Here is a 129,935-nt window from a genome sequence, read left to right as displayed (position 1 = left end):
CTGTTTCTTTCTTTGCTACCATCCTATTGAATCTGTGAACACACGCCCTGACAGTCACCAGAGTCAGGCTATCAAGAGATGTAGCCACCACAAAAGCCAGGGTGCCAGATGTGTACTTTAGCTCCTCTTTTGGAGACACTAATAATCTCACATGAGACAGATGGAGAGCGTGAAGATGCACCTCTAGCCTCCCCACTCTCTGGAGATGATTGTAGTCAGCCCCTAGATATTGCTTGATTACAAGCCTGCAATTCAGGCCACAGCTATAAAAAGAAGCTAATAGGCCTCTTTGACAGATTCCAGTGATCTAGGATAAGGCAGAGAAAGAATTCAAAGGTAGCACCCAACAGCTCTGTCCCCAGAGAACACCTCAGTCGGCTCCTAGCTGTGTACCAAACCAGGAGCCAGCCCTTCAGTCGGAAGCTCTGGGGTAAGCAAATAGACCACTTTTACAGAAACACTGGAGGCACGTTTCAGTCTGCCTTCTGCCCTGTTCCCTGAGAGTGGCAACATGCCCAGAAATCTCTCTGTATTTGTTATAGTCTTAAGAGTCTCATGACTGCAAGCCTGACTCACCAGGGGTAGGTGATCAAAGGACATTGCCTGGGCAGCTGCCATGAAAGCAGGAGTAGTATATGTAAAAACTTGGGCACCAGATGTTTGTACATCTCCCTCCTGGGAAATATCAGATCTCTAGAGTGTGGCCGAAAGAGAGTGAAAATAGCAACCACCCTCTGAGATCTCTGGAGAAGATTAAAGTTAGCCTTTTGATGTGTGTTGAATTAGAGGCCTATGCCTCAGGCCACAGCTATGAAGATAAGCTAATGAAGCTCTTTTAAATAATGGCTAGGTGTCTTAGTCTGTTACCTCTCTGCTCTGCCCTTGGGATATTGACTAAGAACTCTTTTTCCATTTGTTACAGTCCTGTGGGACCCAGAGGAAAGCTCTACTAAATTGCCAAAGCCAGATAATCTAGAGGTGTCCCCTGGCTAGTAACCACAAAAATTGTGGTGCCAGACAACAGTACAAGCTGCTTCCCAGGAGCTACCAGTGAGCTGGAATGAGGCAGAGTGAGATCACTAAAATGGTACCTGCCAGTCTCCATCTTTGGAGAATATTTCAGTAGGCCCCCTAGATATGTATTACATTAGATGCCTGTCTGCTCCTCAGGCTCTAAGATAAGCAAATAAGCCTTTTCCACAAAAGGTCTGGGAACTTTTCAGTCATCTAGCAGCCCCTGCACTGGCCTCTGGGGTGAATGAGTCCACATGCATGTGTGAGCCCTTGAAGAACTGTTTCACAGTTTGCTATAGATTTGTGGGTCTCACAGACATAAGCCTCTTTGGCTTTCAAAGAGATGGTATGGGGCCTCATCTCTCCAGTGCAAGTCTTCAATGTTGAAGCACCAGATGTGGGGTTCAAACACTTTGCTCCTCACAGCGAAGCTTTGGGTTTTGGTTTCCCTTCTGATTGTGGGTTACCACAGTGGGGGTAGGGTTTATGGGGATGTTGTGTCTTAGTCTCTCCTGCTGACTTTGATATATGTTTTTTTTCTCATTTTCTCAATGTGTAGGAGTTGCTCCGCTAGTTTTGTTTTGTTTCAGAAGAAATTATTCCAAATGTATCTGTAGATTTTGTATGGGCATGGGAGGATATGAGGTCAAGATCTTTCTGTACTGTGACCTTGAACCAAAACCTCCATTCCTCACTTTTTAAAGGGGTTCACTCACATACTACCTTCTTATGAGGCTTTCTTTGGCTACCTTATCTTAAATACTGTCTTCTATCCATAAACTCCCTATCCTTCATCTTTCCCCATAGCACTCAACATCTAACATAAGTTTTACATATTTACCATTTCTCTTATTTATCTACCACATCAAAATAGAAGCTTCATGAAAGTAAGATTTTATTGGCTTATTATTTTCTGTTGTTGTGTTACTTGCACCCAGAACAGTGCTTGGAATACTGTAGGTTCTCAATAAATATTCATTAATTCAACAAATAAATAAAAATTAAAGCATGCTGTTGTGAGAGAGGAAAACCTCTATTTTTGGGGGCCCAGAAAAGTGATCTCAAACATTAAATACCACAAACTTAAGTGGGATGATCTAATTACAACTTAATGAACTTGGTAAAATGATTCCAAAATTCATCTGGAATAATAAATGAATAATCAGGAAGACTGTTTTTTTTTGTTTTTTTTTAACGTTTACTTACTTATTTTCAGAGAGAGTATATGCATGTGTGCACAGGGGAGGGGCAGGAGAGAGCCAGAATCCCAAGCAAGCTCCACACTGACAGTGCAGGGCTTGAACTCAAGAACTGTGAGATCATGAACTGGGCCAAAATTGAGAGTATGACACTTAACTAATTGAACCACCCAGGCATCCCTGGGAGGACTCATTAAATAGAAGAACAAAGTTAGGGACTTGGGTTATGAAATGTGTGTTTGCTGTTTTGTTTAAGAATATTCAGATCCACTACAGAAAACAAAACAAATGAAAGGATAACATTCATAAAGTGTGTTAAGCATAAATTAGTCAAAATTAGTGAAACTTGTTAGATGAAATAGCTAGATCATATGTGTATGAAATATTTGGTTTATGTTTGGGGTGAAATGACCAAACATAGACTAAATATTTATGACACTTTGAGAGTGCCTCTTTAAATTCTGCACCCCACTGAGGTGCCTGGGTGGCTCAGTCCGTTAAGCGTCCGACTTCGGCTCAGGTCATGATCTCACAGTTCATGGGTTCGAGCTCCACATCAGGCTCTGTGCTGACAGCTCAGAGTCTCGAGCCTGCTTCAGATTCTGTGTCTCCCTCTCTCTCTGACCCTCTCCTGCTCACGCTGTCTCTCTTTCTCTCTCTCAGAAATAAAAACGTTTTTAAAAAATTAAATTCTGCACCCCTTATATTCCATTTCAGTCACACCCTGTACATAAGCCTGAAGCATATAAGGCCCTAATTCCCTCACTCACTGGTGATACTCATTCTGGCTTTAGGGATCTCCTACTCAAGAAACATTGATAAAACCCATAGCGGTTCAACAGGCTAAATAGAGAACAACAGCTATTGGCTAGGCCTGCTTGCCATTCATCACTCCTATGGACAAAGTGACTGACATTGGTCTAGACACCTTCCTTCTGATAAGACCTTCTTGGGTTCCCATAGTTAGATCGTTTGCTGGACTCAGGCAGTATGGTGCTTCTGTCCCCTGGCACTCTCTCCTAAATGTGTTAATCTACTCTATCTCTCTCTTTTGCTTCTCATTGTATATTTCAAATTTGTTTAATAAACCATGATTTGAGTATCTTAGTTTGGTCTGTGAGCCTCTCCGTTCCAAGACCTATGGGATAACTTGCTGGTGGTGTACTTAGAGGCCAACATTGTATCAAAGTAGTTTCCCATACAAGATGCTACAAAATATTAAGGTATATACTACATAGCACAGAGCTTGATAGTGCAGGCTTTGGAACCATGCCACTAGGGATTAAATCCTGGATGTGGCACACACTGCTGTGTCACCATGGACAAGTTACCTAAACTCACTCTGCCTCAGTTCCTAAATCTGTAAAACAAGGATAAGAGTACTAGCTCATTATATTATGATGATGATAAATAAGTTCACATGTAATGAGTTTAGAACGGTGTCTGGCACAATGTAAGCTGTTATTGCAAATTGGATCTGGTTAGACAAAGGAATGGAATAAAATATAAAATCCAAAAACAGACACAAGGTATATATGGTAATTTAGTATACAATTAAGATTGTTTCAAATTGATGAGGGAAGAGTTATATTTGAGAGTAATCTGCTAGTCATTTAGAAATGGAAGATTCATACATAATACAAACTTATACTGAAGTAAATTTTGGGGGAATTAAAGATTTAAATAAAAAAACAAACTATAGGGGCGTCTGAGTGGCTCAGTGGGTTAAGCGTCCGACTTCGGCTCAGGTCATGATCTCATGGTTTGTGGGTTTGAGCCCTGCATCGGGCTTTGTGCTGACAGCTACCTCAGAGGCTGGAGCCTGCTTCACATTCTGTATCTCGCTCTCTCTCTTACCCTCCCCTGCTCATGCTGTCTCTCTTTCGGAAATAAATTTTTAAAAAAACATTAAAAAAAACAAACTATAGAAATATTAGAAGAAAAGATAGGCATCATAGAGTAACCTACAGAATTACTCACATAGGAATGTGTCTAGAGCTTAAATAGAAAGACTGTGACAAGATCTATAATCAATATTAAGTGTATAGATAATTAATATATCAATCCACACAAGCAACAATACATGTTTGCAGAAACACATACAAATCAAAGAATATACCAAAAAAACCCCAGAATCACTGATGATGAAAAGTCCAGGAAAATTAAAAGAAGGAATAGGGAGGGGTGCTGAAAATTATCTATTAAAATTAAAAGGAAACTACAAATGGCAAATAATAAATGTAAAAATTATTTAAATAGTTTAGGTTAAATTTTAAGTACCTTTTTAACTTTTAGTAAATATTATAAAATAAATTTATTTACAATTATGGTGTTCAATGTATAAAATTAATTTATTTACAATTATGGTGTTCAATGTCTGTTTCACAATGTAAATAATAGTATTACCTTTCACATATAGTCTTCTAGATCAAGAATATACAACTACAAGGGTAACATGAATTGTTTAACATTATAAAATGCTCCTCAGCTGCCATGTACAACAGTTGTAAATATCACATGGACCCATGAAGGAAACATAAAGAAAAGCCAATAAATTGATGCTCAGCATTACCAGAATAACTTCATTATGTATGCGTCTTGTGCAGTTATTATGCTTGGGTGGAAGGATAGAACAAGTTAACTTGTCTTCTTTTACCTAAGCACTTCCACCGTGCATATTTTCCTGCACATGGAAGCATTTCATTATCTGTTTACAATCTTGGAAACTGCCCACTCACAGTCCTTCAGGATATTCAGATATAGTCATTTGTTATTAGAAGACAAATAGCAAAGATATGGTGTTTCTATGGCTCCTGAAAGGTGTTAGCTGAGAGTGTGGACATTTAGAGTTTAGGGTTTATGGATTATGTTTACCAGCAATGAACACTAGTGTGTGTGTGTGTGTGTGCGCACGTGTGCGTGCGCATAGTGTCGAGTTTCTATATACTTTATGTCCCTGCTGTCTGGGGTAAGTAAGTTTGGTTTTATAACCTTACCCAGTTCACCTCATCAGCTAAGGGCAGAGGAAAGAGAAAGATTAGTTTGTTACTAAAATCTGAAGCTTGACAAAGTAGGAATGTATGAGGCTAAGGAAATAATTTCTGACAAGAAAGTATTTGAGATAGCAGAACACAGTGTGAGGCCAGAAGGAATGTGATAAACTGCAGAAAAAGAGAGACGAGGATGTCAGCAGGGAAGCGCACTTCCTGTCCTTGGTTTGTTTTTTTTTTTTAATGTTCATTTATTTTTGAGAGAGGGAGATGGAGTGAAGTGGGGGGTGTACAGAGAGAGAAGAGGACAGAGTCTGAAGCAGGCTCTAGGCTCAGAGCTCTGAGCTGTCAGCACGGAGCCCCAGGTAGGGCTCTAACTCACAAACGGTGAGATCGTGGGCTGAAGTCAGTCGGTTGGACTGAGCCACCCAGGCAACTCCCTGTCCTGGGTTCCTGAATTCTGCCCACAAAGAATTCAGAGCCAAACCTTCAGTAAGCAGACGTTTATTCTCATCCAAAGTAAAAGTGCACTGGAAAGTAAAGGGAGGTGGAGCAGGCTCTGAGAGGGGGAGGGGAAGGAGAGAGGGACAGAGGGAGACAGAGAGAGAGAAACCCGTTGTGTTGGGTATTTCCACCTTTTTAGCTACAGTTTCTTCCTGGTTCCTTTGATTCCACCCTTCCCTCCACCCCTGGCTTCCATATTTAGTCTGAACAGTTTGGATGTTTCCCATCAGACCTCGTGAAAACCCACTGCGGGGTGGGGGCACATAAAACCGCAGTGTAATCGCATTATAATGAAACCAAGGGTCCTTTGAAGACTGCAGGTACAGGGAATGTGCGTGTGCTTTTCTCTCAGGAATTTCCCAGCTATTTGTGCTCTGGAGATAGGGGTTGGAGTCCAGCTTTTATAACAGTTGGAAAAACCCCTTCTCTACTCATATTTGGCTAATTGCCTCCCCTATCAAGAAGATGGAAATTCTTCCTTGAGGAGGGATCTGAGTGACTAAAAAACAAACAAAACAAAACACTGTAATTTCAAAGACTGATGAAGGGCAAGCAAGTTTGGGAGATATGGTGAAAAAAATGACTGGCCAGAAGGCAGAATTTTAGAACCTTACATCTTGGAGATGAAATATATTTTATTGCAAGTGAAGATATGTAATTTTATAGATGAAACAGTAGGGGTATGATGCTTGGCGTTAAAAGGATCATTGTCTTGGATGGAGAGGTCATCAAGGATAACGTCTGGGAAGGGAAAGAGAAGGCTGAATCTCTTGCTGAAATAAATTAAGTAGGCAAAACGGAATTTAGCAGTGAAGTAAAGATCAGGTGCACATTAGTGGAGCGGATTTTAAAAGGACGTTTTTCTTCTGATGTATTTGGGTGGCAGTACCGAGTGTAGAAAGGGGTTTTAAAAGCAAGGAGGAGGGGCGCCTGGGTGGCTTAGTCGGTTAAGCGTCCGACTTTCGCTTAGGTCATGATTTCGCGGTTCGTGGGTTCGAGACCCGCGTCGGGCTCTGTGCTGACTGCCAGCTCAGAGCCTGGAGCCTGTTTCAGTCTGTGTCTCCCTCTCTCTCTGACCCTCCCCTGCTCACGCTGTCTCTCTCTCTCTCTCTCTCCTAGAAATGAATAAAAACATTAAAAAAAAAGCAAGGAGGAAAGACAGCAGAAAAACACAAGTGCAATTATGCAATTAGGAAAGCGATATGAAAGGGAGGGAATCAGTTGCAAAGCTCCTGAACATCTGAGGAGCGCCCAGAAACTGTTAAAACTCTTAGCTGTCACGACTGACGGAGTCCCAGGGGATGCTTGGGTGGCTCAGTTGGTTAAACTGAGACTCTTTGTTTAGGCTCAGGTCATGATCCTATCGTTTTGTGAGTTCGCTCCACCCATGGGGCTCCCTGCTGACACCGCGGAACCAGCTTGGGATTCTCTCTGCCTCTCCCGTGCTCACGCTCTCTCTGGGGGTGGGGGTGGGGGTGGGGGGGAAACTTTAACAAGCAAACAAAACTGCTGGAGTCCCCGAAGGCCAGAGCCAGCCTCCAGGACCCCGAGGACCGGAGGGGCGGAGACGCCCCGCTGAACTCACAGCAGAGTCCGAGCTCCGCTCCGCTGTTCCTGGGCTTCGGACCCAGAGGCGCTCGGCGCGCCACGACGTGGAGGCGCCTGCCCGCCAGCCCTGCAGCCCAGGCGTCCGGCGTGGGGGCGGGCCAGCGGAAGCGAGGGAAGATAAGCTACTGGGGGAGGGCCAGGGGCTACATGGGGAGTGGCGCACCTGGGGGCTTGAAGGCAGTTCTGCCGCTGAGAGGGGGTTGTGGGGGAAGATCCGCCATGGGCGGGGTGGGGAGCAGGTCTGAGGTGGGGACGCCTGCCGGGAAGGGGTGGTCCCCGGGGTGGGAGGAGGCTGGTCTACGGTGGCCGGAGGGCACCGGGGGGTGGGACGTAGTTCACGGCCCAGGCTGCCCCGGGGGCGGAGCGCGGGTCCGGCTGGTTCCCGCTGTGTCCCGCCACCTGGCGGCGGCTGCCCAGCCGTCTCTGCGAAGCCGCCGCTGGCGCAGCTCGGAGCCGGGTAAGGCAGGCTCTGGCCCGGGCGACCGCGGGAGCCCCGACCCTCTCCGCACCTCCCGCGCTGTGGCCTCCTTCCCAGCCCTGGGCCCAGCCTGCAGCCCCGGCCCCTCGAGTTTCCTCACTGTCCCCAAGTTTGCTGTAGGACCTTCATTCAGATTCCCTCGAGGCTCTTCTTCGTCCCTTTCGTGTCTCCCGTCCCCTCCCCCACTCCCCCACCGGAAATCTCTGAGCGGTCCCTGATCTTATTCGATCTCCCAGGTCTCTTCACGCCCACAGTGAGGAGCCGAGATTGGCGTCCAGAGGGTCGTGCGCTCGTTTCTTTCCCCGTCTGTCTTCTAATCACCGGGCCCCGTTCTATTTTCCATCCGATTTCCCGACAGAAAACAGTCGAGTTCTGCCTTCCCGACTCTTGTCTAACGGAATCCTCACGAAGTCCCATGGTAAAGCTTATGAAGTTTATGGAGGCAACGAAGATGTTTTACTGATTCTGGCAACTCTTGCATTTGTTCAGAAAACACTTATTGAGCACTTGATGTGATTCAGGCTTTGCTCTGGGTAGTGAGGACACAGCCACGCCCCATGCAGGGTGCTTCCCCGTCCTAGAAGCTGTGCACCCCCATCTCCACCCCGGCTTTGCTAGGGTGCCCTGGCTCTGCCTACCTCGGACTCATAGAGACTCAGGGTGAGCAGCATAAAGACAACCACGGCCCCCACAAAGATGACTCTGTTCTGGGAGCTAATAACGATGGTGTTCTGCAGTGGCAGAGAAGTAGAAAATAGGGTTAGGGATAGAAATTGGGACCCCGATACAAAGTAAGTCCGACATTCCAGCCATGTTCTCTGCTAAGCAGCACTTTATTAGGGTTGATACCTTAGCAATAGAAGTTCTCTGGCAAATTTCCCACAGATTATCCTCTATTCTGTGAAACTTACTCGACTGAGGCTTGATCTTCTCTAAAATGTAACTGATGTCAGAAAACCCAGTTATTATCAGGAGGCTCTCGGTTGCAGCTGCCCTTCCTCCAGTCAGTAGACATGGCCTTGAGGTGCTGTCTGTGGTGAGTCCGAGTGGTGCAGAAGCCAAGAGACAGCTATGCAGAATTCTGCCTTCCAGGGAGGCCATATCTGTCCTCCTCACCATCCTCCACACCCAGACCTCACTCAACTCCCATCTCCTTCTCTGTCTCCAGGGTGTCTGACTTCTGTTCTGTCTTTTCTGTTTAGCATGTTGGCCTTCTCGTTGGGACCTGTGGGCATTCTGTCCCTGTCTTCAGGGTTATTGGTAATGGCTCAATTTGGAGGAGATCTCCCACCCAGGTATGTTTGAGAGGGAAAGGTTGGGAAGTGTGTTTTTGCACTGGACGTGTGCTTAGGGCCCCTGAAGAAAACACCTTCTGATTTGCCCAAACTGTATGCCGCATGGTTAATTAACATCTTTAGGACTTCATGCCCTTCCTTTATCCTTGCAGGATAAATCAAGTTTACCTGACTCCCTTTCATGTAAAGAATCGCAATGTGGGTCTGAAAGTTGGAGGCTCAAGCTTCACACTAGATGGCTCTCCTTTCCTGATCATCGCAGGTACTATTCACTATTTCCGGGTGCCCAGGGAGTACTGGAGGGACCGCTTGCTGAAGCTGAAGGCCTGTGGCTTCAACACCCTTACCACGTGAGTGCTGGCCCCCTAAGTAATTATTTCCAGAATTTATAGTTTGAATTTCTAGCTCTGAGACTTTATTAGACCAATCTAAGGGTTGACCCTTTCAGTACTTTCTTCATTGTTCTTAGGATGTCTGAGTCTCCACTTGATATCCCCAGAATATCCTATTGGTAGAGCCTGCTCTGGTTGATCTTTGAAAGAGCTCCTTCTAAGCAGGGTCCTTGTGGCCTGCACTCAAGAGTCTACCTTTCAGAGGCAGTGGTCAGGACAGGTGGCTGTGGGTCAGGGGTCCCTAATGACTGAACAAGTTCAGGTACAGCAGGCCTCTCTCCTTGGATATCCTCGCCTGCCATAGGACTCATAGCCCCGGTGATGAGTCCAAGGACAGAATACTGTTCCAGAAAATGTTCTGTTTGTAGGTGGGTTTCATTGAGAATCAGGCCTGGCAAGTAATATAATTGTCCTTATCCTAGAAGCTGAAATTAACAAATATTAGCAATTTCTTTCTAGGCTTCTAAGCTGGGAAAGTGCTTATCCATTACTGTTTTGATATCAGTTTTAGTTTTGTTTTCTTTTTCAGTGATTTGGTTTTTAAAATACGGGTTTAGAAGAAAAAATATTTAACTGGAATTTTATTTGGTGAATGATAGGAGGGATGTTTTAAAGTATTTACCCTCTAAACTGTCATAATGCCTTTTACACACCACATTATTTTTCCTCTTTCTTCCTCGTTATTTTGTTCCTTTGTATAGCATTGAACTGTTGCTTACAAAAGTAAAAAGTGTCACTCTTCTTTCATAAGCTATAAGACATTCTAAATCTCTCAAAGAGGAAGAGAACATTATCTCAGAATCAAGCAGGCTTCTACATTGGATACATTTAGCATATAAAGACTGAATTGTCTTAAAATTTTTTTTTGAGAAAGAGACAGACAGAGAGAAATTAAGCAGGCTCCATGACCATCCCAGGATTGTGAGATCATGACTTCAGCTGAAATCAAGTCTGATGTTCAACTGACTGAACCACCTAGGCATCCCTGCATTGTCTTTTTAAAAAAAGTTATTAAAAATGAATCAGCCAGTCTTGCAGAAACAAACCTAGAGTCTGACAAAATTAGATATGCTAACTTTCAGGGAAAGAATGAGTTCCAGAGGAATGGTGGAATGCCAGTCTCAAGAAAGGGGAAGAGAGAAGACACTTCACAAGGTGAAGGATTCTGAAGGGAGTCTAACAAAAGTGAGAACAACTTCTGGATTTATTGTTGTTTCTGATGCAAGATTAGAAGAAGCAAGGTTACCAGGGTTAGGTGTTGGCATGAGGTGACAGTAGTTTAATTTTTTTTCATGTTTGTTTATTTTTGAGAGAGAGAGAGAGACAGCGAGATAGAGTATGAGCAGGGGAGGGGCAGAGAGAGAAGGAGGCACAGAATCTGAAACAGGCTCCAGGCTCTGAGCTGTCAGCACAGAGCCCAATATGGGTCTCCATCCTATGAACCATAAGATCATGATATGAACCGAAATTGGGTGCTTAACCAACTGAGCCACCTAGGTGCTGTGGTGAGGGAAGTTTAGCAATTAGGCCTCCATAGAAGTAGACGGTTACAGCAGAGAAGCTCTGAGGGTGTCTTTGGTGAGAAAGCAATAATCATTCAAAGATATGACATTTTACAACTACTACACCATCTTGGGAGCAACACTGTTTCCCATTAACTTTTCAGGGGGCTTTAATCTGTGCCTGCCTCCCAGTCTGAAAATTGTAGGGCTGGTTTTTCTTTTTCAAGCAAGCTAATTTCCATTCTTGAAATCTTAAACAGGCTTTCAATCTTTAAGCATTTTTACTATGGATTCACAAAAACTTCGGGGCCCCTGGGTGGCTTAGTCGGTTAAGCGTCTGACTTTCACTTGGGTCATGATCTCACGGTTCATGGGTTCGAGCCCCGCGTCGGGCTCTGTGCTGACTGCCAGTTCAGAGCCTGGAGCCTGTTTCGGAGTCTGTGTCTCCCTCTCTCTCTGACCCCCCCCCCTGCTCATGCTGTCTCTCTGTCTCCTAGAAATAAATTTAAAAAAAAAAAAAAAAAAAAAAAAAAACTTCACCTTCACTATCACAAAAACTTGGCCAGTGTCTGAGAATGCAGTGACGAGTTTTAGTACCTGACTGTCCTTGGTTATATTTTGTATTCTCTATTCATTCCCGTACTGTCACAACATTTAATCATTTTATCTTTATGTTTTAGTTGTGCTTGTTCCCCCCTTTTTTCAAATATGATGGTGGGTTTTTAGTTCTATATTCTGTTTTAGTGTCTGCTAGGCTACGTTGCTTTCTCAGCCTCTTGTTGCCTGCATTAAGGAATTATTGTCTTTGCTATTTCTAAAAAACATTGCCTTCTTTTGGAATGCTGGAGAGTCTATTTCCTTTCTTCTGTTAGCCTGAGAGGTAAATACTCTTCCTGGATGCTCAGGAATTTATAACATTCATCCTTGATTTATCAACTAATTCTCTCTTATGCTTTTACCCGCTTTGTAATGTGAAGACATTAGAATGCTTTATCCCTAGTTATTTCTTAATGTATGATATTGTTATGTATTTTAATTCTAAATAACAAGACTATTATTACTGCTGTTCTGGAAACTCTGCATGAAGAACACATTTTTGAATTTTCTGTTGTTTAAATTTGCTGGTGACAAAGTTCTTAGCTTTTGTTTATTTGAAAATCTCTTCATTTTCTTTTCGTTTGTGAGGAGTATTTTCACTGGTATAAAATTTTAGGTAGGCAGATGTTTTAGCATTTTGAAGATAATGCTGCTGCCTTCTGGCTTTCATTATCCCTTTGTAAAGTCACCTGTTCATTTAACTGAAACTTCTTTTCTGCAGTTGCTTTGAGGTCTTGAAGAATTTCCTTTTTTTTTCCAAATAGACATTATTTTTTAGAGGAGTTTTAGGTTCACAGCAAAATTGAGCAGAAAGTACAGAGACTTATACCTCGGAGGAGAGGAAAGGTAATTACCAATGAGAAAATTAAGTTAATTACCAATGGCCATGATTTAACCAATCATACTTATATAATGAAGCCCCCATAAAACCCTAAGTGAAGGGATTTGGTGAGCTTCTAGGTTGGTGAACACATTACAGTGCTGGGAGAGTGGCGTGCTCAGAGAAGGCATGGAAGCTCCATGTACCTTCCCTATACCTGTCCTATGCATCTTTTTATGTAGCTGTTTCTGAGTTGTATTCTTTATAATAAATTGGTAAAGCTAAGTGTTTCCCAGAATTTTATGATCAGTTTTAACTAATTATCAAATATGAAGAGGGGGTCATGGGAACCCCTGATTTGTCGCTGGTTGATCAGAAATAAAGATGACAACCTGGGACTGGTATCTGAAGTGGAGGAGTGAGGGACTCCTCCATGTCATCTGGGACTGAGCCCTTAACCTGTGGGGTCTGTGCTAACTCTGGGCAATTAGTATCAGAATTGAGTTAAATTATAGGACACTCAGTTGGTATCTGCTGGAAATTGGAGAATTGCCTGGAGTGGAAAAACCTACATATCTGGCATTAGAATTGTCATATGACTAAAGGGAGATAGGTTTTCCTTAAAGCCGGCAATTCTTTTCCTTCAGTACTTGAAAAATATTGTGCTACTTCCTGCTGGTCTCCATAGAGTAGGGTTGTACTCCATGTCTCATAATTTACTGTAATTCCCAGTGGGGTTCCTCTGTAAGAAATGCATCACTTCTCTCTGGCTGCTTTCAAGATTTTTCCTTTATTTTTAGTGTTATTTATTTATTTATTTATTTATTTTAGTGTTTCAATGAAAAAAAGGCTTTAATTTTTAGAGTACGTAGTTTTAGGTTTATAACAAAATTGAGAGGAAGGCACAGAGATTTCCCATATAACACCAGCCCACCCACCCCTGCTAGAGCCTCTGTCACTATCAACGTCCCCTATCAGGGTGGTGTATAAGTTATAGTCAATGGATCTGTATTGACATACCATTTATCACCTCAAGTCCGTAGTTTACATTACAGTTCATTCTTGGTGTAATATATTGCTTGGGTTAGGACAAGTGTATAATGACACATATCCACCATTAATAGTATCATAGGAAATAGTTTCAATTCAATGTCCTAAAAATCCTTTGTGCTCCTTCCCTCTCTGCTCACTCCTGGCCACCAATGATTTTTTTTTTTTTTTTTTACTGTGTCCATGGTTTTGCGTTTTCCAGAATGTCACATAATTGGAATCATACACTATGTGACCTTTTCAGATTGGCTTCTTTCATTTAATAATATGCATTTAATCTTTCCTCTATGTATTTTCACAGTTTGACAGTTTACTTAAAAATGTTTTTTAAAAATATTTATTTTTATTTTTGAGAGAGTGAGACAGAGTGAGAGCAAGAGAGGGCTAGCGAGAGGAAGACACAGAATCTGAAGCAGGCTCCAGGCTCTGAGCTGTGAGTACAGAACCCGACACAGGGCTTGTGACCTGAACTGAAGTCGGATGCTCAAGCGACTGAGCCACCCAAGCCCCAGGCTAGTTTACTTTTTTCAGTGCTGAATGGTTTTCCATTGTATGAATGCGCCATGTTTACTTATCTGTTTACCTACTGAAGGACATCTTGGTTGCTTCTAAGTTTGGGCAATTATAGGTGATATACACATCTGTGTGCAGGGTTTAGTGTGACCATGTTTTCAACTCATTTGGGTACATACTGAAGGTTATATGGTAAGAATGTGTTTAGTTTTGTAGGAAACTGCCAAACTATCTTCCAAAGCGGCTGTATCATTTTGCATTCCTACTAGCAATGAATGACATTCCTATTGCCTCACAGCCTTGTCAGCATTTGCTGTGGTCCGTATTCTAGGATTTGGACATTCTAATAGGTATGTAGTGGTATCTCATTCTTGTTTTAATTTGCAATACCCTAATGACATATCATGTTGAGCATCTTTTCATATGCTCATTTGTCATTTGTATAGGTTTTTGAGCTGTCTGTTCAGATATTTTGCCTATTTTAAATTATATTACTATTATTGTTGAATTTTAAGAGTTTTTGTATATTTTGGATCATGGTCCTTTATGAGATACACCTTTTATAAGGGTTTCTCCCAGTTTGTGGCTTGTCGTCTCATTTTCTTGATAGTGTCTTTTGCAGGGCATATCTTTTTAATTTTAATGAAGTTCAACTTAATTATGTCATGCAATGTGCCTTTAGTGTTGTATCTAAAAAGTCATTGCCAAACCCAAGATTATCTAGATTTTCTATGTTATCTTTTAGAAGGTTTGTAGTTTTACACTTTACCTTTATAAGTCTCTGATCCATTTTGAGTTCATTTTTGTGAACGGTATAAAGTCTATGCCTATATCATTGTTTTTGTGCATGTTGCTCCAGCACCATTTAAAAAAAATTTTTTTTTTCATTACTGTATAGCTTTTGTTCCTTTGTCAAAGATAAGTGGACTATATTTGCATGGGCCTATTTCTAGTCTCACTATACTATTTCCTTGATCTATTTGTCTTTTTTCTTTTTTACTCAGTGCTGCATTGTCTTGATTATTGTAGCTTCATGGTGAGTTTTAAACTTGGATAGTGTTGTCAATTGTTCATTGCTGTTAAATAAGAAAATGATTGACTTTTGTATATTCACCTTGTTTTCTGAAGCCCTGCTATTGATTGCTTAGTAGTTCCAAGAGATTTTTTTGGTCAATTCTTTTGAATTTTCTTTTTCTTTTTTTCATCTTTTGTAATTTTATTTATTTTTTTATTATTTTTTTTTACAAATAGTTTATTGTCAAGTTAGTTTCCACATAACACTCAGTGCTCATCCCCACAAGTGTCCTCCTCCATGCCCATCCCCCCCTCCCCCCCACATCCATCAGTCCTCAGTTTTTGTCAGCATTCAAGAGTCGCTCGTGGTTTGCCTCTCCCTTTCCCCCACCATTTCCACCCTTCTTCTCCCCCTTGTTCCTCAGTTAAGTTCCTCCTAATCCTCCTATACGTGCAAACATATGATATTTGTCCTTCTCTGCCTGACTTATTTCGCTCAGCATAACACCCTCAATTTCCATCCATTTTGCTACACTTGGCCAGATTTCATTTTTTCTCATTGCCTTGTTGTATTCCATTGTATAGATAAACCACATCTTCTTGATCCATTCGTCTGTTGATGGACACTTATGCTCTTTCCATGTTTTGGCTATTGTTGAGAGTGCTGCTATGAACTCTTTTGAATTTTCTAATAGACAAATAATATCATCAGGGAACAAAGAAAATTCTATATTTTTCTTCCCTTTATATCTTTTATTTCATTTCTTGTCATATTGCATTAACTAGGCTTTCTAGTACAATGTTGAAAAGAGTGGCAAGAAGGGACAACTTGCCTTGTCCCTAATCTTAGCAGGGAAGCTTCTGGTGTTAGCTGTAAGTTTTCTATAGATGTTTTTGTTAAGTCGAGGCAGTTTTCTCTTCCTAGTTTCTGAGAATTTTTGTCATGATTGGGAGCTCACATGGTTTTTATGCACCTACTGATAAAATTGTGAGTTTATTTTTCCTCTTTAGGCTGTTGATATATTTTATTAATAATTATTCTATTCAGGTCTTCAATTGACTGGATGCATCCTATCTCATTGGGGAAGGCAGTTTATGTTACTAAGTATGCCAGTTCAAATGTTAATCTCATCCAGAAACACTCTGAACTACTGTTTGACCTAGTGCCAGGACACCTGATTGCCCAGTCAAGTCGATGTAAAGAATTAACCATTACATCATCTGTCTCTCACTCTAGCTTTTGGGGCAGCAGTTTTCCTTGTGACTTCACTTCTCTGATGGGTAAGAAGAGTTGTTGCTTTTTAACAACTTTCAGCCTTTCAGCTTTATTCTTGTTGTGAATATGGGAGAGACAGCTTCCATGCTTTTTATTTCTTAGACCAGAAATTGGAAGTCTTAATGATGCCTTCTGTTAAGGAAAAACTTGCTCACTTTTTCTTGTTTTCCTCATTAGGAGGTTTGGCCCAAACTACCTACTACTTTGCTGGTAGTAAATATTCTTGATTCTTTTTTTCCACCTTCCTCTTGATTTTAGTTTTATTTTAAAGTAATATTTGATTAAAATTTAACATAGAGTATATAAGAGTTTAGCTCAATAAATTTTGATGAAGTGAACATACTATAACCAACCCCCAAAACCCTGTAGTACACCAACATCTCAGAATCTCTCCCATTCCCTGTACAGTCATTGCTTCCCTTGAAAAGATTACTACTAATTATTTTAACACATAGATTACCTTGGCCTGTTTTTGAACTTTGCATAAATGGAATCAGACAATATGTACTCTGTTTTGTCTGATACCTTTTGTTCAAGATTTTGTTTATATTCATCCTTATTACCAGATACTTTAGCTTGTTCATTCTCATTACTGTATGGAATTCTGTTGGTAATCATACCAAAATATATTCGTTTTGTGGATAGATACTTAGGATTTTTTTGGTTTCAGCCATTAGAAATAGTGGGGCTGTGAACAATCTTGTACTTTCCTTTTGGTGAAAATATGTAAACATTTCTATTGGATATACATCTAGGAATGAATATGATGGACAGTGAGGTAGGTGTATGTTTAGTTTTAGTAAGTAATGTCAACTAGTCTTCCACAGATTCCAAAGACTTTCTGAAGTCAGTAGCATTCTGTAAATACACATTGTTTTGCAATCATTTCCACTATCAATATTCAAAACTTTTTCATTATCCTGTACTATTCTATTAAAAAATAACTCCCCATTCTTTTCTCCTTTCATTTCCTGATAACCACTCTTCTTTCTTTGTGAATTTGTCTTTTTTAGGTACCTCATATACATAGAATCATATAATATTTGTCCTTTTATGTCTGGGCTTATTTCACTTAGCATAATGTGCAAGATTCACTTATGTTGTAGCCTGTATCAGATTTCATTCCTTTCTAAGGTTGAATAGTATTCCATTTTATGTATATACTATATTTTGTTTATCCATTCATTCATCCATTAGGCACTTGGGTTGTTTCTGTCTTTGGGCTACTGTGAACAATGCTGCTATGAACATTGGTGTATAAATATATATTTGCATTCCTGATTTCAGTTCTTTTGTATATGTACCCAGAAGTGAAATTGCTGGCTCAAATTGTAATGCTTGTGTTTTTTACAGGAGCTGCACTGTTTTACATTCCTTCTAGCAAAGCACAAGCATTCCATCCTAATGATGTGGAATGGTATCTCATTGTGATTTGGGTTTGCATTTCCCTAATGATTAGTGGTACTGAGCATCTCTTCATGTATTTATTGGCCATTTATATATCTTTTTTTTTGAAGAAATATCTATTTAAATACTTATCCTTTGCCCAGAAACTGGGTAGTTTCTTTTTTTTTTATTGTTGATTTGCAGGAATTCTTCATGTATTCTGGATATTAATACCTCATTGGATATGTGATTGCAAATATCTTCTATTCTGAATTATGCTTTGTTGAAAGTGTCCTTTGATGCACAAAAATTTTAATATTTTATGAATTTCAATTTGTCTATTTTTCCTTTTCTTGCTGCACCTTTGTTGTCCTATCCAAGAAATTATTGCTATATCCAATGTCATGAAGCTTTCCCTCAACATCTTTTTCTAAGAGTTTTATAGTTTTTAGTTCCTAGAATATGAGCTTCATGAGAGCAGCATTTTTCTTCTCTGTTTTGATGATCTTTTGTGCTTATAATAGTACCTGGAACATAGTAAGTGCTCAAAAATTTCTGAATGACTTCTATTTTTTTTCAGGTTTTTTTTTTTTGTTTTTTTTTTTAGTGTTTATCATCTCGAGACACAGAGAGACAAGGCATATCATGGGAGGAGCAGAGAGAGGGAGATACAGAATCTGAAGCAGGCTCCAGGCTCTGAGCTGTCCGCACAGAGCCCGATGTGGGGCTTGCACTCACAAACCATGAGATCATGACCTTAGCCAAAGTCGGACGATCAACTGACTGAGCCACCCAGGTGCCCCTATTTTTTTTTCAGTTTTTAATATTGATTTCATAAAATGAATTTACTTTGATTTGACATGGATTACACAGCATGGAATCTTAGAATTTTATTCTTATAATTGAGAAAATAATTTACTAAAAACATCATTTTGATGATAGTGTTGGTACAGGACTTGTATCTTTAGAGTTATTGCAGTTTTCATCTATATTTTCTAATTTATTTAAATTTTATACTTTTATTCAAGTAGCTAATTTCTATTTTTCAACAAAATTTTCCATCGACTAGAGAGTTCCACATTTATTTGTATATAATTTTGGCATTATATTCTATAAGCTATTTTAATATCCTTTACCATATTGGTTCTATTTCTTTTTAATTTCCAATTTCCCATGCAGTTATTTTCCTGCTTTTTAATGTTCTACTTAATTAATTAATTAATTAATTAATTTTGAGAGAGAGAGCACATGCATGAGCAGGGAAGGGGCAGAGAGAAAGGGAGAGAGAGAAAATTCCAAGCAGGCTCCCCTCTGTTAGCCTGGAGCTCAGTGTGGGCTCAAACCCACAAATAGTGAGATCATGACCTGAATTGAAATCAAGAGTTAGATGTTCAATTGACTGAGCCACCCAGGTGCCCCTCCTGTTTTTAAAATCTTGTTTTTTGTTTTTGTTTTGCTGAGGTATAATTGACCAATTGTAACTGATTTATTAAAACATTTGTTTTGCATAGCGTAGTGAACTTTATAATGTCTAGCCTTTGGTGAGGGGACATTACACTCCCCACTTTTGGAAGAGACCTTAGGTTGTCTGACACTTTGGTACAGAAAGAATTTGGTCCAATATCTTGCTGGCTTAGGACACTGAGAGGCACATGAAATTGGTGGCTCAGACTCCTGTGGCCTGGGGTGGAGCAGGAGGTGGACAAGGAAGTGATTTATGACAGAACTTGGATGTGGGCTCAAGTTCTTGTTCATAGAGGCAGTTGGTCTTGGGTGGATGCTGGGGCAGCTGAAGGCACCTTTAGTGCTCAGGATGGGTAAATGCTACTGTGGTTGTTCTCATCTGCCCAGTCTGCCAGCTCATTGCTTTGGAACCACAGCTGGATATCTCCCAGGGTCTCTTACACAGAGTTTCTGCTGTGGATGACACTCTTGCAGATGTGGACAATAAAGTCTCCACAGTGGTGCCAGGGCCTCAGCTCATTGCATGGACCATGTTGGGGCCTTCCCAGACCATAGCCTTGCAGCCATGACCACTGTGGGGCCCGAGCTCCTATAGCTGTTGAAGGGTAGGTAGGAGGTCTTTCCCTGCAAGTTGTAGGCCATGCTAATGCTCAGCAAGGATGCTGTCTGGCACCTATAGCATCTTCATCCCCAGCCTGAAGCCCTTCCTCTCAAATTATAGGATCCTTTCCCTGATGTGTTATCTCTGCACCTCATCTGGCTTCGCTGTGACCAGAGTCCATTCTCAGATCCAGGAGGACCCTCCTGAACGAGTAGGCTCAGGGTAGGCAGGTAGGCCACACCTGCCACGCAGTTGCCCCACAGTAGGATGCCCCTGAAAAAGCCACCTGGGCTTTCTGGCCACTGGCTGAACACTGACAGCAGCATTCCTTCCCCTCCCCCAAAGAGAGCAACCGTAATATATTTAAAATATACCATGTGATGATTTGATATATGTATACATTGTGAAAGGATTCCAACCTATAATCCAGTTAGTTAATACATTCATCACCTCACATATTTATCTTTGTTTGTTTGTTTTGATGAGAACACTTAAGTCCTACTTCCTTAATAAGTTTCAGTTATATAATACAGTATTATCAACTATAGTTACATTACACATTAGATCCACAGATTTTATTCATCTTATGATGAAAATTTGTACCCTTTTACCAATCTTTTCCCGTTTTCCCACCCTTTAGGCCCTGGAAGCCACCATTGTATTCTGTTTCTTTGAGTTCATTTTTAAAAATTTTACTCTTAAGATTCCACATATAAGTGATACCATATGGTATTTGTCTTTTGCTGTCTGGTTTACTTCACTTAGCATAATGCCCTCCAAGTTCATTTATGTTGTCATAAATAAAGGATTTCCTTCTTTTTTTTAAACTAAAAATTAGTACTCTGTGTGTGTGTGTGTTTGTGTGAGTGAGTCACATTTTCTCAATCGATTTATTTGCCATTGGACACTTAGGTTGTTTCCATACTTTGATTATTGTGAATAATGTTGGTATAAGCATGAGAGTACAGATATTTCTTTGAGATAATGATTTCATTTCCTTTGAATGTATACCCAGAAATAGGATTGCTGCATCATATGATAGTTCTATTTTTAATTTCTGGTGTAAAGTCCATACTGTTTTCCATAGTGGCTGGACCAATTTGTATTTCCACCAACAGTGCCACAAGTATTCCTTTTTCTCCATATCCTTACCAACCTTTGTGATATATTGTCTTTTTGATATTAGACACCCTAACGGCTGTGAGGTGATACCTCATTGTGGTTTTGATATGCATTTTTCTGATGATTAGGGATGTTGCATACCCTTTCATGTACCTGTTGTATTCTTCTCTGGAAAAAATGTTTATAGAGGTTCTTTGCCTATTTTCAAATTGGGTTGTCTTTTGCTATTGAGCTGTATGATTTCCTTATAAGTTTTGGATGTTAACCCCTAATTAGATTTTCAAATTTCATTAGATTTTCAGGTTTGCACATATTTTCTCCCATTCAGTCAAGATTACATTTTCATTTTGTTGCTGGTTTCCCTGGTGTGCAGAAGCCTTTTAGTCTGGAGTAGTCCCACTTATTTATTTTTACTTTTGTAGTCTTTGTTTTTGGTGTCATATTAGAAAAATCATTGCCAAGGCTGACGTCAAGGACTTTACTCTTGTTTTTTACTAGGACTTCTATGGTTTCACATCTTAACATTTATGTCTTTAATCCGTTTTGAGTTGATTTTTGTGTGGTGTAAGATAGAGAGTTAGTTCATTGATTTGCATATGGCTATCTAGCTTTCCTAACACCCTTTATTGCAGAGATTATCCTTCCCCTATTATATATTCTTAACTCTTTTGTCATAAGTTAATTGACCATATGGGCATGGGCTTATTTCTGGGCTCTCTATACTGTTCCATTGACCTCTGTGTCTGTTTTTATGCCAATTCTACAGTGTTTTGATACTGTAATATAGTTTGACATCAGGAATTGTGATGCCTCTTGCTTTGTTCTTCTTTTTCAAGATTACTTTAGCTATTCAGTCTTTGTAGTTTCATACAAGTTTTAGGATTTTTTTTATTTCTGTGAAAAATGCCATTGTAATGTTGATAGAGATTGAATTGAATCTGTAAATTGCTTTGGGTGGCATGGGCATTTTAACAATATTAATTCTTCCAATCCCAGAACATGGAATATCTTTCCATTTATGTTGTTTAATTTCTACATGCTTGTGAATTTTCCAGTTTTTTTCTTATAACTGATTTCCAGTTTCATACCATTGTGGTCAGAAAAGATGCTTGATATGATTTCGTTCTTAAATTTATTTAGACTTGTTTCTTGGCTTCACATATGATCTATTGTGGAGAATGTTCCATGTATATTTGACAAGAATGTGTGTTCTGCTGCTGTTTGATGGAATGCTCTATATATGCCTAATAGGCTCATCTGGTCTAATGTGTAGTTCAATTACAGTATTTCTGTATTGGTTTTATATATGGATGATCCATCCATTGTTGAAAGTGTGGTATGGAATTAAATTATTATTTTTTTTTTTTTAATTTTTTTTAATGTTTTATTTATTTCTAGGAGAGAGACAGCATGAGTAGGGGAGGGTCAGAGAGAGAGGGAGTCACAGACTCTGAAACAGGCTCCAGGCTCTGAGCTGGCAGTCAGCACAGAGCCCGACGCGGGGCTCGAACCCACGAACCGCGAGATCATGACCTAAGCGAAAGTCGGAAGCTTAACCAACTAAGCCACCCAGGCGCCCCTGGAATTAAATTATTTTTTAAGGATTCTGGATTTCTTTTTAAAGTTTTTACATAAAGTTCTGTATCTAAATTCTTAAATTCCTGATTTGCTTCCTTTTTTTCTTGCACACATAAAGCTCTTACTATAAAATCTTACAATGGTATGCTTCCATTTCACTTTCCTCAACCTTTGTGCTGTACTGTGTCATGTGCTTTGTTTTTTTTACAAGATTCATAATATATTCTTATAAAATTTTATATTAATTTTTTAAATTCATAATATATTGTTATTTTTGTTTGAATATCTATTTATATTTGAAAGAAATTTATAGTGATAAAATACCTTTTTTACTTATCCATATATTTGCCATTTTTGGTGCTCTTCATTCCTTTTTATAGATTACAATTTCCACATGGTATTTCCTTCTGCAGAAGAACTTCCCTTGAAATTTCTTACAGTACAAGTATGTTGGTAGTGAATTCCTTTAGCTTTTGTTTTTTTGAAAAGTTGATTTTTTTTTCATCTTCTATTTTGAGGGATAAATTCACTGAGTATAGAAGTCTAGGTTGACATGGTTTACTTTTGTTTTGTTTTTTAAGTACTTCAAAAAAATGTTTCTTCATTGTCTCCTGACTTGCACTTTATCTGATGACAAATTCGTTGTATTTCTCATCTTTGTTTTCCTCCTTTGGCTGCTTTTAAAATTTTCTCTCTTCTTTTGGTTTTCAGCAATTTGATTCTGATGTACTATGGTGTATATCTACCTAAAAATTCTACTTGTGGTCCACTGAAATTCTAAGAACTGTAGGTTTATAGTTTTCATCAAATTTTGTAAAATTGTGGCTCTATTTTTGCTTCCCCCTCCCCTTTTTCCCCCAGACTCCAATTCCTTGTCTGTTAGACTTCTTGGTAAGAAACCGCATATTCCTGATGCTGTGTTAATCTTTATTTTTAGTCTTTTTTTTTTTCTATTTTCCATTTTGTATAGTTTCTTTTGTTCTGATCATTTATTCTGTTGTATCTACTCTGCTGTTTGTCTCAGCCAGTATTTTTCATTTCTTGTGGTTGATAGTATCAGAGTATTTTTTTTATTTCACATACTATATTTGTAAAATTTAGAAGTGCCACATGGGTCTTTTTTATATCTTCCATTTTTTTCCTCATCATGGTTATGCATTCCTTTTACCTATTAAAGATATGGTAAATACTTGTTATACCTTTTTGGTATTTTTTTCTGCTAGTTTCATTCTATATGTCACTGCTATATTTGTTTCTCTTCTTGATTTTTTTTTTCTGGTTTGCATCACATTTTTCTGCTTGTTTGTTTGTTTGTTTTTGCATGCTTAATAATTTTCTTAATGGATCCTGGATCCTGGATATTATGAATCTTGTATTATTGTTCCTTGCTGGATTTTATTTTATTCATTTAAAGAAAACTCTATACTCCAGTTCTATAAGCTTTTAAGCTCCTTCTGGTTTCTGTTTTATGGCTAATGGTTTTCCTTTTTTGCTATTATAGGTATGGATTTACATTTTTTATATGTTTGCATTAGCATTTAAAAATAAGAAATTTGTGGTTGCACCCCAGAGGACATTACATACAAATCTATTTTACCTGAAGTTCAGAATCAAGGAACAACTTTGACTGCTTGGATCTGCAGTGGCATTTGAAGGAGGAAATTTTGAAGTTAATACAAAGTGCATTCACACACAGAGGCTTGGCTACTGAAATCTTCAATTTCCTTCACTGTAGAGATAGCTCAGCTGTTATATTAAAACTGGAAGAGTCAATATGGAATAAAGGCAAGTAGGTAAAAGATTTTTATATTTCTCTTTTTTCCATTGCAGGCATATTCCCTGGAACTTTCACGAGCCAAGAAAGGGCTGGTTTTATTTTACTGCAAACCTGGATTTCATGTATGTCTTAATGTGGAGGTTTCCTGTTTCTGTGGCTTGAAGATAAGGGTTTGACTTTATGGGATCAGAGGAACAAAAGCACCTTACTTTCTGTTGGGGGAATCATCAGGAAGCTCTGATAATTTTGTTCCCTGGATTGAAACCCTGTTGATCAGTGAATCTGTTAACTTGCAGTGGAGCCCAGACCTTAGTATCTGTGGTACATTTTACTTACTTTGTTTTACTGTTGTGGTTTAGAGGGTCCACATCTTGAGTGCTGCATTTTTAATCTATCCTGAGGAACCTGCTTTCTCAGTTATCAGAGGAAATTTCTGGGCTATAGTTTACAGTGTTTCTAAGATATGACACAGCAGTGTACAGTCTCCAACTTAAAATGGTTGAACTTATGATGTTTTGACTTTATGATGGTATGAAAGTGATACGCATTTAGTAGAAACTGTACTTCAAATTTTGAATATTGATCTTTTCCCAGGCTAGCAATATGTTGTACTATATACTTTTATGATGCTGGATAGCAGTAGCTAGCTAAACTTCCCAGTCGGCCTTGCAGTCATGAGGGTAAACAGCTGATCTGCTTACAACCATTTTGTACCCATACGACCATTCTATTTTTCATTTTCAGTATAGCATTCAATAAATTATGTGAGATATTCAATACTTTATTATAAAATAGGTTTTCTGTTAGATGATTTTGCCCAGCTGTAGGCTAAAGGAAGTGTTCTGAGCACATTTTAGAGTAGGTTAAGCTAAGCTATAATGTTCAGTCCATTAGGCGTATTAATGCATTTTTGACTTACAATATGTTTAATGATGGGTTTATTGGGATGTAACCCCATATTAAGTTCAGAAGATTTATAATTGTTAAAACATATGTTAGCTATCTGCTATAGTTCAGATATTGTCTTTGGTGCAGGAGATAGACAGATAATACACTTTGTGCTATCAAGACTAAAGATTCAATGTAGGGAAGGAGACAAATAATATACTAAGAACATACAACCCAAACTAGGAAAACAGATCAGGGAAGAGAACAGTGAGATTATAGCTGAAATAAATTAAAATGCTGAGCAGGAGTTTGCTAGAGGGTGCTGAATGGCATTTTAGGAAGAGGGTCTAACAAAGGCAAAGTCAGAGATGTGAGAACATTTTACATTAATTAAGGTGATGTTAGTAACAACTAAATCTTAACATCTTTGTCAGTAAGAGTTAATTTTCATTTAAGTAAAATCTAAAGTCACTATTCCTGGTAAGCATTATGTCTCTCTTCCAAAAATAATTGAGATATTCAGTCTTGTGTCTTCACCTTCTTCATCACATAGCTTCCAGGCTGCTACTCTTGTCTGCATCAAGCCAGCAAGTGGAAGAAAGAGCATGGAGAATCTTTTTAGGAAATTAGAATGCATCCCTCCTGTTCATTCTGTTGGTTTGAGGTCAATACCTCAGTGCATGGGAGTCTCAGAAATATAGTTGAGCTGTGTGCCCAGGAGGAAAAGGGAATGGCTTTGGTAATTAACTGATTATATTTTCTGGAAACTGCAAATACTGTGTCTGGTTGTCCTACTAGTTTAAGTAGAAAAACTGCCAAAAAACAAAGCTGGAGAGATAGTAGACCACATCTTGCCTTTATATTTACCATGCTGCAGAATTTGGAAACATTTATGAAGGCATTGGGAGTTATTTGAAGAATTTTAATTTGGGAAGTTTATGCATTTAGAAAGATTGTGCCAGGAGCCTTTTAAAGAGACAGAATAATATCATGGGTGATATTTCATTTCTGGCAGCTCTCTGCCTGATTGTACTTTTAGCTCAAAATGGGACCGTTAGGAAGTTCTTACTTGTTTGAACTTTTATTTTCATATCTGTGAAATGGAGATATTGATACCTATCTCACAGAATCGTCAGATAAAATAATAGTCCTAAAGAATTGAGCTGTATGCCAAATAGTGATACAAGGTAAAAACTGACTCCTACTTTTGTTGTTGATGATTATGGACATGACTGGAGAAGCACTAGAAGAAGCTAAGAAGAAGGAAGGAAAGCAGTCAGAAAACCATTGTAATAATGCATGTGTGAAATGATGAGTTCTTTAACAAATGTAGTAGCACTGATATTAAGAGGAGTTTCATGTTTGAAAACATTAAGCAGTAACAAATGATTTGGTGACTAAAAGTAGGAGATGAGGAAGAAGGTGGAGCAGGATTTGTAAGAGTCTGCCTTAGTTGGTTTTCTTGCATGGTGTTGGCAGATACATGGAGAGGAGTAGGTTCAGGGGGAAAGGGTGGTGTCTGGCTTAGGATTTCTGGACTTTCACTTCCTGTCCTGATTTCTAGTACTTTGAATGAGTCCCTTTCTTACGAAGTGTAGGGCTCCATGTCCCTTTGGTTCATGTCACCTACAATGACTCTTGTAGACTAGGCTGGGAGTTCCTCCCATTCTGACATCAAGAAGAGACCTCATAGAGCTAAATAGAAGTGATTCCAGGCCTGATACTGAATAATAAATTATCTTCATTGCTTCACTTCCCAGGACTTTTATATCCATGGCTTCGGAGGTGGGGCTGTGGGTCATTCTGTGTCCAGGCCCCTATATCGGTAGCGACTTAGACCTTGGCAGCTTGCCCAGGTAAGTTGTAGTCTGAGGCCCTGGGCCATGACTCCATTTGGGGGCCCTAGCACATTCAAATGAAACTTAGAGTAAGGGGTTTTGCTGGTTTTCAGTGTACATTTTTAAACTACACTATTCTTTTCCAGTTAATGACATAGAAAATGAACTTTGATATATTGGGATTTATATAGTATGTATTTGTTTTATATAAATCTTCATCTCATTTCTACAGTGTAAATAAGATAGAGTACTTTTTTTATTTTAATAAAATCTAATGGCTACCACTTAAGCAGTACCTTTTTAAGTTCTAGTTTTTGTGATGGCTGTACAAATAGCAATAAATTGGGTTGATTATCTCTTTGTGGAGAGAGGTTTTCCCTTTGTTAGCATCCAATTGTTTTTTAATTGTGGTAAAATACATATAACATAAAATTTACTATTTGGAAGGATGCAGCTTTGTGGCAATTAAGTACATGAAAATGTTGAACAACCATCACCACTTTCTAGTTCTAGACTTTTTTGTCCCCCAGGAAGGGTATATATCTCATATAAATGGAATTATACAATATGTGGCCTTTTTGTAACTGGCTTCTTTGCCTAGCATAATGTTTTCAAGGTTCATCCATGTTGTAGCATGAACAGGTCTTCATTCCTTTTTATGGCCTAATAATATTCCATCAAAGAGCATTTTTTAAACACTTTGAAACAGCTTTATAAAAATCTCACTCCAGACTAGGGGTTGGTAAACCTTTTATGTAAAGGGTAAGATAATAAATATTTTCAGCTTTAAGGGCCACATACGCTGTCCGTTGTGACTATTCAATCCTGGTGTTATAGCAGGAACACAACTGTGACAGTAAGTAAACAAATGAGTGTGGTGTGTTTCAATAAAACTTTATTTACAGAAACAGATAATGGTTCTAATTTGTCCTGTGGACTGCAGCTTGACAACTCTGGTCTGGATCATTTCATCATTATACAGCTCTGATGTGTATTTTTGAGGAAAGAGGTGGTGGTGGCTAAGGTGCTGAGCTATTTGTAACTGGAACATAGATTGGTTTTTCTTAAAGATGGATTAAGATCTCATAATATATTGTTCCAGTGTCACTCTCCATGTTTTCCAGCCTCATGCTTGAACATTTCTTACTGGTATTTCCTATCTCAAGAATGATTCCCACTGGTTTAATCCTTGCTGGTTACTCCAGGATCCAAAAATGAAGCTGAGAACAACTTACAAGGGCTTCACTAAAGCAGTGAATCAGTATTTTAATGAGCTTATTCCCAAGATAGTACCACTCCAGGTAAAACCTAAATCTCCATTTCTGTGACCAAGAGAAGTAATTGCCTGAATTGATTTGCTGGGTAGGGCTAGCCTATTTTCTATCATGCAGAGACCGGAAGTGAATATAGCAGCTCCTTCTAATTCCTTATTAGAAATATTAGTTTTTTTTTTTTATCCTGCTTTTATGCATATTTCCTATCTACTGCCCAACCAGAAGCCTTTTCCCTGGCAGTACACTTGAAACTGCACTCTGTATATATTTTTTTCTCTTCCTCTTTATATCTTTTGCCCTCAGTCACCATAAATAGGAAATTAATGATAGGCTTCAAAATGTCTTAATTTAGGGGCGCCTGGGTGGCTCAGTCAATTAACCATCTGACTTTCGCTCAGGTCATGATCTCACGGTTCGTGGGTTCGAGCCCCGCTTCTGGCTCTGTATTTCCCTCTCTCTCTGACCCTCCCCTGTTCATGCTCTCTCTCTCTCTCTCTCTCTCAGAAATAAAATTTTTTTTAAAAGTCTTAATTTAACTGATAAAGATAGCCACTTGTCAGTCCTTCACACATCATAGATTAGATGGGTTACCTTAGGTCAGTGATTTTGTAGAAGTTGTAATTTATTTGCTTTTTAATATCCCTTTACCAAAATAAAACCATGGTTCTATACATACTCATCGTTTAGTGCTACTATTTTTCTAAAATGTTTGGAAAATATAAAAAGGACTATATACTAGGTGGAAAATGAACAGGAGGAAGGAACAAAAGTATAACATCTACTAGGTATCAAGCTTTCTGTGAGGCAATCAACATTTACCTAGCAGATTTTATTCTCATGGTAATCATTTGAAGGAGATAGTATTATAGTTTGAATGGAGGCAATAGCAAACGTGTACATGGCTAGGGGAGGGCTTCACAGAGTGTGAATTTGAATTTAATATGGACAGAATTGGTTTCTAACATTGGAAGTATCTCATAGTTAATCAGACTCAAGGAAACCGACCACTACATGACTGAAGAGTGTGAATCAGTCAGCCGTTTGGGAAGAGTAGAGATAGTTGTTTACAATGATTAGAGCCATTCTGTACAGTATGGTAGCCATAGTCACATGTGGCTACTTAAACTTGATTAAAATTAAATTAAAAGTTTATTTCCTCATTTACACAGACACATTTTTAGTGTTCAGTAGCCGTGTGTGGATGGTTGCTACCATATTAGATAGTACAAATACAGAGCATTTTCATCATCAGAAAGTTCTGCGGGACATCACTGAATTAGAATACTCAGCTCACCCCAAATCAGACTTCTCAGTTTTGAAACTCCTGGAAAACAAAATTAGTAATCAGAATCTTGCTTAGTGAACACAAAATCAGGGCCTGAGGAGGTTGGGAGGTCTTTGAAAACATATTTTCATAGCCAGAGCATTTGCACCTGAGTAGCCTTCTTTTAGAACTTTTAGTTGTATGAATCCAGCTCAGGGTCTATTGCTAATCTCAGGTACTGTCAACTTCTGGATCTTCCCTCTTTCCTTATATATTCTTTAATCTGTGAGATTCATAATTGGATGGATGGTAAAGGGGAAGACAAAAGCGGATTTTGAAAATGGTTTCAACGTTTGTCAGCAGAGGATAAGATTTAAAGGTTTGAGAAACATTCTTTTGGGCTTTGTGTCCTCTTTGTTTCCCCACTATCAGGATACAATAAAGTCATTTATTCCTTAATTGCAAAAAAATCTCCCATTTCAACTCTTTACACCCAGCTGTTTGTGGGCCATGATGATCACAAGTTTTAAAGAGCAAACACTTCAGTGGCACTTATACATAGTCCTGGGCACTGCCTAGATTCTACTTGCATGGTTTGTATGACTTCTTAGAAGTCAACACTATTTCTGTTTCTGCATGGAGGAGTACTTCATGGTTGCCCATGTATTTCCAAGAGTAGGTTAAGGAGATGCAGATGTTAGCAGGATGAAGCTTGACTAGGGTGTGGCCGGTGCAAGATATGGAGAGGAAATTAATTGGCTTGACTGGAGAGGGCTATAAAGATAAAGGATGACTGAGCATGTTATCATCAAAAACAGGAGTCAGTAGGGATGGGAAATGTGAAGATGTTTGTAAGGGGGCACAATTAGGAGAGTGGAAGGGGATGTGATCCAGCACAGAGTTAGGTTTAATAGAGAACCATGAGAAACACAACATTTAAGAGGTTAGTAGGGCAAGGGGAGCTCACAAAAGAGACTGAAGAGTAGTGACCAGAAGGCCGGCCAGCAACTGGGAGAGAGCAATAGGAGAGCACAGAAGAGAGGGTTTCAAGAAGGAGAAGGTAGCCAAGATGTCAAATATTGCTGAGAATGATAGTAAATTAGGATTAAAATGTATTGTTTGAATTTAGCAAAGAGAAGGTAATGTTAATGGAAAGGGAGAATGGAAAGAGTGGAAGTGAGTAAAAGAGTAAATGAAAGGATACAAAGTCAAGAGTGAATGTAGAAATATTTCAGGCTTTGTTCATGAAGGTGAAAAGGGCAAAATAGTGGGAACTGAAAGGGGAAGTGGTCCAGGCAAGTTATTTTAAATGGAGGACTATGAGTCAAGTTAATAATGATGCGGAGGGTTTAGTGAAGGAAATGAAGATACAGAAGACGTAAGAGTACTCCAGAAAAAGCAAAGTTCCTGAGAAGTGGGAAGGAGTTGAGACAACCCTTAGATAAGATGAGAGACACTTGAATCATTACTTAGTGCTAAGGTTGAAAGGATGGAACTGGAAGTTTGAAGCATCACGCTTATAATGCATTGAATTAGGAGAGAAAGGGATGGAAGTCTGTTAACAGGGCGTATTAGAAAAGAATTCTAAGAGCAATTAACATCGTAGAGGTGACTACTGACTTTGGAATGAGAGAAATTGCCTGAACTATAGTGTAGCTTGGAGTTGAGTTTAGGAATAGGTTATTTTTATGACTCTCTAATTATGTGGGTGCAACAGCAAATTGAGAAAATCCAGCCTTTCCCCACCAGTAGCTTCACTTGCAAACTCTTGTCTCCTTGACCCTCAGTACGGAAAAGGAGGCCCCATCATTGCTGTGCAGGTTGAAAATGAATATGGTTCATATCATCAGGATAAAAGATACATGACATATATTAAAAAGGTAGGTGCTCCTTTAATTTTCCTCCATATTTACATACTTCTTTTCTTACTTTGTTAGTTTATCGAGAAAATATATCCTGAGTAGCTATAGTTTGCATGATATGAAGATGAATAAGGTCCAGTATAATTTTTCCATGCATTTATATCCTAGAGAGGGGACAAGAAACTGCCTCCACAACTCATGAGTGATGTTAAAATATTTTTCTTTTCTGTGAACATCACAGCTGTCTTTTGGTTAGTGTTTGTATAATACATACTTTTCTATCCTTTTACTTTCAGTTATTCTGGGTATGTTTAAGATATAGCACAATATAATTAGAATTCATTTTTGTTAATTCATTATGAAAATTCTTATCTTTTAAATGAGATATTTGGCTTGTTTACATTTAATGTAATTAATGACAGTCGCATTTAAATCTACCATCCTGTTACTTTCTTTCTATTTGTCCTACCTGTTCTATGTTGCTTCTTCTCTTCTTTTTTTCTTCTTCTTTTGGATTGACTGAGTATTTTTTATTATTCCACTTTCTTCTCGATTAGCTTGTTAAAAATTTCTCACTTTTCTTTTCATACTGGTCATCGTGACTATGGTATTCATCCTAGAATTATTAACATCTAATATAAATTAGTATGTTTGCCAATTCCAAGGCAAAGTAAGCACCTGAGAACACTTTAATTTCATTTCTTTCCTTAGTACTATTATTATTTCTCTTAATTGTATACATATTTTGTACCCACAGATATTATTATTTTTATTATTATATGGAGTCATTTAGATTTACTCACATAATTTACTTTTTGTGTCCTTCCTCTCCTCTTTGCATCTCTGAACTTTATCTCTTACATTTCCTCTGCCTAAAGAATATCTATTTGTATTTTCTTTATGGAAGATATGCTGTTAACAAATTCTCTTACTTTTTGTTTCTTTTAAAATGTGCTTAGTGCACCCTCATTTTGAAGGATATTTTTACTGTATATAGAATTCTAGATTGGCAATTTCTTTTCTTTGATGATTCCCTGGTGTACATTGTTTCTATTAAAAAGTAAAGTATTGATAAAATTATTGTTACTTTGAAGCTAAAATGTTTTTTTCTTCCGACTTCCTTTAAGATTTATTTTTTGGTTAGGTGTGGTTTTCTTTCTATTTTTATTCTACTTATATTTGTTTTCACTCTTCAGTATGTGGCTTGAAGTCTTTAATCAGTTTTGGAAAATCTTCAGCAATTGTCAACTCCATTTTCTCTCTCCTCTCCTTTGGGACTTCATTATACACAATTATATATTTTCATCATATCCCACACAGCTATTTTGTTCTTTTTGGATAGTTTTTTCTTTTTTTTTTTTTTTTAATGTTTTATTTATTTCTAGGAGAGAGAGAGAGAGAGACAGCGTGAGCAGGGGAGGGTCAGAGAGAGAGGGAGTCACAGACTGAAACAGGCTCCAGGTTCTGAGCTGGCAGTCAGCACAGAGCCCGACGCGGGGCTCGAACCCACAAACCGCGAGATCATGACCTAAGCGAAAGTCGGACGCTTAACCGACTAAGCCACCCAGGCGCCCCTGGATAGTTTTTTTCTAAGATATCTTGTAATTTATTAATTTTCTCTTCAGCTCTGCCTACTTTGATATTAAACTTAGTTCTTAATTTCAAAGATAGTGATTTTTTTTAGTTCTAGAATTTTCATTTGATTCTTCTCTATAGTTTGCTTTATTTGCAAAAATTTTCCATTTTTAAAAATTTCTGTGAACAAATTAATTATAGTTATTTCAAAATCTATGCTTAAGGGACCTAATATCTAATTTCCTATGTATTTGTTCTGTTGTCTTTTTGGCTCACGGTTTAAGTAAAATAATATCTTGTGGTACATCTAATTTTTCAATCCAATTTATTTATGAAAACATGACTGCAATCATTTGAAGCTATTGGTAATCTTTCAGATGGAATTACTTTTGCTTCCAGAAGGTAATTGAAATGATTTGGAGCTGAGCTTCAACTCTTAGGAGAGCAAATCTAATTCTTATTGAACTTCTCTCCTAGGGGATAGCCCTTGGGTCCCAGCTTGAATCCTAGTATTGTCATGGCCCCTCTTCCACGTTGGCAGTCTATTAACTACAATTTCTTTCCCCACATCTCATAAATTGGTGGGAAATCTGCTCAGGTTTTCAACCTTTCAGCTGATGCTTTGGAAATCAGACAGCGTCTCAAGGAAAAAGCCGTAGGACATGCTAGCTTCACCTCTGTAAGCTCCCTGACTTTCTGGAAACTTGACTCCTCAAGTCTTGCCTAGATATATATCTAATATCTTCAAACAAGTTAAAAAATTTTGTCCAGTTTCATCCAGATGGCCAACAGACACATGAAACGATGCTCAGCATCCCTCCTCATCAGGGAAATACAAATCAAAACCACACTGAGATACCACCTCACGCCAGGCAGAGTGGCTAAAATGAACAAATCAGAGAACTCTAGATGCTGGCGAGGATGTGGAGAAATGGGCAGCCTCCTACACTGTTGGTGGGAATGTAAACTGGTACAGCCCCTCTGGAAAACAGTGTGGAGGTTCCTCAAAAAGTTAACAGTAGAACTCCCCTATGACCCAGCAACATCACTGCTACGAATTTATCTAAGGGATACAGGAGTGCTGATGCATATGGGCACATGTACCCCAATGTTCATAGCAGCACTCTCAACAATAGCTAAAACATGGAAAGAGTTTGTGTCCATCAACGGACGAATGGATCAAGAAGATGTGGTTTATCTATACCATGGAATACTACATGGCAATGAGAAAGAATGAAATCTGGCCATGTGTAGCAACAGGGATAGACCTTGAGGGTGTTATGCTGAGAGAAATAAGTCAGGAAGAGAAGGACAAATACCATATGTTTGCACGTACAGGAGGATTAGGAGGAACTTAACGGAGGACCAAGGGGGAGAAGAAGGGGGAAAATAGTCGGTGAGAGGGAGAGAGGCAAACCATGAGAGACTCTTGAATGCTGAAAACAAACTGAGGACTGATGGGTGGGGGGGAGGGGGGAGATGGGCATGGAGGAGGGCACTTGTTGGGATGAGCACTGGGTGTTATATGGAAACCAACTTGACAATAAACTATTTGTAAAAAAAATTTTTTTGTCCAGTTTATCTAGTTGTTATTTTTTTAAAATGTTTTATTTATTTCTGAGAGATAGACAGCATGAGCAGGGCAGAGTCAGAGAGAGAGGGAGACACAGAATCCGAAGCAGGCTCCAGGCTCTAAGCTGGCTGTCAGCACAGAGTCCAATGTGGGGCTCGAACCCACGATTCGTGAGACCTTGACTTAAGCCAAAGTCGGACACTTAACTGACTGAGCCACCCAGGTGCCCCCAGTTTATCTAGTTGTTATTAGCAGATTGGTTATTCTGAAACAAACCATCCCTAGAAGTGGAGTCTGTTGCTGTCCCTGTGATTAGTGGTCCATGAATCCTGGTTAACACCTTTTTCATTACCAAGAGTTCTAGTTTAAATGAGAAGTTATGTGGTTACCTACCAATAATCCATATTTCTCACTGGAGTGAGAACCTTGAAATGCTACATCTAACAAGATCTATGGTAGTAAAAAGTTGACTATAATTAATATATGACATGCTGTCTCCTCTCACTCATTCTGTTCATCTCTCAGCCTTCCCTGTTTTTCAGAAGAGTTTGGTAGAAGCAAACCATCTTCTCAGAGCCAACAAGTAGCCTTCGGATAATTGCAGGAATAGTTTCACCTTCAGGATATTGTGATCCACAGGCCCAGGAAGGCATAGTTTTGGCTTTTATCAGCTTTTATGGCCATAGTCTCAGTATTTTACCTTTCAAATAGGTAAGTTTATTAGCCTCTTTTCCCTCTTTTTGATTTATAATCTCCTAGATATATTTCTAGTTAAAGTAGAGATATTAAAATCTCACACAGCAACAAGTGTGACCAAAGATCAACAAAACCAGAATTTACCTGAGTTTTCCATTGACCAAAGGAAAACCAGCGTGTGTGTGTGTGTGTGTGTGTGTGTGTGTGTGTGTGTGTTCCCTAATCTGTCCTGTGAGTTGGGCCCATGGTATGTGGTTAATTTGAGCATGGGTATGGAGGAGGTGCTCTCTGATGCACTAGACAAAATGCAGGATTCAGGTCCTTAAGGGAAAGCACTGTATTAAGGTGAATGCAAACAGTCCCACTGCCTCTTCCTTTAGGTCTGACATTTTAATAGTCAGTTTCGCCTTCCTGAGTGTGGCTGAGGCAGTGATAATGTTTTTGTTTTAATTTGCTAACTTACAAGTAGCTAGATGGGAGAATTAAAATTTTCCTCCATTCCTCAGCTTCATTCTAGTATTTTTATGCCAGCATTTTTTTTTCTAGAGAGAAGCCATCCCATGAGATCAGGAACAGTTCATTTATCTTACCAAATTTCTCCACAGGCCATGGTCACAAGAGGGATCAAGGTGCTGCTTATGACTGCTGATGATGCTTAAAGAACTGAAAAGAGGCCACTTAAAGCATGGTACATTTTTCTTTACCCCCTTTCCTGTACTAGTGAAGTCTGAAACAGAACAGGAGTCCTTCTGTTGCTTTATTTTTCCCATTTCCCATGGATGAGACCTCATAGTTTCCAGGGAAAAGCGGTGGGGCTGAGTTAAGGAACTAGTCCTCACCTTGCTACCGCACCAGCCATAACCCCCGGAACATAACAATGCAGGACACTTCCTCCATCCTCTTCAGTCCTTGGTGGCAAGAGTGGGGCTGGGCTGGGACCAGAGTAAAGACTATCTTCATTGTTGTGAAATGGCTATGACTGAACAACATGAAGGAGAGGGAGTGTCAGAGAAATGGTACTGTCATGGACTCCGCTCCAGGAGCTCAGGCGGTAGAGAAGTTTGGGGAATAGACACAGTAGGGAAACATGGAATAGAATTATAAAGTGGAAGTTTGAATTGATCCTTAGGAAAATGTAAAAAAGCAGTGTGCAGACAAATGGAGCCAGAGAGCAGTGCTATTTGGAGTTCACGCCCATTCTCCTCTCCTGGCCTCCCCACTATCTTTTCGCATCCTGCATCTTGTAGGAGAGGCAGGATAGTGTTCTGAATTAGAAGTCAGGAGATCGATAGTCAAGTTTAGGTCTTAGGCTATTCACCTCTTTTGGCTCAGTTTCTTTATTTGGCTTTCATTTATTCATCAGCATGATGTGGCTTATTTTAACTGCCCTTCATATTGTCTGGGTAATTTATTGTAAATGCTAAATGAAGGGATGTTTGTGAAAGCACTTTGTATGGAGCAGGTTTAGATCCACATGCAGGATCATATCTTTGTTATTAACCATAGTTCATAAAGTGTTTATGAGAACTACTTGTGAGGTGCATGTGCCAGAGCTGAGGCTCAGCTCTTCATCCTGTGTCTGAGAGCCCATTCTCCCCGCTGCCCTACAGTGCTTGTAGTAGGACCTTATGCATAGTGTCTCCTTTTCCTCTACAGTGCTTTCCACTTTCCACATGAGAAATATAAAGAAAGAAACTTATGATACACTTCTTTCAATCCAAGTAAGGATAATTCAGAGATGGAAATGTTTTGATTCTTGCTCATGCTAGGACCTGTTGGCTCACTTTGGGTGGAAATTCTCAACAGTAATTAGTTCAGTTAAAATTTGGATCTGTTATGCCTTTGAAATGCCTTCTCTAGGTAGTTTGGGGTGTATCTAAATCAAATTCAAATGCTTACAATGCTTGGCCCATAGCCCCTTAGAAAGACACAGGATGAGAAACATAATATACTAGTAGGGCAGCATCGTTGGGAATCTTCACAGGAGTCCAAGGGCTCTACCCCTGCCCCAACTGACAGCTCAGGTTTCAAGGAATGGGAGCCATCTGGCAGAGAATCCTCAGTCTCAGGAGAGGAACCAGCCACTATCCCTTGTCACAGCTCCATAGGCATAAATTTTGGGTCTGCTTAAGGGGAACTCTTGGTTGCAGGCACACAGGAAGCTATGGCTTCAATAGGAATTTATACATCATTCATAGTTTTCCAATTTAAATAAAATTTGTTAATCAGAGGTCATTTTAACCATAATAATCTACCTGATAACATGGATAACATCTTGCCTTTATTATGTTTTCAGGTGGACCTAAAGTCAGCTTGCATGAGGCAAAGTTTTGCTAACCCTTTACTAAAGCCCCATTAATCTTTACTTATGATCCAGTGAGAAAGATAAGATATGTAAATAACACAAGATAGAAAGTGCTAGTTGCAATAGAACTATTATTGGGTAAATAGAGATTAGAAGGTGGCATAGATTTCTGCCACTAGCTGAGATCCATGGTTACATGTTTCATTTTGCACAGCATTGAGATATGTGTTACTAGGAGCAAAAGAAGCATCTTTTAATTACCATCAGTATAAAACAATGCCTGGAATTCTAAAAAATGTGAAATCCCTGTTTCTGCTCTCTTACACTCCTATAGTCTGAGACAGCACTCAGATTTAGGGAAGAGTACAAAGGGATGTGCATCCAGCTGTATAATGACTGGGCCAAATCAGGAAATGGTGCAAGTAGCTCAGAGGTGTTGGGATGAGTGCATTCCAAAAGAGTATGAAGAGGGAGTATAATTCCCAGGGCAAAGTAAACATGCAAATAGATGGTAACATCATGATGGTGGTGGAGGAAGCATTGTCAAAGGAGAATCAATAAAACCAGTGAAATCAGAAGTAAAAGTGGTATGCTATCTATCATTAGGAAAGTCTTGAAAATGAGGTCATTTGTTTATTCACTGAGTCAGTCAGTGAATGTTTTTAGCACCTACCATGTGCCAGTTAAGTACTTTTCACGGGATTGTATATAAAGCAGTGAATGAAGTCTACAAAAGCAGAACTTTTAGAGTTTATATTTCAGTGGTAAGATAGATAGATAACAAACAAATAAGGGCAGATATAGAGTATGAAGTACTAATAAGAGCTAGAAAGACATTAGATAATCTTTACATACACAGCTTTTAGTTTAAGTAATCTTCCCTGTTTTTCATGTTTATTTCTTAAATCACCATGTAAAAAACTATTAATCTTATTCCCACTTTGCATATGAGGAAACCATGACTCAGAAAGGCAAAATTACTGATTTCACTTAATTAAACTCATACCTTCTGCCTCTAAATGCCATGCTGTCTTTACTGTCTTATATCATCCACCATCTAAACGCCTTATCTGGTGAGAAAATGCTTTGATACAGTAGTGGAGCAGTGACAGGAATTAAATAGTGAAAATGAGTACCAATAGCTTTATTTATTTAAAAAAATTTTTTTAATGTCTTATTTATTTTTGAGAGAGAGAGACAGCATGAGCAGGGTAGGATCAGAGAGAGAGGGAGACACAGAATCTGAAGCAAGCTCCGGGCTCTAAGCTATCAGCATAGGGCCCAATGTGGGGCTCGAACCCACGAACCATGAGATCATGACCTGAGCCGAGGTCGGACACTTAACCGACTGAGCCACTCAGGCGCCCAAGTACCAACAGCTTTAGAAAGTTCATTGTGATTTGTCTCCAGTGCATTTCTTATATGAGAAAGTGAACATGAGAGAAACACAAGTCTTAGGGACAGATGTTGTAACTGAATATGGGGAGAAAGCAGAGCTTTTGAACCTCCAGATTGTTTTTGTGTTCTGTATCAAACAGATTTCTTTCCAAACTGGACAAGATAGGGCCTACATAGTTACGGAGGAGCTAACACTTGAACTGGAAAAGAAGTTAAATGTTTCAAATTTAGATCAGAATGAGCACATTATTTTGCGTGGGTACCTTGTGCCAGGTTTGGTGCTAAGCTCTGGGTATATACTAGTGATCTAACAGAGATCTTCTTTGTCCTTGCAGAGGCTGTATCGAGGTTTGTTCACTGAACATGGGGGCTCTGTTGTTGGCTTTCTTCTGTCTGATCTCTCCTGAGGGAAGATACAGAAGCTGTGCTTATCAAAGGTCCAGAAAAGATAGCTAGAAAAGAGTGCTCACCTATCAAATAAGGATATCTGCTGTGTCACAGTAGGCTGAACTCAACGCACAGTAATTATAAAGTCTCTGCATTAAAATTAAAAACAAAACAGCAACAAAGCTGAAATACCAAAATACAGATAAGAAGAACTCCATCCTGATAGCAGTCTGTATGAAAGAGATTTAGGACCCTATTGATGGTAGCCTTCACCTAAGTCGTGTCTGTAACATCTACTGCCAATAGTTTTGAATACTTGGGTTTTATTAATATGACAGATATTACCACATTTCTCCATTCTGGTAGGAGCACATTTGAAGTATTTGCTTTGTTTTTCTCAGGCCATGTGTCTTCCACTTAACAAAATGGAGTGCTTTCAGGAAATATAATTTAGAATTTTTCTAAAATTAAACGAGGGTTCAGTAAATTGATTTTAGCTCAGGTCATGGTCCCAAGGTTGTGGGATCAAGACCTCCTTCAGGGTCCTTGCTGGGCATGGCAAGTTCAAAAGTAATCATCATTAGTGATACTAACTGACTAGTGATACTAGGTCAGGAGTGCAATACATATGCAAAGTGAGAATTTCAACAAAGAGATAGAAAATATTAACAAAATGCCAAACAGAAATCATAGAGCTGAAGGATATAATTATTGAACTGTAAAATCCAATAGAGGGACTCAACAGGAGACTTGATGAAGTGGAAAAAATGGATCTGCAGACTCGAAGACAAGGCAGTGGAATTTATCCAGTCTTAAGAGAAAAAGAAAAAAGAATGAAAAAAGTGTGAGGATAGTTTAAGGGTTTTATGGGACAACATATGGGGCACATTAAACAGAACAATATCCACATTATAAAGATCCTGGAAAGAGAAGGAGAGAAGGGATTAGAAGGGCTTAGTCAAAAAATAATGCCTAACAACTTACCTAACTAATGGAATGAAACAGACATCCAGATCCAGGAAACCCAGAGAGTGCCATATAAAATGAATTCAAAGAGAGTTATACTGGGACACATATAATTAATCTGTGAAAAGTTAAAGACAAGGAGAAAAATCTTAAAACAGCAAGAGAAAAGCAACTTGTTACATAGACGGAAAGAACCCCCCATAAGGCTATCACAGATTTTCAGCAGAAATCTTGTATGCCAGAAGGGAGTAGGATGATATAGTCAAAGTGCTGAAAGAAAAGAACTACCAACCTAGAATACCCTACCCTGTGAAGGTCTCCCTCAGAATTGAAGGAGAAGTAGAGTTTGCCAGACAGATGAAGCCAAATGAAATCATAACAAATTGGCCTCACAAAAAAAATGTTAAAAAGAGTTCTTTAAGCTGAAAAGAAATGGAAACTAGTAACAGGAAAAGCTAGTTTGTAACAGGAACACATGAAAATATGAAGCTTCCTGGTAAAGGTAAATGTATAGTTAAATTTAGAATAATGTTGTGATGGGTAAATACCTTTAAACTCTAGTATGAAGTTTAAAAGACAAAAGAATAAAAAATCATTGTAACTACAATTTTTTAATGATACACAAGGTGAAAAGATGTAAATTGCAACATCCAAAATATATAGGGAGAGAGTTAAAAATGTAGAGCTTTAATATGTGTTTGAAGTTAACCTGTATTAGTAGAATAGACTGCTGTCAATATGAGATGTTTTTATGTAAACCTCATAATAACCACAAAACAAAATCCTGTAGTAAATATACAAAAGATAAAGAGACAGGAATCAAAGCATACCAGTACAGAAAAATAATCAAACCACAAAAGGGGAGATCAAGAGAGGAAGAAACAAACAAATTATAAAACAACCATAAAAGAATTAACATAATACCTATCAATAATTACTATAATGTAAATGGACTAAATCCTCTAATCAAACGAGATAGAGAAGCTGAATGGATTAAAAAAAAAAAAAATAAGGCCCAAGTATCTGTTGGCTACAAGAGACTCACAGCTTTGAGGACACACACAGACTGAAATTGAAGGGACGGAAAAAGATATTCCATGCAAATAGAAGCCAGAACAAAGTAGAGAGTAGCTATACTTCTATCAGACAAAATAGACTAAGACAAACTCTGTGTCAGTTGTCAAAGAAAGTCTTTAAATGATGATAAAAGGAATCAATTCATCAACAGAATATAACAATTGTAAATACTATGCACCCAACAGAGAAAATATATAAAGCAAATGTTACTAGATCTGAGTGGAGAAATAGTGATACAATAATTGCAGGGGACTTAAATACCTTAATTCCAACAATGGATAGATCATCTAGACAGATAATAAAGAGGGAAACATGGGACTTAAATTATACATTAGTCCAGATGGACCTAAAGAGTATTTACATTCTGTTGCTGTTCTAATCAACAGCAACAGAATACGCATTCTTCTCAAGTACACATGGAACATTCTCTAGAATAGACCATATGTTAGGTCGCACAACATGTCTTAATAAATTTAAGAAGATTGAAATCATGGGGCAACTGGGTGGCTCAGTCGGTTGAGTGTCCAACTTCGACTCAGGTCATGATGTCATAATTCTTGGGTTCAAGCCCCCCTGTCGGGCTTTGTACTGATGGCTCGAGCCTGGAGCCTGCTTTGGATTCTGTGTCTCCTTCTCATGCTCTGCCTTTCTCATAAATAAATAAAAGTTTAAAAAATGTAAATCTTTTTTGATTAAAATCATATTTCCTGACCACAATGGTATGAACCTACAAATCAATTACAAGGAAAAAAACTGGAAAATTCACAAATTTGAGGAGATTAAACAACATGATCCTGAATAATAATTGGTCAAATAAATCAAAAAAGAAATTTTTAAAAATCTTGAGGCAAATGAAAATGGAAACACAATATTTCAGACTTATGAGATGCAGTAAAAGCAGTTCTAAGAGGGAAGTTTATAGTGATAAACATATACATTGATAAAGAAAAGATCTTAAATCAACAACCTAACTTTATACCTCAAGGAGCAAGAAAAGAACAAACAGCTCCAAGTATTAGAAAGAAGAACATAACAAAGATGAGAGCAGAAATAAATGAAATCAAACCTAGAAAGACAATAGAAAAGATTGATGAAACCAAGTTTTTTTAAAAAGATGAAATTGATAAATTACTAAGAAAAAAAAGATCATACTCAGTAAATAAAATTTTAAGTGGAAGAGTAGAATTACAACTGATACCACAGAAATATAAAGGGTCATAGTTTCTACTAGTATGAACAATTATATGCCAACAAATTAGACCACCTGGAAGAAATAGATAAATTTCTAGAAGCATACAGACTACGGAGAATGAATCATGAAGAAGTAGAAAATCTGAACAGACCAACCAAATGTTAGTAAGAAGATTCAATCAGTAATCAAAGACCTCCCAACAAAGGAAAGTCCAAGATCAGATCACTTCCCTGGTTATTTCTACCAAACATTTAAAGCAAAACTAGCACCAATCCTTCTCAAACTCTTCTAAAACAAAGGAGGAAATACTTACAAACTCATTTTATGAGGCCAGCATTACTCTGATACCAAAGCTAGACAAGGACATTATAAAAAAAGAAAACTATAGCCCCAATATAGATGCACAGACCCTCAATAAAATATTAACAAACCAAATTCAACAATACATCAGAAGGATAATAAACTATGATCAAGTGAAATTTACTCTGGGGATATAAGGTGTTAGGAAAATTGGATATCCACATGCAAAAGAATGAAACTAAATTCTATCATATGTCATAGATAAATATCAATCCCAAATGGATTAAAGACTTGAACATAAGATTTGAAACCTTAAAACTAGAAGAAAGCACATGCATAAGCTCCTTGATACTGATCTTGGTGATAGTTTTTTGGATTTGACACCAAAAGTAGAATTAAACATCTGAGACTATATCAGACTGAAATGTTTCTGCACAGCAAAGGAAACCGTCAATAAAAGGAAAAGGCAACCTATGGAATGGGGAAAAATATTTGTAAATCACATATCTGATAATTGGTTAAAATCCAAAATATATAAAATTTTGTACAATGCAATAGTAAAACAAAAAAACCCCAAATAACCCAGTTGAAAAATGGGCAAAGGGCCTGCATATGTATTTTTCCAAAGAAGACAAAGATGTCCAATAGGTATATGACAAGCTGCTCAATATCCTTAATCATCAGGGAGGCAAATCAAAACACAATAAGATATCACCTCACTCCTATTAAGCTGCCAATTATCAAGAAGACAGGAGATAATGCTGGGGAGGAGGTAGAGAAAAAGGAGCCTTTTTATACTGTTGGTAGAGATGTAAATTGGCCCAACGACTATGGAAAACAGGATAGAAGTTCATAAAGAAATTAAAAAATAGAACTGCCACGGGGAGCCTGGGTGGCTTAGTCGGTTAAGCGTCCGACTTTCGCTTGGGTCATGATCTCGTGGTTCGTGGATTTGAGCCCCGCTTCGGGCTCTGTGCTGACTGCCAGCTCAGAGCCTGGAGCCTGTTTCAGTCTGTGACTCCCTCTCTCTCTGACCCTCCCCTGCTCACACTGTCTCTCTCTCTCCTAGAAATAAAGACATTAAAAAAAAAAATAGAACTGCCATATGATCTAGAAGTCTTATTTCTGGGTATATATGCAAAGGAAATGAAATAATTATCCTATATGGAAATGAAATAATTATCAATAGCCAAGGTATCAAAACAGCCTATGTGTGATAATGGATGAATAAAGAAAATGTGATTGTTTTATATGTATTTAAATAATGTATATGTCTACAAATGTGATTTTTTAAAAATATGCATATGTAATATTCCATGGTATGGGTGTGGAATATTACATGGCCATAAAAAAGAACGATATCTTGCCATTTGCAACAACAAGGAGAGATCTAGAGGGTATAGTTCTAAGTGAAATAAGTCAGAGAAAGACAAATGCCATACAATGTCACTCGTGGAATTTAAGAAATAATGAACAGACAAAGGAAAAAGAGACAGACATAAAACAGACTCTTAAATACAGAGAAAAAACTGGTAGCTGCTAGAGGGGAGGTTGGTGGGGGGATGGGTGAAATAGGTGAATGGAGTTAAACTTACATGATGAGCACTGAGTAATGTATAGGATTGTTGATCTTGAATTGTACACCTGAAACTAATATAACACTATATGTTAATTATACTTGAATAAAAACAAAACACAATTCTGGGATTCCACATTTTTAGCAGTCATTTGTTGAACATTTTTAGTGTTTCCCCTAGGTCAGGCACTTCTTTACTAGACCTCTAATCTGATCACTTAAGGGAATGAAGAGATTCCGTTGTTCCAGAAAAGGAAATGTGCAATAGCGGTTGATTTTACCAAAGTTCAAGGGAGAAGTCCATTGAAAATCCAGGAGGAGTAATAAGAGCAGGGGAATGATCTGCGAATGGAGAGTAAAACTCAGAGTTTGTGGGCAGTGAGGGGATGCTCTGAATTGTAAGGGATTGTGAGGACTGAACTTTACAGTTCCCTCCTAAGTGATTCAAGGCTTATAAATTGTACCAAACTTTACTAAATTGACACTTAATTTTTCTCAGGGTCGTACCCCCATACTGATGATGGTGTATACAGCAAGCTCTTTGGATGGATGGGGCACTGCCCACAATAATGTGGACTCACATCGTGAGTATTCCTTAGGTCCTTTCTCAGGAGAGTAGATGACACAGATGCCACTGGCCTGTTTTTGTTCTTTTTTTTTTTTCCTTCTGGTTAGAGTACTTGAGGTTTAGAGGACAAGACTGCTAGATCTTACAGCTTTAGAAGTATCTGTGTGATTAAGTAAACACCTTAACAGGCATCTACGCAGGTCATTGTAACTGAAGTTGAAATTTAGCAGGAACAGAATATAATCAATTATATAATTATAATAAAATCAGAGTCTGATTTTATTGAGGCTATTAAAGTAATCAGAGTTCTGATCTGTTCTGACTTGTTCTCACAGGGCAATTAAATGAGAGTGTGTTGGGTGATGTAGAATTTTCTCTGGTCTCACAGTCTCTGCCATGTGCTTCCAGGAGAGTTGGTAAAGATCATTAAAATGTAGTTTGAAGGCAAATGTTCCTGGTACCATGATTTTAGATTACTCACTGTGAGAAGTCACTAAGTGCTTAAGCAACACTGAGCTAGACATATATTTACCTAAGACTATGATGCATAAACAAATGTTTAATACATGCAGTTTGAACATTCTACAAAGCACTATTAATTCTTTCAAACTTTAATTTTCTCTCCCATTTCTTCCTACTTATGTGCAGCGTTCATGAAAGAGATACGTGATATGTTCAACTATAGTTTCTCCCTCAACTTCTATATGTTCCATGGTGGCACCAACTTCGGCTTCATGGGTGGATCTGCATCTTTGGACAACTACCTCCCTATGATCACAAGCTATGGCGAGTACTTGTCCTCCACAGCTGTCTCCAACCTAGTCACACCACCATTTGAGACTGGAGCTTCCTAGGATGAGTCTCTGGAAATAATCACTAGGACCGTTCATCTGTTTTGCCTTTAATAAGTGCTGGGGATTGAGGTTTTAATGTTAATCCTCATGATGGTATTAGAATTTATCCACCCCTAGAATATAGGCTGTCTGGGGCTTAGCAGGCAGAAGCATTGGTCACTTATCTTGTCTATTCACTGTACAGACCTTAGTTTTTAGAAGTTCACTGCAAAACCAGTTACTTTGGATCTCTTGATAACACCAGGGCATTGATTAATAGGTCTTCCCCAGGCTATAACTCCACTGAGAGACCAAGGAAAAGTCAAGAGTGAAAGAAAGACAGGAGTTTAACTAGAAATTGAATAGGAAGAGGAAACGAGTGGATTGGAGTAGTCTTGGGCTCTTATCCAGGACTTTACTAGATATCCCGGGACTGGTGTTATTTGCCTTCAGTTGAAAGCCCTGAAAGTATGGTAGATATCTCCTGGTTTGAACTCATTGGGACCTGGTATTTTCTTGTCTAATGCCAAAGTTTTTCCTTCCTTTTTTTTTTAAGTTTATTTATTTTAAGGGAGAGAGCTCGCTGCCTCTCTGGGGAGGAGCAGAAAGAAAGGGAGAAAGAGAGTTGGGGGGGGGCTAAAGAAAGGGAGAGAGACAGAGAAAGAGAGAGAAAATGAGAAGGGGAGGGGCAAAGAGAGAAGGAGAGAGAATACCTATCAGTCTCTGCACTGTCAGCACAGAGCCTGACTCAAGGCTCATTCTCATAAACTGTGAGATCATTACCTGACCCAAAACCAAGAATTGGACACTTACTTGACTGAGTCACCCAGACACCCCGAAAGATTTTCCTGCCAGAGCTTCTATATTAAGGATCATTTTGCTTAGTACTAAGTTCTAATAGCTTCCTTTGCTGAAGCTAGAGCTTTCCTGGGGAAAGTAACAAATTTCTTTGTATTTTTCAGACTATGGGGCACTGCTAACAGAGAATGGAGAATATACATCTGAGTACCTCGTATTCCAAGAGTTGTTTACCACTTCTTTTGGTACCTAGCAACAACTTCAATCTGAAGGATAACTCAGTCTCTCAGTTGGTTTCTGTCTTGTGAAGAGGGGATTGAGGGAATGGATAAAGATGTATTTTTGGGGAGATGTCCAGTTTGTTCCAGTTTATTTCATCATTAGGCACTAGAGATTCAAATATTCACAAAATACCGGGCCCACCCCCAGGTACTCAACATCTAGGACCATGTTGCTTAGTGTTGGTTGTACATTGGAGTCCTCTGTGGAACTTGTAAAAACCAGAGGTGCCAGGCCCTTCCAAGAGCTGTTAGATAAGTGTCTTTGTTGAAATGGGGAGGAAGGGGCAGATTCTGAGCATATATATTTTCCCATTGGACTTTAGGAGATTCTGATGAGTATCCAAGGGTTTAGAGCTACTGGTCCAGCAGTGGGATTAATGTGCCACTTTTCCAGGACAGCAGGGCATCCCGCCTTAGAGCCTATATAAATATGAAAGGAATCTCACTCAATTATTGCCTACCTTATGACTCTTCCTGGAATTGGCAAAGCATGCCCTTCGACTGACTGGGCCCTTCATTCTTGGTGGTTTGGGGATAGCAAGGTACGTGGTGTCTTTGCATAGGTTGGAGGAGGATCTCAGAATGGCCCTATCTCCTATTTTTCGTTGCAGGGGTTCCCATGCCTCAGCGACCAGGTTTAATACCTAAGGCAATATATAAATCACTGGTAACATCATACTACCTTTCACTGTGGGATGTCATACCCTACCTAAAGGAGGTAAGCTTTTTCTAGCATGGGATCGGCTTTGGACAGAAGAGACAGGAGGGAAAGGCTTAGCTCCAAGAATAAGAAGTAAATTACTAGGGAACCGGAAACAATCCTTAGCCATTTTAATTCCTTCTCCTAATTTTACAATTCAGAATAAGAAACCTAGAATAAGAATTCAGGAACATAACAGAAAATTTAAATTTGAATAAACAGTGTAAACATTGCAGGATATTGGGAACTTTCCTTTCAATAGTGTAGCCAAGAAGAGATCCCCTGCCTTCTGAAGTGGTTACAATAAAGGCACACTGATTGGATCTAGGGCAATGATTTTTAAACTTTTGGTTTAGTAGGGGGATTCCTTCTTCAAACTCACTGCAACGTTCTGTACATAAATCATGCACTGGATAAATCGGGTGGTGGTTCTGAGGATCTGTACTTGCATCCTATGAGTCAGCCAGCCATCCTTTCTCTAGGATGGCACATATTAGGATGGCCCATGTGCCACTTCTGACTTACCTGTAGGGTTTGAAGGAGCACAGTTTGAAAACCATTGGTCTAGAGGAAAACCTGCAGAGTTATTCACACAATACTTAGTAAACATTGGTGTTTGGAGAACTGTATTATCAACATGTTGCTTTGGGGAATTTCCAGTCTAATAGGGAGGAGAGGTGAGTAGAGTAGTGATTAGGGAGTTATGGATTGTATGGTAGAGGAATGAAGGCAGCACAACATTGTCAAGGGAACGCAGTGTTGTGTTAAAGAATGTAAGCTCTGGAGTCAGACTAGGTTTCAATATTTACCTTGGGGCACTCATTTAACCTCATTCTAAGTTTCTTTATCTGGTTGAGGCTACTAATTGCGCTGACCTCAGAGGATTGTAGTGTGGATTAAGCCACTAAAACTGAATCTGGAACACAGTAAGTGCTGAGCGAGTGCTAGTTGCTGTATTATTATTTGGAGATATGGTCAGCATGCTGGACAATCACAGGATCCAAATTATATCCAAGTTGAGGTGATTTTGAGATCCAAAGGATGAACAGGGGCTTAATGAAAGGAACAATGGGGTAGAATGGAGGAGGGAAAGAAATTTGAGGCATAGTGGACACTATTTGTAAAGATATGCAAGGATCTGCATGCTTGGGGAACTGCAAATAGGACTGGAATGAGAAGTGTTTGTGGGAGAACACCAAGTAAGGGACCAGGTAGCATGTGTCAGAGGGCCTTTGTGTTTTTGTTTTAAACACTTTCGTATGGAATTTTGAAGACATGAACAAATGGCAGAGAGAAAAGTTATGAACCCGTGTGCTCAGTGCCCAGCCTCAACTTTATTAATATGTGGCTAATACTGTTTCATTTATACACTTCCTTTCCCCTTCTTCTACTCTTTTTCACATTTTTGAGAGAGAGAGAGGAAGAGAGAGAGAATGTGAAAGGGGGAGAGGGGCAGAAGGAGAGAGAGAGAATCTCAAGCAGCCTCCACACTGAGCTCAGAGCCCAATGCAGGGCTTGATCCCACAAATCTGGGATCATGGACAAGAGCTGAAATCAAGAGGTGGATGCTCAACCGACGGAACCACCAGGCACCCAGGATTATTTTAAAGCCAATCTCAGACATCATATAATTTTAGCTGCAAATAGTTCAATATGTATCTGAAAAGATAAGAACTCTTTCAGTGAATTCCTACGAAATACTTTTAATGGTTTTATTTTTTACTTTTTAAATTTTTGTTTATTTATTTTGAGAGAGAATATGCAGGCAAAAGGGAGCAAGAGAGAATCCCAAGCAGGTTCTGCACTGTCAGCGCAGAGCCAGATGCAGGGCTTGAACTCATGAACCATGAGATCATGCATGACATGAGCCAAAACCAAGAGTCAGTTGCTTGGCTGAGCAACCCAGGCACCCCCTGGGAAATATGTTTTTTAAGATTTTATTTATTTATTTTGAGAGAGAGAGAGAGAAGAGGAGGGGCAGAGAGAATCCCAAGCAGGCTCTGTGGTGTCAGCACAGAGCCCTACTCAGGGCTTCATCTTACCAACTATGAGATCATGACCTGAGCTGAAATCAAGAGTCAGAGGCTTAACCTACTGAGCCACCCATGTGCCTCTCCTGGGAAATATTAAGTAACAGGCTCTGTCAAAACAACAACAACAACAACAACAACAACAACTCTGATTAGTAGTGTTTGCCAATTCCTATGGCCCAAGTACTCCCACTATGGCTAATTTCAAGCCTCTAGCATGACAACACCGATAGAGAGGTAAAATACAAGGTTGGGGAGAGGTGTGCACAATTGGCACTCATGGCTGATCCAGACTGGCTCTAGCAGAGCACTGGTGAAAATCATAAAATATCCAGGATTTAGATTTTCTCAATTATCTCATAATTTTTTTTAGCACTCATTTGTTAATATCAGGTCCAATTGAGGTCAGTTACACATTGCATTTAGTTGATAGTCTCTTAAATCTCTTTTATTCTAAAGGTTTTTTCCTATCTTTTTATTACATTTATTTGTTGAAGAAGCTGAATTATTTGTACTATAGATTTCCCCACCTTTGGGGAAATGTCCCAATGTATCTGAGAACATACCATTATATTCCCTGCATTTTCTGTAAACTGATCTGTATGCTTGATGAGATTTAAGTTAGGTGCTTTTTAAAAAATGTTTTATTTTTGAGGGGATGGGAGAGACAGCGAGAGAGAGGGAGAAATGGAATCCAAAACAGGCTCCAGGCTCTGAGGCGTCAGCATAGAGCCCAAAGTGGGCCTCGAACTCAGGAAGGGAGAGATCATGACCTGAACCAAAGTTGGACACTATCAGCAGATGGAGCCACCCAGGTGCCCCTATAGGAAGCTATTTTAAAGCTGGGTAATCAGATGACCAGCTTTGCTTTTCAGAAGGATTTCTTTGGTAGCGCTATGGGGGATGGAGTGGAGTACAGCCCAGTCAGAACACTGAAATTGAATGGAAATCTACAGAAGTGGAGTTTTAGATAATGGGAGTGAAGAAGGATTAGATATTTAGACTCAGACTCTAAAAGAGGTGATGACTGGTTGATGGGAGATATTGGAGAAGAGATAGAGGGGGAGACATTATTCATGTTTTTTACCTTCTTGACTGGATAGTTGGTGTTGCTCTTTGGGGAAAGGAAAAAGAGTAGGATGGGGCAGTGTGGTGAATACAGTTTGGGAGATATTGCATTAGAATCATCTAAGCATCTTCAGATGAGGAAGTCCAGGGGTGCCTGGATGGCTCAGTCAGTAAAGCATGTGACTCAATGTCGGGGTTATGAGTTTGAGCCCCATTTTGGATATAGAGATTACATTAAAAAATCAGTTACTTAAAAAAAATTATTTCCAGACAGAGAAATCCAACAGATGTGGGGTTTACCGGACATTGAGTGCTTTAGGTCAGTGTTAGATAAGCAGATTCATGAATAGAATAGTCATAGTCAGACCATGGCTTAGTATGATTTCTCTTAGGTAGGCTTCACACCCATTGTGGAGCCTAATGTGGGGTTTGAATGCGGCTGAGATCAAGACCTGAGCTGAGATCAAGAATCAGAGCCACCCAGGAGCCCCAGGATGATTTATCTTAGTGTATGAAGGTACAAGAGGAGAAGACCAAGGGTAGACAGAATTTGGACCTGGGGTGGAGTTCCTGAAACCTGGTCTAATCTCCATCACGAATTGATGAGCAAGTTCAACAGATCATTCTCTTTCCTTGATTTCGGCTTTTCCATATGAAAAATAAGAATACATTACTCTCTAGCACATGCAGAGAAATATGAAGTTGGTATAGGAAAATAAAAAGGGCATGTATATGTGATGCTTAAGCGTGATTATCATTACATATTCCTTTTTTATACTCCTATCCTTAAGACTCTTGGGGCAATTCCTTTGGAGAAGTGGGCTTTGAGTTCATGTTTCTGAAATTTTTCTCTCCAGCCTGAACATGCAGCCTGGTTTTTGTTCCTGTTTCTGCCACAGGCCATCAGCTCTGTCAAGCCCGTTTGCATGGAGAAGCTGTCTGTGAACCAGGGGAATGGTCAGTCCTCTGGGTACATACTTTATGAGGTTATGATCTCCACTGGAGGCCTCCTCACCACAAAGAATCACGTTCAAGACCGAGGTCAGGTAGGGGCCAGTGGATGGGTCCCCCCAGTGACATTTCTCTGCCGGTAAAATCCAGTGGTGTGGCTGGGGTGAATATCTAAATGATAGTCAAATCTTTTTGACCTTCAAAACATCATCAGTATTTCTTAACCTCTATCCCTTCAGTGAAATGTTTGATATGTAATCTACTACTGTCATAGGTACAAGATATGTAAACATTCCCAGGGAGGGGATACTCATTGAACCCTTATGGGAGTTGATGGAGTTCTTTAATGAGACTTGGGAGGAGTTTCAGAAGTCTGCACAGCAATCCCTACATATACACAGCACATTCCAATTGTCTCTTCTCATTTAAGTCACAAAACACTCATCTAAGATACTCATTACAAATTAGGACAACTCAGAGAAGCTCAATGGCTTTCAGGGCTATTTGACTAGAAAACAGCAGAGCTGAGGGGAAAGGCTCCAACATAACACTCCAAGTTAACAGCTGATGGAGTTTCCTCAGGTTTTGGTGAAATTCTCCTGCTCTTACCATCTCTGTGCGATTTGTGTCACCTTCTTCCAAGGTGCCGGTTCTCCTAAAGGTGATGTCAACCCTCCCCTCCTTCACCTGAGCTGCAGACCCAGATTCCTTGTTGTTTGCTGAACATTTCTCTTCACTTAGATATCATGTGCCATTGGCTTCTCAAACTCCTGACGTCCAACACCAGATTTATTATTCTCCTCATCCTGTGCTCCTTACATCAGCTCACAGATGTGCAGCTTCCCAAAATGAAAATGCTGCTTCCCTCATTCTTTCTTTACACTTTATTCTCAGCTGGCCCCTGCATAATGCAGTATTACTCAGTGGGTCTTTCTTTCTTTCTCTCTCTTCCTTCCTTCCTTCCTTCCTTCCTTCCTTCCTTCTTTCCTTCCTTCTTTTCTTTCTTTTTTCTTTCATCTGTCTTTCTGTCTTTCATCCTTCTTTCCTTCCAGTTTGTTTATTTATTCTGGGAGGAGAGGGCAGAGAGAGGGGAGAGAGGATCCCAAGTAGGCTCTGTGGAGCCCTACTTGGGGCTTGAACTCAAGAACCATGAAAATCATGACCTGAGCCAAAATCAAGAGTTGGATCCTTAACCAACTGAGCCACTCAGGCAGCCCTCAGTGGGTCTTTCAAACTCCATGCCACCATTGCCTTAGAGGCACTCTTGTATCTTTCCTATGCTACTGTTAGAGCCTTATCACTTTATTTCAGAGAGCTCACCTTTTCCTTCTTCCTTGCTAAATCCCTCCCTCACAGTGCCACCCAGTTACTTCCCAAGGTAGAATTCTCAGCATTCCACTTGCCCTGCCTACAGCCTTCCATTGGTTTTCCCAGTTACCTGCTGTATGTTTATGAATAAATTGGACTCTGCTGTGGATCAGGACTTGTTACTCCTTCCTCCATACTCATTCTGTTCACAGCTCCATGTTAGATATTGTGGAGTGTTCTAATCACTTCTTTGTGTCACTCTCCTGGTTCCTCAGTGGCTGGGGTTCTCTTATAAGCTTGGTGACTGCTTGCCCAAGTCATTCAATAAATGATTATAGAGTATACAGACCTTGTGATTAGACTTGAAATAGCTTAAAGTGTGAATTCTGTGTTCCGCATAGTATTAACATTTGTGTTTTTAATATATGTGAATTGTAATTTTTGTAGTTTCCCAGTCAAATTTCATTTGAAAATTATCACCTAAATCACATAATCTCAGGGGCAAATTACATACCCTCCTGTGGTCCTGCTTGGCTAGAGCAGATCCTTGAGGGTGACTTCATCTGACTCTGAAGCAGTATAACAGGTAATAGAAAAGAAATGGATGTACGTCCAGGTTATTCTTAAAATGAAAAATAGTGGTGACAGCAGCCTTTCTAGATAAGGATCTGGGAAACCTGAAAGACTGGATTTATTATGAGAGTGAACCAGGCTAGAAAGGTGGATGTCTGCTGTACCTGTAGCCCCTGCCTCCCCTTAGGCCACCACTTTTTCCTTTTTTTTTTTTTTTTTAAGAGAGAGGGAGAGAGGGCTAACAACAGGGAGAGACAGACAGAAAGAGAGAACCCCAAGCAGACTGCACACTGTCAGCACAGAGCCCAGCACAGGGCTCGATATCACAACCCTGAGATCATGACCTAAGCTGAAATCAAGAGTCAGACGCTTAACCAGCTGAGCCACTCAGGCAACCTTGGCCACCACTTCTTTCACAATATCCATTCATTCTCTACCTTCGTTTTCTCCTCATTCTCTGAAAGTCTTAAATTTCATTATTTCCCTCCTTGCCCTGAAGAAGGGCCCAGATATGGCATCAGGATATTCTTCCCTGGACTTTGCCTTATACATCTCATGACTGTGTATGTTTGAATATGTTGTAGGTTTGTGAACTTGTAGTCACTTGTAATATTCTGGGAGACAGAGATAATCATTCCCCTAGGACTTGCCTTCTTTGCTTTTCCAAAGATCATTTTGTCCCTTTCCTTATGAGGACCTAATAGTGCTCTTCTCTTTCTTTGGCAGGTGTTTTTGGATGAGGATTATCTAGGGGTCCTGGACCATTCCACTAACCAGCTGATTATTCCCACCAAAATGGTATATAATCCAGGGTTAATGGCATTGGTTCAATGCCTGCCCAGGCCCCAGGCTCAACTACAAGCATGACCAGGCCCAGTGATAGCCTATTTTCTCTTCCACTTTGGAATGTTCCTTGCATAAAAGCTCAATAAGGATGAGGGAGAATTGTATGTGTTTCTAAAGTATAGGTATACATGCTTTGGGTGAACAGAACTTCTCCACATTGGATATTTACTGCTCAAAAAACTCTAGGTTTGTTGCCAGCCTCAGTAGTCTCTTGTAAAATATCCAGGTGACTATTTTCTGAAAGGGTTGGCACAGGTTGGGAGTGAGAGTGGAGTGAGTATGAAGAGCAGGGGCCCAAGGATTTGCTTGACCCAGAACTGGAGGTCTGCACATTTCTGGGACCAGCTATCTGTCTGTCACCCTGCTTATGACCTCATCTGAGTTTCAGAGGAGACTTAAGAGATCTACAGAGGAGTGCCTGAGTGATACCCATTCTGGCCGGTCTGTCTTGGGCAGGGCTACAAGGATATCCCAACACTGAGAATTCTGGTGGAGAATCAAGGCCTCCTTGCCTACGGGCAGAACATCAATAAGGAGAGAAAAGGTGGGCTCTCTTCCTTCCAAAGGTGGAGAGGTTTGAGACCTTAAGGCACTGAATTCCTGTCATTCTTACCCCAGTCTGAGGACAGTCATGACTAAGTGCATGGTTTAGAAGACAGCAGGATCTCTTAGCCAATGAGACAGTTATGTGTAGAAACAATGATGAAGTCTTGCTTTGATAGGAAAGGATGATGGTGTTGCCCCTTAAGTGTGTTCTCTCATTACCAAGCCAAAGGAAGTCTTCTTTTTCAGGAAGATTTTGAAAGAAGCTTTAGAAAAATATGGTTAGAATTACTCCCTGGAACCTTTGATTTTTTCCTTCCCTGGAGCTCAGTGTCTGCATCCTGGCCTCCCCCTGGGCTCCTGGGTACAGAGTCACACACACCTTCTTTTCCCCACTCCAAGTGCTTTGAACTACCTGGGAGTTAAAGGTAGCCTGAACTGCTGTGCTGGCCAGACCTGGAAGAAGTGCAGTGACTTTTGTTCTGTTAATGTGGGAGATACAGGCACACTCTAAGAGGTGTATGTGTATAACAGAAGGAAGAATTTATGTAGGATTTTGCAGAAACCTTCCATATGATGAGGCCAGGAAAGCATCCTCCTTCAGGCAGAGCCCTGGTCACAGCCTATTCACATTCTGTGTTCACATCCCTGCTCTCCTTCTTTGTGTTTCCTTTATTCCCCTCCTACAGGATTAATTGGGGATATCTATCTGAACAATTCTCCATTAAGAAGATTTAAAATCTACAGCCTTGATATGAAAACTAAATTTCTAAAAAGGTGGGTGCCAGACCATTGACTCAAGGTGATTGATCAAAGATATTCCCCATTTAGAGATGGAAAGAAGCTCAGAGACCATCTAGACTAACCTCTTTGGTTTTATAAGAGAAGGTGCGATTCAAAGTGTTGAAGGAAATGACCTCACAGTTGTCTGGGGCAGAGTGGTGACCATCCCCTCATTCACCTAACCCCTGGTCTGGTGATTTTTGTTTTTGTTTTTTGTTTGTTTGGTTTTTGCTCCATCATGTCCCCTGACAGGCCTGTGCTTGTGCTATAAAGGGGATGCCAGGCTCAGGTAGAAAGGAGCCTTACCTCAAAAGTCACAACTGACGCATAAAGAAGGGCATGCATGGCCTTTCTACTGGTGTTTGACTCTCTCTTAGGGACCTTCCTAACATCTGGAAGCCAGTCTCATTCAAACCTCGGGGCCCTGCCTTCTTCCTTGGTATCCTGAGAATGGGTAATTATCCAAAAGACACCTTCATAAAAATGGAGGTTAGTGATATTTCTCCCTTGCCTTATGTCCCCCTACCCCCATCCCACAAGGACATTTGAGGAAAAAAACCTCCTTGGTGCATGGGCCCTGCCCTGTGAAAGGAAATGTAAGCTCCCTGAGACTTCAGCCACTCCCCAGCCATCTGGAGGCTGCTCCATCCCTGGTGTTGACAAGGGTGAGTGGTGGATACTTAACACATGTGACAGAGACATAAGTAGTATGTTCTAGTGGGAACAGTTGTAGAATCCACTGCATGAAGAATTTGGTGAGCATGATCCACCTGTCCCCAGACATAATCCAAGATGTTGAGCCCCTTAGCCCCTTCAGAACACACATCCAGTCTGTGGTGGGGATGTTGAGATTCTAGTGCACATTTACTGACATCCTAAAATTCTACAACTCAAACTATGCTATGGGCCCAACCTGTTTTGATGACTACCTGGTGGTAAATGGAAATACCCTTCTCTGACTTGGGGCAGATACAGGGAGATGTGTTAGAAATAAATGCCTTCCTTCTTGAGACTGGGTGTTGAGCTAACCCCAGGCCAAGAGCAGTAGCATAGAACTGTCCAGGTAACCTTCTATATAAGGCCAGGTGTGGTCATCCGCTCTGTGTGAGTGTGTCTGTGACTATGATCAGGTGTTTTTATGGTGTGTGTGTGTGTGTGTGTGTGTGTGTTCATCCTTGTGTTTTGAGATTTAGAACTCAGCTCTCGAATCCTCCATTCCAATATTTTGCAGGGTTGGACGAAAGGTGTAATATTCATCAATGGACAAAATCTGGGGCGCTACTGGAATGTAGGTCCCCAGGAGACCCTTTACCTTCCAGGACCCTGGCTTCATCCTGGATCAAATGAAGTAAGCTCCCCACTACACTCCTTCATCCCAGTCCACTTCATTTGCCTTTGTCTTGCAAAGAGTCAGAACTTGAATCTTACGGCCACCAAACCTCCTTCTTCTTGACAGATCATTGTGTTTGAAGAATTTAGACCTGGCCGGGAGATCCAGTTCACAAACCTTTCTCATCTAGGTATGGTATTCTAGAGGGTAAATTTGCAGCATCTGAGATCACTTTTCTGGATCTTTCTAGCTAAGCTAGAGATACAGAAAGCAGAATGTACTATCTCCCAGGAATCTGAACCCTTCCTCACTGCCTTTGCATGATAGACAGTTTTTCTCTTATACCTGGCACAGTCTGCTCATCACCTCCTGTTTCCAAATGACCTTACTAACTCACTCTTCTAACAGCCTTAACTGTTAACCCAACTCTCTGGGCCTCCCTTCCTTCCGCACATTTCCACGGTGCTTTCTGGATCCCTCCCTCATAGTAAATCAAGGTCCCAGTGTTTTCTACTTCTTACCTTTTCTGAAATATGTTTCCTACAGCTCTCTCTTGTGCTGCCATGTTCGGTCATTCCAAGGCACTTTTCCTAGTACTGCTTCTCAAGTGGCCACAGGGAGGGAACACACAGTCCAGTCCCCACAGGTGAGAAGGCTGCAGACCCTCTGTGCCTGCCCACAGTGGATGACTGGTGCCTGTGTGCCCAGGCTCCCTGATCCTTTTGTTGACAGCAGGGTCCAGATGTCCTTCTGGAGAATCAACCATGCTCCCTTCATGAGAGTCTTTGTGGGACTGATAATCAAGCTGCCCTTCCTCCCCACCTGCAACTATCCTTTCCTGCCAGGGGTGGGCATGTGATGTACAGGAGACCAATCAGACTTTCTTTTCCAGGATATTGAATCTTGAGTAGTGTGACATAAAGTTGATTGCGATGAGTCCCTTCATCAGCCGAGTGGTGAGTAACCTACCCGTCCTGACACCTCGGTTGCTGGAGCCAACCTGTCTTCTCCACTTATTCCAATTTCTGCTTTGGGCCCACCATCCACTTCCTAACTTGCCAGTACATTCCTCTTTTGGCATAGGTTAGGTAACCTTTTTCTGATGCTTATAACAAAATAAAACTACTCCGTGCACATTCTTTGTCGTGTTGCTTCAATAAAGGTTGTTTGACCACCAAATAAAATGCTGAAAAATTGAGAATATAGTCAGAATACTTGATCTCACAAATGTACATGTGAAGCAAAGGTGATCTTACAAAGAAATCAAATAAACGTGAACATTAATGATGAAATGACAGGCAGTTCATATACACTCTGTGTTTGTCAAGTTTATTAAAAAAAAAAAAAGGTAATTTCCTTTTATCCTTTGGTGCTTGTTCCATACCACAGCACTGGCTTTTTCACAGTCAGGGGAAAGCCCTGGTTCTTTGAGACTTATAACAACCAACTATGTGGTCCAGTGCCTCCTTATCACCTTATTATTCTTTACCCACGTCCTGGCTACCACCTTCAGTACCCAGTTTGCATCTCTTCTTGATTCTGTGATCACCCAGTTCTCTGTGTGCTGTAACCCTGCTGAGCCACAGCAAGGGCACAGGGAGCCATTTACGTGTTGGTGGTAAATCAGCTTCATGGCACAACCTGGGCAGACTGAGGGGAGAACTGTGGAGCTTCACTTTCTAAAGCCACTGCAAATTCCAGCATGGTATAAACCAGCCCTGGGGTTAGTTGACAGGCGTCTTGGGAGCTTGGGAGAGTGGATCACCATGGAGGTGAGCTGGCACTGCATCAAGGGTTGCTGAGGAGACTTACAAGCCAAGACCAAAAGAAATCATAACCAGACTTCAGGCCAGTTGTACAAGGGGCTGCATTCCTCCCAGAGTTAAGATCCTGAGTCCACTCTTAGCGGGTGCAAATGCCAGGGAGCAGCAGCGCCCAGGTGGACCAGGACTTCCGCAGCCCAATGAAGTCAAAAAGCATGAGTTCCCTGCTTGGGGCTTCCTTCACTGTTCCACCCCACTGCCCTGTCTCTCAGTCCAAGCCTGCCAAGGAGGCAACAGCAAGCTAGAAGCAGGACTCCTTTCCTCTATCTCTTGCTTCCCTTCCCACCATCACCCAGAGTTGGAAAGCATCGGTGGTCCCATATTGTAGCCTCTGACTTCCATAGAGCGTAAGCCTTAGTGTGGGCATTACTGGAGGGCTTGTTAAAACATGGTTTGCTGGGCTCCATCCTCAGAATTTTTGGTTCAGTAGGTCTGGGGTAGGGACTGAGGATTTTCATTTCTGCCAAGTTCCCAGGTGATATTCAATATTGCTGGTCTGAGGACCACATTTTGAGCTCCTTTTTCATAGAGCGGGATGGATCTCAACCTGTCTCAACACTATTACTCTTCGGGGCCAGATAATTCTGTGTGGTGGCGGGTGCCTGTGCATTGTAGGATGCCAAAGCATCCCTGGTCTCTATGCACTAGATGCCAGTGGCACAACCCCCCCTAGTTATGACAACCAAAATGTGTCCAGATACTGCCCAGTCTCCTCTGGGAGCAAAATCCCTCCACATGAGAAACACTGCCAAAGACCACACCTGGTTCTAGTCAGATGTGATGCTTTCCCTACCTTACAGGAAAGCACTAGGAATTGGGGCCTTGGGGATCAGTGCTTTATAAATAAAAGACAAAGGTGACAGAATTTGGGAAATCCTCTTTTAAGACAATAGTCCTATCGATGACTCGGTTTTTCTTCTGTGTAATCCTAGTTCTGAATGACAGAGACAGCGTATTCTTTCTTTTTTGCACTACTTTTGAAAGAAATTCTAATATTCCCACAGATAAATGGATTCCTAGAGTAAATTGTGGTTAAAGTCCTATGTGGACCAGGCTGAAAAGGAAATCACATTAGACTTTTACAGATATTAATCTATAAACAAATAAACACAATATGGTGTGAGGCTGTAAAAGGTACAGCTCATTACTGGTTCCTGGCCATCATGATTCCTTAGTGTCTCAGGTAATGTAGAGAACACTCAGGCCAGTCAAATACTCTCACCTAATCCATGATATCCTATTAGAAGTAGCTGTAAGGGCCATTTAATACTATTTTTTCCCCTGATAACCAGATGTTAGTGCCTTGGGTGAAATACCAGATTAACTACAGCCTAAATATAATTTCTCTACTCAAGTGAGTTGCAGTGTGAATATTTATCCTTCTTTAACTATTATGTCTTTAGAGTCAATCCGTGTTAAGCATAGAGATACTCAAGCAAAGTTTAGTCACGTTGAATATCTTCACCTAAATTCTGCCAAAAAGCTCAATAGGGGCCTAAATGTCTGTTCTTCAGGGGTAGGCTGAAGAGGTTGGGGGGCTGACAGGGAAGTCTGTCCTCTCCTATATTTTACAGAGGCCTTTGCACAACAGCAAGATTTCTGTCCATAAGCTTCCTACCTTTCTAACCATAGGAACACAAATCTGTCTGGGAAGGAAGTGGAGAACCTGAAATCATTCTGTAATCTGCTAAGAGTTTAGCTGTTTTCTCAAGGTCCTTCCCGTTTCTCCCTTTAATTTTTTTTTTTTTAATTTATTTCTGAAAGAGAGAGAGACAGCATGAGCAGGGGAGGGTCAGAGAGAGAGTTAGATACAGAATCTGAAACAGACTCCAGGCTCTGAGCTGGCTGTCACCATAGAGCCCGATTTGGGGCTCGTACCCACAAACTGTGAGATCATGACCTGAGCCGAAGTCAGATGCTTAACCAACTGAGCCACCCAGGCGCCCCTCCCTTTAATTTTTTTTTAAGCAATCTAAATTTATACAGAAAATGCAAACTCTGCTCACTTTTGACAAATGCATGGAAAGAAATTTAAACAGCATGATGGCCTGGAAGGTGTTTATGTTTGTTACCCTCTGTAACTTGATGTCCCTTAGGGGTTACCTTGGTAACTTGATGCCAGCGTAACACCATAGAGTTCCACCCAAAAACTGATTCACCATCCCTGACTTACTAACATTTGGATGAGCAAATGTTTCACTAGTTTTGACTGGCCAGGAAAAATCCTGATTGGCAGCCCGCATTTCTGAAGAGACTACAAAACCAACCCAACAGAGAACCTTATATTCTGGAGAAAGGAGTGGTAGAGTCCTAACCATCAGAGCATCATCCTCTGAAATCACTTTAGTAGCTGTTGCCCATGGACCAAGTGACAGACCCTCCAATACTGTGCAGCACAGACCAGAAGAGAGGCTCCTCTGGGAGATCGGACAGGCAGCAGGGCCCCTAGGAGCTGGGGTGCATCTCTGCTTGATTATACCACATGTAGTAAGAGTCCTTCCAGTAAAAACAGGGTATTTTCTCTTGTTATTTTGCTTACTGAAACCCATGAAGAGGAAAATTGAACCTACATCTTCTGGAAAGAAGAGATTATGTAAAATTGCAGATCCAGTAGCCAAATGGTTAAGAAAGGGGCCTGCTTGTAAGGTAGTGGTTCTTCATTCTTGGTGTGTATCAGCTCATCTGGAGAGCTGTTAAAAACTACAGTGATCCAGGCTTACTAAAGTAGCATGGGACCTACATCGCCTAGTCTTACCAAGTTCCCCAGGTGATGTTGATAAACATCAAAACTAGAGAAGATTGCTCAAGGGCACTAGGGCACCAGTCCTAAACTTGGCTGCACATTGGAGCAATATGGGCGAAATTTGTAAAAATAATATTTATTTTTCACCTCCAAGGGGTTTGATTTGATAGGTATGGAGTATAATATAGATATCAAGTTTTAAAAAAATATTTAGTTAATAATTCATTTAAAAATAATTTTACTCTATTTTATGAAAAAAAATTTAAAAAGTATACTTTAAAAAATTCAGTGAGAAATATATCATTATTTTACATTTTTGTCAAGTATCTTTAGGCAAAATAGATGATATAGCTGGATTCTCATATCTGTCTCTATATTCTTTCTGTTGTGATATGTTGTTTTAGTTGAAGTATATGAAGAAAATACAGCCTAACTCAGATATGTAACTGGAAAAAGAATGAGTTTTTTAATAGCCTTCACAGATAATTATTATGGATATTCTTCTCTGGTACTATACAAAAATTTTACAAGAAGTACTTTCACAAAGATTAGTGAAATGTGGAATCTAAAATCGCATAAACTGAGTTTTTACATAACTCAGTTATGTTGAAATGTGGAATCTAAAATCATATAAACTGAGTTTTAACATAACTCAGTTATGTTGAAATCCATTGGTCTAACTTAGCATGGATCTTTTATTCAAGTATGTTCTGGTAACATCATGCATTGGTTCACTGAACTATGACAATATTCAAAATATTGACACATGTCATCATCCAATATGAGAAAATTCAGTCATCAGTATCAACACCAACATAGGAAAAGTCAAGATTTTACAGGCTGTCAAGTTACTGGTGGTGGATACAAATCTTCCAAAATGCTAATTTTTAATCGAAAGCTTGAGGTTTTTTCATTAGCAACAAGTATTGTCAGTTGTCATCCTTCAAGTGACAGGTTCACTTCATTCTCTTTTTCTCTCTTTTTAAATGACAATTTCATTGAGATATAATTCATATAACATAAAACTAATCCTTTTAGAGTGCAAAGTATGGGGGTGCCTGGGTGGCTTAGTCGGTTAAGCATCCAACTTTCGCTTAGGTCATGACCTCGCGGTTCGTGGGTTCGAGCCCCGCGTCGGGCTCTGTGCTGACTGCCAGCTCAGAGCCTGGAGCCTGTTTCAGTCTGTGACTCCCTCTCTCTCTGACCCTCTCGGGCTCACGCTGTCTCTCTCTCTCTCTCTCTCCTAGAAATAAATAAAACATTAAAAGAAAAGAATAAAGTGCAAAGTATGGAGGTTTTTAGTATATTCAGAGTTGTGCAATGGTCACCACCACCTAACTAGAACATTTTGTAACCCCCATACCCATTAGCACTAACCCCATTTCCTCCACCTCCCAGTCACTGGCAACCACTAGTCTACTTTCTTTCACCTTGGATTTGCCTATTCTGGACATTTCATAAATAGAATGCTACAATGTGTGGTCTTTTGTGACTGGCTTTTTTTCACTTACTATGTTTTCAAGGTTCATCCATGTTGTAGCATGTATCAGAATTTTTTTCATTTTTTTGGCCGAAGAATATTCTATTGTATGGATAGACCACATGTTGTTTATCCTTTCATCATTGGTGGACATCCGAGTTGTTTCCACTTTTGGGATATTATGAATAGTGCTGCTCTGAACATTCATGTGCAACCTTTTGTGTGGACATGTGTTTTCATTTCTCCTGGGTATTCTTCTAGGAGTGGCACTGCTGGATCATATGATAACTATGTTTAACAACTCGAGAAACTGCCAAACTCTTTTAAAAGTAGCTGTACCATTTTACAATCCCACCAGGAATATATGAGAGTCCCAATATCTAAATATCCTCACTGACATTATTAGCTATCATTTTGGTTTTAGTCATCCTTTGTGTTTGTGAAGTGGTTACTTTAATGTGGTTTTGATTTGCCCTTCCCTAATGATAATACAGTATTATGATAACTAATGATAATGTGGAACATCTTCCATGAAGTTATTGGGCATTTGTTTACCTGCTTGGGAGGTTTTTATTCAAACCTTTTGACATGCCCTTTATCATTTTAAAAATTTGGGTCATTTTTTAATTGATAAGTTATAAGAGTTTGTATATTTTAGATATAAAGCCCTTATCAGATAATATGATTTGCAGATATTTCCTCTCATTCTGGGGGTTTCTTTTCATTTTCTTGATAGCATCTTCTGAAGCACCACAATTTTTTATTTTAATAAAGTTCAACTCATCTATTTATTTCTTTTGTTGCTCACGCTTGATGTCATTTATATCTAAGAAACCATTGCCTAAGTCAAGGTTATGAAGAATTTAATTCTATGTTTTCTAAGAGCCTTATAGTTTTAGCTCTTACGTTTAGGCCTGTGATATATTTTGAGTTAATTTTGAGGGTCCAACTTTATTCTTTTGTGAGAGGACATCCATGTGTCTCCTCATCATTTGTTGAAATGACTATTTTTCCTCATTGAATTGTCTTGGAACCTTTGCCAAAAATTAACTGACCATAAATGTGTGGGTTTATTTTTGGACTATCAGTTTTGTCCCAATCACTTTTATGTCTGTCTTTAGGCCAGTACCACACTGTCCTGGTCACTGTAGCTTCATGTTAAGTTTTAAAATCAGGAAATGTGAGTCTCCTGATTTTGTTCTTTTCCAAAGTTGTTTTGGATAATCTGATGAACACAGAAGTTTTTAAAAGCTTTCCATGTGATTCCATTTTGCAGCTAGGTTTGAAAATCACTGCTTCTAATGGACACAAATTGTTTGGATATCCCCGCCACCTTCTTAATCTCTCATCACTTGTAAGTTTGCCAATTATCTCTTAAATGTTTTATCCACAAATTCTGATGGTTTCTGTTTACTTTTTAACATCTTAATATTAGTTTCCTTTCCTTTGTATTATTGAATTGGCTATAACGACAACAAAATTGTTGTCTATTCAATATTCTTTCCCCTTTCTTCCTTGCTAACAAGGAAGACTGTTGGAAGGCAATGTGCCCCAGGTCATCAGAATTAACTCTCATCAGGTCGACAATCAATATTATCTACAAATCTTCTACCAAGTATCTTATTCAATGGTAGAAGTGGAAAAATATCCACATTAAATTCTGGAGAAACACGGGAGCTCTTAGGAGCTCCACTATCACCATTTATCAACATTATAGTGTCAGTCCTAGCCAACAAGACAACAACAAAAGTGACGGGCCACCTGGGTGGCTTAGTCGGTTAAGTGTCCGACTTCGGCTCAGGTCATGATCTCGTGGTTTGTGGGTTCGAGCCCCGGGTCAGGCTCTGTGCTGACAGCTAGCTCAGAGCCTGGAGCCTGCCTTAGGATTCTGTGTCTCCCTCTCTCTCTGACCCTCCCCTGCTCACATTATCTCTCTCTCTCTCTCAGAAATAAATTTAAAAACATTAAAATTTTTAAAAAAATGATACATGGAAAAAAAAAGGGTTGAAATACAAAATGCAGAATTGTAATTGTGGACAACATGATCATCTTTATACACAGCTCAAGAGAATTCATTGACAACCTGTTAGAAATTAGAAAGTTACTAGACTCAAGGTTGAAATATAGGAATCAGTCAAGAGACTACACACCAGGAAGCACCAATTATAGCATGTCACAGAAAAAAGATATTGTTCATGATAACAATAGATACTATAGACAAAGGGTGCAAGACCATAATGGAGAAAAATATAAACTTCAATTGAAATACATAAAAGAAGACTTTAATATGTGGAAAGATATACCATGTTATGGATAGAAAGACTTAATATTATTAAAATTTAATTAATGTCTACTTTAATATAATTCCAACCAAAATCCCAAGAATTCATGGCATTTATCAAAGTAATTCTAAAATTCATATGGTCCAATAAGAAACCAAGATTCACCCTGGCACTTATTAAATTATCTGGTAATAATTCCAAACATTTATACAGTGTTCTTAGACACTGTTCTAAGAGTTTTATATTTATTACATTCACTAATATGATCAGTCCTCATAAATGGGCCTATGTTGTACATGCGTTAATTGTTAACAGGACTCATGTCCACCAGCTTTGAGTGAGGCCTAGAGCCAGAGAAAGCTATCAGACAAATGCAAGGCACCTGGCAGGTCAACAATCTCCATCTGAAAAGCAGCTCTTGACTTAGTGCAGCCCTGGTGTATCAACGGACCACCACATTAAACTGCGGTTGCAAAATTCTACATTTGAAACTTTTCTCCTAAATTAATACATGAGAAACAGGGTCCCATTATTTTCTAACTCCAGGGTTTCAAAAAGGTGCCAATACACTGGAGCAGTAGGGGAAAGAAAATAAATCCAGTGCAAATGCTCTCCTCTGCCCCACCCCATCCTTAAGTCCTGATGCCTGCCTTTCTGTCACTGGGCCTCTGTTTTCTTCCACACCAGTTCAGCTAACATGGTCATTACAGGGCTTGTGCACAGCTAGTTATAGCCTCTGTACATCTTTGGGGTTGGGCTGGGAGATTTGCTAGTATAGATCTTGTCAGGATACAGAAGTCAAGGACTGCTGTGTTGTTCCTATTTTAGTTTCTTTTTTTAAATAAGAAGACAAGATGCACAAAAAGTGGAATGTTTTTTATTTCAAAGCTTAATGCATATGAAAAAGACATTGCAATAATGAGTCTGTATACAAGTGTTAAAATATTAGGAGAGATAAGAGTATGGGGTTATTGCAATTCCAAAATAAATAATTAACTGTACTTAGCTCTTAGTAGACATGCAATCAATTTTTCCTACTGCAATCTAAGACATAGCATGAGAGACTCCCAAGAAAGGGGAGGAACAGAACATTTCACAGACATGCTGATGGTGGAAACATTTATACTAGTGTTGTAATTTTTTATTATGCTAAAGGGACACTTTACTTACAAAGAAACCTAGAGAGTGAGCAAATACTGAAGAAAACCAAAACCCCACAAACACAGAGAGTTGTCACTCAGTTTATGCTCCCATTTAGATCGAAATGTCTGCTGTTCCATTACTTTAAAAAGTTGCCCTACAAAGGGCATTAAGGAATTCCTGACAATTTAAAATGTAGAAAGCGAAGGGAAAGAGAACTGATATTAGTAGTTCAGATTTTGAGTGAGTTTTTGTTATTTTTGCTCTTAAAATGGATATGCATCCATTTTGCTTTAAGAACTCTGGGCAGAGAGGCATTCAAGCCTGTGATAAGAGGTTATAAACCTGGAACAAATGCTACGCAAGAATTAAAGATTCAGAAGCAGGGTCATGCAAAATTGGTCTGAGCAGGCTCAGATAGACTTGTTTCCCCACATGCCCTGCACCCTCCTCCATTGCACTCTGGGCCTTAAAGCTACTTCATCCTGACCTAATGACTGACATCCATTGGTGGACATTTCTCAGAATAATCAGAGAGAAAAGAAAAGGAAGCTTCACAGTAGATGAGTACAGGTCAGTAAGATAAATGAATGGAGTCTTTTTCAGAGTTGCCTGTTCAGAGCAGTGGCCATTGATGGACTGGGGGAATAAAGATAGGCTTTCTACTTCTGGTCCTTAAGAAAGTATACTTCATTACAGTATTCCACAAACATTACATGGCACCCAAGCGCAGCTTGCCTAAGAAAGGATAGGCATTGAGTCAGGATAAAATCCAAGACCCACTTCCCTAAGTGCTCCTCTTAGGAAAAATCTCTGGGCTGCAGCCTTAAGAGACATTCTACAACCAACTAAAGATAAAAAGCCAATCCTTTAGCCACGAATTACAGAGAAAAAAACCTAGCATTTGGTTGGCCTCTGAAAATTCTAGACTACACCTCACACAAGGGAATTTTGCTAACACAACTATCCTTAGTCACTAGAAAGATGATAAATTTCCTGGGACTTCCTACAGCCTTCGGAGTAGTCTAGGAGAGAGAAAATCTATCCTTTCCCTAGAAGGTCCTATCTTTTCTGACCCCATAGGATTACAAGTATTTCTGGCCACCTCAGAGCCAATTGAAACCTTGGGCAATGCGGCTCTGTTGACAGTCTCTTTGCTTTTGGGACTGAAGACTTCTTCCTTTTTCTGAGAGGCTGTGAAAGACACGTTGCCTCATAAAACAGTCATGACTATCTGATCTAGCATTTTCATCTTGAAAATCGTCTTCTCCATCACAATCCCAGACTTTAGCCTCTACTACAAAGCTGTAATCATCAAGACTGTATGGTATGGGCACAAAAACAGACACATAGACCAATGGAATAGAATAGAGAACCCAGCATTGGACCTACAAATGTATGGCCAAGTTATCTTTGGCAAAGCAAGGAAGAGTATCCAATGGAAAAAAACAGTCTCTATAGCAAATGGTGCTGGGAGAACTGGACAACAACATGCAGAAGAATGAAACTAGACCACCTTCTTACACCATACACAAAAATAAACTCAAAATGGATGTAAGACCTAAATGTGAGACAGAAAACCTTCAAAACCCTAGAGGAGAGAGCAGGAAACAACCTCTTGGACGTTGGCCGCAGCAATGTCTTCCTGGACACATCTCCAAAGGTAAGGGAATTAAAAGCAAAAATGACCTATTGTTACCTCATCAAGATGAAAAGCTTCTGCACTGCAAAGGAAACAATCATCAAAACTAAAAGGCAACTGATGGAATGGGAAAAGATACTTTCAAATGACTTATCACATAAGGGGTTAGTATCTAAAATCTATAAAGAACTCACCAAACTTCACATCCGAAAAACAAATAATCCAGTAAAGAAAGGGCAAAAGACATGAATAGACAATTTCCGAAGAAGACATCCGGATGGCCAACAGACACATGAAAAGAGGCTCAACACTCATCATCAGGGAAATACAAATCAAAACCACACTGAGATACCACCTCACGCTGGTCAGAGTGGCTAAAATTAACAACTCAGGAAACAACAGATGCTGGCAAGGATGTGGAGAAATGGGAACCCTCTTGCACTGTTGGTGGGAATGCAAACTGGTGCAGCCGCTCTGGAGAACTGTGTGGAGGTTTGTTAAAAAGTTAAAAACAACTACCCTAGGACCTAGCAACAACTCTACTAAGAATTTATCCAAAGGTTACAGGAATACTGATTTATAGGGGTACATGTACCCCAATATTAATAGCAGTGCTTTCAACAATAGCCAAATTATGAAAAGAGCCTAAATGTCCATCAACTGAATGGATAAAGAAGATGTGGTTTATATATACAATGGAATACTACTTAGCAATGAGAAAGAATGAATCCTGCCATTGGTAGCAAACTGGATGGAACTGGAGAGTATTATGCTAAGTGAAATAAGTCATCAGATAAAGACAAATATCTTATGTTTTTACTCATATGTGGAACTTGAGAAACTTAATAGAAGACCATGCTGGAAGAGAAGGGGAAAAATAGTTACCAACAGGGAGGGATGGAGGCAAATCATAAGGTGGAGGACAGTGAAAATGGGTGATGGGCATTGAGGAGGACACTTATTGGATGAGCACTGGGTGTTGTATGTAAGCAATGAATCACTGGACTCTTCCCCCAAACCAAGAGCACACTTTATACACTGTACGTTAGCCAGTTTGACAATAAATCAAAATTTTAAAAAATCTTCCAATGGAAGATCCCATAATCTACACAAAGAGATTCAAACTCCTTGTTGATTATGAACTCCCTCCCCGCCCCCACACACAATGACCCTATCTACATTTCCAGTTATTTCCCACTACTTCTCTGCACATGCTGAGATTGAGTAAATTGGATTTTTCACTGCTCCTAAGTCTTCATTCATGGTGTTCTCTTGCCATTAAAAATCCACTTTTACACACACACACACGAAAAGAAAAGAAAATGGTCCTCTCATAACTAAATTTCCATCTGGTTAAAAAGAAAAACAACCACCAAAAAGCTCCACTGTGGTATGAAATGGATACATCCTATTATGAGCTACACTTGGCTCCAAAGACCAGCATCACCTTCATATACAGGTTGCCTTCTCCTTACCCCAAGTTACCCTTACCTCTTATATTACTGGGTTGGGGTCTTATCTATAAGATTTAACACCTGAAGAGACAGCCTCTTTCACAGGTGAAATAGTTTGCCCTAAAATGGAAATATCCAATAGAATCTGCAGCCATCTAACCTAGAGGTGATGAATTGCCAATGACCTCACATCATTGAATTCTTTCACAGTAGGCTAAATTTCAAATGGTGTTCATGGCTACGGAGCAAAGACTGGAATACCTTTACATAGACCAATGGACCAACAATAATGTCCTAACTGTAAAACAGGACTGGATTATGAAAGACCTCTCTATGGAAACAGATAAAACTTACTAGATACTCAGTAATGTTACATGTGCATATACCAATGCACATTTGCATGAAGAACATCATCTAAAGAAAGTTATCTGGACTAGGATTCCCCCCAAAGCAGTTCTTTTAACATGTATGGGAACTAGCATTCTCTCCAAAGAGAGCCTCCATGGAATCAGCTCACCTGGCTCTTGTCAGTCATTTATGTGTTGTGTACAACCATACCACTCTATCATTGGCTCAGCTCCCAGGTATCCAGAACTCAGGGGCTTGGGAACTAGGAGAATTTGAGTAGGCACAGAATATTTCTCTCCTTTTTTTTTTTTTAATGACACAGTACCTACCTCTTCTCTGTTTTCTCCTTTGTGACTGTTCTCTTTCAGCAGACAGGTGGACATAGATCATACATACTATGCTTTATTTGACTTCAGTGGATGGCCTACAGTTCATATTGGTCAGAACCAAGACCCACCTGGAAAAACTTGAACTTAGGCATTGACTACCTTGGGTTGTCCTATGGCCACCCTCTTTGGCCTCTTTGGTCACTTGTAATATCAGCATGCAACCGTGAAACTCATTTCTCTGGGAGGAAAAGACTGGTTTCCAAGAGGGGATGATAAACTTCAATCCGTTAGGTATATGTAAGTCAGAACTTGAAAGGTGGAATGAGACAAAGGTGGAGTGAGAAACTCTCTTTTCCTGTTACAGAAATGGAACTAATAGCCCCAAATAACCTTCACTACTGTTCAAGGCAGTCATTCATTATGCAAGTGCTTCATGATGCTGGATATGCCACTTTTATCTGTCCCAGACCAAGGTATGTTATGGATGTCTCATTCTAAGACACAGTTTTGGAAACTCCTATGCTGTGCTCAATGAGAACTAGTAGGGATAGTAATTATATTTAATGAGCCCTAAAGGACGTGGCAGTGGATTTATAGGTGATAAATCTGAATGACCCTGGAGTTTCCTGTTCTTCTAACATTCAGTTAGCTTAGCAGAAAGCTGGCTTAACAGGTCTGAGGTAGTTCAACGAAGGCTGATATGAGCTGATTATCAGCCTGAGGTTTTTCTTTCTAAGAAAGTAACTTTTTCAACCAAAGAACCTCCATTATTCTATAGACATGTGAATGTTTCCTGCCTTCTGACCTATAAATATGTAGTTCATTATAGGTTAGGGCCATGATGCATATTGATCACTTGGCTTAAGCACTGGGATGATAAAAGTTGAGAAAAGAGAGGAATTGTATAAATTCTACTACTTCACAGGTTGTAAGTTTGTCTCCAGTAAGCTTATTGTGTATATATATTGCATGGCAGTAACAGTGTGTGTTTGGAATTTCTTTATAAAACATTTCTGAATATCCATGTTTCCACTCTTATTGGTGTACAAAACTTAAGTTTTCCTGTGGAATCTATGCCTTAGTAAAGGATAACCCCAACTGTTGGCAGAGCTAAATTCTCATTGATCTAAGCCAATTATACTAATTCTATTGTGTTTGTCAGTGATTGGTTTGGAGTGGGCCTATGCTCTTATATTGAACCATGAGACATAAGGGAAGTCTGCTGGAAAACTTTCTCACTTTTAAAAAGAAATACACAGGGGCGCCTGGGTGGCTTAGTCGGTTAAGCGTCCGACTTTCGCTTAGGTCATGATCTCGCGGTTCGTGTGTTCGGGCCCCGCATCGGGCTCTGTGCTGACTGCCAGCTCAGAGCCTGGAGCCTGTTTCGGTCTGTGACTCCCTCTCTCTCTGACCCTCCCCTGCTCACGCTGTTTCTCTCTCTCTCTCCTAGAAATAAATAAAACATTTAAAAAATAAAAAAAATAAAAAAAATAAAAAGAAATACACAGACTCAGAGTAAGGATGGTAGAGGAGTATGGGGACCCTGAGCTTGTTTCGTCCCTGAAACATAGCTAGATCAGCACGAAACTATTTTGAACACCTAGGAAGTTGATCTGAGGATTAATGCAACAATCTGCATAACTTGAGCCACAGAAATTGGCAGGTATGTAGTGTAGAGAGGTGAACTGAGGGAGAGGTGGGAGACATTTTGGTGGAGAGAGGACAGAGAGAGAAAGAGAAAACGGGAGAGTGCAGCATATTGGGATTTCTCAAGAAAAGCACTCGTGCTGAAAGTAGCTGGAGAGAAAGAGTAAGAAAGAGAAACAACTTGCAGGGGATTGAACAAGAAGTCTGTTCCCCAAAACCATTAACAGAGAGAAAGGAGAAGGTTTCAATACCATCAGGATTCTATAAACAGTGGAGGACAGAGTTTGAAGGTTTGGATCTCAGTGCCTCGTGGTGCTCTGGTGAGGAAGTAGGGCGAATCCCCAGGAGCAGGCTGTGTGGTCTGAGGGATCTGTGTGCCACATGGTAAGAAGTGGTTACCCTACTTGGAACTCATTTAGTAAAGGCCATATGGCCTCCCTGCAGGCAAAGGTCTCTCCAGGAGACCCTGGAGAGCAGCTACTGTTACTGGTATTGGGACAAAGATATCAGAGTGCAGCAAAACCTGGTGCGGGTTGTATGTTGTGATTTGCCATAATCTCTGAGCCTCTGCCGCTGCATCACGGCACATTTTCGGGGGCATGCCAGCACCCTGACATTGCTCAGTGAGACCCACCCCCACAAGGTTGGAATGGGTCTAAGCCATGAGGGTCTCTTAAGTATGAGGTTTTGAAACTCAGCCCCATCTGAGATAAAACTCTGGAGGGAGGTGCCACCTGGCAGGCGGACAGCTTGGACACCAACAGGGTAGATGTGGGAGTAGACAGAGACCTGAGACAAAGGAGGAGTGCTGCATCTCAGGTTGGTGAGAGCGTGACGATCCTGTGCTAGAGACTAGGGAGTTTGGTGGAGCTTGGTGAAGCCAAGACTAGGGAGCCTGGTGAACCCGGCATGCAGATTCACCCCAGTAAGCTAAGCAGCACCACCTAGGGAGAGAACAGACCTGTTACACCAAGCCCTAACCAACTGTGCATGTCTCCCAGAAGACAAGCACAAATCCCTCCACCTGCTGGACTATGGTGTGCTTCAGAGTTTCAGTTCTAGGAGAAACTGGATATAACTTGGTTCAGGTTTCATTCTGTTTGCTGGTTCGTTTATTGCTTGTTTTCTTTACTTCTGTTGTTTTCTTTTTTCTTTCTCTTTCTTGGATAAAGAAAGAGAAAATTCTTTTTTATTTTCATTTATTGTATTTAAAAATTTTTATTCTATTTTATTTTCTTTATTTTATTCTATACATTTTTAAAAAATGTTTATTTTTGAGAGACGGAGAGTGAGTGGGGGAGGAACAGCGAAAGAGGGAGGCACAGAATCTGAAGCAGGCCCCAGGTTCTGCATTATCCGCATAGAGGCCAACGCAGGGCTCAAACTCACAAACTGTGAGATCATGACCTGAGCTGAAGACGACTGCTTAACTGACTGAGTAACCCAGGGACCCCAATACATTTCTTTAAGTTTTAAATTTTTCTTAACTTTTATTTCCCTTTTTTCTATATTCCATCAAGCTTCTTTCAACAAGCAAGCCAAAACACACCAAGGACGCTGTATTTGATTTTTTTCATTTTGTCTTTAATTTTTTAACTTTTTATTTTATCAATTTTTTCTTCCTCCAAAATGACAAAATGAAAGAATTCCACTCAAAAAGAAAGAACAGAAAGAAATGAAACAAAAGAATTTAATCAATCCAGATATAATTAAGATATCTGAACTAGAATTTAAAACCATGATTAAAACAATATTAGCTGGGGTTGAAAAAAAGCATAGAGGACACCAGAGGATCCATTTCTACTGAGATAAAAGAACTAAAATATAGTCAGGCCAAAATTTAGAATGCTATAACCAAGATGCAACATCAAAAAGATTCCGTGATGGCAAGGATGAACAAAGTAGATTAGTGAATCAGTGATATAGAAGATAAAATTATGGACAATATTGAAGCAGGAAAAAAAGAGGGAAACAAGGGAAAAAGGTCATGATATAAGACTTCCAGAACTCAGTGGCCTATTAAGAAGGAGTAACATCTGAGTCATAGGAGTCTCAGAGGGTGAAGAGAGAGAAAAGGGGGCAGAAGGTTTGTGTGAGCAAATTACAGTGGAAAACTTTTCTAATCTAGAGAAGATCACAGACATCAAAATCCAAGAAGCACAAAGAACTACCATTAGATTCAACAAAAAGTGACCATCACCAAGGCCTATCATAGTCAAGGTCACAAAATACACAGACAAAGAAAGAATTATGAAAGCAGCAAGGAGAAAAAAACAATGGGAACAAATCCTTATCTTTCAGTACTCACTCTACATGTCAATGGACTAAAGGCTCCAATCAAAAGACATAGGATATCAGAATGGGAAGAAAACAAGACCTATCTATATATTGTTTACAAAATACTCATTTTAGACCTAAAGACACCTGAAGATTGAAAGTAAGGAGATGGAGAACCATCTATTGCGCTAATGGTCATCAAAAGAAAGCTAGACTAGCCATACTTATATCAGACAATCTAGATTTTAAAGTAAAGACTGTAACAAGAGATGAAGAAGGGCGTTATACTATAATTAAGTGGTCTATCCACCAAGAAGATCTAACAATTATAAATATTTATGCCCCCAACTTGAAACACCCAAATATATAATTCAATTAATCACAAACATAAAGAAACTCATTGATAATAATACCATAATAGTAGAGGACTTCAACAGCCCACTTACAGTAATGGACAGATCATCTAAGCAGAAAACCAACAAGAAAACAATGGCTTTGAATGACACACTTGACCAGATGGATTTCACAGATATATTCAGAAAAGTTCACCCTAAAGCAGCAGAATACACATTCTTCTCTAGTGCACATGGAACATTGTCCAGAATCGATCACATACTGGGTCACAAGTCAGCCCTCAACAAGTATAAAAAGATCGAGATCAAACCATGGATAAGTTTAGATCATAATGCTATGAAACTTGAAATCAACTACAAGAAAAATCATGAATACTTGGAGATTAAAGAACATCCTACTACAGAATGAATGGGTCAACCAAGAAATTAAAGAGGAAATAAAAAAGTACATGGAAGCCAATGAAAATTAAAACATGACAGTCCAAAACCTCTGGGATGCAGCAAAGGAGGTCATAATTGGGAAGTATATAGCAGTCCAGGCCAAAGATTTCTTCCAAGGAAGAAAGTTCTCAAATACGCAACCTAACTTTACACCTAAAGGAGCTGGAAAAAGAATATAAAACCCAAAACCAGCAGAAGAAGGGAAATAATAAAGATTAGAGCAGAAATCAATGATTTCAAATTCAAAAAAAAAACCAGTAGAACAAATCAATGAAACCAGGAGCTGGTTCTTTTAAGGAATTAACAAAATTGATAACCCCTTAGCCAAACTGACCAAAAAGAAAAGGCAAAAGACCCAAATAAACAAAATCACTAAAGAAAGAGGAGACACCACAACCAACACTGAAGAAATATAAACAATAACGAGGATATCATGAGCAATTGTATGCCAACAAATTGGTCAATCTGGAAGACAAGGACAAATTCCTAGAAACATAAACTACCAAAACCTAAACAGGAATAAGTACAAAATTTGAAAGACCCCCTAACCAGTAAAGAAATTGAATCAGTAATCCAAAAATCTCCCAACAAACTAGAGTCCAGGGCCAGATGGCTTTCCAGGTGAATTCCACCAAACATTTAAAGAGAAGTTAACACCTATTCTTTTGAAGCTATTCCAAAAAATAGAAATGGAAGTAAAACTTCCAAAATCATCCTAATGAGGCTGATATTACCTTGATTACAAAACCGAACAAAAACCCTACTAAAAGGGAGAACTACAGACCAATTTCTCTGATGAACATGGAGGCAAAATTTCTCGACAAGATAGTAGCAATACATTAGAAGAATTATTCACCACAATCAAGTGGGATTACTCCTGGGATGCAAAGCTGGTTCAATATCCACAAATGAATCAGTGTGATACATCACATTAATAAAAGAAAGGATAAGAACCACATGGTCCTCTCAATAGTTGCAGAGACAGCATTTGACAAAATACAGTGTCCGTTCTTGATAAAAACCCTCCAGAAAGTAGGGAGAGAGAGACATACCTCAACATCCTAAAGGCCTTATATGTAAGGCTCACAGCTAATATCATCCTCAATAGGGAAAATTGGAGAGCTTTCCCCCTAAGGTCAGGAGTCAGGAACACAACAGGGATGTCCACTCTCACCACTGATATTTAATATAGTATTCGAAATCCTAGTTTCAGCAATCAGACACTAAAGAGAAATGAAAGATACCCAAATTGGCAAGGAGGAGGTCAAACTTTCACTCTTCATAGACATGATACTCTATGTGGAAAATCCAAAAGACTCCACCAAAAAACTGTCAGAACTGTTACATGAATTCAGCAAAGTTGCATGACATAAAAGCAATGTATGGAAATAGGTTGCATTTATATACACTAATAATGAAACAACAGAAAGAGAAATCAAGGAATCTATCCCAATTACATTTGCACCAAGAACCATAAAATATCTAAGAATAAACGAAACATCTATACACTGGAAACTATAGAAAGCTTATGAAAGTAATTGAAGAAGACACAAAGAAATAGACAATTCCATGTTCATGGATTGGAAGAGCAAATGTTAAAATGTTAATACTACCCAAAGCAATCAACACATTCAATGCAATCCCTATCAAAATAACACCAGCATTCTCTGTAGATGTAGAACAAAAAGTTAAAAATTTGTATGGAACAAGAAAAGACCCTGAATAGCCAAAGCAATCCTGAAAAAGAAAACCAAAGCGTGAGCCATTACTGGACTTCAAGCTATATTACAAAGCTGTAATCATCAAGACAGGATGGTGCTGGCTCATAGATCAGTGGAACAGAATAGAGAACCCAGAAATGGACCCAAAAATGTATGGCCAACTAATCTTTGACAATGCAAGAAAGAATATCCAATTGAAAAAGACAGTCTCTTCAGCAAATGGTGTTGGGATACCAGGACAGTGACATGCAGAAGAATGAATCTGGACGACTTTCTTACAGCATACACAAAAATAAATCCAAAATGGATGTAAGACCTAAGTATGAGATGGGAAACCATCAAAATCCTTGAGGAGAAAACAGGCAGCAACCTCTTTGACCTTGGCTGCAGCAACTTCTTACTTGACATGTCTACAGAGGCAAGAGAAACTAAACAAAAAATGAACGATTAACAACAAAACTAAAAGGCAACTAACGGAATGGGAGAAGATATTTCCAAATGACAAATCAGATAAAGGGTTAGTATCCAAAATCGATAAAGAACTTATCAAACCCAAAAAATAAATAATCCAGTGAAGAAATGGGCAGAAGCCATGAATAGACACTTTTCCAAAGAAGACATCTAGAAGGCTAACAGACATCAGTCATCATCAGGGAAATACAAATCAAAACCACAATGAAATATCACCTCACAGCTGTCAGAATGGCTAAAATCAACAACTCAGGAAACAACAGATGTTGGTGAGATGTGGAGAAAGGTGAACCCTCTTGCACTGCTGGTGAGAATGAAAACTGGTACTGCCACTCTGGAAAACAGTATAGAGGTGCCTCAAAAAGTTAAAAATATAACTACCCCATGACCCAGCAATTACAGCTCTAGGTATTTATCCAAAGGAAACAAAAATGGTGATTTGAAGGGTCACATGAACCCTAATGTTTATAGCCTCTCTATCAACAATAGCCAAATTATGGAAAGAGCCCTAAATTTCCACCAACTGACAAATGGATAAAGAAGATGTGGTGTATATATATACAATGGAACATTACTCGACAATCAAAAAGAATGATATTTGCCACTTGCAACAACTACGGTGTATTATGTTACACAAAATAGGTCAGGCAGAGAAAGACAAATATCATATGATTACACCATACGTGGAATTTAAGAAACACAACAGATGAACGTAAGGGAAGAAAGGGAAGCAGCAACATGATAAAAACAGAGACAGAGAAAAACTATAAGAGACTCCTAAAAAACTGAGAAAAAACTGATGGTTGCTGGAGGGGTGTTGGGTGGGGGAATGGGCTAAATGGGTGATGGGCACAAAGGAGAGCATTTGTTAGGATGAACACTGGGTGACATACATAAGTAATGAATCATTAAATTCTATTCTTGAAATCATTACCATACTATATTAACTAACTTGGATTTAAATAAAAAATAAAATAAGAGATACACAAATAGGTGTCAACGCTGATATTATTGAGTCTGCACTAGATATCTTTCAGCACCATATCTCTAGGAGACCAGCTTAGGAGCAATCTGGGTCTCAGGGAGCTGCAGAGAAGATGGGTATATCCCTGAAATAACTGATCCTAGAATCATTCTCATCCAGATTTCTTGTGTTGATAAATAACAAAATATTATTGTAAGGAAGCTGAATAAAAACTTTCTGTACTGATTTAGTACATTATCATGTAAAAGAATTTCTACTCTACTTCTGGTTTTCTGAAAGTATTAATTTTTTGTGTTATTAATTTTATGTGTGTTAAATGCTTTTCTGCATCTATTGAAATGATTAAATGGCATTTCCCTTTGATTTTTTAAGATTGTTTATTTATTTTTAGAGAGAGAAAGGAGAGAAGAGAGAATCCCAAGCAGACTCTGCGCCACAAGAGCAGAGCCTGACTCAATCCCACAAACTTTGAGATCATGACTTGAGCCAAAATCAAGAGTTGGAGGCTTAACTGTCTGAACCAGCCAGGCACCTCTTTTGATCTGTTAATGTGGTAAACTACATAGATTTTTCCCCCCATGTTGGAAATGAGCAGTTACTTGGCTCAGATAAACCCTACTTACTTACTATGTTTTAGTTGGGATTTGCTATATGTACTTTTACATCTACATTTATTATTCATTTAGTATTATTTCATTTCATTATTATTGTTTTATTACTACTCATTATTATTTCATGATATCATTTACTATGAGTTTCTTTCTTTCCTACCTTCCCTTTGGTTGATTTACCACATAAAATGGACTTGGTAGTTTTCCATCTTCTTCTATTGTCTGGAACAACTTGTATGAGATACAGGTCATTTATTTTTGTAAACATCTCCTGTAACCTTGTTAGGGCTTGTAGTCTTGCAGCCTCGGAAATAGACATTGGTGCACAGGGCATTTATCAGGAGTGCTTGGGATTAATACCTGACCATACTCATGCATAAGCAGCAGTGGAAAACTGCAAGACATTTGTCCTCCCCAAAGCAGGGAATATTTGCTTTCTGTGCATGGTCTGGCTCCAAAAACTCCAAATGTTGATGTGTGGCATACCCAATTTCATTCAGTTCTAAATACTTAAAAATATGTATTCTGATTTGTTTCTTAATCCATGGATTATTTTAAGGTATGATTTTCATTTCCAAATGCATGGCTTTTTAATATATTTTTAAAATATAAATAAAAATTTATTGTACAAAATTAAAGCCTTCATATTTCATAGTTCAGTAAGGTTAAAAAAAGACTAAGTATTTTTTTATATCATCCACAAAATTTTCACTTTCACTCCCCTTCAACTATTAAAATGGCCTGACCAAATGTCATAGAAACAAACACTATAAATTCCACCAAGTACTTTAAAGAGAACTATCCCACAGGTTGTGTCTTGGCATAGGCAGTCTTCATGGCATGAGATGGTATTTTTAAATTCTTGAAGGACAGGGCCACTTCAGCTTTTCTGTCATTTTCAAATTCAACAAAAGCCGTGTCATGCCTCCCAGGTACCAAACAATATCTACACATGGCCAAGCTGAGAAAACAGAGCATATATGAATCTCTTCAATTCTTCTTTTTTAATCTTGTCATTGAACTGTATGATTTAGTCCGACATCCATGCTTTAGGTTAAACTTTCAAAGAACCTGAGGACTACACTTAGTTTGTTTTTTTAATCTTTAAAAATTTTTTAATTATTTTTTTCTGAAATAGTTTATTGTCAAGTTGGTTTCCATATAACACCCAGTGCTCATCCCAACAAGTGCCCTTCCCCATACCCGTCACCCCATTTCCCTCTCCCCCACCCCATCAGCCCTCAGTTTGTTCTCAGCATTCAAGAGTCAGTATGGAGGTTCCTCAAAAAATTAATAGAACTCCCCTATGACCCAGCAGTAGCACTGCTAGGAATTTACCCAAGGGATACAGGAGTGCTGATGCATAGGGGCTCATGTACCCCAATGTTCATAGCAGCACTCTCAACAATAGCTAAAACATGGAAAGAGCCTAAGTGTCCATCAACTGATGAATGGATCAAGAAGATGTGGTATATTTAATCTTTTTTTTAAATGTTTATTTATTTTCTTGAGAAAGAGAGAGAATCTGAGCAAGGGAGGGGAGGGGGGGTGAAAGAGGATCTGAAGTGGGCTCTGCACTGACAGCAGTGAGCACAATGTGAGGCTCGAACTCAGGAACCATGAGATCATGACATGAGTTGAAGTCAGATACTCAACTGATTGAGCCACTCAGGTCCCTCTGCTTTTTCAATTCCAATTGATTTCCAATTCAGTGTTTGTGTATGGAAAATACTTCTCATAAAATGTCAGTTACTTGAGATTTTCTAACATTTCTTTGGAACCTAACATATTCAAATGTGGAAAATAATTTATATGTGTTTGTTGTGCCTTTAAGAAACTCTATAATAATCTATTGGTTTAAGCTTGTAAAAATGTTATTCAACATAGTTATTTTTGGTCTGATTGAGAGTGTTTTCAGAGAAGTATATATATTAAAGTCCCCTATATAACACCGAATTTGTCAATTTCCTTTTGTAATTATGTTACTTTATAGTTTAGGTATTTTGAGATTACATTGTTAAATTTATACATGATCAGGATTGTTAGGTTTTATTTGCAGATTTCTTTTCCTCATTTAAGTACTAGCATTCCTTAATGTTATTAAATCCTTTTGCCTTAAACACTATTGTGTTACTATACTCACCATTTTGGAGATTTTATTGGCCATCTATAGCTATAACTATAACTATTTATTTATATATTTTTTCCTGAGATCAGTGAATTCTGTCTTCTCTAACCATATATTTTTGTTCCCCTTTGCATAGCTTAACACCCTTAGATCCAAGTCCCAGACACAATCCCCAGTCTCCAGTTGAAACAAATTGGTTTCAATTTGTTTTCAATTCAAACAAAATCCTGACTCTCTTTAATCTATAGACCATTTCCTACTGGAGCAGGCCTTGCATTCTGCTAGTGGGCCATGGTGACATGGGGGATGGCTGGCTTAGGAAAGTTTGGAGGAATTTATTCTCAGCCCCATCTGACTGAGTCCACTCTCACTGCACCAGCCTCCATCAAATTCTTTCTGATAGTTTTCCTTTTTCCTGAGTTGGACATTCAAAGCCTTTAAGTTGTTTTTTCTCCACTTTTCTTGGGTGTTGTACGTGCCATACCTACTTCACAGTCTTTGTAACCACCACTGTTGCCATGGAAACCAGTGCCCAGCCTCTTGATCTCCTAGTGTCTGCCTTCCACCTGCACTCCACCCATACCTGTCATGGTGATGATTTGCATAATCATGACACTACCAACACCAACAATGTCCTATTTCCCTCCATCAAAAAGGTTATCTATGTGTTTACTAAGCATCCTTGTACCTTAGTCCCCAAACCTCATCTTAAAGGTCTATTTTCTGAGGCCACTTCTTGTATCAATTACCTATCAGTTGGGTTTCCAGCAGGGAAGAGGAGGTATACTCAGAAGGTGTGTTTGAGGTGAGTGTAGTAAGGGGTGAAGTAAAAGAAAATCAGTGAGGGATAATGAAGCACTTTGGGACTTGCATCAGCAGGAAATAGGGAAGCCACTTCCACCCCTAGACCCGAGGGCCAAAGGGAGTGAACTACTCCAGAGCTGGCAAGATCTGCATTTGGATCAAAACACTCTCTGTAGTCTGACCCTGGGCCTCCTGTAACTCCTGAATTTCACCACGCTAAGCTTGGGGCTTTCACGGGTTTCTCCCTTCTTTTGTAGGGATAGGCCCTCATCATGGCCATTCTAAGTGGCTGTGCTCTTTTATAGAATCCCATTTGCTTTTTGTTTCTATGGGATTTTTGTTTTCTCAATCTCTGAGCTTTTTTCCCCCTTGCTTTTGAATTTAGTTATTGTTCACTTATTGAAAATAAAATCTGTCTTCTTGATCATTCCACTGTTTGATCCAAGGAGGAAGACTGTAGAATATGTCCATGTAGCTAGCTTGAAACTATAATTCTATGTACATTCCAATAATAATATCAAATATTTCAAGTTTACAATCTCTTATCCATAATTTTGACATTTACAAAATTCTGTGAAACTTTTACTAACTGACTTGGCAGGAAATCTTGATCCAATGTGAGTCAATTTGTCAAAATTAACAAAATTAATTAACAAAACCTATTATGAATTGACCTGACACTTTTTAATTATCTTTATTTATCCTCCTTAATATGAATGTTCAGATGTTTCACTGGAGAAATATTAATATATTCTCCACAACTGATATATATTTACTCTGTTAAAATATTCATTTTCTGTGATTTAATCTTGGTGCAGATGAGGATGTTGAGCAGGTGCCCTTGGTACTTTGTGGATTCAGCTCTGGGCTCTCCCACTTTGGGCAAGTTGTTCAGGCAAGGCCTTCATTCTGCAGATAAAAAATGGAGGTCATATTTTCACTGGCATCAGTTGGCTACTGTGAGGCAAAAGTGAGATAACAGCATATTTTGTCTATTATTTAGCACAAGTCCTGAAACACAGTGAGCTCTCAAAACATAGAAGTTGTTGGGATGAGGACTGGGTGTTACATGGTAATCAACTTGACAATAAACTATTTAAGAAACAAAAACGTAGAAGCTGTTACAATTATGATGATCTTTGTTCCTTTTAGCAAGCAACTCACATGGTGAATGGAACTGTACTGTGCATACTGTTCTGTAATTTGTTTTTTAAATTAAACACTATGTTGTCAGCATGTTTCCATGTCATTAATTTGATTTTTGTGTTTTAATGGTTTTATAGGGTAATCTCTACTGTCTCCTACAGTGCATTCTCTCTGCCACCACCTAGTGCTTGCTGAAATATGAGTTTGAGCACATGTCTCTCTGCTCCAAACCTTAACTGACTCCTCTTTCCCTAAAGTGTCAAGTCTAAATGCCTAGCATAGTCTGAACACTCTGCTTCTGTAACCTCAGCTGCCAGTACCATCATGTTTTATGTTCCTTTTTAGGAATTCCAAGGACCTGTATTTCTTTACTTCTCGAAAATTTCTTCTAATTTCTTGGCATTGTGTTTTTACATATCTTGTTATGGCCTAAAAGTCCTTCCACAATTATACACCTGGAAAATTTCTCACTCTTCAAGAGCCTATTCAAGAGAATAAACCGTTTCCTGACTGAATGAATCCCTTTTTCCTCATAATGCCTTGTGCAGGGCTCTCTCCACTGTGGTGCTTAACACATGGCCTTGAGACTTAAACTTCTCTTTATATGATTATCACCTCCTCAAGTCTCAAATGGCCTGAGAATAGGAAACATACGATTGGTCTTTGAGTCTAGCACACAGTATCACCCAGGAGACACACACATACACATTTGTTTTTAACAAAAATCCATACCTTACATATTCTATACCTTGCACATTTTTCTCTAATTCTATATTTCAGAAAGCAAGGTGATGTTTTTGGAAACATATCTATATCCTCTGGTTAAAGTACTCTTGCAGAGGACTGTGCCAGATCTCATTTGTTACTGCTTCCTCATTGTCTTGAACACTAGCCAACAAAACAATAAACAGTGGGAAAGTGACAAATAGGAATAAATTTAGCCATAAGGAGACACATCTCAGAGAATTAAGTAAATTATCTGAAGTCATGCATTTAGCCAGTTGAGGAGCTGAGGTTAGAGTTCTGGTCTTCCCATTCTGGGGATGTATTTTTTCTTTTTTTGCAAATATCTTTCTTTAGTTCCCAGCTCTCTGCTGACCAGTTGATGTGCTTCTCCTCTGCCCCTTAGACGTATTCAGTTCTTTAGGGATCCTCACATAGCTTTTAGTATCACAGGGGACTTTGTTTCTCTTTAGTCAACATAAATTTCTCTATCAGGTAGCTTGCAGGGGTTCATTTTTTGTAGTAGTCACATCAGGAGCTTTGGTAACATCTCTGTACTCAGTAAGTAGATAAAGAAGTGCAGTTATCTTGCAACACAATCTAGAGTCTTATACTGGGTTTATTCTTACCACAGAGTCTGACTTCCACATGGTCAGGACTACTTTGCAGGTTGCCAGATTGCTTGTGATGAAAACAATAGGGAATATGAGTCTCCTTTAGTTTGCTCCTTCCTTGTTTTCTCTGAATATATTTAAACTAGGGAGTGGGGGCATGCTAGAAATAAGGGGTGGCCAGGAGACAGTCTCCTACACCTTCGTTTTCTGCCCTTTCTATGAGCCAGGAACCTTGTGCCTGGGGTCTCTTTGTCACAATCTCTGGGCATTTTCTATTCCCTCCCACTCTTTATTTTACAACCAACACACTTCCAGGATCCTTTTTTTTTTTTACTTCTATCCCTTATCTGGCCCCACCTCATCTCACTAAAACCTGAGATCAGTTTTACTTGTCTATATCCTCATCTCCTGATTTATTTTGCCTCTTGGCTGTATCATATATCACTTTTTTTTTTTTAATCAAAGGGAACTTTCTAGACCCCAGTCCTAAAGCTGTTCTACATGAAAGGGCTCTTGGAAGAAAATCAGACTTCTCTTTTTCATTTATCAGTGTTTTTAGGGTCGATTATTAAGGTCCTTCCCTGGATTAAAGTGATTTGTCTCTAGCCAGAACAGTTTCCCAATCTACCATGGATTAAGACTCTTTCTTAGAGTGACTGAAAAGGAAGCTACTTCATCAAGAATGGCCATTGGATGTTTTCTTAACTTTGGGTGTCCCTTTCCTATATTATTGGGAAGCCAGTTTATGGATCATACTTAAACAAAACCCACTCAGGAAAAAAATGCCCACTCAGCTTTTCAGTAACAGCATCTGTTCCTGAAACTGTTCCCACCTGGCCACAAACTCTCTGATGGGTTTCTCTAGGCTACAGTCTCTGCATCTCATAATATGAATGTCAGTCCCATTTGTGGGGAGAGCTTCAGGTGTGTACTGACTCCCACTGAGTTAAGGTCGGATTTTAAAATGCACTAACTTCAGATCACAGAATTAGCTATAGAGATATGTGAAATTAGCATTCTTTTTTTCATAGATATTTTTATTAATTTCATCCTCCTTCATAAAATTAGAATGCACATTCATTTTGGTGTGGAAAGATCACTGCAAAACCAAGATAACATGGAAACTCAGTTTTAACAGCATTCATATTAAGTCATGGAAGTGAAAGTGGCATAATACTCTAAAGCAGTTTCACAAAGACCAATGGCATGCTGTGTTTTTACCTCAATGGATGGCCAGTCCTGTCCTCTCTGCCTCTTGCTACCAAAACTCATTCACAAGCCTCCAGAGGCTTTCCTTCTTCTGAGCCTATACTCTTCACCTCAAGCTGGCATTTCTTTCATATTAGGAAGATCCAGCCCTCCTCCTGTAGCTGTCTAAATCATTTACATAGTCAACAAGCACTTATTGAGGGTTTGTTATATGCCAGAGAGTTTTTAGGTGTTAGGATCCAACAGTGAACTGGGCATTCATAGTCTCTGTCCTCAAAGAGCAGAAATTTTTGGTATTAAAAATGATATAATAGGTCCAAAATGGAGTCATCTGTGTTAAGCCCATGTCACCAAACCAAAACTTAATACCTAACCTAATTGCAGTTTCAACCTCTCCCAGGAATGTAATCTTAAACCAGTAAATCTGGAATTTCCTGGTCAACACTACCGAATTAATTCAGTTGACAAATCACTTCCATTTTCAGAAGAAAGATGAGATAATCTGCTCTTTCCTTGTCCCTGCCCCCTTATGTCTATAAAAGTCTCCTGTTGTGTTCACCACTTCAGAGTTCCTTTCCATCTGCTAGAAGGGATGCTGCCTTATTCATGAATAAAGCCAATTAAATTTTGAAATTTACCCAGTTGAATTTTGTTTTTTGAGGTAGATAGCATGGTTTTATTGAAATGTTTTAGTAGAATGTTGGAGGATCCTAAAATCCTGTATTCTCACCAACGTGAGCACTGTATATGACACATTCTTGAATTTAGTTGGCATCATATCTAACTAAGGAAAGTTATACTATGATTATCTAGTGGTACTAGTAAACTAATATGACTTAAATTGCTTTTAGCATTTCTTTTAGCATATTCACATTTCTCTGGCTTCCTTTATCTCTAGATATACTCCAAGTCTACCTCCATTCAGCTGAGTTGGAAAGGGCCAATATACTTGGTGATCTCACTTAAAGGTCTTCACACCACCAGTAGCAATGAATATGAAAGTTCTGGCATTAAGACACAGTCAATGTGTACCACACAATTACTTTACCAGGCTACAATGTCATTCTTTCTCAAAAGCCATTTTAAGATACAGTGGAATGCTAGTTTCTATAACAACTAAAATGATATTTTCTAACTTCAATCAAGCTCTGCATGTGATAAAATTTGAAGTTTGTTAATAACATAAATAGATTTGATTTTCCATCTGCAGAATTTATATCAGAGAATTTATTCTCTACAAATTTTAAGATTCAATAGAAGGGAGAGATTGTTCTTTGTTACCAATCCTCCTCTTTTGGGGCTGAAGAAATCAGTTGGTTGTCCACCAATGTGCATATAATAAAATTCACAGAGTCAGTGCTTGCCTTAGGTCAGATGCAATGACATACCTCACTTAGGAGAATGTCCAGAGCCATCTTATGAATAATGAATACTCAGTGAATTTCCCCCCTCCATGGTCACTTTCGGGCCACTTTTTGAACATTTTCTTATTAGAGCAACTATTGTTTACTTGTCGTACTTTTTTCACAGGCCTCTCCTACCCACACTTTTTATGTAACAAATTTAGTTAAAATAATCAGTTGCCTTGAGACTTGCTACTTCTGATTACAAAGGGCAAAAGAACACAGTCACTGAGAGATGGAGTATGCAGCAAGATAAGGGTTTATGCTAGAGGCAACCAAATGAAGAGACATGAGGCTAACTCAAATCTGGCTCTTCAAATTAGGTTAGAACAAGTTTTTAATAATCATAGGGGTTGGAGGGTGCCCTGGTGGCTCAGTCCTTTAAGGGTCTGACTCTTTATTTTGGCTCAGGTCATGAAATCATGGTTGTGAGATTGAGCATTGCCTCGGGCTCCATGCTCAGTGTGGAGCCTGCTTGGTATTTTCTCTCTCTGCCCCTCCTCCCCTCTCAAAATAAATAAGTAAACATTTAAACAAAAATAACCGTACGGCATGTGGATTGAACAAAGACATATGTAACATACTGTGTGTTTACTATGCGGTGGAGACCTAACACTAACATGAGGCAAATTCAGTCCCTGACATCAGAAGGGCATCTTTAGGACACAGAGAGGAGCTATGTGTGAGCTCCAAGAGCCTGTATAAACAGAATGGACTCCTGGGCTCTTTATCTCCAGTAGGGAATGGAGGGCTTTCCTTGTTCATAGGCTAGAACCTTATCAGTGACCTTGATTTGTATCAGCTCAGGTCTCTGTGGAGACAGCTAGTGCATTTGCTGGTGGGGTCATTTTTATATGCCCTACTTCATAAATTATGACATAGGGTGTTAAAAGATAAACTGAGTCATACTAAAACTTTTAAAGTTTATTTAAGCAAAAATCAACTCAAATTAGGCAGCTTCCAATCTTGCAGAGAAAAAGAAGCTCTGAGGAGCCATACAAAACAGCAGACTTTTAATAGCTTGAAGGGAGAAGGTTTAAGGAAGTTATACTGGCAAAAGAGTGGGTTGCTTTATGTAAACGTACTTTCCTTTAGAGGAGTGATGTGGGTGTATCAGGCAGATTACATCACTAGTGGTAATTGGGTGATTCCTAATTGACTGGTTTAAGAGTTCATTTCTGGGAGAGCTGAACCTGTAAGTCAGTCTTGGTTTGGTGAGGCTTAGCCTAAGTGACTCCATTTGGGGCCTATTGTCTTGTTTGATATCTTTTAGTTTCAAAGAACATGGAAATTTGCATTTTTCCTTTTCATTTTCTTGTCAAGTTAGGGTTATTTCCAAGAGGATAAGCAGCTTTGCTTTATCATTTAAACAATGGACATTCTTATTTTATTTGTTAATCCCATCTTTACAATAGCTCTTTTCTTTTAGCATTTAAATTGATTTAAATATTTCTCAAGTTCTTGTGGTGACTGGGTGGCTTAGTTAAGTGTCTGACTCTTGATTTTGGTTCAGGTCATCTCATGGTCTTGGGATCAAGCCCTATGTCAGGCTCTGTGCTGACTGTGGAGCCTGCTTGGGATTCTCTTTGTCCCTCTCTCTACCCCTCTCCTGCGTCTCAAAATAAATAAATTAACATTAACAAAAAGGATTTGGCAAGTTCTCGGGAAAGACCATGAAAAACCTCTTTCTGAACAATTTCATTCATAAAAATAAGCATCTTTTTAATGTTATCAGATAGGAACACTTGGATATTAAGATTTGATTTTTAACTGCAATAGGTTTTATTTTGAGTGAATTCTTCATAAGAAACTCAGATTCTGGAAGGGGGGCAGGATAAAAAGCAGATTTAAAACAGGTTTTCTGCTTCAAAAGGTTTATAATTTAATGAAGAAGTTATAAGACATTCAGCTACAATGTTAGGTCATGATTTATCCAAGTTAGAGGGAGAAAGTATTTCAGACTGGAAGGATGTGAAACCAAAGGATTCATGAAGGAGGTGTAGATTTAAGTTGAGTCTACAAATAAGTAGAAGGTCTGAGGTGAATAAGAAAGGTGGATCTCAGCCATAACAGGGGTGGGAGGAGAGTCACAATGTTTATTTGGGGAGTCTCCATATTTTTCAGCTTAAGATGGTCTTGGGGAGTATGGTGAAGAAAGTCAAAGAAAATTGAAAGTCAAAGAATTTAGAGGGTCATAAATGCCGGGCAAAGAAGTTTGAAATTTTACTTGATCAGCAAAATACACGAGATGTTTTTAAACAGGAGATAAGTTGAGGGTAATACATTTGCAGGAGAATTTGAAGGGGAAGTAACTAACAAGCAGAAGTTGATGGTAGCAATCAAATGTGTAGTAATTGGAGTCTGAATATGACTGCAGGTGAGAATGGGCAGATGTGAGGGACCAGGGGGCTGGCACTTAAAATGTCCTGCAATGTGACTGTCTTTGGGAGTTCATATGCTAGGAGGTCTTATACAGCCTTACACGGAACTAAGGGACTTATTGGATGTTATCTCTTTCATGGCTTTCCTCCTCTTTCAAGACATCTGGTGAAATTGTAGCATTTAAAAAATCATTTATTTAAATTTAAGTTAGTTAACATACAGTGTGATATTGGTTTTAGGAGTAGAATCCAGTGATTCATCACTTATATATAACACCCAGTGATCATCACAAGTGCCTTCCTTAGTACCTATCATCCATTCATCCCATCTCCCCATCTACCTGCCCTCCAGCAACCCTCAGTTTGTTCTCTGTATTTAAGAGTCTCTATGGTTTGTCTCTCTCTCTATTTTTATCTTATTTTTCTTTCCTGTCCCTTATGTTCATCTGTTTTGTTTCTTAAATTCCACATGTGAGTGAAACTGTATGATATTGCCTTTCTCTGACTGATCTTCTCAAACTGTTCCAAAAAAATAAAAATGGAAGGAGAGTGCCAAATGCATTCTATGAAGCCAGAATTACCTTGATTCCAAAACCAAAGACCCCAATAAAAAGGACAACTACAAACCAATTTTCCTGATGCCCATGGGTGCAAAAATTCCCATCAAGATACTAGCAAATCAAAGTCAACAGTACATTAAAAGAATTATTCGCCATGATTGGGGCTCCTGTGTGGCTCAGTCGGTTAAGCATCCGACTTCTGCTCAGGTCATGATATCACAGTTCATGGGTTGGGCGTCATGCGTCGCGCGTTGGGCTCTGTGTTGACAGCCACCTCAGAGTCTGGAGCCTGCTTCAGATTCTGTGTCTCCCTCTCTTTCTGACCCTCCCTTACTTGTGCTGTCTCTCTCTCTCTCTCAGAAATAAATAAAAACATCTAAAAAATTAAAAAAAAAGAATTATTCACCATGATCAAGTGGGATTTATTCCTGGGATGCAGGGCTGGTTCAATATTTACAAATCAATTAACATAATTCACAACATCAATAAAAGAAAGGATAAGAACCATATACTCCTTTCAATAGATACAGAAAAACCATTTGACGAAATACAGCACCCTTTTTTGATAAAAAACCTCAAGAAAGTAGGGATAGAAGGAACATACCTCAACATCCTAAAGCCCATATATAAAAGCCCCACAGCTAATATCATCCTCAACGGGGAAAAACTGACAGCTTTCTCCCTTAAGGTCAGGAACATGACAGGGATGTCCACTCTCACCATTGTTGTTCATCATACTGGAAGTCCTAGCCTCAGTAATCAGACAACAAAAAGAAATAAAAGACATCCAAATTGGCAAAAAAAAAGAAGTGAAACATTCACTCTTCACAGATAACATGATATTTTACGTGGAAAACCTGAAAGACACCACCTAAAACTGCTAGAACTGATACATTAATTCAGTAAAGTTGCAGGATATAAAATCAATGTACAGAAATAGGTTGCATTTCTATACACCAAAAATGAAGCAGCAGAAAGAGAAATCAAGGAATCAATCCCATTTACAATTGCACCAAAAATGATAATATATCTAAGAATAACCAAAGAGGTAAAAGATTTGTATGCTGAAAAGTATGGAAAGCTTATGAAAGAAATTGAAGACACAAAGAAATGGAAAAACATATCATGCTCATGAATTGGAAGAACAAATATTGTTAAAATGTTGATCCTACCCAAAGCAATCTACACATTCAATGCAATCCCTACCAAAATAACACCAGCATTCTTCACAGAGCTAGAACAAGCAGTTCTAAAATTTGTATGGAACCAGAAAGGACCTAGAATAGCCAAAGCAATCCTTGAAATAAAATCCGAAGCTGGAGGCATCACAATTACGAACTTCAAGCTGTATTACAAAGGTGTAATCATCAAGACAGTACGGTACTGGCACAAAAACAGACACATAGATCAATGGAACAGAATAGAGAACCCAGAAATGGACCCACAAATATATGGGCAACTAATCTTCGCCAAAGCAGGAAAGAGTATCCAATGGAAAAAAGACAGTCTCTTCAGCAAATAGTGCTGGGAAAGTTGGACAGCAACATGAAGAAGAATGAATCTGGACCACTTTCTTACAGCATACACAAAAATAAATCCAAAATGGATGAAAGACCTAAATATGAGACAGGAAACCATCAGAGTTCTAGAAGAGAAAACGGACAACAACTTCTTTTACCTTGGCTGCAGCAACTTCTTACCAGACATGCCTCTGGAGACAAAGGAAATAAAAACAAAAATGAACTATTGGGACCTCATCAAGATAAAACGTTTCTGAACAGTGAAGGAAACAATCATGAAAACTAAAAGGCAACCGACAGAATGAGAGAAAATACTTGCAAATGACACATCAAATACAGGGTTAGTATCCAAAATCTATAAAGAACTTATCAAACTCAACATCCAAAAATCAAATAATCCCGTGAGGAAATGGTTAGAAGACATGAATAGACATTTTCCCAAAGACGACATCTAGTTGGCTGAGTGAAAAGATGCTCAACATCACTCATCATTAGGGAAATACAAATTACAACTCCAATGAGATACCACTTCACCCTGGTCAGAATGGCAAAAATGAACAACTCAAGTAACAAGAGATGTTGGAGAAAAGAGAACTCTTTTGCACTGCTGGTGGGAAAGCAAACTGGGGCAACCACTCTGGAAATCAAAAGGAAGGTTCCTCAAAAAAGTAAAAATAGAATTACCCTATGACGCATTAATTGCACTACTAGGTATCTATCCAAAGGATACAAAAATGGTGACTCGAAGAGGTACATACACCCCAATGCTTATTTATAGCAGCGCTATCAACAATAGCCAAATTATGGAAAAAGCCAAATGTCCATCAACTGATTAATGGATAAAGATGTGGTGTGTGTGTGTGTGTGTGTGTGTGTATGTGTGTGTGTTTGTGTGTGTGTGTATGTGTAATGGTGATTGAAAAGAATGAAATCTTGCCATTGACAACAATGTGGATGGAACTAGAGTATATTATGCTAAGTGATATAAGTCAGAGAAGTTGTAGCATTATTAAATGGAGATTTCTCACAAATACTCTCAATTTCATTTTCTGAGAGAGTTCCAAAATGGAGTCTATAGCTGACAAGGATGTGAGGCTTACTGCAAAACACCAGAAAGCTTTGAGCTATTGTCTGGCATTTTCCAGTTATGCACAGAAACAAAAAATAAAATGCTGATCAACAAAGTTTTTTTGAAAGATGTCTTCCATGTGACTGTAGCCATACTAACTAAGTGCTGGGGGGCACACAGAGGACCAGAGGACAAACTTTATTCTTCCAGGAGCTCATTGTTCTAGGAAGTTGGACAGACACAAACACACAGTTTCAAAGTAATGGCAGAAACAAAGATAGAAATGCAGACGTTTGGGTAATACAAGAAATATTTTCCCATACACAAAAATAAACTCAAAATGGATAAAGGACCTGAATGTGAGGCAGGAAACCATCAAAACCCTAGAGGAGAAAGCAGGAAACAACCTCCTTGACCTCTACCGCAGCAATTTCTTACTTGACATATCCCCAAAAGCAAAAGAATCAAGAGCAAAAATAACTATTGGGACCTCATGAAGATTAAAAGCTTCTGCACAGCAAAGGAAACTATCCATAAAACTGATGGAATGGGAAAAGATAATTGCAAATGACATATCAGATAAACGTCAAGTATCCAAAATCTATAAGGAACTCACCAAATTCCACACCCGAAAAACAAACAATCCAGTGAAGAAATGGGCAGAAGACATGAACAGACACTTCTCCAAAGAGGACATCCAGATGGCTAACAGTCACATGAAACTATGCTCAGCATCCCTCCTCATCAGGGAAATACAAATCAAAGCCATACTGAGATATCACCTCACGCCTGTCAGAGTGGCTAAAATGAACAAGTCAGGAGACTCTAGATGCTGGCGAGGATGTGGAGAAAGGGCACCCTCCTACACTGTGGGTGGGAATGTAAACTGGTGCAGCCTCTCTGGAAAACAGTGTGGACGTTCTTCAAACAATTAACAGTAGAACTCCCCTATGACCCAGCAATAGCACTGCTAGGAATTTATCCAAGGGATACAGGAGTGCTGATGCATAGGAGCACATGTACCCCAATGTTCATAGCAGCACTCTCAACAATAGCCAAAACATGGAAAGAGCCTAAGTGTCCATCAACGGACGAATGGATCAAGATGTGGTTTATCTATACCATGGAATACTACATGGCAATGAGAAACAATGAAATCTGGCCATGTGTAGCAACATGGATGGACCTTGAGGGTGTTATGCTGAGCAAAATAAGTCAGGCAGAGAAAGACAGATACCATATGTTTGCACGTATAGGAGGATTAGGAGGAACTTAACGGAGGACCAAGGGGGAGAAGAAGGGGGGAAATAGCGGGGGAGAGGGAGAGAGGCAAACCATGAGAGACTCTTGAATGCTGAGAACAAACTGAGGACTGATGGGTGAAGGGGGGGGTGATGGGCATGGAGGAGGGCACTTGTGGGGATGAGCACTGGGTGTTATATGGAAGCCAACTTGACAATAAACTATTTGTAAAAAAAAAAAAAAAGAAAAGAAAGAAATGTTTCCAATAACTAGATAGTGACTTAAATTGGATTAAAAAAATTTTCTCCAGTAGTCAGCTCTTCAAACTGCAATCTATTTTAGTATGGCTAAACTGAGATTACTTTAATAATAAACATGAGAATTTTCAAGCCTTCTCTTGTTCTAATAAAGTTTTCTATGTCCACCATAATTTATTTTGTAGATCTGCTAGTTTAGAAGAATTTTATTATCCTTTTTACTAGTCACATAGTTATACTTTCATTTTAAATACATTCATATTTTTCCTAAAGCACTCTACTGTGGGTTATGTCACTGGGTTTTACAAGGCAGTGCTTTGCTTGTGGGTGCCAGTTCATAGGTAGTGGCTGAGCCAAATCCAGCTGATTGGCTTTGAATTGTGGGCACTAGTGCAGCATGAGACCAAACTTCACTACTAATAAGGCCATGCAAACCCCAGCTGTCACCAGCCTGCTGTGTGACTTTATACAAGTCATTGAAACCTCTGTGCTCCAGCTTCCTCATTTGATACAGCAGGGATCATGGTGGTACTTGCTTTATGAGAGTGTGAGGGTTAAAACATAATAAATGTGAAGTACTAGAATAGTGTCTGGCACATGTGAGTACTTGTTAGCTTTTCCTAGCAGAAGATAAAAAAACCAAGGTGATGAAATGAATCACTTTCAGACAAAGCTTTTAATATTCTTACAGATAATTCCCAATGGATCAGATTATCTTCAAGGAGAGCAGCCTGCTAAAGAGGTACTCCATCAGGGAAATATTAATTCTTCTTGCTCTCTTCTACTGTTTAAAGACCTGGCACTTTTCCATACTTGAACTTGTATTGGAGCAGAGCATGATGCCCTTTCCACCTCTGCCTGACCACACTGATTGACTTCAAGTCAGAGGGGAAAACACTCTTGATAGAACCTTTTAACCAGGATTCTTACCTAGAGCTTTTCATGATTTTCCATTCTTTAGCTAATGAATGCATCTAGCAGATTTAGTAATAGACACATTTGTGTGACACCAAATCAGAGATAGCAGCCAAGATGGGCTCCCTGCCACTGGACACCTTGTTTGGAGATTCCTGCATCTGATTATTAGCCTGCTGAGGGACAGTGCTGAAGTTGTCTGCTGTATTTCCCCTTTCTAGGAGCTACCCTGTATGATGGCAGCAATTCCACTTCTTTACATCTAAATTTGTTAGACGTGGTTATCAATTTACTTGAAGTTTGAATATCTATAAGGAGAAATTTTAAAACTAAAGTCTTAATAGTCTGACTAGTAAAAATACGTCTGTCATCTATTCCTCTGTCTATCTTAACTCTATCAACTATGTATCATCATAGGCCAGATTAATTACTGGGTAACTACTGAGTCCTTTATAGCTTAAATGAGTTCTTTGACTTCCTATAATAAGCGTCTTAAAACTTAAGTAAACAAATAGTTTTCTAAAGCAAGCATGGTTTATAAGGAAAAGTGGCTAAATTTTCACTCTTACAAATTTTTCTGCTTCTCATTAACTATCAGTAAACCTAGTGTCTTAGTTTCCTCAGGCTATCTTAACGAAATACCATATACCAGGTGGTTTAAGCAATAGACACATTTCTCATAGTTATGGAGGCTGGAAACCCAAGATTAGGATGCCAGCATGGTCAGACCTGATGAGGACTCTCCTCCTAACTTACAGAGAGCCACCTGCTTAATGTATCCTCACATGGCCAAGATACAGCAAGCTCTGTGGTCTCTTCTCGTAAGGGCACTAATCTCATCACGAGGACCTCACCCTCCAGACATCCTCTAAATCTAATTACCTCCCAAAGGCCCCACCTCCTAATATCATCACTTTGGGAGGTTAGGACTTTAACATATGGATTTGGAGAGGACACAATTCAGCACCTAGGAGGATAGACAACATATTTTGCATGCTTTAGTCTTAAAAATACCTTTGCCTCAACTGCCTCTTTGTTCACAGTTGTTTTCAAATCATAGAGTACATTAATAATAATCCTTCTTATTAACTTTTCACTGATAATATCAATTTCTCACCCAAATTTTTGTATTTCATAAATTTTCTTATTATAGGCATACCTTAGAGATATTGTGTGTTCATTCCAGACCACTGCTATAAAACAAATATCACCAAAAAGTCAGTCATATCAAGTTTTTGGTTCCCTAGTGTATATAAAGGTTATGTTTACACTATGCAGTGGTCTATTAAGTGTGCAATGACATTATATCTAAAAGCCAACATACAAATCTTAATTAAAAACCTTATTGCTCAGAAATGCTAAGCATCATCTGAACTTTTAGTGTGTCATAATCACTGATCACAGACCACCATAACAAACATAATGATGAAGTTTGAAATATTGCAAGAATTACCAAAAAGTGACAACAAGATATGAAGTTAGAAAATGTTGGAAAAATCACACCCATAGATTTGCTTGATGCAGGGTTGCCACAAATCTTCATTTTGTAAAAAATGCAGGGTCTATGAAGTACAATAAAGTGAAGTGCATTCAAAGGAAGTATGCCTATAAATACAGTTGTTATGACATTTCTTTGTTTTATTTTTTTATTTATTAAATAGTTTATTGTCAAGTTGGTTTCCATATAACACCCAGTGCTCATCCCAACAAGTGCCCTCCTCCATGCTCATCATCCCTTTTCCATTCTTCCCCCCCCACCATCAGCCCTCAGTTTGTTCTCAGGAATCAAGAGTCTCTCATGCTTTACCTCCCTCCCTCTCCCCAACAATTTTTCCCCTTCTTCTCCCCCATAGTCCTCCATTGAGTTCCTCCTAATCCTCCTATATGTGCAAACATATGGTATCTGTCCTTTTCTGTCTGACTTACTTCGCTCAGCATGACACCCTCAAGGTCCATCCATGTTGCTACACATGGCCAGATTTCATTGTTTCTCATTGCCATGTAGTATTCCATGGTATAGATAAACCACATCTTCTTGATCCATTCGTCCGTTGACGGACACTTAGGCTCTTTCCATGATTTGGCTATTGTGGAGAGTGCTGCTATGAACATTGGGGTACATGTGCTCCTATGCCTCAGCATTTCTGTATCCCTTGGGTAAATTGCTAGCAGTGCTATTGCTGGGTCATAGGGGAGTTCTATTGTTAGTTTCCTGAGGAACCTCCACAGTTTTCTAGAGGGGCTGCACCAGTTTACATTCCCACCAAAAGAGTAGGAGGGTGCCCGTTTCTCCACATCCTCGCCAGCATCTAGAGTCTCTGGATTTGTTCATTTTCGCCACTCTGACCAGCGTGAGGTGGTATCTCAGTGTGGTTTTGATTTGTAATTCCCTGATGATGAGGGACGCTGAGCATCGTTTCATGTGTCTGTTTGCTATCTGGATGTCCTCTTTGGAGAAGTGTCTGTTCATGTTTTCTGCCCATTTCTTCACTAGATTATTTGTTTTTCGGGTGTGGATTTTGGAGAGTTCCTTATAGATGTTGGATACTACCCCTTTATCTGATATATCATTTGCAACTATCTTTTCCCATTCCGTCAGTTGCCTATTAGTTTTATTGATTGTTTCCTTTGCTGTGCAGAAGCTTTTTATCTTGATTAGATCCCTATAGTTCATTTTTGCTCTTGATTCCCTTGTCTTTGTGGATGTGTCATGTAAGAAATTGCTGCGGCTGAGGTCAAGGAGGTTGTTTCCTGATTTCTCCTCTAGAGTTTTGATGGCTTCCTTCCTCACATTCAGGTCCTTTATCCATTTTGAGTTTATGTTTTGTGTATGGTATGAGAAAATGTTCTACTTTCATCCTTCTACCATGTTGCTGTTCAGTTCTCCCAGCACCATCTGTTATAGAGGCTGTCTTTTTTCCATGGGATACTCTTTCCCACTTTGTCAAAGATTAGTTGGCCATATACTTGTGGGTCCAATTCTGAGGTCTCTATTCTATTCCATTGGTCTATGTGTCTGTTTTTGTGCCCATACGAAACTGTCTTAATGATTCCAGCTTTGTAGTAGAGGCTAAAGTCTGGGATGGTGATGCCTCCCGTTTTGGTTTTCTTCTTCAATATTACTTTGGCTATTTGTGGTCTTTGTTGTTCCAAACGAATTTTAGGATAGTTTGTTCCAGTTTTGAGAAGAATGCTGGTGCAATTTTGATTGGGATTGCATTGAATGTGTAGATTGCTTTAGGTAGTAATGACATTTTAATAGTATTTATTCTTCTGATCCATGAGCATGGAATGTTTTTCCATTTCTTTGTGTCTTCTTCAATTTCCTTCATAAGTTTTCTATAGTTTTCATCATACTGATCTCCTATATCTTTGGTTAGGTTTACTCCTAGGTATTTTAGGTTTTTTGTGCAATTGTGAATGGGATCAGTTTCTTGATTTCTCTTTCTGTTGCTTCATTATTGGTGTATAAAAATGCAACTGATTTCTGTACGTTGATTTTGTACCCTGTGACTTTGCTGAATTCATGGATCAGTTCTAGTAGGCTTCTGATGGAGTCTGTCGGCTTTTCTATGTACAGTATCATGTGGTCTGCGAAAAGTGAAAGTTTGACTTCCTCAGTGCCAATTCTGATGCCTTTGATTTCCTTTTGTTGTCTGACTCCTGATGCTAGGACTTCTAGCACTATGTGAAACAACAGTGGTGAGAGTGGACATCCCTTTCATGTTTCCGATTTTAGGGGGAAAGCTCTCAGTTTTTCCCCGTTGAGGGTGATGTTAGCTGAGGGCTTCTCATAGATGGCTTTTATGATGTTTAAGTAAGTTCCTTCGATTCCGACTTTCTCGAAGTTCTTTATTAAAAAGGAATGCTGTATTTTGTGAAATGCTTTTTCTGCATCTATCGACAGGATCATACGGTTTTGATCTTTTCTTTTGTTACTGTGGTGTGTCACATTGATTGATTTGCAAATATTGAATCAGCCCTGTAACCCAGGAATGAATCCCACTTGATCATGGTGGATAATTCTTTTTATGTGCTTTTGAATTCGATTTGCAAGTATCTTGTTGAGGATTTTTGCATCCATATTCATCAAGGACATTGGCCTGTAGTTCTCTTTTTTTGTTGTGTCTCTGTCTGGCTTGGGAATCAAAGTGATGCTGGCTTTGTACAATGAGTCCGGAAGTTTTCCTTTGATTTCTATTTTTTGTAATAGCTTGAGAAGAATGGGTATTAATTCTGTTTTAAATGTCTGGTAGAATTCCCCAGGGAAGCCATCTGGCCCAGGGCTCTTATTTGTTGGGAGATTTTTGATAACTGATTCGATTTCTTCACTAGTTATGGGTCTGTTCAGCTTTTCTATCTCTTCCCATGTGAATTTTGGTAGTGAGTATGTGTTTAGAAATTTGTCCATTTCTTCTAAGTTGTCCAGTTTGTTGGCATATAATTTTTCATTGTATTCCTTGATAATTGCTTGTATTTCGGAGGGGTTGGTTGTAATAAGTCCATTTTAATTCATGATTTTGTCTATTTGGGTGCTCTCTCTTGTCTTTTTGAGAAGCTTGGATAAAGGTTTTTCAATTTTGGTTATTTTTTCAAGAAACAAACTCTTGTTTTCATTCATCTGTTGAATTGTGTTTTTTTTTTTATTCTATATTGTTTATTTCTGCCCTGATTGATATATGTTTTCTCTTCCCCTACTGGGTTTGCAGTGCTCTTGTTGCTCTTCTTCTAGTTCCTTTAGGTGCACTGTTAGATATCGTACTTGCACTTTTCCTAATTCTTGAAATAGGCCTGGAGTTCAATGTACTTTCCTCTTAGGACTGCCTTTGCCACATCCCATAGGGTTTGAATTGTTGAATTTCATTTTCCTTTGTTTCCATATATTTTTAAATTTATTCTCTAATTGCCTGATTGGCCCATTCATTCTTTAGTAGGGTGTTCTTTAACCTCCATGTTTTTGGAGGTTTTCCATCCTTTATCCTGTGGATGATTTCAAGTTTCATAGCATTGTTATCTGAAAGTGTGCGTGGTATGATGTCAATTCTTTTATATTTATTGAGGGCTGTCCCAGTATGTGACCTATCTTGGAGAATGTGCCATACGCACTTGAGAAGAAAGTGAATTCCATGGCCTCAGGATGTAGAGTTCTAAATATATCTGTCAAATCCATCTGGTCCAATGTGTTATTCAAGCCCATTGTTTCTTTAATAATTTTCTGTCTAGTTGATCTATCCATTGCTGTAAGTGGAGTAGTAAAGCCCTCTGCTATTAGCACATTCTTGTCCATAAGATTGCTTTTGTTTGTGATCAATTGTTTTATGTTTTTAGGTGCTTCCATATTTGGTGCATAGACATTTATAATTATTAGCTCTTACTGATGGATAGACCCTGTAATTATTATATAATGCTCTTCTTTTCCCTTGTTACTGCTTTTACTTTAAAGTCCAGTTTTTCTGATATAAGTATAGCTACTCCAGCTTTCTTTTGACTTCAGTAGCATAATAGATATTTCTCCATCCCCTTACTTTCAATCTGAAGGTGTCCTCAGGTCTAAAATGAGTCTCTTAGACAGCAAAGATGGATTTTTCCCCCCATTCTTCTACCCTATGTTTTTTGATTGGAACATATAGTCCATTTGTATTCAGTGTTATTATTGAAAAATATTGGTTTAGAGTCATTGTGTTCTTTGTAGAATTCATGCTTGTGGTGATGTCTCTAGTACCTTGCGTTCCTTGCAACATTTCCCTCATAGAGTGCCCCTCAGGATTTCTTGTAGGGCTCGTTTAGTGGTGATGAATTTTTTCAACTTTTGTTTGGGAAGACTTTTGTCTCTCCTTCTATTCTGAATGACAGGCTTGCTGGATAGAGGATTCTCAGTTGCATATTTTTTCTGTTCATCACATTGAAGATCTCCTGCCATTCCTTTCTGGCCTGCCAAGTTTCAGTAGATAGGTCTGTCACCACTCTGATAGGTTTCCTTTTGTATGTTAGGACCCTTTTATCCCTAGCTGCTTTCAGAATTCTCTCTTTGTCCTTCTATTTTGACAGTTTCACTATGACATGTCATGCAGAAGATCGATTCAAGTTATGTCTGAGGGGAGTTCCCTGTGCCTCTTGGATTTCAATGCCTGTTTTCTTTCCCAGATTGGGGAAGTTCTCTGCTATAATTTGTTCAAGGACTCCTTCAGCGCCTTTCCCTCTCTCTTCCTCTTCTGGAATTTCTATGATACAGATATTGTTCCATTTGATTGTGTCTCTCAGCTCTTGAACTCTCCTCTCATGTTCCTGGATCAGTTTGTCTCTCTTTTTCTCAACTTCCTCTTTTTCTATAATTGTGTCTTCTAATTCACCTATTCTCTCTCCCTCTTCAATCCGTGCACTGGACACCTCCATTTTATTATGTGTCTCATTCATAGCATTTTTAAATTCATCACAACTATTTTTAAGCTTCATAGTCTTCATTGCAATAGTTTCTCTGATGTCTTCTATGCCTTTTTCAAGCCCAGCGATTAATTTTATGACTATTGTTCTAAATTCTTGTTCAGTTATGTTGCTTATATCTGTTTTGAGCAGTTCTTTAGCTGTCATTTCTTCCTGGAGTTTCTTTAGGGGAGAGTTCTTCCGTTTCGTCATTTTGGTTAGCTTTCTGTCTCTTGTTAGTTTTAAAAGCTTGTTATGCACTCTTCACCTTAGAGTACTGCTATATTAAGGAGGACTCTTTGACTCTCCTGGGCCTGTCCATTCAGGAAGTGTTCTTTGAATGGTGTCTCTTCGTCTCTCTTGTTGAGACTTGGGTTATTTTATTTCCTACTCATAGTGGTATTTGGGACACTCCACCATGTGTACTTTGGCTTGTTTTTTGAGGTAGCCCTGGAAAAGAAAACAGACAGACAAACACACAGGGAACAAACACACACAAATGCACAGACAAATCCAACAAATAAGCAAACCAAAAGGGAAAAAGTAAAAGAAAAAAAAGAAGGAAAAAAGAAAAACAAGATAAAAAAGATGGAGGAAAAACAATTAAAAAATAAAAAAAAAAAAAAGAAAAAAAAGAAGGAAAAAAGAAAAACAAGATAAAAAAGATGGAGGAAAAACAATTAAAAAATAAAAATATAAAAAATAAAAAAGATGAAAAGAAAAGAAAAAACCCCAAAAGACATAAGACAGTCTGAAAGAAAAACACCAGAATTCCCAGCTACAGATAAAGAGCAGGGTGTATGCAGTGCTGATGGAAGAGCATATACAAAGAGAGAAATGGCAGGGTGGGGAGGAAGAAAAATTGGACAGTGACCAAGAAGAGAGACTAAGAGTCTTAATTCAGAGAGAAAAAGAGGAAAATATTGTAAGAGGCGAGGAGAAAGAAACGAAGATAATGAAACTCAGAGAAACTATATAGTCTGATTACTCCAGAGAGAGAGAGAGAGAGAGAGAGAAAAGTAGCGATGAGGTGTAGAATATACATCTAGAGAATGGATTAAATATTACTGTTTAAGCAAACCAGTGTGCCCAGTCCAGTAGGGGGGGGGGATACGAATGAGACAAGGGAAAATATATCTGAATAGAAAGAATTGATCTAGAATTAGTCACGGTAGTGCATCCATGTTGGTGCTGCCCCAGGCTCCTGTAAAAAAAAAAAAAAAAAAAAGGCAGCTCTCTAGTGTGGGTGGGCGTGGTTTGGTGTAGGCGGCATTTCCAGATCTTAGTCTGGGTGTGCCCCATTGATGCTACCCAAAATATAAACCCGCAGGCACAGGCGGAGTCCCGAGTCCCGGGGAGCAGTTTGAAGCTGGCCGCCTGCCCACTGGGAACGGAGCCAAGCCAGAAGAGCTGGGGAGTGGCTTCAGGTGTGCCGCTTCCCCTCTAGGTTGATCTGGCGAGAAGAGGAGCGGTTTTTCCTGGCGTTTCCTGGGACCAGTGCAACCCGCTCAAGGTCAGCTGGACAGCTGGAAACCAGATCCCCCTGTGTCCGAGCTGAGGTTTTTCTCTTCTCCAGGGACAGGGACAGTTCCTTGAGCAGTTTCAGCCGCTCTTCCTTTTCCCCTCGACTCACTGTGGCTCCCTGCAAAGGGCGCTCCCTCCCCCCTTCCGTGTCTCTGGTCCCAGCCTGTTTTTATCTTCCCCAGTTCGCACTCAGGCTATAAAGTTTTCTCAGCGGACTCTGTCTCCTTTTCCTCCCAAACTCCTGAATTCTTTAAGGGTTCCTATGGCTTCAGGCCTTCTCCGTTTGAGAGATAGGGATGAGTTAAATGTATGGAGCTCCCTACTTCTCAGCTGTCTTGCTTCCTCCAACTTATGCACGTTTCTTTAAGAAGGACAGCCTAAGAGGAAATCAGAAGTTGATGTTTCTTATTTATATGCTAATTCTTATTGCACCATTCATGAATGTGACAGAATATCCTGTCATCTTTTCTGGAAGTTGCTGTTACTATAGTAAAAGAATTTAGGAGAGGGAATTATGCTTACCATTAAAGTACCAGCAAGGAAGTTTGCATGGTCAGGTCCTCAAACCCTTTGATATTCTCCCCCTGCTTTGGGGTGTTAACTACTGCAATCATCAATTGCTGGATGGGAACTGAAGGGGAAAATATTAATTTTTTTACAAATAGTATCAGGAATTTGGGTCTCCAGCTCCACTGGCTCATTTGAATTTGGGATGTTGTGTGTTTGGTGTTTCTCTTTTAAGACTATGTCAGTTTGTTCAGCCTGCTGTAACAAAATATCACAGACTGGGTGGCTTAAACAATAGTAATTTATTTTATCACAATTTTGGAGGCTTAAAGTCCAAGATCAAGGTGTCAACATGTTTCTCCTGAGGTCTGGTTTTGCCTGAGGCCACTCTCTTTGGCTTGGATATAGCCATTGTCTTGCTGCTTCTTTACAGGTCTTTTCTGTATCCCTGGAGTCTCCATGTCTTCTTATAAGGGCACCAGTCACATTTGATAGGGCCCCATCTTTAGGATCTCATGTAATCTTAATTATCTCTTTAAAGGCTCCTCCTTGCAAATACAGTCATAATGGAGTTTGGAGTCCAACAGATGAATTTTGGGGAAACACAATTCAGTCCATTACAGTCCCTTAATCTCATGATATAAACTGACAGCTTTGTCTGATCAGATCTTGCTTCACCTTGTACTTCTTTAGAAATTCTACAGGTTTAATTGACATAGAAGTCTGGGAAACATGCAAATTCCTTCCAGGATTCATTGGTAGAGGCTCTTGAGTACCACTGACAGATGAAACCCAAAGATAGCAAAACCGCATGGAATCAATCCCTCTTTTTTTTTCCCCCTCAGATCTCTAGTATCTATTTTAATTGTACTTTAAAAGAAAAATTATTTATTTTTAATTTAATTTCTTTGTGAAATTCTCATTCCACCAAAAATCTTACTAATACATGTTTTCACATTTGGATCTCAGCCATAACTCTCAAGAGAAATGAAGATTATATCATGATTCCCTGGCCAAGAATTTCATCATGTAGGTTCATTAGCCACTAACTAGGTTGGTTAATTTATTTGATTAAAGTCTGGGGCTCATGACAACAAATCAGGAATTTATTCACATCTGAGTTAATTTGCTTTGACTTCTATTTACCTTAAAAATACTGAACAACTTATTTTTTAATTTGTATTTTATTATGAATATAATTTATTGTGAAATTGGCTTACATACAACACCCAGTGCTCACTCCAACAAGTGCCCTCCTGAGTGCCCATCATCCATTTTCCCTCTCTCCTATCCTCTCATTTACCCTTAGTTTGTTCTCTGTATTTAATAGTTTCTTGTGGTTTGCCTCTCTCCCTCTCTGTTTGTATCTTTTTTTTTCACTTCCTCCCCCATGGCCTTCTGTTCAGTTTCTCAAGATCCACATATGAATGAAAACATCTGTCCTTTTCTGACTGATTTAATTCATTCAACATAATACCATCCAGTTCTATCCACGTTGCTGCAAATGGCATGATTTTATTCCTTCTCATTGTCAAGTAGTATGCCATTGAATATATACACCCCATCTTTATCCATTCATCAGTTGATGGACATTTAGTCTCTTTCCATAATTTGGCTATGTTGAAAGCACTGCTATAAACATTGGGGTACATGTGTCCCTATGCATCAGCACTCCTGTATCACTTGGATAAATTCCTAGTATTGCTATTGCTAGGTCATAGGTAGCTCTATTTTAATTTTTTGAGGAACCTCCACATTATTTTCCAGAGCAGCTACACCAATTTGCATTACCACCAACAGTGAAAGAGGGTTCCTGTTTCTCCACATCCTCGCCAGCCATTTTAGGCACTCTGACTGATGTAAGGTGATATCTCAGTGTGTCTTTGATTTGTATTTTCTCTGATGATGAGTGACGTTGAGCATCTTTTCATATGTCTGTTGGCCATCTGGATGTCTTCTTTGGAAAAGTGTCTATTCATATTTTCTGCCCATTTCTTCACTGGGTTATTTGTTTTTCGGGTGTTGAGTTTGGTAAGTTCTTTATAGATTTTGGATACTAGCCCTTTATCTGATATGTCATTTGAAAATATCTTTTCCCATTCTGTCGATTGCCTTTTAGTTCTGTTGATTGTTTCCTTTGCCATGCAGAAGTTTTTATTCTTGATAAGGTCCCAATAGTTCATTTTTGCTTTTAATTCCCTTGCCTTTGGAGATGTGTCCAGTAAGAAATTGCTGTGGCTAAGGTCCAAGAGGTTGTTTCCTTTTTCTCTTCTGGGGTTTGGTGGTTTCTGTCTCACATTCAGGTCCTTTATCCATTTTGAGTTATTTTTGTGTAATGGTGTAAGAAGGTGGTTTAGTTTCATTCTTCTGCATGTTGCTGTCCAGTTCTCCCAGCACTATTTGCTAAAGAGACTGTCTTTTTTCCATTGGATACTCTTTCCTGCTTTGTCAGGGATTAGTTGGCCATACATTTGTGGCCCATTGCTGGGCTCTCTATCCTATGCCATTGTTTATTTGTCTGTTTTTGTGCCAGTACCATACTGTCTTGATGATTACAGCTTTGTATTAGAGGCTAAAGTCTGGGATTGTGATGCCTCCCTTTTTGGTTTTCTTCTTCAATATTACTTTGACAATTCGGGATCTTTTGTGGTTCCATACAAATTTTAGGATGGTTTGTTCTAGCTTTGAGAATGTCAGTGCAATTTTGATTGGGATTGCATTGACTGTGTAGATTGCTTTGGGTAGTATTGATATTTTAACAATATTTATTCTTTCAATCCATGAGCATGGATTTTCCCCCCCCCCATTTTTTTGTGTCTTCTTCAATTGCCTTCATACGCTTTCTATAGCTTTCAGCATACAGGTCTTTCATATCTTTGGTTAAGTTTATTCCTTAGGTATTTTATAGTTCTTAGTACAATTATAAATGGGATCTGTTTCTTTATTTCTTTTTCTGTTGCTTCATTATTGGTGGATAAAAATGCAACCGATTTCTGTACATTGATTTTGTACCCTGCAACTTTTCTGAATTCATATATCAGTTTTAGCAGTCTTTTGGTGGAGTCTTTCGGGTTTTCCAGGTAGAGTATCATGTTGTGTGGGAAAAGTGAAAAGTTTGACTTCTTTGACAATTTTGATGCCTTTATTTCTTTTTGTTGTCTGATTGCTGATGCTAGGATTTCCAACACTATGTTAAACGACAGTGATGATATTGGACATCCCTTTTGTGTTCCTGATCTCAGGGGGAAAGCTCTCAGTTTTTCCCCCTTGAGGATGATATTAGCTATGGGCTTTTCATATATGACTTTTATGATGTTTAAGTGAGTTTCTTCTATCCTGACTTTCTTCTGGGCTTTTATTAAGAAAGGATGTTGTATTTTGTCAAATGCTTTTTCTGTATCTATTGACAGGATCATATGGTTCTTATCCTTTCTTTTATTAATGTGATATATCACATTGATTGATTTGTGAATATTGAACCAGCCCTGTAACCCAGGAATGAATCCCACTTGATCATGGTGAATAATTCTTTTTATATGCTGTTGGATTCAATTGCTAGTATCTTGTTGAGAATTTTTGCATCTATGTTAACCAGAGATTTTGACCTGTAGTTGTGCTTTCTTGTGGGGTTTCTGTCTGGTTTAGGAATCAAGGTAATGCTGGCTTTCTAGAATGAGTCAGAAAGTTTTCCTTCCATTTCTATTTTTTGGTAACAGCTTAAGACGGATAGGTATTAACTCTGCTTTAAATGTCTGATAGAATTCCCTAAGGAAGCCATCTGGTCCAGGATTCTCTTATTTGTTGAGAGGTTTTTGATAATTGATTCAATTTCTTCAATAGTTATGGGTCTGTTAAAATTTTCTATTTCTTCCCATTTTAGTTTTGGTAGCATGTGGGTGTCTATGAATTTGTTCATTTCTTCCAGTTTGTCCTGTTTGCTGGCATATGATTTTTCATTGTGTTCTCTGATAATTGCTTCTATTTCTGAGGGTCCATTTTCATTCGTGATTTTATCTATTTGGGTCTTCTCTCTTTTATTTTTGAGAAATCTGGTGAGGGGTTTATCAATTTTATTTTTTCAAAAAACCAGCTCTTAGTTTCATTGATCTGTTCTGCTTTTTTTGAATTCTATATTGTTTATTTCTGCTCTAATCTTTATTATTTCTCTTCTTCTGCTGGGTTTGGGGTTTCTTTGTTGTTCTGCTTCTAGTTCCTTTAGGTGTGTTATTAGATTTTATATTTGGGATTTTTCTTGTTTCTTGAGATAGGCCTGGACTGCAATGTATTTTCCTCTTAGGACTACCTTTGCTGCATCCCAAGGGTTTGGATTGTTGTGTTTCCATTTTCATTTGTTTCCATATATTTATAAATTACTTCTTTAATTGCCTGGTTGACCATTTGTTATTTAGTAGGATGTTCTTTAACCTACATGCATTTAGAGATTTTCCAAACTTTGTCCTGTGGTTGATTTCAAGTTTCATGGCATTGTGATCTGCAAATGTGCATGGTATGATCTCAATTCTTTTGTTTTGTTTTTTGAGGGCTGTTTTGTGACCCAATATTCAGAGTGCCACTTAGGATCACTTGTAGGGTTGGTTTAGTGGTAATGAATTCCTTCAATTTTTGTTTGTTTGGGAAAACCTTTATCTCTCCTTCTATTCTGAATCACAGGCTTGCTGGATAAAGGATTCATGGCTGCATTTTTTTCCTATTCATCACCTTAAAAATTTCCTGTCACTCCCTTCTGCCCTGCCAAGTGTCAGTAGATAGGTCTGCTACTACCCTTATGTGTCTATCCTTGTAAGTTAAGGCCCATTTATCCCTGGCTGCATTTAGAATTTGCTATCTTTGTATTTTGCCAATTTCACTATGATATGTCTTGTAGAAGATCGATTCAAGTTACATCTGAAGGGAGTTCTCTGTGCCTTCTGGATTTCAATGTCTGCTTTTTTTCCCAGAACTTGGGAAAGTTCTCAGCTATGATTTGTTCAAGCACAACTTTGGCCTCTTTCTCTCTCTCTCTCCTTCTTCTGGAACTCCTATGATATGGATATTGTTCCATTTCATTGAGCCACTTAATTCTCTAATTCTCCCCTTGTGATCCAGAATTTTTTTTACCTCTCTTTTTCTCAGCTTCATCTTTTTCCATAATTTTATTTTCTATTTCACCTATTCTCCTCTCTACTCCTTCAATTCTGGTTGTCACTTTCTCTAGTTTATTTTGCACCTCATTTACAGCATTTTTAAATTTATCACAACTATTTTTTAGGTCCTTGATCTCTGCAGCAATAGATTCCCTTCTGTCTTCTATGCTTTTTTCAAGTCCAGCAATTAATCTCATGACTATTATTCTAAATTCTTGTTCAGTTATATTGGTTGTTTTTTAAACATGTTTTTAAATGTTTTATTTATTTCTGAGAGAGAGAGACAGTGTGAGCAAGGGAGGGTCAGAAAGAGAGGGAGACACAGAAGCTGAAACAGTCTCCAGGCTCTGAGCTGGCTGTCAGCACAGAGCCCAATGTGGGGCTCGAATCCACCAACCATGAGATCATGACCTGGGCTGAAGTCTGATGCTTAACCAACTGAGCCACCCAGACGCCCCTCAGTTATATTGTTTACATCTGTTTTGAGAATTCTTTAGCTTTAATTTCTTCCTGGAATTTCTTTAGAGGGGAATTCTTCCATTTCATCATTTTGGCTAGTTTTCTCTTATATGTTTTATTTTTATTATTTTTTTTAATTTTAAAAAATATTTTATTTATTTTTGAGAGTGAGAGCATGAGCAAGGGAGAGTCAGAGAGAGAGGGAGAAACAGAATCTAAAGACAGGCTCCAAGCTCGGAGCTAGCTGTCAGTACAGAGCCCAATGCAGGGCTCAAACCCACAAGCTGTGAGGTCATGACCTCAGTCAAAATTAGACGCTTAACCGGCTGAGCCACTCAGGCGCCGCGCCCCCCCACCCCTTATGTGTTTTAAAAGCTGTTTGTGTGTCCCGAGTCTGCAAGCACTACTATATATAATAGGGGTCATACACTCTCCTGGGCCTGGCACTTCAGGAGGTGTATTTTGGAGAGTGTTACTTGCTCTCTGTTGTTGTGAGTTTACTTTATCTCCCTACTCGTAGTGATGTTTTGAACCTTCCACTAGGTGTGCTTTGATTTGTTCCTTGAAGTAACCCTGGAAAGGCAAACAAACACCCAAACAAACAAAAAACCAGAAACACCAGCTACAAGTAAACAATAGGGTGGAGGCAATGCTGATGGAAGAGGTCTTATCTCATACAAAGAGAGAAGTGACAGCAGTACGGAAAAAGAAAGAATAAAAATTGACCAGAGAAGCTATAAGGCTTAATACCAAGAGAGATAAAGGAAAATAAAGAAGGATATGGGACAAAAGAAAAAGAAAATATAGTTATTCAGACATAAAAACTATATGGCGTAATCCAGAGAGAGAGAAAGGAGGATAAAGAAGGAGGTGTGGAACATATACCAAGAGAATGGGTTAAATAAGTCTGCTTAAACAAACCAACAACAGTAATCGGACTAGAGAAGGGAAGATAAGAAGGAGAGAAGGAAGGAAGAATATATCTATATAATAGAACTGTCCAAGGATTAAATCAGGCAATGAAACAGCGATAGTCTGGAGGAGGGGCTGTCTGGTTCATCAGCATCAATCCTGCTCCAGTAGATATACAGTTACCAGGTACGGAGGGGCATGGTTTAGTGTAAGCGGATCCACTGTGGGTTCCTCTGTCCCTTCGCTGAAATCCGCTTCTTGGTGATGGGGAGAAAAATGGTGACACACCAGTCTTTCCTCCATGTACCAGGTGTCCTTAAGCACTCTGTTGGAGCCATCCTTACTATGTCTCAGGCACAAACATGGTGGTTTGTCCTGCTCTGCTGACTCTCCGTGCCTTGGCGCTTGGCTAGGATTCAGACTCTGGCTCCATGCACCCCGGTGCTGGGGAAGCACCTCTCTGTGCCCCCTACTATATGGTCCCTGGCGTGCAGGCACAGGAAGGCTTTGTCCTGTCCCATAGCGCTCCAGGGAGGGGATCACTTTCTTCTACTTTGGATTGCACCCCTGACCTAGCCACCTAGCTGGGGGCTGGGTCACCCCTCCCCCAGGTGGTAATCCAGGCAGCTGGCCTTGGTCTGGAGAAGGCTCCTCAGTTAGAGATTGACTCTTTCTTCAACCTGGTCTGTGATTTTTCTCTTGTCCAGATACAGTCCTATGCTTCTCCAGCCACTCTTTCTCTTCCCTTTGTCTCTCTGCAGAAGGGGATCTCTCCCCTCTTTTCATTTTATCTCTCCCAGCTTGGAATCATGCATCTTTGGCCCATCAGGTTGTCCTGGTGGGTCCCTGGAAGTGCAATGGTCTCTTTTCCTCCCAGACTCTCAGAGTTCAGAGTCCTTTAGCTTCAACACTGCTTTGTTTGTGATATGAGGGAACTTTGGATCTCCCAATTTCTCTACCATGTTGGCCACATGGTAAGATAAGGTGGCCACAGTCAGGCACAGTGCAGCAGGCCGTGCTGGGGGCCAGCTCACAGCTCAGGGGATCAGTCTTTGTTAAAATGATCTAATAACTCAGTTTATGAGCCCTCCACTCTTGTTAAAAATCTCTCAACCTGACTTCACAGAAAATCCTGGGTGCTGGTATATTGGTTATTTTCTTTCCATAAGGCACATCAACATTACAGGTGACTGTGGACTCAGATATCAGATAAGTGGCTGATACTTAGTGATTCTCACTGTGATACTCAGTGTTCAGCTCAGGTAGAAGCCAACTTCACCAATCTTGTCTATGAAAGATACAAAAATGGAAAAGAATAGTGTAATTCTCTCTTCTTTTTTGTGTTCTAAACCTATTTATTTCACAAAATTTAAATCACATACAAAGGCATAAGAAAGAAGTAAATCATTCAAAATTCCACCATCCAGAGAAAAGCATTCTTAAAATAGTGGTAATCAGTATCCCACACATATTCCATTTTATATAATTGGATTATTGCTCTATATCTATTCTTTAATGCCTAATTTTCACAGAACAATGAGAGGTTGAGAAACTTCATGTGAATGAATATAGATCTACAATCTTTTAAACACTTGCATATTTTATTGTACGTGTTCTTATTTTTAAATTTTTAAAAAATGTTTATTTATTTTTGAGAGAGAGAGAGACAGAGTGAAAGCAGGGAAGGGCAGGGAGAGGGGGACATACAGAATCTGAAGTAGCCTCCAGGCTCTGAGCTGTCAGCACAGAGCCCAGTGCAGGGCTTGAACTCATGAGCTGTGCTGAAGTCGAACACTCAACTGACTGAGCCACCCAGGTGCCCCTGTATATAAGCATTTTTAACCATGGCCACATTGATGATCATTTGGATCGTCTCCAAAGTTGTATTATGATAAGCAATACTTTGATGATTATCCTTGGATATTAATGTCTTTTCACGTTTATGTGACTAACTTTTTAAAGTAAATTTCTATGGCAAGATGAATCAAAAAGTGTATGACAGTGACAATTAACTCGTATTCTCAAAAAACTTGTTATTGTCAGCATGTAGGAAGTTTTCATGTGAATGATATTTCATTTTTACTTTTTTGTTAATGGTGAGGCTAATGTCTTCTTCACATATTTTGAACCCTTTTATTTCTTCTTTTGTGAATTTACTATCTATCATCCTTCAGTTTTTGTTGTGTTTTTTCTTGTAATATTTCTATGGTTTTGTGTTTTTACTCATTAATCTGTGATATATGTGAAACTTATGATGTTGTAAGGAATGAGTTTGCAGTCATTTCTTGAATAGGCCATTTAATACACATTTATTTTAAAGGAAAGACATTTGAATGTTTAAGAACATGGACTTTGATGTTAGATATACTTGGGTTTGAGTCCCAAGTTGGGCCCCCTTTAGGCTGTGTGACTTAAGGTAAGTTACTTTTCCTTTCTGTGTTTCAATTTCTTCACATGAAGTTGGGATAATATTAATAGCTACCTCATATATTTGTTAGGTTAAAATTAGCAAATTCATATGAAGCACTCAACAAAATGTGCAATAACAAATGATCAATAAGTTTATTAATCAGTAATTGCTATTTTTAACATTAGTGTCTAAGTTTTCAAATATAGTTAGATCTCTGGCATAGAAATTAAGAGCATCGACTCTGGAACAGAATACCAGAGTTCAAAAACTTATCTCCAGTGTGGACCCAGGTAAAGGCCATGGACTTTCAGGGCAAAGGAGGGCAAAGGGAGGAACAGGAGGCTAGTAGGGAGTCCCCCAGAACTCTGGGACAGCCACCAGATTGCTAGGGCTTGGTAGGGCCGAAGTATGGCCTGGACATGCTGTCACTTATCACAGTGTTACTTCCTTTATTTAAAAATTTTTAAATGTTTTATTTATTTCTGAGAGAGAGAGAGAGCATGAACAGAGGAGGCTCAGAGAGAGATGGAGACACAGAATCTGAAAAGGGCTCCAGGCTCTGAGCTCGCTGTCAGCACAAAGCCCAACGCGGGGCTCGAACCCACAAACTGCAAGATCATGGCCTGAGCCGAAGTTGGACGCTTAACCGACTGAGCCACCCAGGCACCTCATCCTCCTTTCTTTATTTTAAGGCAATCACAGCAGACATTTCTTTTTGCATTTATCTGAACATATTCATATCTGATTATAGTTCCTTTTTATCTGGACATGGAATCCATTGATTTGTTGTCTGTTACTACAGTTTTGCATTTTCTAGAATTTATATGCATCAAATGATACAATATGTTTTCTTTTGCATCTGAGTTCTTTCATTTAATAAAGTGGTTTGAGATGTATTCATGATATTATATGTATCGGTAAATTTTAATCTTTTTTCTAAGTTTTTATTTAAATTTTAGCTGGTTATCATACAATGCAATATTAGTTTCAGGTGTAGAATTTAATGATTCATCACTTATACCCAGTGTACTTCACAACCAGTGTTCTCCTTAATACCCATTATCTATTTAACCCATCCCCCCAACTACCTCCCCTCTGGTAACCATCAATTTGTTCTCCATAGTTAACATAGTTTCTTGGTCTGCCTCTCTTTTCCCCCCCTGTTCATTTGTTTTATTTCTAACATCCATATAGAAGTGAAATCATATTGTATTTGTTTTTTTCTGAGTTATTTTGCTTTGCATAATTTTCTATAGCTCCTTCCACATCATTGCAAATGGCAAGATTTCATTCTTTTTTATGGGTGAATAATATTCTATTGTCTATCTATCTGTCTATCTATCTATCTATCTATCTATCCCAAGTAATTTTAAAAATTTTATTGCTACATAGAATTCTATTATCTGAAACTAGCAGTTTATTTATACAATTTATTGATCCATTCATAGCTAATAGATTTTCAGTTTTTTTCCCTGTTATTTGGCTATTATTTATTAAAATGCTGTCAACAGGGGCATCTGGATGGCTCAGTTAAGCATTGGACTTGATTTTGGCTCTGGTCATGATCTCACAGTTGTGAGATTGAGCCCTGCACTGGGCTCTGCACTGATAGTTCAGACAGGCTTGGGATTCTCTCTCTCTCCCTCTCTCTCTGCCCCTAACCCGATCATGCTTCCCTCCCTCTCTCTTAAAACAAGCAAACAAACAAACTGCTCTGAACAAACGAGTACAAATTTTTATCAGTGATTTAGGCGATCTGATCTTTTTTTTAATGTTTATTTTTGAGAGAGAGAGAGTACAGGGGAGGGGCAGAGAGAGAGAGAGAGAGAGAGAGAGAGGATCTGAAGCAGGCTTTATGATGACAGAAGAGAGCCTAATGCAGGGCTCAAACTGACAGAACATGAGATCATGACCTTGGCTGAAGGTGGAGTCTTAACTGACTGAGCCACCCAGGTGCCCCTAGGCAATTTGATCTTGATGCAGTTTTATTTATGATTTTTTTTCTTAGACATTATTAAACATCTTGGATCTGAGGTAAACACCTTTACACCAAATATGAAATACTTTGGCCATTGTTTCTTCAAGTAAAATATTTTTCTGTGTCCCTTCTTCTGGGACTCCCAATTACACATATGCTAGGCTACTTGATATTGTCCCAAAGGATACTGATGCTTTGTTCAGTTTTTTTTTCTGTGTCCTTCATTTTGGATAATTTCCCTAGCTATTCAGGCTCACTGATATATTATTTAGTGTTGTTGATCTACCCAGTGTATTTTTAATTCATATATTGTATTTTTGATTGCTGGATGTTACATTTAGATCTATTCAAAAATTTCATTTTATCTCTGTCATGCTCATGTTTCCCTCAACCATACTGACTGCATGGAGTATAATGTATTAAGTATTTTAACATTCTTTTCTGCTAGTTCCTTTACCTATGTCACATGTGAGTATGTTTCTACTGATTAGATTTCTCTTGGTTATGCATCATACTTTCCTGAATCTTGTATGGCTGGTAAATTTTTATTATATACTGGACATTGTCAATTTCATGTTGTTTGCTGGATTTACTGTAATTCTTTATATATTTTTAGACCTTGTCCTGGGATACCACTGTGTTACTTGGAATTAATTTGATCCTTCTGAAGATTGTCTATAAGCTTTGTTAGAGGGAGTATATATTGCAGTATCCTTATTAGGACTCTACTGGGTTCTCCAGGCATTAAGAGACTGTCTTCCCACTCTGGTTGGTGAGATGTGACCTATTCCTAATCCTAGGCAAACCTGAGGATTTTTTTCCATGCTTAATCCTTTTTAGTGGTTCTTTCCCTGGCCTTGGTAGTTTTTGCATATATATTCTCAGTTCAGAATTCAGCCAAAGACTCATGGGATTCTTTCTGTAGAGCTCTGGAACTCCCTGTGCAGATTTCTCTTGGGTACTTTGTTCTACAAAGTAGCTGCCTTGGTACAATTTAGCTTCCATCATCCTCCTGCGTTTGGATCTCTATCTCTTCAATTTAGCAAGAATACTGGGCTCTATTTGGATTGCTCTCACTGTGATATACCCTGCAAGCTGACTTTAGGCACTAAGCTCATGCAATCATAAAGCTTATCTTCTTGGCTTCCCTTATTTCAAGGATCAAAGTCCTGTGCTGCTTACTGTCCAAATCTGAAAAACACTGTTTTTAATATTTTTGTTTGGTTTGTTTTTCTAGCTGTTTAAGGCAAGAGGGTAAATCTGTTCCATTATATGTTACATCTTGTGGGATAAAGTCCTCTTTCTAGACTTTAAGATTATGGAAACTGCCTTTATTTTTATTTTATTTAAATGCCTAAATTTACTGAAGGATAAGTATGAAAAAGTGAAAAGTATACAGTTTGCTATAGTAGAGACAATTAATTAAGAGTGTTGGATTAATTTATAAGGGGTTTTCAGAAATTGTAAGAAAATATATATAAACATAAGAACCAGGCAAGAAGACTGAATTTTTCTAGAATGTTAAGTAATAACTGTTAAATAAGAGTTGTATGATCAACATAGTCAATATAACATATATAATTTTTTTAATGTTTTATTTATTTCTGAGAGAGAGAGAGACAGACAGACAATGTGAGCAGAGGAGGGTCAGAGAGAGAGGGAGACACAGAATCTGAAGTAGGCTCCAGGTTCTGAGCTAGCTGTCAGCACAGAGCCCGATGTGGGGCTTGAATCCACAAATTGTGAGATCATGACCTGAGCCAAATTTGGACGCTTAACCGACTGAGCCACCTGGGCGCCCCTAACATATATAATGTAATACAATAGAATTTCTTAGTTATAATTTTGATGCTTCAGGTATTAATGTATTTTTATCCAGAAAAGCAAATACCATGATTATTTAAAATTTTTCTTGGAGATATTAGTAGCATAGTGAGAGAAACTTTGTCCTAGATTCATTCTAGGTATTCTACTCTAATATTTTCCCACTAATATAAAGGCATCTGGTACATTTTCTATTACAGATTATTTCCATTTCTTATTTCATAAGATGATTATAGCATTTTATTCCTTCTATCCAACAACTTTTCCTCCTGAATACAACCTGAATAAATTAAAAATCTTTCTTTTCTGCAACCAAATACATGAGTTTCAATTTTGAGACATCATCAGGTGATATAATTTGTTCTAGCAGTTATGGCTTTAAATATTTTTATTATTCTTGCTTATATCTTGATGTAACTACTTTTTAATTTCTTTTTTTATAATGTTTATTTTTGAGAAGGAGAGAGAAAGAGAGACAGATAAACAGGGTGTGATGAGGGGAGGGGCAGAGAGAGAGGGAGACACAGAATCTAAAGCAGGCTATGTGGGGCTTGAACTTACAGACCATGAGATCATGACCTGATCCAAAGTTAGATGGTTAACCAGGAGCCCCATTACTTTTTAATTTCTATGTGAAGGACAGTTCTTTCAAAATTGAAAGATGTGTACACATCTCTTTTAGGTTGAGGTTTCAATACTAATACTCCAAATAAAATACCAAGCTGTCATTTAGAATATGGACTCCCTTTCTTCACCCAGTAACTCCAAGGCAGGCACAATAGGAAGAGCTTCCAACAGTAAGGGCCACTTTGGGGAGTCCCTCTCTCTCTTTGCAGTCCTGAGACACTCCTCTTCTGTTCAAGGACACCAGAGACACCAGGGCAGGCAGGGATATAATCACACCAACGGATAGAGGGAAAGATCCAAGAACTTGAGAATAACATAATTCACCGAATCTGAACAGCAGGGAGAAAATACGTTAAATAACAATAACAGAAACAAAACACAGGAACTCAGGGGCCTGTGGGAAACAAATAATAATAATAAAAAAAAAACTAACATTTATAATTGGAGTCCCAGAAGGAGAGGAAAAAGAAAGTTGGATTGTTGGGGGACCTGGGTGGCTCAGTGAGATAATTGTCTGACTCTTGGTTTTGGCTCAGGTCATGATCTCATGGTTTATGAGATCCAGCTCTACATAGGGTTCTGTGATGAGCCTGCTTGGGATACTCTCTCCCCCTCTCCCTGCCTCTCCCCTGCTACTCTCTCTACTCTCTCTCTCTCAAAATAAATAAATAGACTTAAGAAAAAAAGAAAATTGGGTTGTAAGAGTTTTTGAAACAATAATGGTTATCCACTCCAAGGAATATACTCCACAAGTTAAGGGCTCAGTCTTGCATGATTGTCCCATTTCAGATGCCAGTCCCAGGATGTCACTTGTTCTTCTGATTGGCTATAAATCAGAATTTTTCGTGACTTTCTCCTTATGCTTGTTAATTTGCTAGAACTGCTCACAGAACTCCAGGAAACAGGTTTACCAGTTTATTATAAAGGATACAACTGAAAAACAGCCAGATGGGAGAGATGCACAGGGCTACATATGGGGAAGGAGGGTCAAACTTCCGTGCTTTTTCTGAGGCTACCACCTTGCCAGCACCTCAAGGTGTTTGTCAGTGTGGAAGCTCTCAGAACCCCTTCAGTTAGGGTTTTTATGCAGACTTCATTATATGGCTGTAATTGATTAAATCATTGGCCATTGGTAATTAACTCAACCTCTGCCCCTCTCCCTCCCCAGAGGTTAGAGTTTGGTGGCAGGATGCTGAAATTACCAACTGTCTAATCACATGCTTTGGTCCTCTGGTAACCAGATCCTTATCCTTAGGGGTTTTCCAAAAGTTGCCTCATTAACATAAATTCAGACATGTTTGAAAAAGGCTTACTATGAGTAACAAAAAAGGCTCTTATCTTTTTCACTCAGGAAATTTCAAGCGTTTAGGAGCTCTGTGGCAGGAACTGGGAATGAAGATCAAATATATTTCTCATTATATCACATAATATCACACATCTGCAAATTCTATTTCTGGCAAAAGTATGTTTCAGGAGGAAAATTAAGATAGTAATGTTATAGAAAATGAAGACAGAATCCAAGTAATTGACAAAATCTAGCGTCATTCATAATAAAAACTCTCAGCAAATTAGGAATAGAGAGTGCTACTTCAACTTGATGAACAACATGTACACAAACCCCACATCTAACATCATATTTAATGGTGGAAGACTGAACATTTTTTGCCCAAGTCTAGGAACAAAGTAAGGATGTCAACTCTTACCACGCTTATTCAACACAGTACTAGAAATTCTAGCTGCCACAGTAAGATAAGAAAAGGAAACAAAAGACACACAGATTGGAAAGAAAGAAAGCTTTCTGTATTTGCAGATGGATTGTGTCTGCAGAAGATCGTAAGGAACTGGATTTTCAATTCCTCAAACTACCTCTTAGAATTAGTAAGTGAGGTAACCAAGGTCACAGAATCCAACATCAATACAAGATATGTAATAGAATGTCTAAATGCTAAGAATTAACACGCTGAAACCAAACTTAAAAATATAATACCGTTTAAAATCACTCAAAATAAATTGCAACATTGAGGTATAAGCCTGACAAACCATGCATAGGATCTGTGTCCAAAAAAAAAAAAAAAAAATTACAAAATTCTGATTTTAAAAAGTGGAAGAAGACCAAAAGAAATGGAAGACACAGCACATTCATGGATTTGAAGGCTAAATAAACATTGTAAAGATGTCAAATCTCCACAATTGGATCTCTAGGTTGATTGCAATTCCTAGCCATGTTTTAGCGTGGTTTTCTGTAGAAATAGACAAGCTTTTCCTACATTTTATATGGAAAGGCACAAGCCATAGAATAGTTATGTAAGTAATGAATCACGGGGATCTACTCGTGAAGCCCAAAACCACACTGTATACACTGTATGTTAGCTAACTCGTCAATAAATGATATAAAAAAATAAATTATTGTAGCTTAAAAAAATCTTGGCAAAGAAGAATAAAGATTTGTAGCTGTTAAAACCAAATTTACAAAACAGGATATATTCATTCAAAGAAGTTAAATATAATACTTCTGTGTAAGATATAGAAAGTCCCAAAATTCCATTGCTTCCGACCTAAGAGTGAGAACAAGACGTATAGTCTACAACATTGCTGACAAAAGTATACCTGTAAAGAGTGAGACTAGAGAGGAAAAGCCATGATAGTCTCTGAAAACTATAGACTGATTTCAACCTAATGCCACAGGCTTTGTTTTTCAAATGGGAGAGAAAAACCAAAGGCTTCAAAGAGAAAAGTCAGAAGACTTCTCTTCACGGGGACTTCAAACCTGGCAGATTTCAAACTGGGTTCATCCATTCAAACCTCTGCCACTTCCTGTGTTTCTCATCGCAATAAATGTCACCATCACCTACCCCAGTCACTTAGGCTGACGCACAGGGTCATTCAGACTCCTCTCTGTATCATCTGCCTCATTCAATCACTAATAAGACCTACCAGCTTTACCTCCCCACATTTTCCTAAGTCAACTCCATCCTCTTAGCACCACGAGAACAACTCCCGCTCTTACCCTGGGACCACCAGGTCTACGGGGGTGACTTGTCTGTTTCCCATCTAGTCTACACCTTGCAGTCATCGAATTTCAGGAAAATTAATATCTGACTTAGTTTCTGGGAAGAGATTAGCATTTGCCTTCACTGCCCTCCCCGACCTGCCTCCTCCTAACCTGATCTCCCCGGCCCTGTCTCCTGCTGGTTTGTAACCAAAGAATTCCAAACTGTAGTTCTCGCATATTCTATGTAGATACTTTCAATCTGACCCACTGGTAGTAACAGCATTCCCTTCTTTGCTCTGATAATGCTCTCATTTTACATATTCGGTTTGGTTAAACTATGCTCCAGGGTAACCGGTGCCCCTCACCTATACCTCCATCGCACCCTCTGGAACCTGTATTTTGGCATTTGAAACTCTTCCGCGGTGCGCACACCCCATCCATTAGCCTGAGCGCGCTGTCTGCAGCCACAGGGGCCCTCACCAGGCCCTGAGCCCGCGGAACACGCGTAGGCTAATTTCTTCTCGTTCCCTCCCACTTATCCCTCTCATTCCGTTCCGTCAGGCTGGTGACACACAGTATAAAAACCAAGGTCGTGGAGACAACCCAGGACCCTCCCACCTTACTTGCACTGGCTGAAAGGCGTCTGCGCACACAGGCAGTTAGGACTCCCTGGGTCAGATGCGGGGCTTTGCCCTTCCCGCCGCCCAGAGCCTGAGACTTGGGCACTGCCCGCAGGCTCCCAGGCTCGGGTGCGCAGAGTCTGGGTCCGCGGAGATGCCGCGCGAGCAGCGCGGGACCTCGGCTCTCCGGCTGCGCGCAATGAGCTCCCTGCGGCGCTTCAGGTGACCGTGGGCACGCTTGTTCCTGCCCAGCCTGCCGCTCCAGGCGCCGCGGCTCTCGCACCCAGCCTGCCTGCCGGACCGCCCTGGGCGCGCAGCCTGGGAGGCCTCCTAGACCTCCCTCTGGCTTCTGTTAGTCAGCCAGTCATCCACAGGGGTTTATTTCGCTGGGCGCTCGGGACTTCAGACGTGGAGCAAGGGCCCGTTTGGACAGGGACACCCCCGTGGGTCCTCCTCTCTGCCCGAGTCTCTCCTCATCGACTCCCCTTTCAAGCTTTCTCCCCTCGAGATCTTTCTTCTGCTCACACTTGAGATAAGCCAGCCTTGCTGAGAGTCCATCCATCACCCCAGAAAGAAGAGAATCGGCGTGTTGATGCTGACAGAGTGCTCCCGTGATGGGGCCCTGCAGCCTTTCTGAACTTGGTGGATGGAGTGCTTCCACCTCTCCCTGAGCTTTCCCTTACCCTTCCTCCCGTACCCTTCCTGCGGCTTTCCCCAGAATCCCCTCTCGCAGTTCCCACGTCTGTCCTGTTCTGTTCCTGGCTGCGGGCTTCCAGGGTTGAGTCTGTCGCCAGCTTTCTAGGCGCACTGCGGTGGGCTCTGGGGCAGTCCCGGCGGTGCAGGGGCCTCAGCGGGCTCCGGGAAAACCCCAGCTTCCCTGCGCATCAACCTCAGAGACCTGCCTTGACGTGAGCCTCTGTGGCGTCTGCCTCTAGGCAGCAAGCATTTTGGCCCTTACAGCTTGACCAGTCCAGTGCTTTCTCCTTGTCATTGTTATTTCTTCTCTTTCAGCCTGTCTGTCTCCTGGAAAAGAATCCTGTGCATCATTTTCCTGCCACCTATCTTACCAGGTTTTGCTCCTCGAGTGAAAGATCAAGAGGATCTTATATTTGCAGATGCACAGCTACAACTAGCCCAGTACAGGTTGGCCTGAGTGGTGAGGGAAGGGTGCCTCTTCTCTCTTCGTAGAGAAAATTGTATCAGAAGCACGGCCAGAGCGAGTCCTGCTATAAGAACTTCCTTCTCTGGCAAGGCTACGACAGCGTCTCCTCTTTCTCTCTCTCTCAGCATGTTTAATTGGTCTTACCTGACCCCCCTCAAGCTGATGGACCGATCTGTGGGACTTCAGACTGAAAGCAGAGTTGGAAGTAAGCCGTACTTCACTCTCGGGGGTCACAAGTTTCTGATTTTCGGGGGCTCCATCCACTATTTCCGGGTGCCTAGGGAGTACTGGAGGGACCGCTTGCTGAAGCTGAAGGCCTGTGGCTTCAACACCCTTACCACGTGAGTGCTGGCCCCTAGCTCTCTGTGAACTTACTATCCCGCGGGGACTCCTAACATCTGCGTCCAGGCTCAGAACCTCTGGTTTTGGGACCCCCTGTCTGAGGGTTTACCTTCCGAATAGTCATTTCTAGCATGTGCCCTTCATGTTTCAGTGTCACACGTCACACTTGGTTTGCTGTGGTCACAGACTTGGATAAGGGTTAATGAGAGAAAAGCAGGAGGAGTAAGTGATTTCCACAGGAATCTCTCTAATAGGAGAGTCATTAGGTCCCTTAGGAGCCCTCAGCTTAATGACAAAGACTTAAAGTATATTTACAGATAAATACATGGTGTTTTAAAAATGCTTTTTACGTAAATGAAGGTGAGCTTGTAAAGGAATAATAGCATTAATAAAATGAACACGTAAGGAAATACCAGTATCACTCAAGGGCAGTTTAATGGCATTAATAATTAAGAGCATAGAGATTCAGACAGACCTGTCTTCAGTCCCGACTCTGCCTCAAACCATTACCTCGCAGGGCCCTGATGTTTTCATCTAGAAGTAAAAAAAAATAAAAATAAAAATTGCTTCAAAAGTTTGTCTTGATGATTAAATGAGATAAAGTGCTTAGCTTACGTATGTGAAATATGCCTATCACAATGCCTGTACTCATTATGATGGCAAAAAGAAATGCAAACGTAGTTTAGTCCATCATAAGAATTTAACTATAAGTGTAAAATGATTAAATATACACTTAACATGATAAATCTAGCATGGTCTTTAACACGATTAAGTGTACAGTGACAAAAGGTAACATATATTTAGGGTGTACTTATGGCTGGGCATTTTGTAATCATTTTCACATAATCACTTAATCTTCCAACTAGTTGTCCTGTGGGCTGGAGGGTGTCATTCTCATTGTGTGGGGGACAATAACAAGCATAGAAGGCTTAACTAGCTTGCTCAGGGTGAGCCTCCTCCCACAATCTCCTCAAGGTGTGACCAGGCAGTTGTGAATGAGGGTGTCACCTCAGTCACACCTAGACATAGACTCCTGCCTGTGCCCAGATGGCCAGTCACATAAAAACTAGCCCAGAATAAAAATCACGTTTGAATTAGGAACAGTGTAGATCCTTTCATAACAGACCTATTTCCAGAACAGTCTTGAGACAAAAAATTGGGAGTCAAGAAAGGTGTGTTGAAGAGTAAGTGCAAAGAAACAATTCTGTGAAGGCAACACTGTGATAGATACAGGAGAATGGTGTTTCTGAAGTCAGAAGAAAAGGCAGGGACGCCCACCCTTAGTATAAAGATCCCTTGTTTGACAGAGGATGGAAATTCTGATTTAAATATATCTACACTAGAAAGTGAGACGGCCAGTTTTAGTTATTCAGTGAACATGTACATAGTATTTACACTCAGCTGGGCATGTTCTAAGCCCTGGAAAATATTAATTCACTTCATCACTATAGCAGTACTATGTGGTGAATAGTGTTATCACTGTCTTTGGCAGGTGAGAAAACTCCAGCAGAGAGAGGTTAAGGCACTTTCTCAAAGACACACAGTTAGTGAGTGAGAGTGGAGCTGTGCTTTGAGTTTAGCCCGGCCCCTGGTTTCAGCTGCTAAGCAGCTGAACTGTCTTCCATAATTACGGACTTCACTTAGAGATTGAGGAGGACATTCACAGAGCTTTGCGACCCTGCTTGTACAGTCTTCTAAAGTCTAAGTCCCCTTTGCAGGGTATTTTGTCATTTTACGACGCAGAATGTATTTTTCGGTTTCTTGATGAGTTGTTTGGTTTGTCATCAGTGATTAAAAGTGTCTGTTGTCTTCATGGTCAAGCTGTGGGATTTTACTAGTTAACATCAGAAAAAAGTAAAGGCAGTGCTGAGAGGCTTAAACTTACATTATAGAAGGGGAAAGAGCAGAAAAGTGTTAGCAAAAACACTATGGACTATGTAACGTAATGTTTTACATCTGTAGCTATATTAATTACGTTAATTCCGAAAGAGTTGAGTTCCCTTCCCTTTTTGGGTTGATTCTACATTGGTTGTTACAGAGTATAGTTAGGATGCATTGACTTTTTTGAGAAGAAAGAACCACCAGATGTCCGCACACCTACACCACTGGCCAGGTATATAGCAGGACCCTAGAACTCCAAAAACTGCACTGGAACTCAGAAGAGAAGCCCTCTTCCTCTTGAATGTCCCTCCACCGCCCTCTTGTGGCAAAGCTAAAGGTGGTACTCCCTATAAAGGAGAAAATGCTTCAAGGGCTGGCTCCATTATTGAAGAGCTGATACTAAAGCGTGAATTTGAAGCTAGGAGGCAGTAAATTTATAATTGGCTCATCTACTATATAAATAATTTAATAGTAAATAATAATTGAGTTTTATTGAGAATTTTTTTCTGCATCTGTTGAAGAAATTATATAATTTTTCTTCACTCGTCTATTGAAGTAGTAAATTATATGGACAATTTTTTCTGATATTCAATCAATGCACGGCTCTGGGATAAGTTCTATTTGATTAGGAGACATGAACATGTGAATGTGCAAACACACACACACACACACACACACAGATTGCTAGACTTGATTTACTAGTGTTTTATTTCAGATATGTATGTTTATTATTGTAACTGAAAAGGATTTAAAATTGTTATTTCTGTTAGTATCTTGTGCAGTTTTTATATCAATCTTATAATAAACTCATCAAGTGACTGTATATGTATATTTTTCTCTTCTCTGAAAATATCTTGCAAGAGAATTATCTTAACCCTGAATGTTTCTTAAAATTCACCTGTAAAACCTCTGTGACTACCGTCTTTTGTGGTTGTGAGCTGATGATTTTTGGGGTGGTATAACTTTCTTGAGTGGTTATTGGTTTTTCTCCTAGAGTGTGTAACATTTGTATTCTATAGATCTTTTTTCCTCTTCTTTCTTCTTCTTTTGGATTGACTGGGACTTTTAAAAATTCTCCTTTCTTTCTTGGAAGTTGTACATCATATTGTGTATTTAGGCCTTCTTTCCCTTAATCTTCTTTAAATGTTTAGTCTTTTCAAAGAAGTAACTTGTAACTTTATTAATATTCTCTGTATCTTTCTGTTTTCTACTTGATAGCTCCTGAGTTATGTATAATTTCTTTCCTTCTACCTTATTTGGTTTACCATTTTCTTTCCTCTCCTCTTCTCTTCTTTTTCCACCTCCTCTCTTCCTCCTCCTTCTTCTCTTTCCTCTTCTTTTCTTCTTGTCTCCCGAGTTGAATAGTTGAGCTCGTTTTCTTTCCAGGATTTTGTGTTTTCCAATATATTTACTCAGGGATATGAGTGTGTCTCTAATTATTGCTTTGGTTACATATCCCATAAATTTTGCTGTGTAATACTTTGAATGTCATTTGTTCTCAAACATTTCAGCTATTGGGGAATATGCTTTCTGTTTTATTTTTTTAACTTTTTATAATTTTCAAACATAATTTTCTTTTTTTAAATGTTTTATTTATTTTTTAGGAGAGAGAGAGAGAGACAGCATGAGCAGGGGAGGGTCAGAGAGAGAGGGAGTCACAGACTGAAACAGGCTCCAGGCTCTGAGCTGGCAGTCAGCACAGAGCCCGACGCGGGGCTCGAACCCACGAACCGCGAGATCATGATCTAAGCTTAACCGACTAAGCCACCCAGGCGCCCCTCAAGCATAATTTTCTAATATAGTTGCATTTGCCTTGGAATCACGGACTATGTGATGTATATTTTTGAAATTTGTTGAGATTTATTTTGTATTTTACAACTGTTGATTGTGTTTTTTAAGAATGTATATACTCCACCTATTGGCTACTGAGTTCTCTACATATTTCTTAGATCTGGCCTTTCATTTGTGTTATTTGAATCTATATCCATAGAAATTTTTTCTATTATTTTCTTTGTTTCTTAGGGAAGGGTTTAAAATCTTCCCACTATGACTGTGGATTGATCCCCTTCTCTGAGTCAGTAAACTCCTCTTTTACTTGAAGCCATGTTTATGGAGCATGTGAGGCCATAATTATTATATTTTCTTGATGGATCATTTCCTTTATTACTTTTTGATGCCTCTCAACATCATTTGTGAGGGATTTTCTTTTTGCCTTAAAATCTAGAATAATTTTGTCTCCTATATATCTTTTTCCATCTTTTTGTTTTCAACTTTTTCCAGCAATATTTTTTGAAGTAAGTCACTTGTGAGCATCAGTTAGCAAAATGTTTATATTCTGTCCTCTCAGTGTATAGCTATAAACTTTATCATGCGTATTTAAGTTTTTAGCGAACCAACTATTCATTCCTCTTCACAGCAGGAAATCTTGAAATACAGTCAGTTCTGCAGTAATGCAACATATGCATTCTTACAAATCTGCATTGTGCAAAATTGTGTAACAAGAACTATAGGGCTAATGACAAACATGAGGTTATGGGCACAACACTCAAGAGTTTTGTTGGTGACATACACACAAAAGATAGTCACCTAATAAAAATAGCACCTAACAAAAATTTTACACATGTCACTTTGGCCCTGCAGACTCAGCCCTGTAGGGGAGAGCCTGGGCACTGTCCTTCTTGGTAAATCTAAAGGTGCTACTTTTCTTTATTCTATCTTCATTTTCCTCGTAGAATGTCCTCCTCTATTCTTATTTTGATTAATTCTTAGCAAAAACTTATTGGGCGTATATAGACATTTGTGGGTTTTATCCTTTTCTTTATTTTCTTAATGGGTAGTACAGAGAATGGGATGGTGAGTAGGATAATTTACATATATAAATCCATAGAATCTAGAATCATAGGATTATTGGCAGCCTGGATCAAAGCTGGCTAATAAAGAAAAGAACTATTGACAGTAGTCATTGTTCATGTAATACAGATTTAATTGCTATTGGAAATTCAACTGATTCCCACATAGAGCTATCCCAGGTGTTAACATGGATTTGGGACTGACCTAGGAATTTAGAAGAAAGAAATCAAAAGATGCTTATTGTACTTCCCCCTTCCCTATTACAGCTATGTTCCATGGAACCTCCATGAGCCACAAAGAGGCAAATTTGACTTCTCTGGGAACCTGGACCTGGAGTAAGTGCTATTGCTGCTTCTGTGGCCTGGCCTGGGGTGGGAAGGCAGAGAAGTGACCCCTTGGGTTTGATTAGGAACCATGGGGCCATCTTGGTTCTGCACTGAGAACTAGAGACAGGCTGGGGTCTGGAATCTTGTTCTCAGGACCCAAATGCTCTCCAACCATGAACTTGTTACTCTCAGGGGTCTGGATTTGCCTCCTCTGAGCTCAGACCATTTCACTGTAGCTCAGAGGTGCCCAATCCCCAGTGTCTGCTTGCTCTGCAGACACTGGGCTGGGACAGGGCTTGCCCCTCTAGGGTAGTAAGGCCATTGGGTTCAGGTTCACTATTTAGGACCCCCTTCCACCTCCCCATATCCTGTCGGATGCCCTTGCCCCTCAGTGAGTTGTGCAGAAGGTCCTGGGCTGGGAGCAGGTGAGAACCCAGCTCCCAGGGTCTCTGAAGGTAGTGAGGGGATGAGCCAGGTAGATCCATTACCTTGTGATGTGTGCCAGGCTCTTCCCCACCCTTCCTCCTGATGTTTTGAGAGCTGCTGACACTGACCTCCCTAGGGCCTTTGTGCTGATGGCTGCGGAGATCGGGTTGTGGGTGATTCTGCGTCCAGGCCCCTACATCTGCAGTGAGATCGACCTTGGGGGCTTGCCAAGGTGAGCGGGGCTGTGAGTCCAAAGTTATGGGTGTAGTAAAGTTGTTGGCTTTACTAAACATAAAACTTCAGTCTAATAACAAATGAGGACATTTGTTATTATGATGTCTTGCACTGTTATGTGCTTTACACACATTGTCTAAGACAATGGTTGCAGTAATAGGCTGAGATATAGGTGATCTTGTAATCCTCATTTTACAGATGACACATCGTCCTAGTGCTCTAGGCATGTGGCCAAGGGTGTGCAGGGGGAGAGGAAGCATCAGGGTGATCATAGTCTTCTTGCCCCACTGGAGCTACGCACAACTCTGTCCAGTAGTGGGAAGAATGGGAAGGGAAACTTTAGATCGTGATGGGTGGGCTTCTGATAATGTTTGATTTTGCTTTTATTTTGTCAGTGGATGACCAGGTTCTCTCTACTAAACGTCCTCAGATCCCCTCCCTTCCCTCTCCTTTTTCTTTGCCTTTTTCTCTCGTCTGTAATGCATGCTCTTAATCCAAAACAAAGGTTTAGGATAAGAATTTAAGAATGCTCCTCTGTTATCTCCACAAACTGACAGGACCCGGCATTTAGTTTGTGGCTCTGCCCCCAGGTGAGCACTTTTACTCCCCTTTGTCATGTAAAGGAATTGCTTTCTTCAAGGTGAGCTTGTTTTCCCATTCCAGCTTGAAAGAAGAGGGGGCTTTAGAGAATTCATGGTGTAGGTTAGTTCGAAGCCTTGCCCAGTACATTACAAGTTCAGCTGCGGCCTTGATCAGTAAGTTGTAAAGTGTCATGTTGATGGAGGTGGTATCTTCCAAATCTGTGAGAATGGCCCCAAAAGCTGACACGGACACGTCCTTTGGGGATCCCTGAGTGTTCCAGGACCACGGACATGAGATCAGAGGATGTAAAACTGCCCAAGAAAGCTCTGGAAAGGGGCAGGCTGTTAGGTCCGGCCCCTCCCCCACACCTCTGCCTTCCCACCTCAGACACTGATCTTGTCCTCTTTCACCCCCAGCTGGTTGCTGCAAGACCCCGAGATGATATTGAGAACAACCTACAAGGGCTTTGTTGAAGCAGTTAATAAGTATTTTGACCACCTGATTTCCAGAATCGTTCCTCTCCAGGTAAAGCAAATTTCCTGTTCCTTTTTTCTTATCTTTGCTTTAGGAAAATAATTTTTCTGGCTTCTTCACAGAATAGGCCATGCCTAGGCTTTTTGAGAATTGAGGCTGATATTCTTGCAATTTTCAGTTCTAGACTTTCTTCTTAGGTTCAGCCTTTCCCCCAACATTTCTAGAAAGACATATCTTACAAGAGACTGACAAAGGGTGTTCATGTGGTTGTCATTTTTCTGAATGTATTTGATATTCATTAAAGTCACTGATATTCATACTGCTTATTTTTACCCTTATATTATCTTTGTTGTTTCAAATAGTTAATACAAGCCCATGGTGATAAAGCTCATTGGGGATTAAAGTGAATTAAGTCTCCCCTCTTCACCTGAACCAAAGCCATTCAACTGATTTTTCAGAAGACAATTTTTTCAGATTATTGTGCATCTTTCCTGAGGTTTTCTACACATACAGAAGCAAATTATTTATACACACACTAACACCTGTGTATCTGTATGTATGCATACTTTTAAAAAAGTTTTTTTTAATGTTTATTTTCAGAGAGAGAGAGAAAGAAATACAGACAGAGACAGAGAACGTGAGCAGGGGAGGGTCAGAGAGAGAGGGAGGCACAGAATCCAAAGCAGGCTCCAGGCTCTGAGGTGTCAGCAGAGTCCAATGTGGGGCCCAAACCCATGAACTGTGAGATCCTGACCTGAGCTGAAGTCGGTTGCTTAACTGACTGAGCCACCCAGGCACCCCTGATACTTTTAAATAAAAAATATGCAATTCCCACTGAACATTTTTTTGTCATTTAAAAATATATAAAAATATATTTTTGAAACCCATTCTTTATAATGGCTGCATAGCATTCCACAAATGGGTATATCATAATTTATTTAACTAGTACCTTTTCATGGACATTTGGTTTTTTAAATTTGTGCAGGGCGCCTGGGTGGCTCGGTCGGTTGAGTGTCCGTCTTTGGCTCAGGTCATGATCTCGCGGTTCGTGGGTTCGAGCCCCGCATCGGGTTCTGTGCTGACAGCTCAGAGCCTGAAGCCTGTTTCAGATTCTGTGTCTCCCTCTCTCTCCCCTTCCCCTACTTGTATTCTGTCTTTCTCTGTCTCAAAAATAAATTAAAAACTATTAAAATAAATAAATAAATTTATGCTATACTGCATAACTTGGTTCACATATCACTTTGTACCTGTGAGTGTATTTGCTCTTGCTCATATTCCAGTTTGTTTAAGTTTCATAAATGCAAAGAACACAGACAGGATGCATTTTCCTTTCTTCATGGAGTCTCCAGATCTTATGCAAGATACCCACAGCCCACAGACCAGTATATGATAAAAAAAGAACAAACATTATACCCTGCAGTCTACAAGGCAAGAATTATTTGGTCATTATGTTTGATTTTTAAAATACAACGTTCTTACAAACAAGAGGAGACACATGGTTATTATTCAAATAAAAATAAATCTTATTTTAAGAGCATATCTCTTGATACATCTTGAGTG

The 129,935-nt window shown here is 39.3% G+C and overlaps 2 protein-coding genes across 6 annotated transcripts in view; both read left to right on the top strand.

Moving 5' to 3' along the window:
- The first annotated feature begins 8,996 nt into the window (after positions 1-8,996).
- LOC120246320 (beta-galactosidase-1-like protein 2) lies at positions 8,997-59,031 on the top strand. The gene is given in 21 exon segments (XM_039253783.1): positions 8,997-9,088; positions 9,241-9,438; positions 24,234-24,302; positions 26,829-26,923; positions 28,098-28,207; positions 31,232-31,324; positions 35,756-35,806; positions 35,808-35,838; positions 36,807-36,871; positions 44,851-44,935; positions 45,568-45,705; positions 46,715-46,795; positions 47,443-47,549; positions 51,529-51,675; positions 54,188-54,259; positions 54,764-54,851; positions 55,540-55,627; positions 56,011-56,122; positions 56,865-56,981; positions 57,090-57,153; positions 58,886-59,031. Coding segments are annotated over 21 exon segments (2,049 nt in total).
- Positions 59,032-120,205: 61,174 nt separating this feature from the next.
- GLB1L3 (galactosidase beta 1 like 3) overlaps positions 120,206-129,935 on the top strand; it is a 38,535-nt gene continuing 28,805 nt past the window's right edge. For 3 of the 5 annotated variants that reach the window (XM_039253792.1, XM_039253793.1, XM_039253791.1), the window contains exons 1-6: positions 120,214-120,320; positions 121,110-121,241; positions 121,386-121,601; positions 126,600-126,668; positions 127,222-127,317; positions 128,318-128,426. In XM_039253792.1, coding sequence (XP_039109723.1) covers positions 120,253-120,320; positions 121,110-121,241; positions 121,386-121,601; positions 126,600-126,668; positions 127,222-127,317; positions 128,318-128,426 — 690 coding nt within the window. In that variant the 5' untranslated portion in view covers positions 120,214-120,252. Of the gene's footprint in view, positions 120,321-121,109; positions 121,242-121,385; positions 121,602-126,599; positions 126,669-127,221; positions 127,318-128,317; positions 128,427-129,935 lie in introns of all 5 variants that reach the window. The other 2 variants (XM_039253794.1, XM_039253795.1) reach the window with 2 other exon arrangements.

The sequence above is a fragment of the Hyaena hyaena genome, unplaced genomic scaffold (genome assembly GCF_003009895.1).
Source record: "Hyaena hyaena isolate Hyena2069 unplaced genomic scaffold, ASM300989v1 scaffold_465, whole genome shotgun sequence".
Classification (NCBI taxonomy): domain Eukaryota; kingdom Metazoa; phylum Chordata; class Mammalia; order Carnivora; family Hyaenidae; genus Hyaena; species Hyaena hyaena.
The sequence above is the reverse complement of the archived record's forward strand: the minus strand, read 5'-3'. Positions and strand labels throughout refer to the sequence as shown.